Raw genomic sequence first — 144179 nt, forward strand, 5'->3', positions numbered from 1 at the left:
TACATTTCGGAATACCACCAGGTAATGTCCTAGTTGCACAAGGGCATGCAGCCAGGCAGGGCCAACGTTATGGGTGTACCACCTGGGCAGCTGCACAGTATTCCCGCTCAGAAGGGTCCCATGCTTGGTTTAATGCTCTGCTGTTTGCCGTCTTTGAATCCTTCATGACTTTACCATTGAACTTGTGTTTTGTATTGAAGTCCAATGGAGCATGTGTGTGAGCAGAGGCAACATTGCAATATACACGTGCACTGTTTCTTGGTGCCCTATTTGCATATAGCATTCACCATGTTCAAGAGCATAGAATTCCTACAGACCCATGATATGAGGGAGTTCATCAAGACCCAAAAGAGAGTGCCTGGTAAGCCCATTACATCTACTACTGATTAAGTGGGAGTGCTGGAACCCTTGAGAGGTCACATTTCGTTTGTTTCTTTTTTCTTTTTTTTTTTTTTTTTGTTGAAATGGAGTCTCGTTCTGTCGTACAGGCTGGAGTGCACTGCTATGATCTCGGTTCACGGCAACCTCTGCTTCCTGAGTTCAAGTGATTATCTTGCCTCAGCTTCCTGAGTAGTTGGGACTACAGGCACCTGCCACCACACCCAGCTAATTTTTGTATTTTTGGTAGAGATGTGGTTTCGCCATTTGGGTTAGGTTGGTCTCGAACTCCTGACCTCAAGTGATCTGCCCACCTCGGGCTCCCAAAGTGCTGGGATTACAGGTATGAGTAACCGCACCCGACCACACTTTCTATTTGAACCAGAGCTTGTATCTAACACAGAATGAAGGAAATAGTGTTCTAAGAAACACGAATGGCCAAGGGACACTGTTACATTCTAACCTACTCACATCACTTTCCTATATTAGCCAACCACTTATGCTAAAAAAGATGACATCAAAGGAAAGAGAAAGATAGAGTATCCCATAATTATTTTTCCTTTCAGTTCTTTCTTACTCATCAGTAAGCTGTAGATAAAAAGTGTTGGTAGAATGCATGTGTATCAAACAAGATGCAAAATAAAAAGGGTTGAGGTAGTTTTGTGTATGGGCATGTAGCATTTCCACTGTTCTGGTAAGAACAAAATACATATGCATGTATAAACTACAAAATACAAACTGTATAATTTCAGTGATTCTGCATACAAGTTAAATGTTCTTATATTTGCATTTAAAAGTGGCATTGCACAATATAAAGTTGAACAGCAAAATTTATGCCAATAATTTGAAATGTAAATTTTGTTTCTGAGAATGACATTAGACACATTTTTTTAAAAAACACAGACTATAACAAGTTGAGAGAGAGAAAGAAAGAGAGAGAGAGATCATGGAAGAAGGGAAAAAAACTGCACTTGAGTATATTTAACAGTATTTGCATTTTGAACTAGGCCCCACAAATTATGGACAAGCAGCCCCACGTTTTCATTTTGTACTTGGACCTGCAAATTATGTCAGCATCCGTGAGCCCGGAATCTCTCCAGAGCACCCAAGTGGGTTGAGAGGCCTGCAAGTACTGGCATTTTGGGGACAGGCTGGCATGCCAGGGACTCTGAGCTCAGTCAAAGGGAAGTAGACACAGACCTCAGTCAACAGGTCCAGCCTTCCTGTCCAAGACAAAGGATTTGAACAAGAGGGTGAACTGGATGTAGCGAATAGGGTAGAGATTCAGTGATCTTTACCCAATGCCAAACATGACCATGCTGAGATGTTTGTGCTCTGAGAGACTTGCGAATGATCTACCTAGGCTATAAGGTTAAGGCTTTGATGGTCAAGCTGCTATGCCTTTGCAACTCTGAACTGAATGTAAGCATGTGAGGCCTACGAAAATCAGGGCATTTGAAAGCTGGGAGGGACCTCCCTAAGGGTTGATTCCCTAGCTCAGCTCTTTAATTTTATATGTGAGGAAACTAAGGCTCTCAGTTTAATGTGAGAAGAAACCTAAGCTCCCACCTAATCCCAGCTTTCTTCCTGAGGAGTTGTGAATCTTAGACAAGCCACACATTTTGCAAGCCTCCATTACCTTAAATTTAAATTAAGAGGCTAAAGTATAAATCCTCTAAGGAGACTGGTTCATTTTCAAAGGCCTAATATTTAAACATCTCACACTGACCTCAGGATTTATATTCATTTGTCATACTCTAAATGGCATATTATGCCATTGAAATTAGACATCAACATCTATGCTGCTGCTTTAATAAAATCTTGTTTAAATAAAAGCATCATTGACAGGATGTGTGCTGTAAATTCTGAAACTGTGCTCTATTTTGGGGAGAAGTCAGTAATAATCCAAGTTCACTTACTGGGATTTTGTCTATAATTTGGGCAGTTCTCTAGGACCAAATAATGAAAAACTAACTGTTAACATGGCCTTGTAAATATAAGCATATAAGATTAGATCAATGTTTCATGCAGATAGTATTTATATTTATTTCTATGCTTCCTTATCTCTTGGGAGAATAGGAAACCATTAACCCTAATTTCTACAGGAAGTAACGTGATTACAGTGATTTTGGTCAAATACTAGAGCACTGTCAGGGATCCTGTTGGTTTATGTGAGAAATAATGATGTTTATAGACCAATTCACCTGATATGCTATGGTGAAGGTGAAGGGACAGATCTGGAATTGATAGCTAATTTGTGTAACTGGCCAATTAATAAATATCACTTTTAAGGTCAAAAAAAGGAGAGAAGGAAATAGGCTGGAGGTGTGAAAGAACTTTGCCAGAGAGTTGCTATTGTCAAAGCTCCCAACTTTATTCCAAGAAGACAAGTGTTTTCATGCTGGTAATAAAGACATACTCAAAAACTGGGTAATTTATAAAGAAAAAGAGGTTTAATGAACTCAACTTCTACGTGGCTAGGGAGACCTCACAATCATGGTGGAAGATGAAAGGTATGTCTTACATGGTGGCAGGGAAGGAGAAAATGAGAATCAAGTGAAAGGGGTTTCACGTTATAAAACCATCAGATCCCATGAGACTTATCCACCACCATGAGAACTGTATGGGGGAAACTGCCCCCGTGATTCAATTATCTCCCATTAGATCCCTTCCCACAACACGTGGAAATTATGGGAGCTACAATCAAGATGAGATTTGGGTGGGGACACAGCCAAAGCTATCCTCATTGATACGGTTTGGCAAAACCATATCAACAAGGAAAGCTTTGGCAGTAAATCCTGCCACCAAATCTCATTCTGGGAAATAAGCATTTGTCTCAGTTCTTGGATTTGGCTTTGTCCTAAGGTCACGGCTTTCTGAACTGGGGGCTCTTGGCACTTTATTTGGATGCTGTGTTGGCCTCTCTCTTGCATAGGTATGACCATGCCTTTATCCAACTGTGGGTTCCATCACAATTGAGCTGATATCATCCAGAGCAGAGAGAATGATCATCTTTAGAGTTCTTGCCAACCCTAGACACATAAGTTTATAAATATGGAGCTGACAAATTTTATTATCTCTCTCTAATGATTCTCATGGAAAAAATAAATTGGCAAAAGTTTAATTTGTTTTTTTGAAGCTTTTTCACATTCTTAAACATTTATTTTTGTTTTCTTTTCTTGAAATAGGGTCTAGGCCATCTACCAGGTTCAGCAGATTAAGCCTCATGAATGGAAGGGGACACTAGAAAAATAAAGAGCTTGAGGTCGCTGGAAGAGATCCCACTCTAGGTACCGAAGTCTGCATGGGTTGACGGAGAATCATGGCTTCTTTACCTTCATTTCCTGACCTAGACTCACTGTCAACTCTTGTGTCCTTTATCCTTGGACTTGTTTGCAAATTCTGTTTCTTGCATTAATCCCTGTTCCTTCCGTCTTAACTTCTCCTCCTGCTGCTGAGCTGACCTGATGTTTTGCCTTGACTGTTTCTAACTCCACTTTTTACTTGACACACTGAATTTTAGCATCAACCACTCATCCAGCCTGCAAGACTGGCCCATCACTAGTTTGGATTTTCATCACTTCCTGCTTGTCATGTGACATTCTAGTCACTAGAAATGGAGAAAGTCTCCATTTTTCCTCTATTGACAGCCTTTTCTCCCCAAATCATGGATGGTGGTGGTAGTGGTAGCACGGTATATTGGAGACAAAACACCATGTTTTGGTTTCCTGGTCTCATTTTCCCTGGAACAAACTTCTTAGATGAGCTTTAGTTGCTAGGAGAATTACCTATTTCCCCCATGAAGATCTCGTAAGTGTGTTCTATTTAGGTTTAATTAACAAATGCATTTTCGTTGGCTCTTTCTATGTGAAATGAGTGAAGATTAGAGGCACATCAAGTCAAATAGTTCTAAAGAAAGAAATTAATAAACCAATGAAAAAGCACTTTATTTTAAGCACAGAAATGTTAAACTATCAAAGCTACAGTTAAATATATAAATAATACTGTCTATTGTGTCAAATCTTATAAATCATAAACATAATTGAATCTAATGAGTATTAGCAGGAAGTTCTCCCTTTTTTTGCAAATGAATTGCTGTTTGTATAGGTAGGAAAAGAGACCAGTATCTCCCAGTGTGGAAAATGTGTATTTATAATCCACTGTAGTGGTTAACAGTATGATGTTAGGAATTGAAAATCCTAGGTCCTGAACCTGGCTCTGCCACTTATTAGCTGTGGACCTCGGGCAAACATCCTTATCTGGAAAATGGAAATAATAGCAGTACTGACCTCATGGGGCTGTTGAGAATTTTAAATGAATTAATATGTGTAAAGTGCTTGGTTCCATGCCCTGCATATAGTAATTACTTAATAAATATCAACTATCATCATCATTATTATTATGTGCAGGATGAAAAAGAAACTAGAGTAGAAACTCAGGAACTCTGAAAAAGACTTTAAAAAGTAATAAGAAGGCTTTGAGGTAGATTAACAAGAGGAAAACAACAAAGTAAGATGGAAGAAATAAATGTACTTTTATTTGCTTTTTAAACATTAATAAATAATTTAAGAGACTGAAATTATTTCAAGTGCTTTTCCTTGGCCAAGCATAGAGCACTGGCACACTCACTGTCTTATTCCATAAAGATTGTAATTACTATCAAGCTGGTATGAAACCGATCAAATGAGCCTGACCCAACAGCCGTGCATGGCTCTTCAATGTCAAGTTCTTGAAAAAAAAGAAAAATAAATCCCTTTAATTGATGATAATCTAGTATGTGCATAGTGCTTCAAATGTTCTATTAAACCAATGTAGTCAAAACTGTAAAATTTTAAGCACTCTGAGACATAAGTTGCATCAGCCAGCCTAGGGCAGTGGCTTGAAAGGTGGAGGAAGGCCGGAACGAAAAAGAAGAGAATGCTTTATAATAGTGGGCCATTATTTCCTTTGTCATATTTTGGTTTCTTTAAAATTGTTCACTTGCATTTAAGTCCCCAAGAACCACGAAAATTATGTTGAACAATAGCAGGGATTTGTGAAAAGATTCCTTAGATAACATTTGAAAAACACAAGCAGCCCTTGAACCTTTTTGCATCCAGTAACATCTGACAGGCTTTGTGAGCTGCAGCCACCTGCAAGAGTTCTAAAATAGATGCTTTCACACAACAGAGAATTCTCAGAATTGATGTGTTAATATCATTCTCTTAATTACTTGACATCTGACCTAAGTAGTGGTAACAAGATGATTTCGGCCGAAGTGAAAGGGAGAGTTGAGGCTGTCATTCACATATTTTTGGCCACAAAATAAAGAAAGAAAAAGGACAGCTACTGAGAAAAAACTTTATGTTATAAAAAAACATTTTATGGTATCCGTTAGACAGATTGTCTACCCAGCTGAAGTTCGCTAAATAATTACTTCATCTGCCACTTATTTTTTTCTGTGTATATCAGCTTAGCTTTTCAACAGCATGAAGAGTTTACTTACTATTTGGGGGTGGTGAGAAGAGAGTAGTTGGGGTAGAGGGTATGGAATCCTCAATGGAAAATGTATATTACAGTGATTTTGTTTATGGAGATTTCTCAAAGCATGGAATAAAATATATAGAAATAAATACTGGTTTTAAAAAATACTTAGAAGCCCCAGGGGAAAGAAAAACTCCAAATAATGGAAAATTCATTAAAAGATAAAAATTACAGGTCTGAAATTCAAGTTAAATCAATAACTTCTACTAATCAAAGCAAGCCTCCCTGGGTGGGTCACATCCCAGCTGCTTATTTCCCAGCCCAAGACAAGGTTTTATTTCCTATTTGTCTTCCTCTTTTTTCAAACTGTCAACACTGCAAAGCCAATACAGCTGCGGGTAAAGCAGCTGTGTGATATTCCGCCTCCCACGTCGCCAACCAAATTGCCTGCTCAGTTTTCCTTTATTACTGGTACTGGAGGGATCCCATGGCAGGGCTGGGGACTGGCTGATGTCAATTACCTCTGCATCTATCAGGGATCTCTCTCTTTAGGAACTCTCTTTCTACTCATCTTTCCTTCCCCTGTATTATTTTAGCCTTTTATTGTTAGTTACAGAAAGATCATGCTCACAAGACAGTTCCGACTCCCTGACACCTGATTATTTCCTTAACATTTGGCCTTAAGCACAACCATGTACTTAAAAACTCCCTTTTTTGATGACTGTATAGTACTCCTATGTGGAAGAATCACAGTTCATTTAACCATTTTCATACTTAAGCATGAACAATCACATAATGAATATCTATATATAAATGCCTAGGTTCACTTTCTATTATTTTCATCAGGATGCCTACAAGTGAAAAAAAGAAAGAAAGAAAAGGAAAAGTGCATTGCTTGATAAAAGCTTATGCACTTTTAAGAGGTTTTTGATGTCTAGTGCCAAATTGCTTTCCTTTCTGGATCTATGAGTGTATGAGAATCTAAGCTGTTATTAATACCTCGCACATGGGAGATAAATGTGTTTCTTTCTCTCCTTGGCATAATGCAGGGGCCATGTCACATCTCAGAGTTGTGGTTCCTAACTGGACCTGACATAACCATCACCTGAGGTGCTGGTTACAAATCGGACTCCTGGTGCCCTCACCTAGAGATTCTGATGCAGTGGCTGTAGATGGGGTCTCAGAACTTAGTAAGTGAGTAGGCTCCCCAGGGATTCTTATGGCAGAGAAATAGGAGGTAGGAGAGATGCCCCTTGAGGGCTGGGCTGAGTGATGTGGGGAGAGAAATAACAAATCATGTAAGGTGCTAGGGCTTGTGCCTCCAAGGTACAAACTTTGAATGAAATCTTATGGCAGTGTCTATTTCAGGGATCTATAAAGCTGGACCCCAAAGACACCCTGGGAGGAAGAAGAGGTGTGGTGAGGTGAGAGATGATACTGAAAGTAGACATTAAGAAGGGCAAGGTCAATGGCAGTGTAATAGTTAGAACAGGCTTCCTGGAGGAGTTGAGCCGAGCTTTCTGACCGTGACAGCTGCTGAGTGTTCACACGTTTGACATTTCTCCAATTACAACACAAATTCCTATTTTGGGCAAAGCTGTTGTGTGTGTGTTTGCACATACATATATACACACAGATAAATATGTAGGCTTTGCCCTTAAATCTCATATGTATAAATTGTATGATTTCATTTGATAAGAAATACATGAATGGATTTCTTCCTCTACCACATTAAAGTATCGCAGATGAGTCTAAAATTATCTTTCACCATCATCGCCCAGCATATACCTTGCACTTCCTGAAGTAATCAACACTGTCAAGTTGGTGTGTATACTTTCATAGCTTTTTCTGTGTACGTACATTCATGTATATGCCTGTATATGCAAATGTGTGGAATAGTGGTAAGTGTGAGCACATTTTAAATAAATAATACCAGACTGTATGCATTACTTTGCAACTTGCTAGGATGGGATGCACATTTGGGCCCATTCTAAATTTTTTTTTAATGCAGATACATCTAAAATCCACCTGTCCACTATCTGAATACTAGTCCACTCCTCTTTCCAGAAGCAAGCCCTGTCATCATTTTGGAGGGCATCCTAGGCAATGGCTATATTTTATACCTCATCCGTCTCTCCATTAATTCTTTGACATCTATCTGCAGTCACAGAATCTTAGAACCAAAAGGATTTTTATAGATCATCTGCTCTAGCCCCTTTATTGTATAGATGCAGAAATAGATCAAACGCCTGATCTCGGGTCACACTTAGTACGTTGGCCTTGGTTTTTGTGACCCTTAGCTAGGTGTGTTCTTCCCTTTCCCAATCTGTGTTACTCCTAGCAACTTCCACTCAAATGGTTTAAATTGAAAGCATCCTTAGTAACAACTTCATTCACAAAGAGTCTGTGAAATTCTCTCTTTTACCAAGATGTAGGCTTTGGGGAGGAAAGAATTAGACAAGTAATGTCAAGCGTGAGCTGTGTCAGGAGCCGTACTTCCTGTGACTTTAAGCAACTGAGAGCACCAGGAAGAGTGTGGTCCTTTGGTTTGACCTCCTGATACTGCAGGTGAGAGGAGAGCTTGGCTCCAACTCTCTGAATCCCTCAGTGGGGTAAGATTTTCATTTTGAGGCCAATCGTTTGAAGGCCAGCTCCCACCTTTTGACTTTCTAACGATGTCAGAGGCAGAAAGAGCACAGCTTGACTCTTGAATTTCAGGTTCAGTCCATTTCAGGGATAAGCAGAAAGAAAAAAAGAAAGAAAGAAAGAAAAGGAAAAAAAAAAAAAACCCTTTGGCTTACAAAGTAAGAATCTTTGAAATGAAAGTTGTGCCGAGAGTAAATATGGAGCCTCACAATACCGTCTCTGGAGCCGCGTTTCAGAACACAAGGGCACTTCCTCTCTGTACCAGAAAGCTAAGAGATGTCATGTTCCTTAATTAAAACGTATCTCAAGAGTCAGTGGGAGGCACCTGCACAGCCCCTACCTGAAGATGCCGATTTACAGAAAAACTTCCAGCCGTGGGATTCATACAAGGGACACGCTAGCAATTGTGAGATTCTTTTAAAATCAGCTTCTGTCTGTCATACCTATGTAGTTACAAAATCAAAAGGGATAATAAAGTTCAATTGTATATTCACAGTTTGATATTTCTATTGACAGGTCTCACATAAAAAACGCCATTTCAGGAAACTCTGATTCTGTGTCCCTCTATGAAAGGCACTAAAAGGCTCTCCTGGGTTGCAAATCCCCACCCAACAATCCCTGTAAATCTGAATCTATAAAGTGGCCCCATCAAGGTTCAAAGATGTCAAATTGGGCCTCCTCTCCCCAGGTTCTGTTTGTGATTTTAAAATATCCCTCTGATGGTGAGGGAAAAAGGAAACCACCCAGACCAACCACAACTGGGTTAAAATCCCAGATCTTAAGTAGAGAAGAGCAGTTAACCCAACCATTACCATATCCCAGAGGGGAGATTAGAACCACTTCCAGGTACTGAGGTCTGTGTAGACCACAAATGACCTTTCTCTCCATCCAGCTGCCTCTCTTCTTCTGCAGAGAGTCTGTATCAACCCTCAATGTCCTCGCGTTTAAAAAATGTCAATATGTTTTGCTACTGTGGGAATATTCTTCAGGGCCACTAGAAAACCAATATGCAGGTGCCTCTAATTTTTAGAGAAGATTTTTTTCTTGAAAAATTGGGGTGTGTGTTCGGCTGGATTCAAAACCAGCAAGTCTGTTCTTGTAATAGTGCATGGGAGTAGGCTTATGCAAGCGCAGAGCACATCTGAATGCAAAAATTAAATGGAGGAATTGGGGAGGGGGGAGAACAGGTGCTCTTTTATAAAGGCTAAATTCCATATTTACCAAACTGATTTGCATGAGGCATGTTTTCAATGAAAATATTGCTACTCATTTTGCTGCATTTGTGCAACAGAAACATAAGGATGGCGCAGAAGAAGGATGCGGTTCTCAAGCTGTCTTCTTGTACCTACCCTTCAGCCAGCACGTACATGGCACATTTGGGAGATTAGCTCATAAAACTCTGGCTTCCTACTACCAAAAGAGCAGGACTCTGGGTTTTTTCTGACCCCACAATGCAGCCTCTGGGTCAAGGTTATTTGTTCTATTGACTATCACCAAGTTAAAACACCTAAATTATCTCAAGAGAAGAATTATATTCCAAGTTAATCCCATGCCTTCTCTTAGTAATCTAAGCCAATGTTAATTCTTACTACCAAGAATGCCTTCCTCATGTTTTAAATCTTTTACTTATGCTTTAATTCCTCTTGTGTAAATCCAAAGTGAAGAAAATGCTGTCGACTATATACATTCTCTCATTTACATTCTTAAATCAACCCTATGATGTAGGTACTGTTACATCTCCATTTTACAGATTAAAAAAGAGAGGCAGAGAGAGATTAAGAAAATGTATCTGGGTCACCCAACTGATACATGAGACAGCTTTAAACTCGATCATCTGACTCCAGAGTCTATATTCACTTCACCACAAGAAGCTACCTGGCAGTCTCAGATATGATCAGCTATAAATAGTGTTAATGACACCCACCAGGGAAGCTCCAGAGAAATGGAACCTATACCAGAAACAAGAGGCAGAATAAGGTTAGGTGAGCAAGTGGCTGACGGAAGGTGCTGGAGCAATGGCTGGTGGATTGCCATGCAAATATACACACACTCACTTGCAGGAGGGAAGGTGCCAAAGCCAGTATCCTAGATATTTATAACTTATGTATCCCCAGACTCCAGAGAGGGCTCTGACAGGGCAAATCGAGTGGCCCTATGTCTTTAGGCAACTCCCCAAGAAATTGAAAAGTTCCAGGTCACCATGGAGTTTCTGATGACCTCTGAGAATTTGCTCTGAAAAGGTCTTTGAGAAGTGAAGCTCCAGAATGCTTCCTTCTTTCTTTGTTGGAGTCACACAAACTCAGAACCAGTTCAGGCCTCAGGGGTTTTCCCTCTCCTTAGAGACTTAGAGGCTCCGGACAGAGCTTTCGTTTTCAGGATAAGGGTTGGGGCCACACACTGTGGTGTCCAATATTTTGGGACAGCAACTGATATAATGCCCCTTCTTGGCTTGCAGCTTAAGTAGAAAACACACCGGAGAGCTATACACACAGCACACCCTTGAGGAGGCTGACAGCGTCAGTGTTTATGTCTGAGGCTGGTGAAAACTGGCACTCCTTCACAACCCACAGGTTTCAAACAACCAGCTCTTCTTTTCCAATGATTGTTGACTCATCTGGTTTGCCCCACCATTTTCTTTGTGTAGCTGTGGAAACTCCATACCGGCTTGCGTTTGCTTTGGTCCATGGCTCTTTAATCTTACATCTCTCTCTCTCTAGTATTTCTGTTTATACAAGCACCAAAAGTTAAAATGGTTACCATGGACATTGGACAAAATCAGAGCTTCCAAAATCACCCCAAATTGGCCTCTAACATTTCCCATAAATGTCCATGGACCTTCACTACACTGCCCTCTGGGATTTCCACCCAGAACCTCAGATCCACCTGGGGAAGACTATTAGGAATATGTTCTATGCTTGGAAATAAACAATTTCAGAGAAGACTTAATTCCTCACTGGGGAAAAACCAAGCAGATAAAATCAGGGTCCTCTAGCTGTCCACGATCTGTGACAAGTACAATTTTAATTCTCTGCATGAAATGTTTTATTTTTGAAAAAGCAGGACTTCACGTGTGGAGATGTGGAATTCCTCAATCTCTGCAGCCCACCTTAGAGACACCCATTTCTGTGACCTACACAGCACAGGTTGTGACCTGTTAATGTTGCTATCTGTATGCTTCTTAGTGGGAACTGGTAGATGGAGGAATATTATATATGACCAAGTAAAAAATTTGAAGAGTGAAACATAATTAAAGTATTTCCTTCTCACTACCTGACCTGCAGACATGAATTCATCATCCTAAAGGCAATCCCAGTGATTGCCTTCACATTTGTCTTTCAGGAGAGATTCTCTGAATGTATAAGTTTGTGATGCGTGTGCATATGTTGAGATAAGTGAGGAGGTTTTTTTTTGTTTTGTTTTGTTTTTCACTAATAGCAGCATACTATATACATTTCAGTGGTTAAAGCACAAGCTTTGGACTCTGAAGTTTGGGTTGGAATCCTGGTTCTGCTGTATAGTAGCTGTGTGACCTTGGGCAAGTTACTTAACCTCTCTGGGCCTTAGTGTCCTCATCACAGAAACTGAGATGTACCATTAGCATGGTACTACTTCATATGACTTGACCATTAAATTAATTAAAAAGTGTAAAGGATTTAGAACAGTGCCTGCAACATAAATGGTAGCTTTTTTTGTACACTATAGATCTTGGAATTTTTTCTATACTCGTTTGTTGAGATGTAGCTCTTTGTTTTTAGTGGCTGAATACTGCTCTATCATACGGAAATACCAAAGTGTATTTAACCAGTAGCCCATTGATGGACATCTAGATTGTTTCAGACATTTACTATTATAAACAATGCTAGTGCTATTATAAACAATGCTATTATAAACAATGCTAGTGCTACTGTGCATACATTCTAAAAGAATAAAGAATTCATAGAAGTGAAATTGCTGAGTCTATTTCATTACACTTAAATTTTTGATAGACATTGTCAACCTTCCTTCCAAAACCTGTCTTTTAATTTATATTCTCAGCAACGACGTACAGGACTCTTGCCCATCACAATTTCTTGATCTTTATCAATCTGACAGGTAAAAGTAGTTTCTTGAAGTTGGCATTTATTTTATTAGAAGTGAAGCTGAGCATTTTTTCCCAAGTGCTATACTCGTTTTTCTATTGGGTTGTTGGTCTTTTTCTCATTGAGCAGTTTGTTTCTTAAACCAGAGAGCCCTGAGTTACATATGAAGGCTTATGTGAGTGATTGGATCTGCCTCCTGGTTGATCTCACTTAAAGTCTCATTAGCCTGTGCAAAAAGGTTTTCACTATGGTAATTTTATTTGAAATGTTCAACAGTACAAATTTGATCACTGCAAGGATCCCTTAGCACTCATGCAACCTTATCTGCCATGCTGAGGAATGAGAGTTTATTGCATCATAAAAATGTTACCCTCTGCTTGTGTTAGGGAAGTATCGAAATTTTTATGAGCTCTTCTTAACTAAAGTTATCAATAAATAACACACAATTCTTGATGGGGCTAATCTTAGATTGATGTGACTTATTTGATAAATCAACACCATAAAGAAACTCTTGGCTCAGTGGTCTGATTGTTCAAGGAGGAAAGAAAGATTCTAACTCTGAGTTACTAAGTCAGACTCCAACAGTGAAAAATAGACTAGCATTTCAACCTTCTGAGAATTGACCCCTGTTGGCCAAGGAATTGCTAGAATCGGGTTCCCTCTGCATCCAGGTTGTTATGGCGTTATGGCACAATGCCTCTTTGTAACCTTGTTACCTAGTTAATCTGCCCCCAGAGGAGGCCAAGTTTGCAAGGTCTTTTCCAGTGGTTCTCACACATGAATGTTTATCAGGATTGTCTAGGAAGCTACACTTTTTTCTTTTTTATTTTTTTTGAGATGGAGTCTTGCTCTGTTGCCCAGGCTACAGTGCAGTGGCAAGATCTCAGCTCACTGCAACCTCCACCTCCCAGGTTCAAGCAATTCTACTGACTCAGTCTCCCCAGTAGCTGGGCATGCACCACCACACCAGGCTAATTTTTGTACTTTTAGTAGAGACGAGGTTTCACCATGTTGGCCAGGCTGGTCTCAAACTCCTGACATCAAGTGATCTGCCTGCCTCAGCCTCTCCAAGTGCTGGGATTACAGATGTGAGCCACTGCACCTGGCCAGGAAGCTACAGTCGATTCTGAAGCAGGTAGTCCAAAGGCACACTGGGACACTCAGTGTGCAAAAGCCATGCTAACTGAGTTTCAAGGGATATAACCTAGGAATTTCAAAATTTCAAGGGATACAACCCAGGAGTCTTCATTGTACAGGCATGCGTGCTGACCCACATGCACCCTGAAGTCAGAGAACCTCTGTGCTAGGGAGGCATGTGATTGTCACAGCTGTGAGGAGGCTGATGGAGTTGGAAGGATTTTTTGGAATGTACCTTCCAATAAATTTAGAATCCTTAATTGTGATTAAATTAAAGTTTTCCTCATCCCTACAGCTACTCTTTGGGCTTTCAGCATCTATTTTACCTTGCTCCCCTACCCCCACCACCCCATGAAATTATAAGATGAATAAGTGACAAGAGATCTGTCCACAAGGGGAACTGGCCATCATGGGACACGGAGAGTGGTGACGGGTTTCTCCCTGACATGTTCCTCTTTGATGTCTTGCCCTTAATCAGGAAAACACAGCCTGAAACTTCATCTGAGTAGAAGTTCCCTGGCACTCTCCATTTCCTCATGGAGAGTTCCTGTTTTGGAATAAGTAGCTCCACACCTAAAAAGGAGACCCTCTTATGAGAATCATCCAGTAAGGAGAATAATAGCTAACATCGAATTGTGCCAGGCACAGAGCTCAGTGCTTTTACATACATTATTACAATAATCCTAAGAAGTGATATTGTTATGATTCTAATCCCATTTTATAGACCAGACACTGAGACTTGGGTAGGTTAAACAACTTGGCACAAGTCACACAGAGGGTAAGTGGTAAAAGTATTTGAACCTGGTCGTCTGACTCCAGAGTCCCTACTCTACTACTCAAGGGAGTGTTGCCCAGTAGTAGTTTCTGATCCTGATTAATTGTATTTTAGAGCTACTACTCAAAATACAACTGGAACAGGCAGCATGATTTTGTAGAACAAAAGGAGGTCAAAAATAAAAAATGCTTCTGACCTTGATATCCTATGGAAATCAGTTTCTTTTACTATCTCTTTCTGACCATATGTAAGAAGTGATGATGGTTTGTTAGGATACTTGTAAAATGATTTGGCCTATGTAACTGTATGTCATGTGCAAACATAATGCAATTTAATAATTTAAAATGGATCTGGCAGAAGGATCAATCCAAAAGGTGGTGGAGATCCCTTTAAACCAGCTGTGAGTGCACAAGGGAACTAGAATAAGCATGGGGGTAGGATGTAGAAGACTTGTTTCTCATCTCACCTCTGCCAATAACATGTGTGATTCAGACAATTAGGTCACATTTTTGAAACTCATTTTGTCAATTGTAAAATAAGAAGAATTGATTAGATCAATAGTTTAAAATTTTCAACACTATAATATCCAATATATTCTCATTATTTGAAAGACCCAAACAACATGGCTGACAAGAAAGTCTTCATTGATTCCCACCAAATTCCTCCGATCCCGTGAGTAGTAACTACTCTAAACATCATGTTGCAGTGCATAGTTCCAGTTATTTTTATCAAACATGTACATTCCTTTACGAATATATAAACATTTCCTCATTGTTATTTTATATAAATGATATCAGATTAGTAGCTCCTATTCACTTTTTGAATTTCAAGAACCCAGTGAAAGCTAAGGATCTTCTCTCCCCTACAGTGTACATGTATACAGCGTTTTGTGTAGAAAATCTTTAAGGATACTCGTGGATCCCTTAAAGCTCATCCATGGATTTCCTATCCATGCATTCTAGACTAAGAAACATGGACTAGGGTTATCTTAGTCCATTTTTTGCTGCTATAACAGAACACTACAGACCAGGTAATTTATAAAGAATGGAATTTTATTCAGCTAATGGTTCTGGAGGCTGGGAAGTCCAAGACATGGTACTGGCATCTGGAGAGAGTCTCACGGCAGAAGGGCAGAAGGTAGAAGTAAGTGTGTGAGACAGAGAGAGAAAATAGGGCTGAACTTGCCCTTTTTATCAGGAACCCACTCCTGAGATAACTAACCCCCTCCCTCAATAACAGTATTAGTCCATTTATGAGGGCAAAGACCTCCTAAAGGCCCCACCTCTTACTACTGTCATATTGGCAATTACATGTCAACATGAGTTTTGGAGGGAATATTCAAACCATAGCAAGGGCTATTCAGTTCAAAAATTATGTTCTATAATTGTAAGTACAGAGCCATTCCATGTTTTTATGCTATGCTGACCTCCCCCCCCCCATTCCTTTTCACACAAGAACATATGCTTTATGGAGAAAGACAAGGATGATCTGTTACAGATGAACTCCCCTATAATACAGTAAGTAGCTCTTTTCTTTGCCTGCTGCTTTACTGGCCTGAGAAGCCCAAAGTAACTGGTGGCAGTACAACTTCAAGTTTCCAGGAGCCCTTACTGCACTACCTGGCACCAGGATGACTGAGAACAGAGCTGGCTGATATTCACATGAAGAGTCATACTGTCCACCTGGTTGTTGAAAGCCTCCTTTGTGAGGAGTGCTTTTTAATGAGCACAAAGATCCCATAGACTCAGCCATGCAGCTCTTCTGCAGCACTCCCTCTCTCCAGTGTTGCAGTCTTATTCCTTATGGGCTACAGGCTATCCAGCCCAGTCATTGCCATTGACCAGGAGTTCCTTCATAAACTTCCCTCATTTGAAGTGAACAGCCATGTGTACTGCTCGAATCTCTGCAGGCTGAGAGAATATCCCTTCACTGCTGTCCTTCAGAACCACCTTGGAGTGAGCCTGCAGTACAGCAGAAGTCCACTCTCAGCCAGCACAAACATATAATGCCAACATGCTAGCAAATTTGGCCTAAGTTCTTTCCTTTTCCTTCATTTGGACAAAGGAGGTTCCCAAGAGCACTTAGGTGTGGGCTGAGGGTAAGGATTTTGTGCAACAAGGTATGCAATGTGAGAGTCTGGGCTACCTTTCCCTGTAATTTACTTGTGCTTTCCAGACCTGCCTGAGCTAGATCCTGAATGTATCAGATGTGTTTCACAATAGATGGCTGCTGTGCTCCATTTTCCATGCCATCTTTCATTAACTCTCCCAATTATCAGTTTTATGAAAAGCATAACATGGGGCAAATACTCTTGTAGGAAATTTATGCAAGAAGTTGATGCCAGAGAAAACACCTAGACTGAACACTCCATGTGAGAACTGCACTGTAGGATCTGGCAAATTCTGGGCAATTTCAGCCTGCAAAGTTCATTCATTTATCCCACAACCACTGACACTTTCCCCCTTTTCCTACATGAATGTGAAACCTTGGGGTGCATGGGCCTCTGTGTTTGTCTTCAGCCTGGAACTTCATTCATATCTGGAATGTAAAGTTACTCCAGAATTTGTCCTTTGGTTATATCAAACCATAGTTTCTTGTCCTTTCAGATCTGTGAAAGCCACTGCCTTGGCCCTGGCTTTTGCTGGTCACCCAATCTCCCCCAAAGGCAGGAAGTTGGTCCAAGAGTCCCAGGACACCTCCCCAGTGCCAAACTTGAGCTTTCAGTGGCAGCCCCAGGCTGGTTTCTGTTTTGCCCCATCACTAATTCCTCTTGACCAGGGAGGCACTTTCCTTCCCCAGATGGATTCTCCACTGAGTCTTTCCTTTTCAGTCCTCCATCACTTCTCTATAGCATGTCTTGCTAGTACAATCATATTAGAAGTACTGTAAGCATTTGCCCTGTTGATCATGCTATTAAAAGATGTTGCCATCTAATTCTGTGTGTGTGTGTGTGTGTGTGTATGTGTGTGTGACGCAGTTTCGCTCTTGTTGCCCAGGCTGGAGTGCAATGATGCGATCTCAGCTCACCTCAATCTCCGCCTCCCGGGTTCAAGTGATTATCCTGCCTCAGCCTTCCGAGTAGCTGAGATGACAGGCATGCACTACCACGCCTGGCTAATTTTGTATTTTTAGTAGAGACAGGGTTTCTCCGTGATGGTCAGGCTGGTCTTGAGCTCCCGACCTCAGGTCATCTGCCCACCTCGGCCTCCCAAAGTGCTGGGATAACAGGCGTGAATCACCACGCCTGGCCATTGCCATCTAATTCTTAAAAAGCAGAAAGCCAGCATGTAGGATTCTTCTGACACTTCCTGCTCTTAATGTTTCTCTTCTCCTGCTCTGACTTGGGACACTGAGTGGTGATTATAATTACTTTATCACACAATGGAATGGATTGTTATAGCAGAATAAAATGTTCCAAAGGAGTACTTAATTCCATCAAAGCATCCCTTATCCAAGTTTGCTAACTTAAATGAAGACTTGTTAACAACGTATTCTCTTTCATTTGTCAAATGTCCTTCCTGACCTTTCATTGTTTCACATTTTGAAAGGAAATTATGGTAAAATTGTCTGAGCTACCCTCCTCTGGATCCAGTGTCTTACTTAGTTCTGTCTTTTGGGCTTACCGTGGGAGAGAACTATCTACACAACCCAGATCCTCTTTCACCTAGGACCTGCCAGAGCACATGCAGGGGCAGCAGATGTGTGTAAGGGCCCCCATGAATCTGTTCATTTTCTCATTGACTCTGCGATAAACTCGAGGGGGCTTGCTCTGCTGTGTGGTCCCCTGGGCGCCTGGTACTGTGTGCCTCTCCTGCTGTGCTCACAGACTCTTTGTTAGACTTTTCAAATATAAAAAGTCACAAACTGGTAAGTATAAGAAAAGAGCAAACTAGAGTGGGAGAAATGGGTTCTGTAGAAAAGCATCTACAGAATTTTAGGGTCTATCTTCAGGAAAGGGTAAAACTCCAAGCGACGGTGTAGTTCCAAGGATCTGCCTTTTCTCTGGCATGAGGTGGTCAGAGAGGCTTCCCTACAAAGGCAGGGCTTAGAAGGGTCTCTGAATGACGGAAAGGAATCAGAAGCAGAGGCACACTAAGCTTTCTAGATCAGGAAAATGGGAGCAAGTGCACAGGGGCCGGAATATTATAGTTTTGTTTTGTTTTTTGAGATGGAGTCTTGCTCTGTCACCCAGGCTAGAGTACAGTGGTGCCATCTAGGCTCACTGCAACCTCCACCTTCTGGGTTCAAGCGATTCTCCTGCCTCAGTCTCCTGAGTAGCTCGGATTACAGGTGCCCACCACCGCACCTGGCTAATTTTCATATTTTTAGTGGAGACAGGGTTTCACCATCTTGGCCAGGCTGGTCTCGAACTCCTGACCTCGTGATCCATCCTCCTCAGCCTCCTAAATTTCTGGGATTACAGGCGTGAGCCACCACGCCCAGCAAAATTATAGTTTTGTGAGAGTGAAGTAGATCATTGGGGCTCTAGGACAGGAGTGGGAGAGGAGGTGGGGCAGATTTGAGCAGTGTGTGGAGGTCCTAGAATGTAACACGGGGTGGGTGGGATTGTATCCTGGAGAGGTGGGGGCTCGGGGGTTCTCAGACGAGTTCCAAGAAGAGTAGCAGCATGGCAAAGCGAAGTTCTGAGGAGCTGAATCCGCTGATGAGATATGGTGTGAACCTAGAGTTAGGGGAGACCCGAGGTAGAAAAGCCCGCCCAGGCATCAAGGCCATAGTGACTGGAACAGAAGGGAAGAAGTGAGTCTGAGGGCCAGTGTTGTAGGCATGTTCTTTGTACAGCACCCTCACTTCCTGCACGGATGCTTCCATCCCCATTTCAATGGCCTCAGGGATTGGCTCCAGGGTGATGGCATTGGATACAAGCAGAACCAATTGAATTTTGAGTCTAGAACAGGAAGAAGCCCGGCATTTAGGTCACAGAGGTGGAAGATACGGGCCATCTTCAGTGCCGGGGAGGTCAGATGGGAATGAAGCCACCCCACAGGAAGGAGCAGAGCCAAGAGCCCAGGGCACAGGGAGAAGGTTGACAACCTATCAACCTCATGTGGGGTCCTGGGTTCAGTGGTGCCACCTAGTTATCCAAGTTAAGCAAGCCAATACATTCTGACACCCGCAGTTTGAGACTCCAAATTAATACAGACTTTTTTTTTTTCTTTTTCCTTTTTTTTTCAGGATTGGGAGTGCTGGGAGGGAACATCTGTGTTTATTTGAAGCAGCAGGAGGGCTTACTTCAGTGTGGGAGTTGGAAGAGGTGGGGTGGACTGGCTGGATTTGGGGGTAGGGGCCTAGACCTGGAATCAGTGAAACCCTGTTCCCCAGAGGCTGACCATACACTGAGTGCAGTGTGGGTGCAGCAGCACCCAGGAAAGGGCCTCTGGTGGCCTCAGGGCTGTCCAGGCTGCTGGCACTCCTCCTTCCTGACACATAGCATGGGATCTGGCCTCACACACCTGCACAGCATACCCACCCACGCAGCTGAGGGTGCCCACCCCTCCAGACCATTCCCCTAACACACTCATAGGCACAACCCCTCCCGCACTGGGCGCTGCTGCAGGCTTAGGTGTCCCTCTCAGTGTGTCCATGGGACTCAGTCCTGATGCTGGACCCTAAGACTCTGGGGGATCCTCATCCTTTCCCCAGTCCCCCTAGGAAGGTCACATCATTGACCCCAGAAGTGAGGGCAGCTGGCTTCACTTGAGGCAGGGTCTGGGACAGGTGTGAGTGCAGGAGGTGAGCCTGACCTGGGGCCCTGGGGTCGAGGACCTGCTCAAGCACATGAGGAGTTTGGGGGATGTTCCATATGCTCAGGGGTTCTGGGTGGGACTGGGCTTTCCTTCCTGAGCTGGGGGTTGAGGGTCAGGGTCTGGGTGGTCAGGGGCCAGCCATAAGCCCAGCAGCAGCCTGAGGCCCACAGGGTGGCCCTGAGCAGCTGGCCAGCCATGCTCAGGTTGCGCGGGAAGCTCCAGACCGTCGTGGCAGCAGCCCTGGTTCAGGGTGTGGCCAATGTCCACGACACTCCCAATACCTGCGGGGGACATGTTCACACAGGGGCGGTCCTCGTCGGAGCAGATAGTCGACTTCAGGCAGCACAGACTGCTGTTCTGGTTTGTGCAGCAGCAGTGCACCAGCAAGCAGGCCAACCCACACCCAAAAAGGCAGCCAGTAGAGCTGGCAAGAAGACCTTCATTCTGGAGGGGACAGCTGTCCCGTCTAGGGGTTCCCAAGACCAAAGATCCCGTCCTGCTCGTAGGGCAGATATGGGCGCCAGTGGCCTCACCTAGCTCCCCATGCCTCACGCTCCAGACCATGGCAGCCTTGCCCTATGTTAGATTTTAAAGCCTCGGTAGGATTTTCAGGGAAAGGAGAAAATCGGAAATGAGACAACTACAACAATTTTATCCTAGGCATCAGGTGTGTTGAGCACAGTGACTAGCACACAGATGCATCTATATTTTTGATAAATGGATGGATGGATGGATGGATGGATGGATGGATGGATGGATGATGCAGGATAGAGGGGGAAGTGTCAGAGTATTGATATTAGTTGTTTTCAAATACGACACGTTGGCCAGACATGATGGCTCATGCCTGTAATCCCAGCACTTTGGGAGGCTGAGCAGGAAGGATAACTTGAGTGAGTGAGTTTCATACCAACCTGATCAACATAGTGAGATCCCCTTCTCTACAAAAAAATTTTAAAAAATTACCTAGGTGGCCCTGGCCTGTAATCCTAGCTACTCAGGAGGCTGAAGTGAGGGAATCACTTGAGCCTTGGCGGTCAATGCTGCAGTGAGCTATGATCGTGTCCCTGCATTCCAGCCTGGGCAACAGAGCGAGATCCTGTTTCTAAAAATAAAAAACAAAAATATGCACACAAATATAACATATTTGATTTTTACATACTTTATGAGTAAATTTCTGTCTAATCCTACCACACAATTACATCTATTCACTGCTGTGAAATTTTTACCAATATTCATACAGGAAATAACTGAAAATACATTTCAGCCCCATTAAAAGATGGCACTGCACTGTGTCATCTGTGATCACTTATATTAGCACAGCATTACAGCCTTTTACCAAAGATTGTCAGCTGCTTGAGGGCCTCTTCTTTAGAAGTTTGCTTTCTTTTTTTTTTTGGATGTGTACAAAACTTCAGTTGGGCTAGAGCAGCAGAAGCAAAACTTGCAGCTTTGTGAAAACACAGCCTCCAGAGGGCTGCATGGGTGGAGGAGGAGTGTGATCATGGCACCAAAGCACACAGTCCATGTCCTCTCTTGCCCTGTGTCACTGACACTTTTCCCATGCAGAACTGTGGTTTACACCCCTCCCGTTAAACATAGGTCGGCTTTGACTTAGTTACAACCAAGAGAATGAAGTGAAAGTGACTTTGTGAGATTTCTGAGGCCAGGTTGGAAAAAGCAGGCAGCTTCTGCCTCATTCCTGCAACACTGACACATGAACCTCCTGCTGCCATAAAAGCAGTCTAACTGTCCCAAGGTCACCATGCTGTGAGGAAGCCCAATCTAGTCCACAGGGGGAGAGCACTTGAAGAAGCCTAGGGCCACAAGACGAGAAGGAGAGAAATGTCTGCCCAGCCCCTGGCTGTTCCAGATCCCTCACTGGGAGTGGGTGGTTCTGGCCACTGTCTCACTGCACCTGTAGAGAGAACTGCCTGATCAAGCCCTTCCTGAATTCCTGACCCACAGAAACCATGAGGTAATTTATTACTCAGAGATAATGACCAGAACATTCATATAGTCGTTGGAAGGGGGTTTTAGTCACTGTAGGATTTTCTGATATTCTGGAAAATTTGCCAGACCACAGATCTATTTTACCAACTCTGGAATGGACCCTTCCTCAGCATAATCGACTTCGTCTGTGCCAAGGAGCAAATGCTTAGGATATCTCATATAGACAGTTTAAGCTGCCTGGAGTATGGCCCTCTGCCTCCAAAAAGAGATATGAGAACATATATTAAACCTCCGTTGAAAGATATGCTTCTGTGCAATTAGGAGGACTCAAATACTAATGTAAATTGCCTAGATTTGTTTTTCATCATTACTCTAACAAAGACAGAAAAAAATGAATTATTTATTATGTTAGCTTTAACTACTAGAAATGTAAAACAGTTACATATATACCAATGTGAGGCTTGTTATAGTCTTAATTTTCCAATAACAATGAAAAATTTTTGACAGTGCACAGATTAGGCACAGAATAAATGTTCCAGTAAGATTACATTATGTAGCTTTTGTAACTCAATGTGGTGGAATATTGCACTTTCCTGCCACTGAAAATAGAGTGAAATGCGGTTATTAGAATTATTGCAATATCTATATGCACATTTTCAAATATAAATGGCATACTATAAACATAAATCATTCAACTCCACTATGATTATGTTGAAATAATACAACATGGACATAAATGAAGAGAAATGATGTTGAACTGCCTTTACAGCTGCAAGATTTAAACTTCTACCATGAAAATCAGAATTATAATTGGAAAACTGAGTAAATACTGTGGCGGCAGTTTTAACATGAGAAAAGCACCAATTTCTACGAAACCGAAATTGTAGATATACATTCCTATTTATCTCACCAGGCACTTCTTTTACACTCGGAAAATAGTCATATCACTAGCAGAAATGAGGTAGGATGTTAGCTTAAGTGGAAGATAAAATTTAAATCTGGCAAGGTGGGTAAAAACTAAAAAGAAGGAATGGTTTTGTTTGAAAGGCTCCAAATAAAAAGCAAAATACAGGGGTCCCTTAATGCACCATCATCTATATCAGCCCACAGGAAATCAGGAGGCAGTGGTACTTACATGTCAAATATATAGATTTTCTACATTTTTCAAAATGAGTGAACTTTGTGCCCTCAGCTGCACTCCAGCTGTCTGACCCCACATGGCCACCACAACACAAGAGGGTGAAATAAAGACTAGGAAAGCGTGAAAATTGCTTCTTGTCGTGAAGAGACCGAGGCAGGAAACCAGCAAGGCCTGCTGATTGATTCCAACAAGGCCATTTACAGAGTCGCCAAGGCTCTTGTCCCATTTTGCAACAGTGGGCAGCAATGAACATTCGGGGTGGGGAGGGACGACAAGAGGACAGGCAGGAAACCCAAGAAAAAGGGTAAAAGCCATTCTGTGACCCTCTTGGCCTCACTGATAAGGCAAATCACTTCCAGCCATAAAGAGCCCTGCTGAGCCTTCTAGAGCTTCTAGGCCAGCGGCTCTCAGCCCTGCCAAGCCAGCGCCAATGCCTATTTGTAGGATGGATCTCTTATAATGTGCCCTTTACTATCTTAACATGAAATTCAACCTACCTAGACAAAGAATTTTTTAAAGCCCATAAAATGGATGAACCATAATATGAAGGCATATAAAAGGCAGTAATGAATAATAACATGAGATGTATTTCAATAGACAGATGCTCAGGCCTGGAGACTCCTATCAACTACATGTAGAATCAACCTGAATGTGAGAGCTGCAAACAGACTTAGAGCGCTGGATTGTATTGGTGCATTCAATACTGTCAGCTGTGTTGGAATTGGTGGTGCGATTTTCTAACTGGGAACAACTTCTGGTCAAGTTCCAAATGAAACAAAATGCAGCCTCCCTTGGTTTATACAATATCTCTAAAAAAAAAAGAGCATTTCTAAATCTATACAAAATACTTCATGCTTATGCATAAAAGGGTATATGTATTTTTTAAAAGGTTGTCCATCATAGTTTCGGGTGATCACAGATGGTTTTTTACCAGTGTGAATGTCCAGTGGGGAATGTTTGAAAATTGAGCAGAAGGTGAGGCAGTTTTTCATTGCACAGGACTAAAACCTCCAGCTCACCACTCTCACTAAACGCCAGTAGCACACATACGCCTCATCCCTGTGGTCATTTTAGGGATGAATTTGTCCCCACGATTTTCCATAAGATCATTGTTTTGGATGAATCAAAGCTCTGGCTTTTATTTCAATGGGTCACACTTTCCCAACCAATGAGAGTCTATCTTTGTTGATTTTGGAGAAAGAAGAATTGGCATGGAAGAGGTGGCCTGGAAACCAAGCCAGAACAGGAACCCAAACACCACAGACTCTGAAGCTGGAGTAGAGGCGCAGCGGGCCCCAGCAGAGTGTCCTGCCAGTGTTTGCTGGGAAGGAATGCCCCTCCCAACAAAGCTGTGAGATGGGAAGGCAGAGTCGAAAGTCTCAGGCCTGCCTGAGCCGCTCTCCTTAGCTTTGTAGAGTTAAGAATGTTCATAAAAAGCTATTCAAAACTGTTGTTCTTGAACCTCCACATTACTTTGGAACCGTGTGGCCATGGTAAACCCAGAGAAGGGAAAGAAAGATACTGTTTATAAGAATCTGATAATGTCCTTGTCTTCCACCTGCAGTGTATATTCTGTCTCTGACTCTCCTATGAGGTATAGTGAGGAAGAAAACAGGATTCCAGGCCCTCGGCAGTCTTGTCCTCAGAGCACTCTGCCCCCTCAGCAAGGAGAAAAGTTTGTCATTGAGCCAATTTTTTCAGAGGCTCGGGATGGATCTGGCATTGTTCTCATTTTTTCACCCTTTCTAGGGACGTTGTTTTTTCATGAACTGTGTTAGATTCTCAGCATGGATGCTGTTTGCCAAGAAAAATGTCTCTTTTCCACCCATACAAAAACAAAAGCTTGGGGTTTCTGTGTCATGGGGTCCAAAGGTATTTCCACCAGCATTTCTCCCTGAGCATTCACTTCTGAAGCTGGGTGGGGCCCTGGCCAGAGAGGCGGGCCTGCCTGGGTATCCGGAAACAAGCTCAGTCTCCTCCCACTGAAGACAACGGTGATGGGGACTGTCAGGCTGGTGATCCCACATGAGTAGCAAACGTGTGGGCATAGTCACTGACCAAGTTCCTCAGCGGGTGATGGCGGGAGGCGTGGCCTGCTGGGCCACTCTTCCCCACAGCAAAGTAGCTCACGGCAACTCTGAACCTTGGGCTCATTCTGGGTTACTCTGTGAGAAGAGGTGTTTCCTTCTACTTTGCTGTCTCCTCCTTCCCCTTCCGAGTTAACCTTTCTAACAGTAGGAAGACCGTGGTCCTCCACGTCTCTCAAGCAACCCGAGTCTTTGCAGGGACATCCAATCTTTTGGCTTCCCGGGGCCACACTGAAGAAGAAGAATTGTCTTGGGTAAGACATAAAATATAGTAACACTAACAATAGCTGATGATCTTTAAAAAATTGCAAAAAAATCTCATAATGTTTTAAGAAAGTTTACCAATTTATGTTGGACCACATTCAAAGCCATCCTGGGCTGCAGGTCAGACAAGCTTGCTCTAGAACATAATTTTTCTCCTAATAAACCCAGGAACCCCTGCCTTACTCTAACTCAGCTTCCTTTCTCCATTTAATGCCAACTTCCTGTGCCTCTCTGCAAAGATCTTTCCAATCTTACTACACGTACCATGTTATTTGGCTGTATCCAAGGGATCATAGTCAGATATTGGACTCATTAGTGAGAATCTGTTTTAGTCTTGTTAAGCCTTTGGCCATCGATTCCGAGGGGCTTGAGACCAGGCTGCCGGTAACACTAGGTTCCACTGGCTCTGGCACCCTGTATCGCTCTTCCTCCTTCAGGTAGCCTCTCCTTCCATGGCACAGTCCAGCCTCAATTTCAAATGTCCTCCCAGGTCCTGTCCACTGTTTCCTGAAAGAACACCCATTTCTGGGAGCTTGTGGCCTCCACCAATAAAACCAACACTTGACTGATTGATGGTACTCTGAGCTTAGCCATTTACAGATACTGTTTGAGCAGATGGAATGGAGGTGCAAATCACTGATTAGACCATGCAAATTTGCCAACACCGTCTGTTGCCCTCTCAGGAAATACCTCAACATTTAAATAAATAGCCTATTGATGTTGGCTTACCCGCCAACCTCCAGGGACCTTTTTGCTTGGTTTTCTGTATGGATTTCTATCAGGAACCTTCAGTCTCAAACCTCCTGCTGCCCTCAATCACAGTGAAGCTGATTTCAAAGACATTTCCACAACTTTATTCTCACTCTAGATGCTATTCCAGGGTCCATCACAGCCTGTGCTGCGTCTATTTGTGTCCCTTGTATCACGGATCTACAATTTGGCACTCACTGGGAGCATGCACCCCTGGCTCAGTTGTAAGGGACGGGTTGACACTGAGATGTGCCTGTGGACTGCCTCCAGTTCAGACTCTCCTGGGCAGATAGCGGCTCAGTATCAGCTGAAGTGACACTGCTCCTTATGGTAAAGCTTAGTCCAAACACCATGTGGAAAGTGCAAGGGCTTTTTGAAAATTCTGCAAATCCCGGAGGGCTTAAATTCTCATACTCACTTCTGTCTGAGCTTCTGCTACCACTAAATTAGTTCAATTTATGGCTTGCTTTGTCATCTCACGGGTACTGTCTCTCCTGGGTGTGAAACTCAGCTTCTTTTCTTGACACACAAGTACTGTGCAAGTTCCTTCAATGATCCATTCATTCACAAATCATGCATGTTCTCACGGAGCTTACATTTTACTGAAGGAAGATGTGCAATAAAGCAATAAGACAATAGATAAGTAAATACATGGTCTGCCTGATAGTATTGGCATTACAGACACTGAGAACGTTTCATGAAAATGTCAGCTCCATAAGGGCGGGGAATTTGTTTGTTTTGTTTTTTTGTTCATTAACCTATTTGCAACACCTAGAATAGGACCTGGCACATGGTGATGGATATTTATTAGGTGAATAAAAGGGGAAAGGAAATAATGATAAATGTTTGACTATAGGCTCTTTGGGTAAAAGTGTGTGCATGCAGCAAAAGAAACTACCACCAGAGTGAACACGCAACCTACAGAATGGGAGAAAATTTTTGCAATCTACTCATCAGACAAAGGGCTAATATCCAGAACCTACAAAGAACTCAAACAAATTTACAAGAAAAAAACAAACAACCCCATCAAAAAGTGGGCAAAGGATATGAATAGACATTTCTCAAAAGAGGACATTCATACAGCCAACAGACACATGAAAAAATGCTCATCATCACTGGCCATCAGAGAAATGCAAATCAAAACCACAATGAGATACCATCTCACACCAGTTAGAATGGCAATCATTAAAAAGTCAGGAAACAACAGGTGCTGGAGAGGATGTGGAGAAATAGGAACACTTTTACACTGTTAGTGGGATTGTAAACTGGTTCAACCATTATGGAAAACAGTATGTCGATTCCTCAAGGATCTAGAACTAGAAGTACCATATGACCCAGCCATCCCATTACTGGGTATATACCCAAAGTATTATAAATCATGCTGCTATAAAGACACACGCACACATATGTTTATTGCGGCACTATTCACAATAGCAAAGACTTGGAATCAACCCAAATGTCCATCAGTGACAGACTGGATTAAGAAAATGTGGCACATATACACCATGGAATACTATGCAGCCATAAAAAAGGATGAGTTTGTGTCCTTTGTAGGGACATGGATGCAGCTGGAAACCATCATTCTCAGCAAACTATCGCAAGAACAGAAAACCAAACACCGCATGTTCTCACTCATAGGTGGGAACTGAACAATGAGATCACTTGGACTCGGGAAGGGGAACATCACACACCGGGGCCTATCACGGGGAGGGGGGAGGGGGGAGGGATTGCATTGGGAGTTATACCTGATGTAAATGATGAGTTGATGGGTGCTGACGAGTTGATGGGTGCAGCACATCAACATGGCACAAGTATACATATGTAGCAAACCTGCACGTTATGCACATGTACCCTAGAACTTAAAGTATAATTTAAAAAAAAGAAAAAAAATAAAATAAAATAAAAGTAAAACAAAAAAAAGTCTGTGCATGTATATGTGTACATTATAAATTGTACATTTTATTTAAATATGTATTATATAATGTATCATGATTATATATTTTATATTTATTATGAATTTTACTATATAAAAATTTGTAGCACACAGTTTACAAATAATAACAAAATGTATGATACTCTTTATTCTAAATTCCGTATAGTTTACTGATTCTCTGATTTTTGCCAAAATCTTACCTCCATACCTATGCTCTGGTTGAAATGGACAAATAAATGTCATTCCAACACGAATATTAATCGATAATTTTACTTATTTTAAGAGAAAACAAAAATGAAATAATAAAGATGTATGTCAAAACTACTCCCATTCAGCAATGACATGAATGACTTCATTGCTGAATTGGAAAATAGTATTTAAATATCAACAGGATATTTTCTAAAGTTTTGTACTTTCCCTAATGTAATTGCTATAGATATAACACATCTGCATCATGGGCAATAAACAAAACAATAAAATTAAGCCCTGCTTTGCACTTATAGATTTCCATGGTGTAAATACTCTTACCATGACTGATTTCAAACCGTCAACTTGATGCTACACACCAAGAATTGCGAGAGACACAGTAGCGCATCATTGTACAGTATTTCAGCCATATGGATTAGTGGTGCTCAGCAGGAGGCAATTTTGTCCCCCAGGGGAAATTGGTAATATCTAGAGACTTTTTTGGTTGTCACTAGACATTGTGTTGGGCAGGATGCTATTTGCGTCCAGTGGGTGGAGGCCAAAGATGCTGCTAAACATCCTACAATGCAGAGGAGACCCCCAAACAAGGAATTATTTGGCCCAAAATATCAATTGTGCCAAGCACATCAAAAGCTTAGGTAATAGTAAAATGTAACAAAATAGGAAGTAATGTTTGAGAATTTACCATCTTTGCTTTTAGTATAATTTAGTTAATTGTGGATTTATATAATTCAATTTTTTTAAATGCCATGTTTAATAACCAGCTTTCAAAATTCCTAAAAATTCAGCAATCAGTTCTTACATGTCCATATGAGCTAGCTCCAACATACCACCAAGATAAGACATGGGGGAGGTTTCAAAAGAAAACAGCAATTAGTCTGTGTTGCCATATTATTTGTTTGGGGACTTAACTATTTTATATATTTGGTCAGGGAAAGTTTTATTTAGAAAGTGACTTTTGTTTTCTTTTTGATTCAGGGTCTCACTCTGTTGCCCAGGCTGGAGTGCAGTGGCATGACCTCGGCTCACTGCAGCCTCCACCTCCTGGGTTCAGGCCATCCTCCCACCTTAGCCTCCTGAGTAGCTGGGACTGCAGGCTGTGCCACCATGCCTGGCTAATTTTTGTATTTTTAATGGAGACGGGGTTTCACCATTGGTCTCAAACTCCTGGGCTCAAGCAATCTGCCTGCCTCAGCCTCCCAGAGTGCTGGGATTACAGACTTGAGCCACTGCGCCTGGCTTAGAAAGTGACTTTTGAACTTAAACCTGAAACAAGTGAGGGGTGAGCTCTGTGGCCATCCAAGTAGGTGGAATGACAGCTTCAAATGCCTGCAAACCTGAAGTTTGCTTGCCATAATTCAGGAACAGACAGGAGGTCAGTGTGGCTAGATATGAGTGGGAGAAAATGGGCTCAGATGGGTTTAAGCAGAGAAGAATCACGGACCAATGAATAGGACAGAAATTCCCTGAAGGTGTTAGGTAATGGGGGAGTCATACAACAGCTTGACATAGAATATTAGGTACCTCTGTTCTTAAAAAACCTTTTGGCCACTTTGCCAAGTAGATTTATCATAGGCTGCACCATTGCGCAGAGTGTAGCGGCAGGCACCTTTGTGTTGACTGTTCTTCCCCTCTTTCCTTCCACTTCTTTCACCACCATTGCCTTTTTCCCAACGACTCTTCTCCCTTTATCACCCAGAGGACTTCAGCTCTAATTCTACCAGCAAACTCAACTCCAGATCCATTGCAAAGTTCAGTGAAACAAAAGTGCCTTCTGCAGAGGGGCCTGCAGAACTAAAGAGCCATAATGAGCATCCACCTTTCAGGATGCTCACGGTGCAGATTCCACACAGTGGAGATTTACATCACTTCTCCCCACTCTTATATTAATATACAAGTCACTTACCAACAATTCCACTGGCAGTCCTCAAAGAGTCAAATTATATTCCCACTACTAAAAAGAGGCATAATACCAACGCATTCATTTTGCCACCTTACTTATGAGAGGTAGCACTTTATTGAGTGCTTGCTCTGTGCTAAGTGATAAGTGCCCACATGCAAGGGTGACCATCATCTTGGGCACATGATATCAATGGCGTCTTCAATCTGCCAAAAGGAACACTGCCTGTTTCTGTTCATTATAGACACCCTGTATCATCTCTCTTATTCTTCACAAAACCTTCTGATAAGAATATCATCCACTGTTACAGATATGGAACTGAGGCTTAAACAGTGAAATGACTGGTGCAAGGTCACACCACTCTAAGGACAGAGCTGGAATTCAGATCCATGTTTATCTGATTCCAAAGACAACTCTTACCTGTTCTCAACTCCCAGGCCACTCCAAGCTACAACCCCACTGGATCCTATACCAACTGTTTCAGAACCTCCCACCCTCAAAAGGTGCATATGCCTTGCAGTTAAGAATATGGAAAATATGACTGGATTTGGTGGCTCATACCTGTAATTCCAGAACTTTGGGAGGCCAAGGTGGGCGGATCACTAGGCCAGGAGATTGGGACCATCCTGGCTGACACAGTGAAACCCTATCTATTAAAAATACAAAAAATTAGCCGGGCGTGGTGGCACACGCCCGTAGTCCTAGCTACTTGGGAGGCTGAGGCAGAAGAATTGCTTGAACCCGGGAGGTGGAGGTTGCAGTGAGCCGAGATCACACCACTTCACTCCAGCCTGGGCAAGAAGAGCGAGACTCCGTCTCAAAAAAAAAAAAAAAAAAAAAAAAAAATAGAATAAGGAAAACACATCAGATAGTTCTTCATCAAATGTTATAGAGATAAATAAAAACCTATTTTCTTTTTATTATAATCACTAAAGCAGCTTCTTTTTTTGTTTGTTTTTTTCAGACGGAGTGTTGCTCTGTCATTCAGGCCGGAGTGCAGTGGCACAATCTCAGCTCACTGCAACCTCTGTCTCCTGGGTTCAAACGATTCTCCTGCCTCAGCCTCCCGAGTAGCTGGGGCTAGAGGCGTGTACCACAATGCCCAGCTACAGCAGTTTCAAATCTTAAAAAATATCTCCCATGAGTATAGGATAGTTTTGTAATTTTTAAAGAGAAAGCAGCAATTAGTCTGTGTTGTCATATTATCATTTGCTTGGAGACTTAAAAATTCTCTTTTAAGAGGAGTTGCCTGTGAGGCCCCATCATCAATCTTTCATTTCAGGATTTTTCCACATGTTTTTTTTTTCCCATTAGTAACTCTTGATCTCCTCTTTTTGTAACAGCTGCCAAGAATTGTCTTTCCCCCAGTGGGAAGGAGGCATAAGTGTCTTGGAGGTTTTTCTGTCTCATCCAGAGAGTTATAATATGAAATTTAGACACAGCACATTTCGGAGACGGGAAAGAGTCACAGAAAAAAAAAAAAAAATCCCTCCAAGTGAGTCTTCTGATGCACCAAACACTGTCCCTGTCTTGCTCCGGTGTCTTGCTCACTCTAGAAATATCAGCCATCCTGCTGTTTTCCTAGAGTGGTGACATTTTTCTTTAGCTGAGCCATAAAGCCTGAACTTGGAAAGGAGATTCGTGGGAGAGTAGACGCCACTGAGCAAACACCAGCTGGGGACAGCAGGATCCTGAAGCGAGCTTGCTGCAATTCCTGAGGTCATGAAAGCAGGCTGAATAATGTCACATTTTCAATCGACATGGCTTTCCTTTCCTTTTCTGGGAAAACATAAATTGTAGGATTTTGTAAGAACATGTGGTAGGCAATAAAAAATCAAGGGAAAGAGGAAAAAAATAGATACATTAACAAATTAGAGAGGAAATAAGTAAAACAAACCGAAAAATACATAAACTTTCCAGAGAGAATTTTGACAAAACACACAAAATTCCTCAAAGATCTGTATAAATTTGACTCAGGAAATCAATTTCTAGGCATTCCTTTTAAGGAAGTAATTAGGGAAGTTTATAAATATTTAGCTTCAGGAATGTTTATCCTAACATTATTTTTAATGGTAGCAAAAAAAGGAATTAATATAAATATAGAATAATAAGAAATTGTCTTAGAAAGTTCTGGTCTGTTGAAACGGTAGGATACTATACAACCATTTAAAATAGTACTGTGAAAGTCATTTTTTATGTCAAAATAAATTCCTTAAATATTTTAAAGTAAAACAATGAAATTAAAACATTTAATGGATGAAATTCTGCTTCTGGCCAGTATGGAGTAACAGCAAACAGATTTATCCTCCTGTCAGAAACAACCAAAAAATGGACAAAATGTATAAAAAATAATTTTCAGGCCGGACGCAGTGGTTCATGCCTGTAATCCTCAGCTACTCAGGAGGCTGAGGCAGGAGAATCACTTGAACCTGGGAGACGGAAGTTGCAGTGAGCTGAGATCGCGCCATTGCACTCCAGCCTAGGCGACAGAGTGAGATTCCATCTCATAATAATAATAATAATAATGTTCAAGATGCTATGTGTACACCTGTCAACAAAGGACAGTGATCTCCCGGAAATGGAAAATAAATGAGATGAGCCCTGTTACCTTCCTAGCTTACTGCTTTGAGAGTTTCTGGACTGCAGTGCAAGGAGGAGAAACCCAAGCAGAAAGTACTTTCTCTTCCACCTCTGCAACTCATAGAATCAACTGGTCTCTGCCTGGGTTTGCAGGACGGAGCATCTGAAAAGAGAGAGCTGCACAGAGAGAAAACTGGAAATACCCAGAGGGTCATTTTTGAGTATTCAGCTTGGTACCGATCATATGAGAAACTAACTGAGACCACTCACAAGAATGAGAGAACACTGCCTGACACACAAATAGGGCCAGGCATAGTGCCAGTTCCCCTCTCCTCTACCCAGATAGACTGGAAAATCTCAAGATACATCGGGCCTTGGGTAGGGTATACACAGAGTTTTGCCTCAGTAATGGAGATTAGCAACAGATTGAGCACTGCTTCAATCCTGCCTGATAAACCTTAAAAGTTTAAAAGGGTTTAAAAAGATTAAACTCTTTCAAAGTAACTTAACTATGTCAAAAACAAAGCTCAATAATGTTTAGAGAAATACGAAAATGCCCAGCACACAGCAAGTAATGTTCAGAATGACTGGTATCTAATCGCAATTACCAGACATGCAAAGAAGAGGTGAAATGCAATCCATAATGAGGAGAAAAAACATGACACAGATGTTAGAATTGGCAGACAAGGATGCTAAAGGAGTTGTTGTAATTGTGATTTAAATTTTTAACAGTTAAGTAAAGACATGGAAATATTTTTGAAGAAGGCCCCAGTCAAACTTTGGGGGATTAAATATACAGTATCTAAGATTAAAAAAATTACACTGAATGGGATTAATGATAGATTTCACATGAAGAATAAAGGATTAGTAAATTTGAAGACATAGCAATAAAAACTGTCAAAAATAAAACAAGGAGGAAAAAGATAATTTTAAAAATATGAACAGAGATTTGGTGCACTGTGGGACAACCTTAAGAAGCCTAGTATACATGTGAAGAGTTCCTAAAAGAGAAGAGATAAAGACGGGTAAAGAAAAAAATATTTGAATAAATAATGGCCAAAAAGGTTTCAAATTTGATGAAAACTATAATCACATAGATTCAAGAAACTCAACAAACCCAAGTACTCAAAGAAACAAGAAGGAATCTACACCAAGGCACATTATAGTCAACTTATTCAAAACCAGTGATAGAAAGAAAATCTCAAAGGAAGCCAGAAAAAAAATAAATAAATAAACAGACATGCTACAGAAGAACAGATAAGGATGACAGCAGGCTCCCTGCAGAAGGAATGCAAGCAAGAAGACAGGGGAGTAGCATCGTTAAGTACTGAAAGAAAAAAACTGTCAATTTAGATTCTATGTGCAGCAATGATATCTTTCAAAAATGAAGACAAAATAAGATATTTTCAAACACACAAAATCTTAAAGAATGTATTACTAGCAGGCTTGTACTACAAAACTATGTTTAAGTCTTTCAGGTAAAGGGAAAATGATTATACATGGAAATATGAATCTATACAAAGCAATGAAATGCATCAAAAATGGTAAGTAGAATATACAAGGTATTTTTTCTTATTATCTCTGTAAAACAACTTTAAAAGCTACTTGACTGTTTATTTTTAAAAAACAAACCAAAAAGTTTTACCTAATAAACTAACAAATGTGATAAAATGTAATCATGAAAAACCAACCAATCCATAAGAGGACAGAAAAAGAGAAAAAGGATAACAAAGAACACATGCAGCAATACAGAAAATAGACACATAGAGAAGAAATAGCAAGGTGATAGATTTAAAATGAAACATATCAGCAATCAAATTAAACACAGTGGTCTCAGTTCCACAATTAAAAGGAATAGGCTATCTGGATATATTTTTTAAAAGCAAGACTCAACTATATGCTATCTACAGAAAATGCATTTAAAATATTAAAACACTAAAAGCTAAAGAATGTATTAAAAGCTAAAGAATGGGAAAAGATATTCCACGTTAATACCATTCAAATGAAAGCTGAAGTGGCTATATTAAATATCGGACAATGTAGATTTTGGAGCAAAGAATATTACCAGAGATTTAAAAAGGCATTTTATCATGATAAAGGGTTTGTTTAAAAGACGTAAGAATTCTAAATGCTTATGCCCATAATCACATATCTGTAAAATACGTGGGAGTAAAAATAGAAAGAACTTCAAGGAGAAATGGAAAAACCTGAATTTAGAGTCAGAGATTTCAACTGCCTTCTCCCAACAATTGATAAGTGGATAAGAAAGTGAGGATATAGAATGTTCGAACAACACTATCAACCAATGAGACCCGGTTGGCATTAGAGAACTCTCCACCCAACAGCAGCAGAATATGCATCCTTTTCGAGTCCATACAGAACAACTCTAAAGATAGACTGTCTTAGCTCACTCAGGCTGCCATAAGAAAATGTAAACTCGGTGGTTTATGAACAACATATATTTATTTCTCACAGTTCTGGAAGCTGGGAAGTCCAAGATCAAGATGCTGACATACTCAGTGTCTGGTGACAGCCCACTTCTTGGTACATAGACAGCACTTTTCCACTGTGTTCTCACATAGTGGAAGATACAAGAGCTTCTCTGGGATCTCTTTTAAAAGGGCATTAATCCCATTCATAAGGGCTCTGCCATCATGACCTGATCACCTCCCAAAGGCCTTGTCTTGTAATATCATCCTGGGGTAAGAATTTAACTGTAACAATTTGAGGAGGACATAAATATTTAGACTATAGCATACACCATATTCTGGGCCAAAAGACAAGTCTTAATAAAGTTAAAGGGATACAAGTTATACATGTTTTGTTTTCTAACTACAGTGGAATTAAATTCAATAACAAAAATATTTCTGGAAAATCTCCAAATATTTGGAAATTAATAGCACACTTCTAAATAATCTATGGGGCAAATAACCATCAAAAATGAAATTATAAAATGTTTTGGACCAAATCAAAATGAAAACACAACGTCATAGAATCTGTAGGATGCTGCTGCGGCAGTACTTGGAGGGAACTTGTAGAAATGCCTGTTTTACAAAAGATAAAAGATCTCAAATCAGTGTCTTCAGCTTCCAGCTTAAGAAACTATAAAAAGAAAACCAAATTTATAAGAAGAAGAAAGAAAATAATAAAGATTAGAGCAGGAAAGAAAAGACATAGAAAACAAAACACAAAAGGAAAAAGCAATAAAAGCAAAAGCTGGCTCTTAAAAAAAAAATCAGTGAAATTTGTAACCTCTAGTCAGACTGATCAGGAAAAAGAAAGTGATGATACAAATTACCAAAATCAGAAATGAGAGTAGTGAATTCATAACATATCCTGTTACAAGGACAATAAGGGAATATTGTCAACAACTTCATGCCAAAAAATTCAACAACTGAGAAGAAATGGGCAAATTCCTTGGAAGATATGAACAACCAAAGTTAACTCAAAAAGAAATATATAATTTTTTTTTTTGAGATGGAGTCTCGCTTTGTCACCCAGGCTGGAGTGCAGTGGTGCAATCTCAGCTCACTGCAACCTCCTGCCTCAGCCTCCCAAGTAGGTGGGATTACAGGCATGCGCCACCATGCTCAGCTAATTTTTGTATTTTTAGTAGAAACCGGGTTTCACCATGTTGGCCAGGCTGGTCTCGAACTCCTAACCTCAGGTGATCCACCCACCTCGGCCTCCCAAAGTGCTGGGAAATACATATTTTTAGTACCCTTGTATCTGTTTAAGATACTGAATTTGGAATTAAAAGTCTTCCAAAAAAGAAAACTCTAAGTCCAGATTGCTTTACTAGAATCCTACCAAATATTTAAGGAAAAAATAATGCCAATTCTATACAAACTTTCCAATAATTGAAAAGAAGACAAGACTTCCAAACACATCGTATTAAACCAGAATTACCCTGATATCAAAATTTGACAAAGACATTGCAAGAAAACTATAGACAAATAGACCTCAAGAATACACATACAAAACGTATAAACAAAGCAAGTCAAATTCAATAATATATAAATGTGCTAAGATAGCATGACTCAGGCATAAAAATCAGTAAAAATAATTCACAATATTAACAAACTATAAAAAGAAAATTCCTAAGATTACCTGAAAAATGCAGACAAAGCATTGAATGAAATCTAATATTCATTCCTGAAAAAAAAAAAAAAACTCTTAACAAACTAGTAATAAAATTGAACTTCCAACAGATGAATGAATAAAGAAAATGTGGTATATATACACAATGAAATACTACCCAGTCATAAAAAGTAATGAATTCCTGCCATTGACAGCAACACGGATGAAACTGTAGGACATTATGTTAAGTGAAATAAGCCAGGAACAGAAAATTAAACATTGCATGTTCTCACTCATATGTGGAACTTTTTTTAAAAAGTTAATTTCATGTAAGTAAAAAGTAGAACAGAAAATAGTAGAGGCTTGGAAGAGTAGGAGAAAGGAAGAGATTGGGAGAGATTTGTTACAGGACATAAAAGTACAGCTACATAGGAGGGATACATTCTAGTGTTCTATATCACTGGAGGATGACTACAGTTAACAATAATATATAGTTTCCAATAGATAGGAGGAGGATATTGCATGTTCCTAATACAAAAAAAAAAAAAGGATAAATGTTGAGATGATGGATATGATTACCCCGATCTGATAACTCTACATTATATATATAAAAATGTCACTATGTATCCCATGAATATGTACAATTATTGTCAATTTAAAAGACTTTTTAAAGTAAACTTCTGCAACTTGATAAAGCACATCTGTATAGAACCTACAACTAACAGTAAAAGACAGAATGCTTTCCCCCTGATATCAGAAACAAGACAAGGATATCCACCCTCAATGTTGGTATTTAACAGTGCACTGGAGATTCTAGGGAGGGGAGTAAGCCAAGAAAAAGAAACAAAAGATATCCAAATTAGAAAGATAGAAGTGAAGTTGTCTTCGTTTGCAGACAACATGACTCTCTATATGGAGTACAATTAAATCTATAAGAAAGCTGCTAGAAGCAATAATGGTTGCAGGATACAAGATCGATATACAAAAGTCAGTACTTCTGTATACCAACAAAGAACAATTGAAAATTGAAAATTTTAAGCATACCATTTAGAATAATGTAAAAGTAAATCTGACAAAAATACGAAAGACCTATGCACTAAAAACTGCAAAATACTGCTGATGGAAATTAAAGAAGACCTAAACAAATGGAGATAAATACCACATTTGTGGGTCAGAAGACTCAATGTTGTCAAGATGTGGATTCCTTTCAAATTTATACAAAGAATCAAAATTACCCCAGTCAAAATCCCAGCAGCGTTTTTAATAGAAATTGACAAGCTGATTTATAACATTTATGTGTAATGGAAATGCGAAAAACCTGAATAACCAAAATAACTCTGAAAAAGAGCTAAGTTGGAGTATTGCCTAATTTCAAAATGTATTTTAAAGATAGTGTGGTATTCGTGTAAAGACAGACAAGTAGATCAATATAACAGAATAGATTCCAATAATAAATATAAGGACAACTGATTTTTGACAAAAATGTAGGGAAGGGATAATATTTTCAACAAATGATGCTGGAACAATTGAGTATCCATAATGAAGAAGAAGGAGAAGAACAAGAGGAAGAAGGAGGAGGAGGAGGAGGAGGAGGAGGAGGAAAACATTGTTGCATACCTCACACCATATAAAAATTGATTCAAACAAGATCTTAAACCTAATAGAATATTCAACTATAAAATTTCTAGAAGAAAGCATAGGAGAAAACCTTTATGATCTTGGGTTAGGCAAAGATTTCTTATATATGACACTAAACATATTAAAAATAATAACTGTATCAGAATGAAAAACTTCTGCTCTACAAAAGACACTGTCAAGCTACAGACTTGGAGACATATTTGCAAATAATATGTTTAATAAAGCATTTGCATCCAGAATATAACAAGGAGTCTCAAAACTCAATAACGAAAAATAAATAACCCAATTTTTAAAAGTAAGTGAAGAGGATATATGTTGGCACATACGCCCGTGAAAAAGATGCTCAGTGTCATTAGTCTTTGGGAAATGCACATTAACTACAATGAGATATCATTATGCATCTATTATAATATCCAAAAACTTAAAAACTAACCACATCAAGAGTTGGCAAAAACGTAGAGGAATTGAAATTCTCATGTACTGCTGGTGGAAATGAAAAGTGGTACAAACACTTGGAAACAATTTCATAAAAGTTAAACATACTACTGTGTTACTCAGTCATTCCACTCCTAGGTATCTAACCAACAGAAATAAAGCTTATATCCATACAAAGAGTTGTATACAAATGTTCATAGAAGCTTGATTTATAATAGCCAAAAGAAGAAACAAACCAAATCTCCTTAACAGGTGAAAGGATAAACAAACTGGAATATCCACAAAATGGAATTCTATTCAGCAGTGAAAAGAGGTGAACAATTAATCATCATGCTACAACACGAATGAATCTCAAGATAATTTATGCTGAGTAAAAAAGTCAGATAAAAAATAGTACATAATGTATGATACCATGTATACAAAATTCTAGAAAATTTAACCTATAGTGACAAAAAGCAGATCTATAGTTGCCTAACGATGAACAATAAGGGGAAGGGCAGGAAGAGAGAGGCAGGATGGAGGGACTGCAAGTGGCAATTGCATTCCCATCACTCTGAGGGGGATGGATATGTCCACTCTCTTAATTGTGGTCATGGTTTCACAGGTATGTACACACATGAAAACATTAAACTATACACTGCAATTTATTATATGTGCAATTAATTTAACTTAATTCTATTACATTTAATGTATTACATTTGCAATTTATTATATGTAAACTATTCATCAATATAGACATTTTAATAAAAATATGTGTACATATTTATATGGTTGGGAGAGGGCATAAGCACCAAAAGATAGAAACAGCTTATTTTTCTCCTCTCCTTTTTTCCTCCTTTCTTCCTCCTCATCCTTCTCTTCTTTTGCTTATTTACAATTTCTAATTTTCCAAAAATGACATGTATTATATGGTAACAAATTAAAAAGAGGAGAATAATGTGGAACAAAGGAACCAGAGAGATAAAAAGGAAAGCTAGTGATTTTGTTAACAATGGGAGCAGGAGACACAGTTTGGAGGAATTATAAAGAACATCTCTTATTCCAGAACAAAGATTTTTACAGAAGTTCGTCAGGAACAAAGAATTTAAGGACAAAATTGATAGACTTTCATGCAAACCAAGTTGTCAGAAATTTCCAAGGCAGTTTCACAGATTATTACAGTTTCAGAAATATGCACATAAATAAGTAATTATGGTTGGTTAATTTCCAAGCAGCAACTTCAGTGAAATATGCAGAAGCAAAAAACTGGCCCAGTTGGTGGCTGAGGGTTTGGAAAGAACAAAATTACTTTCTCCATAATGATAAATTTCCAGTTAAGAGAGGATGGATGGTCTAGGTCAGATGTGTTGCCAGTGGCAATTCTAATATACAGTTTTCTGTTTTTAAAAGAATTAGCTGCTACATTATTACAGCTGACATACTTAGTGACCTAGCTAATTTTCAGGAATCAAGAGTTTTGCAAATGATAGTTGTGTATTAGAGCTGATAGCTGGTGAAACCATGACGAGGAGGTTCTAGAAGATCAAACGTTAAACTATGTACCAAAGATAGAGTAGCACTCCAAGGCAGGGTACTTCAACTATCTGCTGTTTCATCCAGTACACAATCAAAGGCATTTCTGATGGGTTGGAGAAGTGAGGAGTCGGCATAGCTCAGTGGTCATGTCCCCAGTCTCAGGAGACTGATCAAACAAGTTGAGATCCCAGCTCCACCACTTTCTAGGTGTCCTTGGCTACCTCATTTTTCTCATTAGCCTAATAAGAATTCCAAAAGTTCTCTCTGGGTTGTTATGAGGATGAAATAATACATGAGAAGTGCTTATGTTAAAAATGTCATACTTTCTAATAATGTTCTTGATGAAACTTAGAAAGTTTTGGTTTGTTCATAAATGAAAATGAAAATAATAAATTAAAAAATAGAATGTTAGAGTTGAAGAGGATATAAAGAGACCATGGTCCAATTCCCCAAACTGAGGCCTAGGGAATTCAAACCGGAACAGCTAGCGATAGCCCTCTGTGTTTAAAGTTTGTCCCGTATGTCATGCAGAACATCAGTTGCTTGATATTCCTCATCTGGATTCATGGTCAGTTCTTCATCAGCTCATAAGCTTCTACTGAGCAATGATGAGGATGTTTTAAGTAAGTGCAAAATGGTCAGCAAAGCTGAGCTCACCGGGGTGCTCAGTAAGTATTACCTGGTGATGGTAATTACATGACAACGAAGAGACAAAGCAAGAGACTAGCCCCAGAAGCTCCCTAGTGTGAAAATGAATCCCATTCTCTTTCGCTCTTCTCTCTCTCTCTCTCTGACACACACACACACACACACACACACACACACACACACACACACAGACAGAGTCTTGTCTTCTTTGTCTTTTTTGCCTGGTTCGATATGCGTTTATGCAGTAAAACCAACTCATTCTAAAACCAGTATGTTGAGAAATATGATTTATACTTAGCTTCCATGTGAGGTTGTTCGACTATTCATCTGTAATACCATCAAATAAGCGAAAGGGTGTTAAGTGTGGTATGGAGGGGGTGTCAGATTCTATCCTTTTCTTCCAGAACATCAGAAGGGAATATTAGAAAACTAAATATAACTAAATATTTATATGGATGAAATGCCTGGCAAGGACTATGACTTGGCATGCCTTCTACATTTCCCTTAGTGAGTTCCAAAAAGCCTTTACCTGTTTTCCAAAAGGCTTAATCACAGTATTCCTACTCTTCAGCAAATCTGCCACTCTTTTTGGATTTTAGTACATTCAGCCATCAAATGGTGATGTGACGGGGAGACCTTGTTCAACCTAGAGAATATCTGCATTCAGCTCTGTCTGTGCTAGGGAACTTATGCCAGGACACATTATTTCAGATTTACAGACTGTTTCTATCTATTCTAAAATACTTGTGCCGCTTATTGTTTATAAGACAGAAGAGAAATCAAGTCCTTAACTACCCCCAACCCTCTTTCATGGCAGCTTGGTTCAAACTCCTATTCGGCTTGGATCTGCAATTCAGTAGATTCAATCCCAGCGTGCAATAGAATATAGAGAGGAGCAGAGCCAAGTGGAGTGAAAAAGGGGGAATAGAGATTCTTCCAGCTTCTCCTCAGTCATTTCTATACACGTGGTTTCATTATTGTTTTTAAAACAAATCCCACTTAATTGAAAAGCATGCACCAAAATGTGTTCCAAATGTAAATAAACATACATTATTTTCAGACTTTCAGCTATTTAGGGCCATTCACCCACCTGCTCCTCTCTGCACTACTTAGAAATTATCTAAACTTGACTCTGTCATTCTACAAAATTCTCCTTTGTTTGTCCCAAACTTTGCATCTTGTCTCTGCTGTATTTTCACAGGATAATGGAAAACAGTGACAGGGCACCAAAGAGGGTCTGGCTCTAAATGTGAAATTAATCGAATCTTCCCAAGGCAGTTGCCAACAGCATCCTGACCCTTGCTGGGAGTGTTCAATATTGCGATGAAAAGGCAAATTGTAGCTCAAATATGTCTTCACTCTAAGTGCATTGGGTCATTTACCTTAACAATGTGAACGTGCACTTATTATCATGTTCAACTTGATTAGTGTATGGTCTAACATTTAAAAGTGCACTTCAGATAAAAGAATGTATAAATGCATGATTGGTTCCTAATAAATTGAGCAACCCCTTAATGAACTGTGAGCGATCTAGAGAGGAACTCTTACATACCAGTCATAGAAATGGCAAACCAGACAAAAATCGATTGTGTGTGTGTGTGTGTTTGGGGAGAGATCTTTCTCCGCTTTCCATGATACACTGATTGCTACCTTTATTGAAAAAAATAACGAAGAGAATTCAAGGCAACCAGGGAAATTAGTTCATTTAGGAACCAAACATAAATGAGAGCCATCTTTTGGCAAATATTCAGTATAGCTTTCCTGACAGATCCAGATAGAAAAGTTTAGAGGGACACGTTGTGCAAACTCTTAAATGAGCTTTCTTGCTGACTTTTCAAGAAAATGTAGATAAAGTTGGTGTAGGATATAAGATCTTCGTAATCATTTAAGACAAATTCTGCTCTACTCTCTCTCTTTTCTCATTTGTCTCTTTTCCCCTATGCTTTCCCTTTGGCTTTTACTTGCTAAACATCTATTTTATAGTGTTTTAATAGGCAAAAGCACTGACCAGGGAAGTAGAAGTTTTGTATCTTATTTTAAAAATTTAATATCGTGCATTTCCTTAAATTTCTGTGTGAAAGGTATCTTATATTTACTTCTGATCAGAATCTAAAAATGTTCAGATGAATGAGGTGGCATGCCTGTCTACTTTATTTCTTATTCATGTTAGGTGAATTTTAAATGTGAACTAGAAGAGTTTAGATATTTATTTGGCATCAGGCTCCATATGCATATTTCCATAAGAAACTTGAGAAAAAAATATACATGTTAAGGATCCATAACGCTTCTGAAAATCTGAAATCCAAAATGCTCCAAAATCTGCAACTTTTTGAGCATCAGCTTGACACCACAAGAGGACAATTCTGCACCTGACTTCATGTGACAGGTCTTAGTCAAAACACTGTGCACAACACACAGTTTATGTGTGTGAAGGGAAAAAGACCTTCCAAGTCCTCTTTGGCAGTGATATCTTTTCCATTAATACCTAGATTTCCCCATGCAAGCACACCCACAAAGGGTAATGAAATGACACATGAGCAGTCTGGATGTGCCAACAGCAGGTTCCCCATGATGCCCCACATGGGATCGAGACAGTGACACCTTTGCTTTCTGACGGTTCAAGGTACACAAATTTTATTTCATGCACAAAATTATTTAAAATATTGTATAAAATTACCTTCAGGCTATGTGTATAAGGCATATATCAAAATACATATAGTCACTATATTTTTTTGCTTATTCTCTGCTCTGTGATGCAAAGATATTATTAAAAATATCAAAAAGACCTGAAGATTCCTTTATGGGTAACAGTGACAAGAAAAAGAGGAAACATTTATGTTTATTTATAGCATGGAAAGTGAAGCTGTTGGAGAAACTAGACAGCAGTGTCTAAGTGTGAAACATCTTACGGAAGAGTATGGTGTTGGAATGACCACAACATATGACCTGGGAAAACAGAATGATAAACTGTTAAAGTTCTGTGCTGAAAGTGATGAACAGAAGTTAATTTTAAAAACAGAACAACACTGCATAAAGCTAAAAATGAAGATCTTGATTGTGTATTGAAATGTGGATTCATAGGAGTCACTAGCCACTTAATGGTATGATGATCACAAAACAAGCAAAGATATACCATCATGAACTGAAAATTGAAAGGAACTGTGAATATTCACAGAAATGACATGCCATTAAATTTTTAAAGATTTGTGGTGACAAAGCATCTGTTGATCACAAAGAAGCAGACACATTTATTAACAAGTTTGCCAGGGTCATGGCTAATGAAAATCTGATGCCAGAACAAGTCTATAACGCTGAAGAAACATTACTGTCTTGGTGTTATTGCCACAGAAAGACGTTGACTACCACTGATGAGACAGTGCCTAAGTAAATAAGAACACTAAGGACAGAATAACTGTGTTTAGATGTGCTAATGCAGCAGGCACACTAAATGTAAACTTACCATGATAAGCAAAAACTTGCATCCTTGGTATTTTCAAGGAATGAATTTCTTACCAGTCTAATATTATGCTAACAAAAAGGCATGGATCACCAGGGACATCATTTCTGACTGGTTTCATAAACATTTTGTACCAATGACTCATGCTAACTGCAGGGAAACCGGACTAGATGATAACTGCAAGATTTTGTTATTCTTTGACAACCATTCTGCTCATCCTCCAGCTAAAATTCTCATAAAAATAATGTTTATATCATGTATTTTCCCCCAATGTGACTTCTTTAACTCAGCCATGTAACCAGGGTATCCTGGGATCATTGAAGAATAAATACAAAAATACACTTTCTTGAACAGCATGCTAGCAGCAGTGAACAGAGGCATGGGTGTGGAAGCTTTTTAAAAGAATTTAGCATGAAAGATGCCATATCTACTCTTACCAAGGTCTGGGACACAGTGACTAAAGACACAGTTGTGCATGTCTGGCACAACTTCTGTCCGTGCAATTATGTTGAGTGATAATGATGGACAAGGTGGTAACTGTGAAGGATTCTGTATATCTAATGAGAAAAAAAAGATGCCTGGCCTCCTTACTTATGCAAGATACATATCTCAGAGTCCGTCAGCAAACTGGAAGAAGCGGATATCAAAGAAGTTTTTAACATCAATAATGAGGCTCCAGTTGTTCATTCACTGACCAATGGTTAAACAGGCAAAATGGTTCTGAATCAAGGTGATCATGATAATAGTGATGATGAAGATGACCTTGTTAACTCTGCAGAATTGCCTATAGACCACATGGTGAAAATGTGTGGTGGGCTTATGGAAGGACTACAGCAGCATGCATTCATTGCAGAACAAAAAACCATGTCAGTTTATAAAATCAAAGAGAAACTCCTAAGATCAAAACTGTTGTTAATGAGGCAGGTGATTCTGGAGGAAACATCTAAAAAGCCATCCAGCAGAATGCCTCCCCATGCCTAAAGGATGCACTTCCTGGTCCCGCAACTCCTTCTGATGTTTCTTCTCACCAGAAAAGAAAATACAATATATCTTTTATTCAAAGTCCAGGATTATCGATGGAGACTGAAAGCTTGCCGTTGTTGGTTGTTGTTGTTGTCTAACAGCTGATACGGGTATTCTGGTGATGCTACCGTGCTGCTGAGTTACCCTGAACACATCATCTTTTCACTGTATGAATGGTATGTCATATTTTTTACTGTTAAGTACTTACATGTAAATAAATGTAAGAAAATGATTGCTTATCGGGAGCATATAAATCCAGAGTCAGGAATGATGGTGATGCCAAACAACCACAGATTGTCCGCATGGGTGGCTGAGATGGTGACACCCTTGCTTTCTGATGGTTCAAGGTACACAAACTTTATTTCATGCACAAAATTATTTAAAATATTGTATAAATTACCTTCAGGCTACATGTATGAGGCATATATAAAACACAAATAATTTTGTGTTTAGCCTTGGGTCTCATCCCCAAGATATCTCATTATGTATACACAAATATTCCAAAATCTGAAAAAATCTGAAATCCAAAATAATTTGGTCCCAACTTTCAAATAAGGGACACTCAACCTGTACCATGCAGATCAATATCAAGAAATGATTACATGGTGCTGGGGAAGCACAGAAGGAATACAAAGAAGTAGGAGTCAGGCTCCTCATCATGAGCCAGGCAGTACTTGCTCAGTGCCACATTTGTGCAATCAGCAGCACACGCAGGAGCAGAGTTCATTTGAGACAGGATGGTGGGGAAGGGCTCATGGATGAGCTGAAACTTGAATGTGGCCTTAAAATCTGTGACTGGACAAAGATAAACTCAGAGAGGGGCGGAAGACATTGAGGCAGGAGGCCCCAACTGAGAAGGAGCACCATGTGTCTAGGGTCTACTGGGAAGCCCTGGGGAGCCTGCAGGGAGAGTCCATGGGGGGAACACAATGGCGTGAGAGGTAAGGGAAGCCCAGAGGCTGAGGACGCTGAAATCTGGCTAAGAATGGGAAGGCATCAGAAGCTTCAGAGGAAACCAGTGGCTCTGCAGAGAAAGACGTATATAGCCTAGGCTGTAAGGGACAAATGACTACAGGCAGAGGGTCCAGGGAGAGGACATTCTGAATTCAGTAGGCATGGGTGGGGAACAAAAGAAGGACAGCAATGAGTATGAAGTAGGTGAAGGCAGAGATTCTCTGGGTCAGAGGTCTACCCCAAGTGGCAGATTTTCCAAAGATAGAGCTATACACATATATGAAACTCCAATATGCTTTTCTTAAAATGATGCAGTGACGTTCCTCTATCAAGAAGTGGGGTCTATGTTGTCTCCTCTTGAACCTGGATGGAACTTTGTAACTACTGCAACCAACAGATTGCAACAGAAGTGATGCTGTCTCTGTCTCCCAGTGGGTTTATCTTTGTCCAGTCACATCTTTTAAGACCACATTCAAGTTTCATCTCTTCCATGAGTCCTTCCCCACCATCCTGTCTCAGATGAACTCTGCTCCTATGTGTGCTGCTGATTGCATGAATGTGGCACTGAGAGAGACAGAGAGAGAGAGAGAGAGAGAGACTAGAGAGAAAGATGCCTGAAGGGCCCTATCTTTTGAGCCCTGTTTGAGTCTTCCACACTATGAGGCAGAGACATCCTCACTGTGCCCCACCCTCCCTGAACAGCAGAATCCATGAACATAAGAAATGATTGTTTTATGCCATTTACTGAGTTTTGGGGTAATTTGTTCTGAAGCCATCATACCTGTAATATCTCATCTCTTGATTCTAAATCCATTAAGCACATCTTGCCCTTCGGCAGTCGCTATTCCAGTATTCGGCAAATTTTTTCTATAAAGGACCACAGAGTAAATATTTTAGGCTTTGTACCTGCTTTGCCGTTGTAGTGTGAAAGCAGCTAGAGACAACGCCTAAACTAATAAATATGTTTGTGTTCCAATAAAACTTTATTTACAAAAACAGGCAGCCAACTGAGTTTGGCTTGGGAGCATAGTTTCATGACTCCCATCCTATACTTCGGGTCATCAGCAGTAAGCCTCATGATCATAGCTATACCAGGTTAGTCCCCCGGGCTGCATCAGAAAGACAGGGATGGAACCTAGGAGCCAAGTGCAGGACTGAGTCGCAGGCACCAGAATGAATGAAAGGTCTGAGATCACATATTTCCCACCCTCCACCCACTGAGCAACCCCAACTGTTCCCGCCACCACAGTAGTTAGGTCTTCAGAGCCATCCTAAGAAAGAATCCTTCTTCCTTCTATTTTACTTCATTCCTAATTGCCCCATATTGACCGTGTTCAACACTGTAATCCTGAGGGTTTTCCTATAGACTCAAAGCATCACTGATTTGTAAAACCCAGTTCCCTGTCTCTAAGTGCTCAGAATTCATTTCAGAAACCAAAAAGGTACTCTTCACCCATGATACATGGAACTCAAGGATGGGTAAGAATGCATCCCATAGTCCAATTCCTATTCCTTGAAATGCCATCAACTGTGAGCCGCAAAAAAGTGACAAGTAGACAGGAGAGTACAATGGGGCTGTGCTTTTGTTCCTCCCTCCTGAGAGCTGGGTAGCTGCTGTTGGGTCCTTGATATCTTTAAGTGCTGATTTTGCAATGCTGGTGAAGTATGCAGTACTGAGTTCACAAGTTCACATCACAGAATACGCAGACCAAGAGGCCTTAATGAGAGACAGAAGGACTATAAGCTAGCCAGAAAACTCGCCTCTCCTTCCTCCTGGTTTTACAGGATTCTCTAATAAGGGGATAACTTGGAGAAAAAGGAAAGAAACTCAACTAAGTGTAACAGCAGGAGTCCTTCAGCAATCTTCTAAGCAGCTTCCTGAGAAGGCCTCCAGCCATTCAGCGGAGCCCAAAGGCTTAATGAGAGCAGCCTTATTGCAGGGCCTGTACACAGCAGCCTGGAGGCCGGTTTCCCATGGGTCTTTGCCCTCCACACATCAGCTGGCCACGCAGAGAAAGCAGGACAGGGAGGGATTCTCGGTGACTGTTCACAGCCCTGACCCAGCTGTTATTTTAGGAGATGTATAGATCCAGTTTGTGTTATATAATGGGGTCACTGGAATGTAGCTGATACAGGGTGCTAAGAAAATGAACTTGCAATTTCATTTCTAAGATAAATGGGGAGTAAGAATAGACTTACAAAGAAAGCTGCTATTTCATCAGTGTAGGAAAACATGGCAATCCCAAGCACAGATGGGTTAAAGGGAAGGGTCGTCACCCTTAGACGGTAGACCAACGCCTATCAGACTGACCCAAAGCACTTTTTTGCATCGGGTGAGAAGTTTGGCAAGCTCAGACAGCAAAAGTAGAACCAGTTTGGGAATCTTTGAATGAGGAAGACTCTTTTTCCTCTCCTACCTGTCCCCGAAATTGTGACAACTTTGTGAGGGAGCAGGACAGCAATCACAGTAAACTGTCACCTCAGGTCTCAGAGCAACCGATACATTCTTTTGGAAAGCACTTGATAAGATGGCTGTTTGTAGGAGAGTTGGCTTGAACCTTCTGGGAAAACTGTAAAAGAACCGCTTTGATTTATAAAAGGTAGCAGACTGGATTTCTGCTCTGCAGTCTCACAGACAGACTTTACACAGAATCAGACTGTAGTTTCCAGTGCAGAGGGCTGCATTTGTGCCAGTCAGGGAACACTAACTGGTGATCTGGAGAACCTCACCTGGGTCCTGGGGCAGCCATGGCCTGGCGGGGTCAAGCAAGACAGGGGCAAGCCATTGACTATCCCTCAGTCTTCTCCTCTACAAAATGGGCTAATAAACCACCAGAGATCACGCAGCTGTTATGAGCTCCAAATGAGATCACATATGGGAAGGTACATTGTAAACTTGGAAGAGCTTTGCAAAGTTACTATTTTCATGACATTCCGTATAACTATAAGCAAAATTCAAAGGGAGGAGAGAGAAAAATAAAATAGAGATGATCTGGTGATGAAGTGTTTTTATTATTAAAGACTTAAAGAGCACTTTATATTTTCAGAGAGCACAGCAGTCTTTTTTTCTTGAGTTCCTTTGACAGGTTAACATCACATTCACTGACCTTGGAATAATTACCAGCACCAAAATATGGCAGACAGGGGAAATATTTAGAAAGGCAGTGGTGTGGCTATTTCATTTCTGCATACCCATAAACATTAGCCATCAAGAAATTGCTTTGTTTTCCACGAGACATCTAAACTGAAGACAGCATAAAATGGAGCCCAGGACCAAATTTCAGCTGTAAACTATACTTATTTCTCTTCTCTTTACCACAAAATCAGGCTAGAAACTTAAAATTCAATATTTACAAAACCTGTGAACCAAAGTCCTGATTTTCCTAAGTGGTGCAGAAAAAAAATAGATTCCTGAGATTTGTTCTAGAAAAGCCAGATAGGCCTTCTGAGGCACAACCCTGTGCCCTAATCAGAGCTACATGCTTGAAGTGCGCTGGTCAAAGGGAGGTAGGTCAGCTCTGATCCCTTAAAGCAAACTGATGCTGAAATCTCTGATATCTTAAAACCAAACAAAGCTTTGGCCGTTCTTTTTATTATTAGAGATGGAGACTTAAATGAAGGGCCAGGGTGCACATATTTTAAGGGAGTAAAACAAAAACAAAATAAAACATTTCAATGGGCGATGCAAACATCAAGCCAAAATTCTGTTCTGCATTTGGGGCAAGGAGAATCGAAAGGACCTTGTGTTCAAAGTTTGGTTTTGGCTTGAGCTGAGTTGTGGCAAAACCGGTGCAGTTGTGCCTTTTCCTCCTCTCCTGGACTGGATTCAGAGGGCAAGGCAGAGGCCTGGTCCTTTTCTGGGAAGGACATGGACAAAGGCGCTCACAGTAGTGGCAGGCCGAGGTGCAGGGAGGAAGGGGACTGAGGGATGCCCAGAAGTAGCAGAACAGCCTCCCATTGGAGAGCAGTGGGTGCCCACTCCAGAAAGGAGTTCTAGCTTATACCAAGTTTAAAGCTTTTCTTTTCTAATTGTAAATCTCATACGTAAACACCAGTCCATTTTATTATGTATCATTGCACATTGAAGGATTGACAAATGTCGACTGGGAGCAGTGGCTCACACCTGTAATCCCAACACTTTGGGAGGCTGAGACCAGGGGATCACTTGAGGCCAGGAGTTTGAGACCAGCCTGGGCAACATAGTGAGACTCCATCTCTACAAAAAAAAAAAAAAAAAAAAGACAGTCATATTGGCTCGTTTGTGTAGACCCAGCTACTCAGAAGGCTGAGGCAGGAGGATCCCTTAAAACCAAGAGGTCGAGGCTGCAGTGAGCTAGGATCATGCCACTACACTCCAGTCTAGGTGATAAAGTGAGACTCTGTCTCAAAAAAAAGAAGAAAAAAAAACTTATTTTAAAAAAAGAGAATTGTCAAATGTTAGCAGTACTTTGGTAAGTCAAGGGAAAAAAGTCTTAGAGAAAAATAACGACATATCTTTGTGTAGCAGAGAAGGGCTTAGGATACAGAACAAGGGTAGGAAACATAAAAAGCACACAGAGTTGAAAGAAACCCCAGGGAATATCTTATGGCTTCTCTCACCTTGCCCCCAATACAGATAGGAAAACAGGCCCAGAGAGGTTGGTTCATCTGCTTCCCACAATTTGATGAAAAAATTCCCTTCGGTTATTTATATACTTGGGCTGAAATTTCCCTGCCAACACCTATTGCTCCCTTCTCCTCTAAAAATATTTTGGGAATTCTCATTTTATTATGCCCCCAGACTGCTAATATATATTGACTGGAAGCTAGGTCAGAGCCATAAGCATCCAAACCAGAAAAATCATTCATCGGGATGACGTAGACTCTTATTAAAGATTGTGCTGAGGGTTTTTTCCTCCAAATTTCCTCAGACCCTCGCCATCCTAACAGGCTTTTACTTGTAAAGCTTTCAGTGGTGGCCCTTGACATTTTCTCATTTGCTCGGTCTGCCTACAGTCTTTAGAAAGATGTATTCATTGCCTCACACCATAAGCTAAATGAACATTTATTCAGTGCTTGCTGTAGGTACCAAGCATTGTTCTAGACACTGGTATGTGGGTAGGACAATCAGACATGAACCTACCCTCATGAGGCTTACACTAGAGGCTTGCTGCATCTCCAACTTCGAGGACAGTTCTAAATGGAATAACACAGTCTTCATTTTCCACCAACCCCCCTTAATGTCTATTAGCCCAGAAATTTAGCCCCAGAGATAAATAATTCTGTTTCATTCAAGCTCTATTCATTCTTCCTACCCTCTCCTTTCATTTTTAGTCAATCCTTCTTTGCATCCTCCAGCTCCTACACCACCAAACAGGTAGTACCCCTCAAGTGCACATAATACTGTAAACCTTCAAAAATTCCCTTTCCTGTTTAGCATCCAGATGCCAACGCAAAGGAAATTCACTGAACTGAAGATTGCCAAATGCAGACAACTTGGAAGTATTTTGGGGTTTTTGTTTTGCTGTGTTTTTTAGGCTCAAGGGTACATGTGCTTGTTTGTTGCATGGCTATATTGCATACTAGTGGGGATTGGGCTTCTAGTGTACTCATTACTCACATAGTGAACACTGTATCTGATAGGTAATTTTTCAACTCTCGCCCTCTCCCACCCTCCCTGCTTTTGGAGTCTTCAGTGTCTATTATTTCCATCCTTATGTCCATGTGTCCATTGTTCAGCTCTTGCTTATAAATGAGAACACGCAGTATTTAGTTTTCTATTTCTGTTTTAGTTCACCTAAGAAAATGGCCTACACCTCCATCCATGTTTTATATGGCAGCATACTATTCTGTGGCATATATGTACCACATTTTCTTTCTTTTTTTTTTTTTTAATTGTACTTTAAGTTCTGGGGTACATGTGCACAACGTGCAGGTTTGTTACATATGTATACTTGTGCCATGTTGCTGTGCTGCACCCATCAACTCGTCAGCACCCATCAACTCGTCATTTACATCAGGTATAACTACCAACGCCATCCCTCCCCACTGCCCCCTCCCCATAATAGGCCCCAGTGTGTGATATTCCCCTCCAGAGTCCAAGTGATCTCATTGTTCAATTCCCACCCATGAGTGAGAACATGCGGTGTTTGGTTTTCTGTTCTTGTGATAGTTTGCTGAGAATGATGGTTTCCAGCTGCATCCATGTCCCTACAAAGGACATGAGTTCATCCTTTTTTATGGCTGCATAGTATTCCATGGTGTATATGTGCCACATTTTCTTAATCTAGTCTGTCACTGATGGACATTTGGGTTGATTCCAAGTCTTTGCTACTGTGAATAGTGCTGTAATAAACATACGTGTGGATGTGTCTTTATAGCAGCATGATTTATAATCCTTTGGGTATATACCCAGTAATGGGATGGCTGGGTCATATGGTATTTCTAGTTCTAGATCCTTGAGGAATCGACATACTGTTTTCCACAATGGTTGAACCAGTTTACAATCCCACCAACAGTGTAAAAGTGTTCCTATTTCTCCACATCCTCTCCAGCACCTGTTGTTTCCTGACTTTTTAATGATCGCCATTCTAACTGGTGTGAGATGGTATCTCATTGTGGTTTTGATTTGCATTTCTCTGATGGCCAGTGATGATGAGCATTTTTTCATGTGTCTGTTGGCTGTATGCATGTCTTCTTTTGAGAAATGTCTATTCATATCCTTTGCCCACTTTTTGATGGGGTTGTTTGTTTTTTTCTTGTAAATTTGTTTGAGTTCTTTGTAGGTTCTGGATATTAGCCCTTTGTCAGATGAGTAGATTGCAAAAATTTTCTCCCATTCTGTAGGTTGCCTGTTCATTCTGATGGTAGTTTCTTTTGCTGTGTAAAAGCTCTTTAGTTTAATTAGATCCCATTTGTCAATTATGGCTTTTGTTGCCATTTTAGTGTTTTAGACATGACGTCCTTGCCCATGCCTATGTCCTGAATGGTATTACCTACGTTTTCTTCTAGGGTTTTTATGGTTTTAGGTCTAACATTTAAGTCTCTAATCCATCTTGAATTAATTTTCGTATAAGGAGTAAGGAAAGGATCCAGTTTCAGCTTTCTACTTATGGCTAGCCAATTTTCCCAGCACCATTTATTAAATAGGGAATTCTTTCCCCATTTCTTGTTTTTCTCAAGTTTGTCAAAGATCAGATGGCTGTAGAGGTATGGTATTATTTCTGAGGGCTCTGTTATGTTCCATTGGTCTATATCTCTGTTTGGTACCAGTACCATGCTGCTTTTGTTACTGTAGCCTTGTAGTACAGTTTGAAGTCAAGTAGCATGATGCCACCACCTTCGTTATTTTGACTTAGCATTGTCTTGGCAATGTGGGGTCTTTTTTGGTTCCATATGAACTTTAAAGCAGTTTTTTCCAATTCTGTGAAGAAAGTCATTGGTAGCTTAATGGGGATGGCATTGAGTCCATAGATTACTTTGGTCAGTATGGCCATTTTCACAATATTGATTCTTCCTATCCATGAGCATGGAATGTTCTTCCATTTGTTTGTGTCCTCTTTTGTTTCACTGAGCAGTGGTTTGTAGTTCTCCTTGAAGAGGTCCTTTACATCCCTTGTAAGTTGGATTCCTAGGTATTTTATTCTCTTTGAAGCAATTGTGAATGGGAGTTCATTCATGATTTGGCTCTCTGTTTGTTTGTTACTGGTGTATAAAAATGCTTGTGATTTTTGCACATTGATTTTGTATCCTGAGACTTTGCTGAAGTTGCTTATCAGCTTAAGGAGATTTTGGGCTGAGAGGATGGGGTTTTCTAAATATACAATCATGTCATCTGCAAACAGGGACAATTTGACTTCTTCTTTTCCTAACTGAATACCCTTGATTTCTTTCTCTTGCCTGATTGCCCTAGCCAGAACTTCCAACACTATGTTGAATAGGAGTGGTAAGAGAGGGCATCCCTGTCTTGCACCAGTTTTCAAAGGGAATGCTTCCAGTTTTTGCCTATTCAGTATGATATTGGCTGTGGGTTTGTCATAAACAGTTCTTATTATTTTGAGATATGTTCCATCAATACCGAATTTATTGAGAGTTTTTTAGCATGAAGGGCTGTTGAATTTTGTCAAAGGCCTTTTCTGCATCTATTGAGATAATCATGTGGTTTTTGTCTTTGGTTCTGTTTATATGCTGGATTACATTTATTGATTTGCATATGTTGAACCAGCTTTGCATCCCAGGGATGAAGCCCACTTGATCATGGTGGATAAGCTTTTTGATGTGCTGCTGGATTCGGGTGGCCAGTATTTTATTGAGGATTTTTGCGTCAATGTTCATCAGGGATATTGGTCTAAAATTCTCTTTTTTTGTTGTGTCTCTGCCAGGCTTTGGTATCAGGATGATGTTGGCCTCATAAAATGAGTTAGGGAGGATTCCCTCTTTTTCTATTGATTGGAATAGTTTCAGAAGGAATGGTACCAGCTCCTCCCTGTACCTCTGGTAGAATTCAGCTATGAATCCGTCTGGTCCTTGACTTTTTTTGGTTGGCAGGCTATTAATTATTGCCTCAATTTCAGAGCCTGCTATTAGTCTATTCAGGGATTCAACTTCTACCTGGTTTAGTCCTGGGAGAGTGTAAGTGTCCAGGAAATTATCCATTTCTTCTAGGGTTTCTAGTTTATTTGCGTAGAGGCGTTTATAGTATTCTCTGATGGTAGTTTCTATTTCTGTGGGGTCGGTGGTGATATCTCCTTTATCATTTTTTATTGCGTCTATTTGATTCTTCTCTCTTTTCTTCTTTATTAGTCTTGCTAGCAGCAGTCTATCAATTTTGTTGATCTTCTCAAAAAACCAGCTCCTGGATTCATTGATTTTTTTGGAGGGTTTTTTGTATCTCTGTCTCCTTCAGTTCTGCTCTGATCTTAGTTATTTCTTGCCTTCTGCTAGCTTTTGAATGTGTTTGCTCTTGCTTCTCTAGTTCTTTTAATTGTGATGTTAGGATGTCAATTTTAGATCTTTCCTGCTTTCTCTTGTGGGCATTTAGTGCTATAAATTTCCCTCTACATGTTGCTTTAAATGTGTCCCAGAGATTCTGGTATGTTGTATCTTTGTTCTCATTGGTTTCAAAGAACATCTTTATTTCTGCCTTCATTTTGTTATGTATCCAGTAGTCATTCAGGAGCAGGTTGTTCAGTTTCCATGTAGTTGAGTAGTTTTGATTGAGTTTCTTAGTCCTGAGTTCTAGTTTGATTGCACTGTGGTCTGAGAGACAGTTTGTTATAATTTCTGTTCTTTTACATTTGCTGAGGAGTGCTTTACTTCCAACTATGTGGTCAATTTTCGAATAAGTGTGATGTGGTGCTGAGAAGAATGTATATTCTGTTGATTTGGGGTGGAGAGTTCTGTAGATGTCTATTAGGTCCGCTTGGAGCAAAGTTGAGTTCAATTCCTGGATATCCTTGTTAACTTTCTGTCTTGTTGATCTGTCTAATGTTGACAGTGGGGTGTTGAAGTCTCCTATTGTTATTGTATGGGAGTCTAAGTCTCTTTGTAAGTCTCTAAGGACTTGCTTTATGAATCTGGGTGCTCCTGTATTGGGTGCATATATATTTAGGATAGTTAGCTCTTCCTATTGATTTGATCCCTTTACCATTATGTAGTGGCCTTCTTTGTCTCTTTTGATCTTTGATGGTTTAAAGTCTGTTTTATCAGAGACTAGGATTGCAACCCCTGCTTTTTTTTTTGTTCTCCATTTGCTTGGTAGATATTCCTCCATCCCTTTATTTTGAGCCTATGTGTATCTCTGCATGTGAGATGGGTCTCCTGAATACAGCAAACTGATGGGTCTTGACTCTTTATCCAATTTGCCAGTCTGTGTCTTTTAATTGGACCATTTAGTCCATTTACATTTAAGGTTAATATTGTTATGTGTGAACTTGATCCTGTCATTGTGATATTAGCTGGTTATTTTGCTTGTTAGTTGATGCAGTTTCTTCCTTTACATTTTGGCATGCTTTTGCAAAAGCATTTTGCAAAAGCATTTTGCAAAAGCATTTTGGCATGCTTTTGCAAAAGCATTTTGGCATGCTTTGGCATGCTTTTGCAATAGCTGGTACTGGTTGTTCCTTTCCATGTTTAGTGCTTCCTTCAGGATCTCTTGTAGGACAGGCCTGGTGGTGACAAAATCTCTAAGCATTTGCTTGTCTGTAAAGGATTTTATTTCTCCTTCACTGATGAAACTTAGTTTGGCTGGATATGAAATTCTGGGTTGAAAATTCTTTTCTTTAAGAATGTTGAATATTGGCCCCCACTCTCTTCTGGCTTGTAGAGTTTCTGCCGAGAGATCTGCTGTTAGTCTGATGGGCTTCCCTTTGTGGGTAACCCGACCTTTCTCTCTGGCTGCCCTTAACACTTTTTCCTTCATTTCAACTTTGGTGAATCTGACAATTATATGTCTTGGAGTTGCTCTTCTTGAGGAGTATCTTTGTAGCGTTCTTTGTATTTCCTGAATTTGAATGTTGTCCTGCCTTACTAGGTTGGGGAAGTTCTCCTGGATGATATCCTGAAGAGTGTTTTCCAAGTTGGTTCCTTTTTCCCCCTCACTTTCAGGCACACCAATCAGATGCAGATTTGGTCTTTTCACATAATCCCATATTTCTTGGAGACTTTGTTCATTTCTTTTTCCTTTTTTTCTCTAGACTTCTCTTCTTGCTTCATTTCATTCATTTGATCTTCAATCATTGATACTCTTTCTTCCAGTTGATCGAGTCAGTTACTGAAGCTTGTGCATTTGTCACGTATTTCTCGTGTCATAGTTTTTATCTCTGTCAGCTCGTTTATGGCCTTCTCTGCATTGATTATTCTAGTTATCCATTCTTCCATTCTTTTTTCAAGATTTTTAGTTTCTTTGCCCTGGGTACATAGTTCCTCCTTTAGCTCTGAGAAGTTTGATCGACTGAAGACTTCTTCTCTCAACTCGTCTAAGTCATTCTCCGTCCAGCTTTGATCTGTTGCTGGCGATGAGCTGCGTTCCTTTGGAGGGGGAGATGCGCTCTGATTTTTTGAATTTTTTGAATTTCCAGCTTTTCTGACCTGCTTTTTCCCCATCTTTGTGGTTTTATCTGCCTTTGGTCTTTGATGCTGGTGACACACTGATGGGGTTTTGGTGTGGGTGTCCTTTCTGTTTGTTAGTTTTCCTCCTAACAGTCAGGACCCTCAGCTGTAGGTCTGTTGAAGATTGCTTGAGGTCCACTCCAGACCCTGTTTGCCTGAGTATCAGCAGCGGAGGCTGCAGAAGATAGAATATTGCTGTACAGCAAGTGCTGCTGTCTGATTCTTGCTCTGGAAGCTTCATCTCAGGGGTGTACCCTGCTGTGTGACGTGTTGGTCTGCACCTAGTGGGGGATGTCCCCCAGTTAGGCTACTCAGGGATCAGGGACCCACTTGAGCACGCAGACTGTCCATTCTCAGATCTCAACCTCTGTGCTGGGAGATCCACTGCTCTCTTCAAAGCTGTCAAACAGGGTCACTAACATTTGCAGAGGTTTCTGCTGCTTTTTTTTTTTTTTTTTTTTTTGCTATGCCCTGTCCCCAGAGGTGGAGTCTACAGAGACAAGCAGGCCTGCTTGAGCTGCAGTGGGCTCCACCCAATTCGAGCTTCCCGGAGGCTTTGTTTACCTACTTAAGTCTCAGCAATGGCGGGCGCCCCTCCCCCAGCCTGACTGCTGCCTTGCAGTTAGATCTCAGACTGCTGTGCTAGCAATGAGGGAGGCTCCGTGGGCGTGGGACCCTCCCGGCCAGGTGTGGGATATAATCTCCTGGTGTGCTAAGACCCTTGGTAAAGCGCAGTATTAGGGTGGGAGTTACCCGATTTTCCAGGTGTTGTGTGTCTCAGTTTCTAAAGGGATTCCCTTCCCCCTTGCACTTCCCTGCTTCAGCTCTCGCTGATCGGGCTGCACCAGCTGACCAGCACCGATTGTCTGGCACTCCCCAGTGAGATGGACCCAGTACCTCAGTTGCAAATGCAGAAATCACCCGTCTTCTGTGTCGCTCATGCTGGGAGCTGGAGGCTGGAGCTGTTCCTATTCGGCCATCTTGCTCGCACTCCCCACATTTTCTTTACTGGAAGTATTTTTGCAAGTTAGGTCTCTACTACACCAAGATGCTTCAGCATTCTGAAAATACAGGGTGAATTAAGGATCCATTAAGGGAAACAAGGAAAATCTGAGAAGCCAGTTAAATTGATACTTTAAAGTTGACATTTACCATGTAAGGGTTGTCCCCTGCATTTCTCCCCACCCCATCCTCCTGCAGAACTCCAAAGTTAAAAAAAAGGAACATCAATTTGGTGTTAAAGGCAAAAAACCAGGAGGCTCACCCCAAGTCTGCTTCAGCCCTTTCAGGCCTCGACATGGAGGGAAAACAAAAGCTGCCACCATACCAAACCTTTCCAGACTCATCCTAATGGAATCCGCTTGAGTCATGGAAACATATTACAAAGACTTGCCAACACCAGGGCCTGGTGTTAACCTACAATTGCAACTAGTATTGGGACGGGAGCACCCACAAGTCGGTTAGGACCATCTAAGTCCATAGATTTACCATGCCACTTGTTTACAACTTTTTGCATTTAAAAAAAGAAGAAATGATTGCAGGAAATGAACGCAGCAAATGTATCCTCTGCAGACATGTACCTCTCTCCAGGACATGCCAAAAGTTTTCTTTGACAGTAATAAATGTCAGGAATTGTTATTGAAACAAAGGCAGCTGGTTTATAATTGTGATAAATAAGTTCCCAAATTGGCAAGAATCTCTACGCATATGTAGAAAGGCAACTTTTCCCAGCCCAACTGACTCACCAAGGCCCTCCAGGCATTATCTAGACTTACTTTATTCTTTGCAAACATACTGAGACTGCCGTACCCCTTCTGTGCTTGCTCATTTTTTTTTTTGAGTCATAGCATGAGCTGACAATAGAAGCATGTCAAACAAAACCTCCACATTAAAGCAACTTTGTCTGAAGGGTGTGCCTGTGCCCTCTTAGGCCCTGGCAATGGAGATGCATGTGTATCTACCCCACTTAAAAAATAAAAACTATCTGCTTTCATTGTTTTTTAGCAAATGTATGAATAGAAGGGTCATTTTCTGCCTTGATTTCTTTTAACTCTATGTGTTTAAGAAGGATAAAATGCACATTAGGAGGACGGCAAAGCACAGCCGCCACAATATCCCAGCTTTGCGGGTCCTATTCAGCTCTTTCTTTTCCCCTTCAGTGAGCTTTGCATAAAGCTTACCCAAACCCACATGGATTTCTATAATATCCAAAAAGAATGACAATGAGTGATGTGATGTAGGTGGAAACTGCCTGAAGAAACCTAAATTGTAACAGGAAAAAAAATTGACATTTTAGATTTTAAATGTTACACAGTTTTTATAAAGCTTCAGTCAATTTATTTTATTTATTCTAATGAAGAGCATTACAACTACTTTACTGCACTGAAGCAAGCATCGATCACATCATTAATCACACCTTGTGAATAGCCACAAATCAAGTTCTAACAGCAAGCACTGAATCAGGAGCAATGAAGCATAAACTCCTTCACAATTTATGATCTCTCCAATTGCATCTTTTCAACCATTAAATTGCAAGATACCATAAATTTTTATCTTCTTCACTTCAGTCACATTATTGATTCTGCCGTGTGAAATATAGAAGCGCCGTAAATCTCGACTATTGAATTAAATTTAAAGTCTCGACTTCAGAAAAGAAACCCAACACACTGCCATGGCTGTTAATTTACACTGAGGAACAAATGATAGAAACATTAAAATTTAAATGGACAACAGGGATTTCTAAAAGCCATAGTACTGTCAATCCTAGTCCTTGTCAACCTTGAGGGCTTTCAAAGAAATTATTCATTCAAATTTTAAAATATAAAAAAAAATTAAAATTTTTAAAAGTGGAAGGTAGGTAGACTATTCATAGGAAAAAGTAATAGGGAAATTATTTCATGGGAATGGCTGCCAAGACTACATACTTTAAAGGCAGGAAAGTGACAGTGCCCCCCACCTCACCCCCCATACCATAGGACAGTTCCAAAGGAACCCATGTGTCTCACGTTCCTCTCAGGACACCTCTGGATACAGTGGTAGTCCCACGGAGGCACTGACAGTCCCTAGACAGCTGTGCTCATTGCCCCACTTGCCATCTTGACTTCTGATCCATTTGCTGCTCTGCCCTCTCTCTCTTGCCACCAGGAAGCTGCCTTTGCAGGCTGCCTTGCTGAAGCCTGTTAACTCTCTGGCTTCCGGTTGGGTGTGGCCAATGGGAAGCACTAGCAGAATGGCGAATGGCAGGGTGGGAGAGGGCTGGGAATGTTCGTTCCCACTCCTTCCCTGCTTTCATGTCAGGGTTTGGCAGGGCTTGGATCCTTCTCTGACTACAGCTCCAAGTGTGGCGGTAGGGGTGGAGGGTTACTCCGTTTTGGCTCAAGTTCTCACCATCCTCCCGTAACACCAGACCACTCCCCTCCTTTGTCCTTCCAGGACTGGGGTTAGTAAATGCTTCTCCCTGTTACTCTTCTATAGGTGCCTCAGCCTCCTTTAAGGTTCTCTTAACCTTGCCCGTAACTCTGCAAAATGTCCCTTCATTAAATACTCTTCAGTTGGATGTCTGAATGGCATTCTGCTTCCTGCTAAGATGTTGACTGATGCAGAACATGTCAGGGCACAGAGAAGATCCTAAGAGCTCCAGAAAGAGCTGACAGCAGTCAGGCCCTGCAGTAAAAACCAGAGATACCGCACCCCCAAAATGGCGAAAATCTAAGTAAACCCAGGCTATATTCAGATCAAGAAATGCCCATTATGTTTCGGCAGATAGCTGTCCCTGGTATTATAAAGGACACGTATTGCACCCAGAAGTGAGACAAACGGGATCACAACAAGTGGCCTTTTTCATAAGCCACCAGGCAAGCTGAGATCTTTTAGCCACAGAGAATAAAGGAGAGGTTGCTGAGTAAAGGCTGAGTTACAGGAGGAAATAGGGGCTTGCCTCGGGCACATGCCCTTCCAACATAGACAGAGGCAATTGCTAACTCGCTGTGATGACCAGGGATGGTTAGAACTCAGCAGACATAAGCAGAACCCCAGCCTGTTCTTGCAGGATCTCAAATAACCCTGTGGTGTGTGAATTGTGATCTGAGGATGCCCAGACTGGCTTCTAGCCTTACCTGCTTCCAAGATGCATGAATTTTCTATATCCTTCAAGTTTCCTTCTGGGAAGTTAAGAGAGCTAAAAGGCAAGATAATGCTATAATATCAGTTTCGTGGTCCAACAAACACTCCAACTCCCCACACAGGACCGAAGGCTTCTGGAAATGAATATACCAATTTCTCCAGCCTAATAACAATGTTAAGAGACAAAGAGATAGAGTCTGCCAGAGATCGGGATATCCCTGACAGCCAGCAAAGACTTTCTGGGACCAACTTCAGGTTCAACCTTCCCCTACAGGTTCCAGGCAGATCCAGGCTGAACAGGTTTTCTGGAGTCATTTTTAATTTGATGGAAATCCACGTGAGAGGTGGAAGAGCAGAGATCTACAGTTGCATCACCTTCAGTATGAATGAAGAACATTCACCTTCTATGTGTGTTCTACACCTGGAGATTCCTGCCCCAAAGTGATTGAACTCCCTTGGACTATCACAGGAATGTCACAAACTACTCAGATGACTTCTGACATCCAGAATAAATAACTAAGGGTCTCTGGTGGTTCACAGGCCCTTCCCAGAGCTTCTATTTGGTAAAATGTTAATACATTCACGTGGCCCAAAATTCAAACAATACAAAAGAGGATAAGGCAAAAAGAAGTCTTCCTCCCATTTCATCACTCAACCATCCAGTTTCCTTTCCCAGAGGCAACAAATACTAGCACTTTATCTATTGATCTGTCTATCTATCTAGATAGGTATGTGTGTGGATATGCATACATATATACATATATAGTCCATTTATATATATTTTCCATCTACTTGCCAAATATATGTGTATATGCATATATGCTTTCAGAAACTCTATCCATATACAAACAAATGCATACATGTGTGCATATATATACACATATATTCTTCCCCTTCCTTTACACAAATGGCAGGATATTACACACACTAAGGTGCACCTAGCTTTTTTCATTTAACAATGTTGTGAAGGCTGTTTCATATTATTGCATAAAAAGCTTCTTTGCCACTCTTCCAGGCTGCAGAGTAGTTACGTAAGATGGACCACAATTTGCTGAAACATTCCACTGTTGATTGACATTTGGGTTGTTTCCAATCTCTTGCTATCACAAACAACTGTTTTGTAATGATCTTATACATATGTCATTTCACAAATGCTACAGAGAGATTTTAAATTGATCCAACTTTTCAAAAAATCAGATTTCACATAAAAATGGACTTGAGGTTTTTCTCGAAAAAGGAAAGATCTAGCAGCAGTGAACTCCTGCTCTCACATGGCAACAGCTAGCTGTAGCTGAGCAGCACATGTCCCTTCGGAAGACTTAGTGCTGTCCGGTTTGCCTCCATACACTTTTGCATAATCTGCTGTCCCCTATGGGTATTTGAAATCCTGCCTACCTCAGAGTGTGATAAGGACTGAATGACATAATGAATGAATGAAGGTAAAACATCCACGTGGTACTTAGCACCTTCTGAGTGGTGGAGACACTCTCAGGGAAATGAGATGCTGCTTCAAGGATCATTCCTTCCCATTCCCCTACTTGTCAGTCTAAACATTTTTGTCTCTTCAACTTCTTTCTAATCTTACTAGAAAGTAAACTTCATGAAAATATAGATTTTATTTCATTCACCACCATGGCCCTAGCACCTAGAAGAACAAAGGTCACATAAAATGAGTGGGTAAATGAATGAATACAATGAGATAAGAGCACATCAAGAAATAATATTTATTAGGTTCTACATACCTGTTTCTTGATGTTTTTATGCTTTCATTCATTTCCTGCACTTTTCCATTTATTTGCCAAATCCAAGCTTTTTCATTTATAAATATTTTTCCAAGTTTGTTAGTGTTTACCTTCTATTCCTTATCTTTGAATTATCTTTTCTTTTCTGTCCGCTAATTCTGTTGCTTTCAACTGTTTCAAGCTCACAGTTTCAAACCAGAAGGAATCTGATTATTTTTTGTATGTGTTCCTCAAATCCATAAATCTAATTTTAAATTCAAAAACAGCTCTACTGTCTTTGAAATATATAAGCCTATAAAATCTTCACATTAGTCCAAATCATATGATTAATGTGGCATCTTTCCCATGAACACTTAAACAATTTAGATACATGACTTGAGACTGTTGCTATGTGACACAAGTTCCACCTTAGAGAATTGGATGAACAATGTTACCTGATAAATGAAATTTTAAAATAAAAACCAAAGAGGTTACCAGTTCACAGTTATTTCCCAGCATGGTTTGGTAAAGAATCAATGAATCATCATGGTAGCTGGGAGCTTCAAAGTTTACAGAGTGCTCCTCCCATGCCACCCTGGCTCATTTGCTCGTAGTTACAACTCATGAGGGAGTGGGTCAGTAGGCTGGAGATGGTTTGATTTACTGAAACTCATCCAATTTATCTTCAGTTAAAAAAGGGAGTTGCTGGGGGAGAGGCACGGGGACCTCACAACTTGAGGATAGGAAGAACAGCTCCACTCCAGAAGGACCCAGAAGTAAGGCTGCAGAGTCATAGGAAATGCAGACATCGGCTCCATTGACCCCTCAGCTAGGCCACAGCCTCTCATCTCAGCTTCTCTCTGTGCTTCTTTTTCCCACATCTTGACCTGCAGTAGAGCTTTCTTTGGTTCTCCCTACACACGGTAGAAAATGGCTGCCCTACAGCTCCTGGGTTTCCTCACCCTCCTTCAGGTAGTTACAAAGATGAACCAGAGCGTCTGGGCCCCAATTCCAAATGCTGATGAGAGACATACGGATAGGCCCATCTTGGGCCGGATGTCCATCTCAATTCAACAGACAACAGGGGAGAATAACGCTACTAAACACATTTTATTCTTTGACTTTCCAATTACATTAACAAAGGGCAGCTTGTTGGAGGTTTGATTGTGAGTTACAGAAACCAGTCAGAAAATGTTGAGCAAAAAGAGGGAGTCACCAGGGGGAGGCCTGGTGTCTCGGCTCAAGGACAAGCAGTATGGCTCCACTGTACATTTGTTCTGAGTGACTCACCCCCTTTGAAACAGCAGACTGCATGGCCATGCAGCCCTCCCTGCTTGGAAGGTAGATCTTTGAGAAGTGAGGCTATGGCTGGCCGAGCATCCCCAAAGGCATCTGTCCTAAGCAACTGATATTATTTTGCCCTTTTTATAAGTTTATTCTGACTAGGTGACTTTCCCAGGGCTACAAGGGTTGCAAGTAGACTTCTGACCTAGACCTGCTCCACCCAAACAGACACTTAATCTCACCTCATTCCCTCTTCTATTGCACACAATAGGCACTCGGTACACAGAATTTTCCAGAGCAGAAAAAAGATACAATGCTTATGGATTGCTTGTTAAATTGTACATTCTCTAATACGATGTTCAGCCACTTAGAAAGCACTAAGTTTTGGTAGTAGCTGAATTACAAGGCTTCTAGTTCTTTCCAAATAAAAGCAGATCCTCACCATCACTGTACTTTTTATATAACTATTCTATTGTAATTCCTGGAATTCCCTGAGCTCCAGAGTGCCAAACTGACACTCACTTTCCAGGAATTATCAAATTTGTAGGCATTGACTATTACTCTCCATTCCTCTTCCATCAAGGTATGTGAGCAATTCTCCAAAAATGTGCTCCCCCTTCCATTTGACTTTTAATAAATGTAATTGAATCAGTCCTGGACTGGAGCATCTGGCCTTGGGTTGCTGTGGAGTTTTTTTTTTTTTTTTTTTTTTTTTTTGGTCCGGGGGCACTTTTCTTGTTCTAGGGTCAATGAAATAATCAAAACCTAGTCCCTGGGGAGGAAATTTTATGGTTCTCATTTATTTGATCCACAATCTACTAAACTCCACGCCATAGTCAATCAGCTGTTAAATAAAGAAGGAACGCACAGCTAGTTTGCTCTAGAAAAAGCAAAAATCCACTGGATCCTGGGCTGGTTCAGTTAGAAACAGGTTGATTAAACCTAAGTTGGGGGCCGATAGAGCTTCAGTGAAAATGCCTGGTAGTTGGAAGCTCACTCATTTATTTTGCCCACAAACAGAAACCGCCTTTTGAAATGACAAGATGAATCCTAGTTAACCAGGTTTCCAACCCAGGCGATGGTCTAGATTGACAGGCTCAGATTGTCAGAAAAGAACAGCAGGGAGGTAATGAAGGGACAGCACTTTAGAAGCGACGGGCCGAGGCTCACAGAGAGCTAGCGTTTGTTCAGAGGCGCCCAGCACTGCCCTGTGGCCACCCAGGGCCATCTCCTCAGTGACCCACCCCTCTCAGCCCTCACATTGCTGGGCTGGCCCATCAATTGATCTCTAATGCCTGCCTTGGCTAATGTAATTGGAATGTCAAAGAATAAAATGTGGTTAGTTACGCGTTATTCTCCCTCTCATAAAACTCACCCTTGGACAGAGGGAATCAGCCTTTGATGAGGACTGTCGCAGGCTTCCAGAGAGCACTTACTTTCTACGTGTTCTCCAGGAGACATGTAAAGCGCTGGAGACTCCTAGTTGAGTATGAATTTAAATGAGTGGTAGAAGGGCCAGCAGGTTCTCAGACAATGGTGTCACTGGAGGCTCTAAGAATTTTCTGTCAGTCCATAGCAACAGTCACCACCCAAAGAACCCTACATCCTTTCCTTCCCGCCAGGCCTCAACACTTGCACGGTGATGGAAATTGAAAGGAGGGACCTTCTTTCCAGGGTTTGGCTGGACAACAGTCCACCTTCCCCTGGCACTGCTGGTCACCAAGTGACTAACAAACCAGAGCCATAGGGTGCACTCCTATCAGCACTTTAATCTATAGATTCCAGAAGGGCATAAATTATGTCCATTTTCTTACTGCTGCAGAGCCAGGGCCTAGCTCTGTGCCTGGCACACAGTAGGTGCTAATGTTTGTTGAGTCCTGAGTGGGTCCATAGCATTTCAAAGGAAAACACTCTGAAGAGTGATCTAAGATAGAGTGACAGTTGTGAAATGGGTGTTTGTAGATACTACCTCTGAGTTGTGAAGATGGAAGAAACACACCTTAGTCTTGCTGGATTTTATTTTTTATTTATGATGCTATCATCACTGTGTTGGACTGTGACACAGAACAGAGGCTGACACTGGGGAAACCTGGGGCTAAGCAGACAAGTCTGAGGTAGAGTGGAAAAATGAAAAGAAATGGCAAGATTTTAGAAACATCCAAATTATGGGCCAAGCAGCCATTGATTCTCCCTTAGCAATGTGACCTCCCTCTAGCCTTCCAGCCAAATCCCATCTGGAACACACCTCATGGAGTTGAGAGCTGTCATTGGAAAGAGCCAAAGAGGGGACTCCAGAGCCACAGTTGCCCCTGGCGAGCCCTGGGCAGCAGGACACCAAGGTGCCTGCAGGTGTGAGACCTCAGGTTCAAGCAGAGCTAGACACCAAAAGTGTTTGTGTGGGAGCCCCTCCTCCGCCACTGAGAGGGGTGGACTCCAAACTCAAGAGCAGATGGCCTGCCCCACTTCGACTCAGCCACAGACTTCTTTTATGTGTGTTGTTAGAGCTATTTGCTATTAGAAACCCCGTTGAAATACTCTAAATTCATCTCTCTTCCAAAGTGGATGTAGCCTCATGCAAAGGATAATTTGAGCACGGACTGGTTCTTCTGTTTAGCTGAAGCTGTTTCTGGAAATCACCAAAGTTGGAGTGGGCTGCCAGCCTGTCAAAAGGAATCCTCCCACCCAGGCTGAACAAACAGCCTCAAAAAATACCCTGAGAGGCAGCAGCCACCTAGCAACATGTAATAGAGAGGGGCTCGGTCCAGTGGGAAGTGGACAGCAGCAAGAGAGACTGGAACTCCCGGCAGCGATGAAAGTTTGCAGAGTGAAAGCTGCCTTCAATGTATCATGAAACAGGCACACCACGAGGAACACTTTCAAAAGTCGGTAATAAATATCTCAAACGCACATATTTTATTGCACCTTTAAAATGGATACAAAAGTGCATTTGATTCGTTTTAAATCCAATTATTTTAATTCTTTTTTAACGCCAGGATTAAGCCAATTCTACTCCATAAGGCTTTTGATACCAAAAAAAAAAAAAAAATGAAGTGTGTGGGAGATTTGACGAACAACTGAAGAAGATTTCCTGTGAACAGATTATATCCCCCAATTTTAAATTATCTTTAGATTCAGTCACTTACCTGATCCTGGAAGGCCCAGACACTTGCAGATGCAAAATAGATTTCATACAGTTCAGGAGGAAAGTCTGGGGGGGAGTATTCTGGGCTGTCAGTAGACAATCCAGTAATGAGCAAAAAGTCTTCAATAAAGACAAACAGAATAAAAGGGCTGTGTTAAAATTACTGCAGCCTTGCATAATAGCTGAGCTGCAAAGATACTACAGAAATGGTAATGAGTACAACAATGCTCTGAACTTGGAGTGTTTTTATTTAAAAGATTTTAATTAACCAGAAAATGAGCATTAATCCCAGCAACTTGGAAAATAACAACACGCCATCCTATTGCTATGAGCAAAAAGGTAAGAAAAATAACAAGAAAATGTTATCTGGGGAAATAAGCCCTTTGAAAAATTCACAATTCAGAGATTTAGCTAAAATACAATAGTAGGTTCACTTCTAAATGGGTGACTTACCATGGTTTGTTACATTCTGAAATTTCCACTCTTAAATACTAGAGAATACAGTTATAGTCAATGCTCTGGTTTCCCAAGCTAAATACATTTAATGAAATTTTCAGCCATATAGAATGTACATTCAGGAAAAAAAATTACTCCTTGTTTCAATTATTCTCAACACTTGGGAGTCCAGTGAGCCAACAAGCATCGGCTGCCTGCCTCCTCTCCTAAAAAAATCAAAGAAGTAGGTAAACTAGAAGACTCTAAAGGGGACTAACTCAAAAGTCTTAGCAAAGGACATGCTGCCACACCAACTTCCTTCTGCTGCTCTGAAGAAATCATTGCTCTTTCTATTTACTACATGAGCTTTTTTTTTTTTCCCCAATGGAAGTGGGCCTGGTTTTATTATATGAATAATAGAAGCAGACCTCAAAATATGAAATGATTGCCCTAAAGTTCCCCATTGGCAATCAAGCAACTACAAAATGCAGACACTGAAAAGGCAAATTTCTCTCAAAAAAATTCCCCAGCATACTCTCCACCAATTTTCCTGGATTTACATTCGGAATGCATTACATTTCAAACCTCTGTGGTTTAAATGTTTGTCATTATTCACAATCACATGATAAGCTAGAATTACAGTCATGGAGCCTCAACACGAACATGCCTGGTGCTTCATTTCACAACTGGTGCCTTGCCCTAAACTCCTGCCCTTGGTCAATGCACTACAATCCCCATGGCCTTCCAAGCTGGAAATCCCAACATTCTCTCAGAGTCTCTGACACAAAAGCTCATCAATTCCACCCCAGAGCTCTCTCTTTTGAATCTGATCTTTCCCCTCCGTGCCCAAATGTAGGCACCCTGCCTTTCTCTCATTTGCAAAAATTCGAGTAATTTAAAAAAGTTTTCCCACTTCCCTGATCGCAATTGTCCTATTTCTTTCTTTCTAAGTAATAATTAGTTACTTAGTTATACGTTCTCATGCTTAAAATGTTACATTGCCCACCAAACAGGCCACATGCTCACCATGCCCTACATGACCCTGTCCCGTTTTTATCTCCTGTCCCTTACTACAAATAACCCATGGCCTGGTTTCAGTGAATTTCTTAACATTGCTCACATCCACCAGGTTTCTTTCACAACTTCAATAATTGAACATGGTTTTGGCAGAATCATTTCTTGGGCCTGGGCAAGAGGGACCCCTGTCTAGGGTCCTGCACTTCAGGGGGTTCCTGCTGTGGTCCCCCTCTGATCACCCCTTCTCCGCCAGGCAGGTAGCCCATAGGACCAAGGCTATGTGCCTGCCCAGAGGCTGCACATTCGCTTCTAGACCACGCTCCCGTACTCAGGACTCCAGAGTTACCTGCTGAATCACACAACTTTGCTTCTAGAGCCCATGCTGGCCCCTGCTCAACTACACCCTCAGCTCTAGGCATGGTCATGCTGATCATGCTGGTCATGACCACGCCTAGAGCTGAGCGTGACCCCCACAAGCCTCTGCTTGCCGCAGGTCTGGGGTAATGCCCAAGTGGCACATGAGGCTCTTTGTGATACAGGATAGAGCTGGAGGCAGGAAAAGAAGGAAAGATGCTCCCGGGGAGGAGCCCCAGGGACAGGGACCATCTTAACCTCTTAGCATGTAACTACAAAAAGTGCTGGAATATAAAATGTGAACTTGGCCTTCCAGGACACTGTGAAAGTAACTTTGTCAAGATAGAGAAGTGGGTTATATTTTATGGAACACTTTATTAGCTTGATTTATGACTTTAAGTATTTAGATATATGGCATCTGGGCCTCTTTTTGTTCTCCTGCTTGGGCCCTGCAGTAAACATTAGGCTCAGGCTTGCTTTCCTGTCCTACCACAATGTCCTTCCTCATTATGTCTGCCTGATGAACTCCTACTCAGCCTTCAAAACCCACTGCAAATATTACCTCTTCAGGGAAGGCTTTTCCAGCTTCTTCTAAGTCAGAGTTAATTACTTTCATTTAGTTGGGACTTTTGATTATAAATAGCAAGTAACGTTATTTAGTAGTTACAGACAGGCAAAAAAAAAAAAAAAAAGAAAAGAAAAAGAAAAAGCGGATCTTCTCCTCCGCCTCTTCCTCCTCCTTCTCTTCTTCTTCAAGGCCCTCCTCCTCCTCCTTCTTCAAAGCTAGAGAACAGGAATGCAGTCGGCCCTAGATAGACCTGGAGCCAGAAGATAAGGTAGAGTCAGGCCCCCAGGCTGTGTGCCCAGCCATCTGCCTCTGCCTCACTTTGCAGACCAGCTCTGTCTGCCACGCATCTACATGGTGGAATGTGGCCATGCCACGCTTCAGAAAAGGGAATTTAGGTGGGCTAGATAATCTCTTTCTGCCTTCAAAAATGCCATATTTAAGTAAATGATTTAAGAGTTTTCTCTTTCTATAATTTTTAGTCCTCTTTCATTCAGCCCAATAGAGGCAAATTCTTCAATGCCGATTCCAAATTCCTAGAAGAATTCATATGCAATGGCAGGAACATCAAATACTGTATCCTGCTAGGGTGGGATAATGCCTTGAGATATTAGCCTCCTCTTGTACCCTTGTCCTTCCTTACTCAGTCAGAAGCATTCGTTGTCTTGGAAACTAGGGCTACGGAGAGAGAATGCTGTTGAGTTTCAGGAGTGTGGTTTGCACATCATACAGCCTAGAAGCTGAGGAGACTCTGGACTTGGAAATGTGTGAGGATGAAGAGCAAGGCTTCACGCAGCCTGCACATATACCCCACCCCCAAACCACAGATACGACGGAGCCGAGGTAAAGCAAGAGAGTGTGATAAGGATGCTCCTTAGGCAGAGGAAGCTCGTGGAAAAGGCAGAGAAGCACAGAAACCATGCCAGTTTAGGGATGAATCTGAGGCAAGGACAACCTGAGCCCTATCCCAAAGTGGAGTCTTTAGCAATGAAGAGGCTCATCCCCCCCACGCCACACACACACCACAGGGTGTCACTGCATGGGAAAGGAAGAGCAGAAACAAGCAGGCAGTGTGTCTAAGCAGATGGGCCCCGAGAGAGCTGCAGGGAGCGTGTACGGTGTGTGCCGAGCATCATGGGAGCAGTGTGTGGGTCCTGTGTGCCACAGCACAGGGTCCCTGCAGAAGCTGATATCCCAGGGGAAGCATGCAAGGACAATCAGTCCCGCAGGCAAGGGCAGGAGAGAGCCAAGCACCACCTGCCTGTGGAAGAACCCAAGAACTTACCATGGAAGAGAGGGAAGGAACCCTGACATGACTGCCACAAGGTCCAATGGAAATTTGAGAGATTCATGTTTTTAGCTTGATACCTTTAAAATGAAATGCATCTCTCTTGTTTACAATATATCCCCTCATCAAGCACTCCCAGCAAATAAGAGTGCTGTATGCCTTAGAATTAGCATTTTCCCTATGTTCTCCAGGCAGGATTTTGAGCAGAGTGAGGACAAGCCTGTGCCCAAAGAAGTTGAATCTTTAAGCTCCCCGAGTAGCACATGGTCAGATGAGAGCTAAGCGGGCACCTGGCAGGGAAGCTACCAAGCTCTGAGCTCTGATGTGTTAGTCTGGTGGTAAGGAGATCCAGACAGCAGATCCAGAGCTGGTCTGTGGAATTGGCAGCTGATCTTTAGCATCCTGATCAGAATGGGCTAAACATACCTCACATGCATTACAAAACACCCCAGAGAACAAGACACCCCAGAACAGGAACATTCGTGGTACGGATACCCTGTTTCTGTTTTTAAACATTATACTTTTAAAAAATGTGAGAATTTTCCCTTTCTGACTCTTTTTCATTTGCAGCAGCTTCTGTATTCGAAGAAGTGTTTTTGTTTTTAAAAAAACTAGGTGGATTACTGGCTATGGAAATCTCTCTGCTCATAAACTTTGTCATTGCCATACTTTTATCCAAGAACATCTGAAGTCACTATTTCATTAAACAAATGGTATTATCTGAATAGAGATCTAAGTCTCTGAAGACTTTCTAGGTAATTCCTTATTTGCCATGATTTCTGTGGATTGGGCTGAAGTGCAAACCCAGCCACCTCTGCTCTAAGCGATACCAGAAAGATGCTTCTAGCTCTAGCAGAGCAGTATTTTCTTTCTTCTCTTTTTTTTTTCAGTTGAACAAGAATTAATAATCTATTTTTTTCTTTCCTTCGAGGACATTCAGAAAAGAAAGGGTCATTGCTCAACATGAGGGACAAATTGATACCATCATAAAAGAGGGCAGGATAGGAATTGTGCGGCTCTGGGCTGATCTGACAGACGGGGCCACGTGCGTGAATGCACACTCGCCTCTTGTGTGCACCACTCTCTCTCCAGGCTTCCTGGAAGGGCAACCCACTGTCACTTAAAACAACAGCAGTGAGCATTGGCAGAACAATGGATTTTGATTAGAAAAACACTAATGCCGTATCTATTTGTTAATTGTAGACTCTTAACAATTTCTGTCAAATGTAAGATTCTTTTTAAAATTTCAGAGAAGTAATCACAGCCTTCTGAAATCCGGCGCAAGCCCTGTCCGTTCAGGCGTTTGTTTGCATAAAGTGGGAAGGTTTGTGGGGGTGTGGGCTTCTGTGAGAGGGATGTAATACAGTCGTTCTCTTTCCAAGGGCCCTTGAGAAGGCAAGTGTTGAGCTTACAATTTTAATCGTGAAGGACCAAAGATAACCAACTGAAAAGGTTTCGATCAAGATGTTTACATCTTCATTGTAAGCACTGGAACTGAGAGGGTAAATCACAAAATACATGCGGAAGCCAGGCTTTTTTATTCTTTCACATGGTGTCTGAGATACTTAGTGTCTCAGAATTTTCACATATTTATTGCCTACTTGGCTAAAACAAAGAAAGGATAAGAAAACCATCCAAATAAAGGGAAATAAAAAAGAATTAAAACCATGAGAGAAGAGAATTCTTTGGGATGGAGGAGGGTGTTTGTGCATTTTGTTCTGAAAAAACAATAAAATCAAACTAAATATCAGTTAAAGACCTATCATAAAAGAAGAACATTTAACAGCCACTAAACAGAGTACAATAGAGTGCAGAGAAACCATTCGACTTTGCCGGTGCTTAAGGGTGAGGTTAGTTCAGCTTCAACCTTCCTTAAGAACCTGCTGAGAGTCAAACATGTCTGAGTCAAACACACCTAGGCATATTCAACAACTCGCCAGGGTTGGTCTGCATGAAATTTCTTTACATAAGGTGTCAGGGAGGCTTATGGGTAATAATTTGTCGTTAGAAAAGAAGGATCCAGGCACATTGAGCCAGACCCAGTGACAGCAACATGAAAATAAACACAGTTCTGTTTTTTATTTGAATTTATCCCCTACTTTAGCCCCAGATTTGACTTGTGGCTGGGTCCTAACTGGGCATGGGACAGAAGGAAGTATGAGTTGTCTGTAAAGAACCTCTTGAGTAAAATTTGTGCAAGTACCTGTGACATCAGCAACTCTGCCTGGGGACCCCTCCAACAGGTAAGACAGGGACAGGAATAGGAGAGAGGCTGTCTTCTCATCTGAACCCCAAGCACCTTCAGTACTCTAGGGACCCCTGCTATTCCCTCTGGGTGGACACTCATGGCCTGGCAGCACCCAGTGAAGAGAAACCCCATCACTTGCCCAAACTTGCTTCAGAGCGCCTGTAAAAACATGGCCTGGGGATGTTCAAAGGAGACTGAAGATCTGACCCAGCAAAGAGAAGCTAATGACAATGAAAGATTCATCACCTACTCTTGGTTTCCTTTTTTGTTGATTATGATATTCAGATAACTTTCTCTCTTCTTCAGTTTTTATATCTTTACAAATTGGTGTAATCATTCTAATACCTTGCTAAATTTCAAAGTTTTCAGTGACTGAATGTTAGTTAAGTTCTATATGGATATAAATCCACACTGTAAACACTGCTTAATAATAGCATAAGACAGCATTTTAATTTGAGGCACAGAGCTTTCTTCCTCTACTATGTAATCTGATGTTTCTAACAATGAAAAGATCTTGACAAATACAGCTCTTAATATACTTAAAAATGCTTTGGGAGGATTATTCTTTTTCATCCTATGTGAGTTGTCTATGGTTGCATAATAAATCACTATAGTGGCTCATACTACAAAAATATTAAAATGTCTAAAGTTAAAAGACTGACTAGCCAAAGTTGGCAAGGATGTGGAGCTACTGGAATTCTCATGCACTGTTACTGAAAATGCATAATGTGCAACTGCTTTGGAAGCAGAGGAAAGGAGTTGGGAGTTTATTAAAATGTTATACATCTAACATATTTATTCCAATCTTACATATTTACTGAAGAGAAATGGAAGCATACAACCACACAAAGAACTACGAATGTTGACAGCAGCTTTATTTATTGTAGACAAAAACTGGAAACAATTACAATATACATCCATGGGTGAATGGATAAACACATTATGGGGTATTCTTACAATGGACCACTATTCAAGTAATAAAAGGAAATGAACTACTGATCCACCCAATAACATGAATGAATCTTAAAATAATGACACTGGTGAAAGAAGACAGACAAAAAGCAACACATACTATATAAATCCATTTGTATAAAATTCTAGAAAATCTAAAGTAATCTGTAAAAGCAGGAAGCAATCAGTGGTTTCCTGGTTGGGAGGGGAGGGCAGAGGGAGAACAATGAAACTTTTAGGGGTAATAGATTTGCTCATTATCTTGATTGTGGTATTCATTTTACAGATACATACATATGTCAAAGCTTATCAGATTGGACTATACATAGATTATGTACAGTTGATGTCGATAATGCTTCAATTAAAAAATTTTAGTAAAATTTTGAAAAGCAATGCTAAAGAAAAAGATCTTGTGGCTTTAAACAAATAAAACTAAAGTCACCTAATTTTCTCATGGATCTACAAATTTGGCAAGGCCTAATGGAGAAGGCTTATCTTGATAGCCTCATGTGGCATCAGCTATGACACTTCAATTGACGGCTGAAGGATCGAATCCCAAGATGGCTCACTCACATGGTGACAAGTTTGCATGGGCTGTAAGCTGAGGGCTCAAACCAGACTGAGCACTGGTGACCTCTGTTTCTCTCCACTTGAACAATTTCATGTGCCCTGAGTTTCCAGCCGAGTGACTAGGCACAAAAGGCAAGTGTCCTGCAAGACAGTCTAGCAGAATCTGCTTCACCTTTTATGACTTGGCTGTGAAAATCACTTGGCAACACTTCAACCGAACCATTGCCATTGAGATAGTCACAAAAGCGCACCCAGTTTCAAGAGGAGAAGACATACACTCTGTCTCTTGCTGGGGAGTGGCAAGTTCTGGAAGAGCACATGGAATGTAAATATTACTAAAGACTTTTTGTTTTGGAAACCACAGTTTGACACAGTCCTCTAGCCACAGGAATTTTCATTCCTCCCACATGCAAAATATACTTCTTCCTAAAAGAAAACCAAAGTCTCTTTCCATGGTGGTTTTTGGACTCAGGCTTGAGGTCTAGGATCTCATTATCCAAAGCAAATTCAATGGAAAACAGGTGGCAGTTTCTTAAAAAGTTACACACACACACACACAATATGATCCAGCCATTCTACTCGTAGGTATTTACCTAAGAGAAATGAAAGCACATAACCATACAAAAAGATAAGGTTCCTGGATGAAGTTCCTACAGTATGATCCCCAGGTGAGATTTTTCTTGTTCTGAAAACCTGTGAATGAAAGAGAAAGTTATCTACCCCATACACATCCAACATACAATGGTAGGACAGATATGTAAGAACTTACATAAACACTCGTGTTCAAAAACAGGGAAAATGAGGCACACAGAAGCCACTGCTCCATAGCAATTCTGAAATTCCATTGGGCACATTTGTCAGTCACATGATTAGGGTTCAGCAATACCGACTGTGTAAAATTTATTACAGCTTTTAACTTTATGCTCTGTGCTCATGATTCTACATTCTGAATTATCCTTACTGTTCAATAAAATGTAACCTACATTTGCAGCTGAGTAATTTCCTCAGTCTGCTTCCTGTCCATAGAAGTTCAGGAGTCCAAAAACCTACGTACACTTTGTACAGTTCCTATATTCATTAGCCCAAGTTGGTTTTGTTTGCAATAATATAATTTCCTTAAAAACTTGTGGGTTTCTTATGAATCTCCTTGGATTCCCATTAGCTAAAGTGATACCCACAAGCTCATCTAGATTAGCCCTTCTTTACCTTAAGCTACTGGTGAGGATGCTGAGGGACAATGACCTTCAGACTCTTATAAAGTCTATTTTTTAACAGGATCCATTATATTTCAATATTTAGAGAGCCTCTGATTGGTCTGAAAGGTACTATGAGGCACTGACACTGAGAGGCTGGAGTCTTAACAAATTATCTTATAGTCCTGATTTGGACTTGATTTTTGGCCCAAGGTCATTTCTTAATTTGAGAATTATGTGACATCTGGAGAGGCTAGGAAGGAAAAACAGTTTCATTTTTGAATACAGGAAGTCCTAGAGCCTTTATATTTCCTTTAACTTTGCTTAAAAATCAAACAGTTCCCTTTTCTTTAGTTCATTTCTCCCTATCCTTATCTTACATAGATCCAGTTGACACTTTCAAAATACTGTCTGAAAAATTTTCATATTCACCAGTTCATTATGTATAATTTTTCTATTTTTTATGTCACTGCAGGCAAAATCGTCTTTCTACTCAATTCCAGTAACCTTTTCTCTTTCCTTTAAACCCTCACTCACAGTCCCATAAGGGCTGTCAGACTGCAGCTAACAGTTTCTTCAAGGCCCTTCCAATATTTGCCCACTTTCCAGTTCCAAAGCCACGGTCACATGATTTAGGCTTCACTATGGCAGCACCCCAGATACCATTTCTAGATACCAAACTCTTCTCTAGTTATCTATTGGTGCATAATACACTGTGCCAAAACTTAGTGGCTTAAAATGACAAAAATTATTTATTTTTGTCCAAGAATCTTCTATTTAGGCAAGGCTCAGTGGAGAACACTGATCTCTGCTCCAATTGGAATTAGCTAAAAAAGCTCAACTGTGAGCCAGAAGATCAGGCTCCAATAGGGCCCATTTGGCTGGCAATTTGGTCCTGACTATTGGCTGGAAGTTTAGCCTGGGTTGAGGCTTAATACAGCTACAACATCCCTCCAAAAGGACCCCTTCATGTGGCTTGGACTTACTTCACCATTATAGAGTGACTGGAGACCAAGAGTGAGTGCCCCAAGAGAGAAAGATAATCCTTTATGATCTAGCCTCATTAGCCCCAGAGCATTACTTCACCCACATGCTATTAGTTGGGTGGTCACAAAAGCCTGACCAGATTCAGTTGGAAGGGACACAGACTTTACCTCTTGAAATGGGTATACTAAGATGTTGGAAGAGCACATGGAATGGAAAAAAAAAAAAGACAATCTGCCACACTTTTTAAAATTTAATTATATATTTTTTGATATTTAAAAATTTATATAGTTCAAAAGTCAACACTATATAAAAAGGTATCCTTTGAGAGGTTTCATTCCCTTTTCTATCCCTATAGATAACATTTTCATTGGTTTTTGGTTTATACTTTGGGTGTATGTTTTAAATTACACACATACACACACACACATTCTTATTGCCAATTCTTTCTTACACAAAAGAGATATTATATATTTTATATGATAGATGTTATATCTTGGCAATTGCTGTAAAACCTTTTATCAAGATCTTCCTCATTCTCTTTTTATGGCTGTATTGTACTCCACTGTAAGCATGTACCAGAGTTTATTTCATTTGTCTTTTATGGGTAGTCATTTGTTGTCAAGCTTTTGAATTTGTGCCAACATAAGTAAAAAGTAATACTTCGGTGTAGTTTTAATTTTAATAACTTTATAGTATATATCTTTTTTTGAAGCGTCTCTTCATCACTTTTGCTGATTTTTTTTCTATTGGGTTCTCTAAATTTTAATAATTTATATTAATTTTAACAATTCTTTATACACAAGAGAAATTCATCTCCTATCTCCTATTCTGCCCATTTTCCCTTTGTCTTTTGTCTTTGCTTATTGTATTTTCTGCCTGACAAAATATTTTTTCTGTAATGTCATCAATTTTACTCATGCTTGCTTATTTTAAAGAGAAACAAATAATTTTAACTGTATATAAATTAGAAAACATGACCACATAGGGAAAAAAAAACTGAGTTAAGTAATTTTTGAACCAAGTACTTTGGCTATGCATCCTTAGTAGGATATATTGTTGTTAGTGGTGTTAATGTGTTAATATGGAGATATATATTTTGTATACAGTATATCATAGGACAGAGCAAGTGAACTACTATATTTGCATGATTGGGAAAAGGTAGAGACCTGTCATACACATCCTCAGCCTCACTAATGATTCAGCAACAGCTGTGTGAGTGGTTGCGGGCAAGCTTCAAACCAGTTCAGATTGACATCTCATTTCAAGTGTGCACTACTGGTCTCTCACTTTCTGTCCCAGAACTTCTTTGCTGTGTCATGGGATGCCTGTGGGATCCCATGTGTTATTCCCACGTTGTGATTCAAGGGAGCAGGTGAATTAATGCCTCCTAAGTAACTCTCAACCAACTGGGGTAGGAGTTGAGAGAAATGCTTCTCTCTTTTGTCTCTTAGACAGACAACTCCAAGAGCATTTTATACACTACTTAAAAGTGCTGGGAGATCAAGCAACAAGGCCCTATTGAGGTGACCACTTCAATAATAGAATTGTTTGGGGTTTCCCTCCTTCCGTTTCACTCTCCCTGGTTCCTCACCCTTGCTCCTTGGGATCAGTTCTCAAATAAACCACCTACACACTACCTTTTGTTTCAGGCTGTGTTTTGGGGGGACCTCAGAATAGAACATTGCCCATGGAAGGGCTGAATCACTGAACTTATACTGGGAGCTACTGACCGTCCATTTTGTTAACCATGTGAGACAAATAAACTTCAATTTTTTTGCAGTTACTTGTAGCTGAAAGCATTCCTAACTAATACAGGCAATTTATGGGGAATGGCAGGAGCTGAAGCTGGAAGTATGGAAAAGGACCAAATAGCAAAGGGCTCCATATGGCAAGCTGAAGTGTCTGTACTTTATTTTCTGGAATGAATCCAACACTTCTTGCCTGGCTGGCTGGTTGGATAGTTTGAACATCCGCTAGTACAGAGGGAGGTACAGCTGTTAAGATAGGAGAACTCATTAGTTTGGATTGAGATGTGTTACATTTGCAATGCCGCTAAACACTGGCAGATATAAAGCTGGTGAGGCGCAAGGCAAAAGCTACAAATAAAGCATATTTAATTTTCCTGAAGTTACTCACTTTTGTCTTTTTGCCAAACCTAATTCAGATTTTTTGTTCCTGTCATGTTCTCTCCTGCCTAGACTTCTTTTTGTAGTGGTGAAACACTACTTTATTATTAATCACTGTCTATGAATAATCCACTTTTTAAATTGCTGTATGTTGCTTATAAAAAGCCATATGAATTACCAATACAGTTTAGTTTCCAAATTCCGAGAGATGTAATCAACTTTTGAATAGAATGCAAATCCATTTGAATTGGATTTTAATCAATTACTGACTCAATTCAGGATATTGCTGAATTCTCATTGGCTGAATTTAAATATGGTCCAATTGGCAAAAAACATTCATCAAAAGTATGCATTCACCAGAGTTTAAATTTTGGTAACCACTCTTAGAGTAATGTTGAATCACACACACACACACACACACACACACACACACAGAGACACATGTTCTGCAGTGGGAAGATCTATGCAAATCTACCCCCAAGGTCTGAGGAAACTGAGAAGTCAAAGAAAAAGGCTGGCAAATCCACTTTCTCAGAAAGAAATATTTAATAGGGACTTACACACAGAAGCCATGTTTGTATCTTGGGCAATGGCTAGACAAGATGATGGATCCCTATGCCATTACTCCCCAGATCCAGGGCTTATATACCATAGGGAAAGGGTATACATGATCCAGAAGGGATGTGTAAAACGATAGTTTAAAGGCAGGACTTATGGCAAGCATAATAATATCAAGGTTGTGTGACCTAAGGGCAGGATTTAAACTGGAAGTCTTAGAGGTTTTCCCAGAATTGGGGTTAATCAGAAGTCAACACGGACACTTAGAACTCAAGGTAGAGTTGCTTTGGCCTCCACAAAACATATGTGCTGCACACACACACATGCACACACACGCACATACAAACACACACCCCACAGCACATATTTTAATTTGCTCCACATAAAGTGTATAAAAATATCCAATTCAATTGGGTTTGTAAGTAAATGACCACAAACACATTCTCCCTCCAAATGGCTGAAAATAATTTATCCTTTATGATTTATGCAAACTTCTATTACAGGACAGGAGTGAGAATACATTTCTGATTTGCCCTCTGCTCTTAGGGGGTTTATTGTTGTTCAGAGCAAGGTCAACCCATTTTTTAAGACCCTTGATAGCACCTAACTTACCATTGTAGAGTCACCCTTGCCAGGAGAACAATTGTAGGGAACTAGACCTCAGGAGAGATTCATAGACTGGGGACACAGATGCAGGGGTCACTACTGAGAGCTGGAATTGGCTACATGTAGAGAGATGAAGAAAAGGACCCAAGTCAGAACTATGAGAGGAGATCTTAAAACCAAAGGAGCTAGAAGAAAACCTAAGCAATTCCATTCAGGACATAGGCACCAGCAAAGATTTCATGATGAGAACATCAAAAGCAATTACAACAGAAGCAAAAATGGACAAATGGAATCGAATTAAACTAACGAGCTTCTGCACAGCCAAAGAAACTATCATCAGAGCGAACAGACAACCTACAGAATGGGAGAAAATTTCTGCAATTTATCCATCTGACAAAGGTCTAATATCCAAAATCTACAAGGAACTTAAACAAATTTATGAGAAAAAAACAGCCCCATGAACAGACACTTGTCAAAAGAAGACGTTCATGTGACCAACAAACATATGAAAAAAAGCTCAACTTCACTGATCATTAGAGAAATGTAAATCAAAACCACAATGAGATACCATCTCAGGCCAGTCAGAATGATGATATTAAAAAGTCAAGAAACAGCAGGTGCTGGCGAGGCTGTGGAGAAATAGAAATGCTTTTACACTGTTGGCGGGAATGTGAATTAGTTCAACCATTATGGAAGACAGTGTAGTGATTCCTCAAAGACCTAGAACCAGAAACACCATTTGACCCAACAATCCCATTACTGCATACATACCGAAAGGAATATAAATCATTCTATTATAAAGATACATGCATGTGTGTGTTCATTGCAGCACTATTCACAATAGTGAAGGCATGGAATCAACCCAAATGCCCATCAATGATAGACTGGATAAAGAAAATGTGGTACATATACGCGTGGAATATTATGCAGCCATAAAAAGGAACAAGATTGTCTCATTTGCAGGGACATGGATGGAGCTGGAAGCCATTATTCCCAGCAAACTAACACAGGAACAGAAAACTAAACACCATATGTTCTCACATATAACTGGGAGTTGAACAATGAGAACACATGGCCACAGTGAGGAGACAACACACACTGGGGCCTGGCGGGGGAGCCGTTGTGGGAGGAAGAGCATCAGGATAAATAACTAATGCATGTGGGGCTTAATACTTAGGTTGATATGTGCAGTAAACTACCATGGCACACGTTTACCTATGTAACAAAACTGCATGTCCTGCACATGTACCCCGAAATTTTAAATTTAATTAAATTTAAATTAAAAATAATAAATAAATAAATAAAACTGAAGGGATATGCAGAGAAATGCACTAATGAGACTCAGCAATAGTGTCAGAGATTGGAAGAGAATCAGGAGAGAATGTCACCAAAACCAAGGAAATAATTGACTTTAGGGGAGGAAGAGGCAAATCATGCCTCAGAAAAGTCAAGTGGCCATTACATTTTGCATTTGGCAATGCAGTTGCAGTGGAGCCAGTGGTGGAGTGGAAATTCAATGTCAGACGGTCGAGGAATAAAGAGCAGGAAGGGAAGTTGAGACAGTACTGACCACTCTCTCAAAAATATTGTCGGTAAAAGGAAGCAGAGAGGAAATGGTAACTAGATTCAAGTATAGAGTGGTCACAGACATTTTTAAGATGGGAGAAACCAACAATTTAAAGGTGAAAGGAAATGAGTCATTAGAGGAAAAAGGGAGAGTTTGACAATATAGTGAAACAGGACAATTTCTCAATTGGTAGCCTAGAAAAAATGAGGAAGGATGAGATCCCGCCAAACTGAGGCATTAGCTGTGGCCCGGGGAAGGGACACCCTTCCTCTAAGCCCAAAAGGAAAGAGTGGAGGGTAGGTATGAATCTACAGACATTTAGAGGAAGGATAGTGGCAAATTCAGTAGGTCCACTCCTGATGGCCTCTGTTTCCTCTATGACATAGGAGGCAGGTCACCACCAGACTCACGCTGCCACTTAGCTTCACTCTTGCCCAAGAGAGTGAGCTCAGCTCTTCCTGAAAAGCCCCACCTCCTCACAGAAACGAAGGGAGTAAAGGTGAGCGTGGGCTCTGCACCAGGCCCTGACTCTCTTCTCAAGATGGCTAGCTCAGGAGAAGATACGGAGACAAAAAGTAATGAAAACCCCAGGCAGGGGTAGTGCAGACAAAGATTTTGAGAAAAGGGGAGCAAATAAAGAAAGAAGAAATCCCACCTCCAGGGGCTAGGGGTAGGGTTAATGATATTTGGAAAGACTTCTGACAAGCACCTTAAAGGAAAAAAAAAAAATGTTGCTGTGCACAGATGAACAGAAGGTGGAGATGGGCAGTGAAGGTCAAAGGGATTCAATCCAGTGGAATTACGATAACCAGTGCATACTGAGGTGGTGCTGACTGCAGTAAGTTCCCTAAGCATAAGATTCTAAGGCTGAAAGCACTTTAGTGTAATTGTAAGCCTTTGGAGTTAGGCTGTCTGGGGTCAGTTTTTAGCTCCATCACTTACTAACCAGTATAGCCAGTTATAAATGGAATTAGTAATGGTACTCTTCAACCTCACAGGAATCTTGTTATGACTATATTAGATAATGCATTAAAGTAGTGCTTAGCAATAGTAATTTCTTAGTGAGTTTTTAAATCATTCACTCTAAATGGGCATTGTATGTAAGGCTTCAGAATCTGTACTTAATATACTTAGGTAATGAGAATCTTTAAAGGTTTTTAGGTTTAAGAAATACATATAGAGGGCTATGCCCTAAGAGGACTTTCCTGGCAGGGGTGTGCAAAATGTTGGAGTGGAGCGAGAATAGGAGTGGTAGGTGAGTTAAATTGTCCTTTCAATAGACTAGGCAAGAATTGGTGAGACTTTCGCTTTTTGCCCACTGTTTATGCACAACTCATATTTATGCTGAACTTTCTTTGTTCATAAATGTTGGTTTATAAAGTTGAAATTAAGAGAGATACATGTTCACACTAGTCAAAACCATTCTAGAAGAGTGAAAAACAAACCTGAATGACTATCAATGTGAACACAGAGGGAGGCTCCAATAAAGCAAGATTGAAAGAAAGAGGGAGAGAGAAAGAAGCAAGTGGGAGGGAGGAAAGAAGGAAGGGAGGAAAGGAGGAGGGAAGGAAGGAAGGAAAGGAGGGAGGGGGGGGGGGGGGGAGGAAGGAAGGAAGGAAGGAAGGAAAGAAGGAAGGGAGGGAGGAAGGAAGGAAGGAAAGGAGGGAGGGAGGGAGGAAGGAAGGAAGACTGCTTTTCCTAAGTCACTAGGTTTTCTGCTGCCAGCCCTTCCTACCTGAATTGAGGTGATCTGGTCATAATTCACAAAAAGCAAGAGGCATGCACCTCCATAGTGAATGCAGATTTAAGCAAATCCTGTCTCCACTTTCACTTTGAAAAGCTCTGATTGGAAATAAAATGAGGATTTCCAACAATAAGATAGCACTAAAAGACTGCCTTATTTGTAACAGAGCATTTTATTGACTCCTCTTTGCAAAAGGAGGAGTAAATAAAATGAAAAAAAGGAAAAAGGAAAGACAGTTACCATTTTGAAAGTAGCTTTCATGTACTTACCTTACCCAACTTAATCTTCTCAACGACTCTGTCAGGAAAAGAAAAATTCGTCCCATCATTTTCCAATGAAAAGCCAGAGACTAGAAAAGATAACAACTGAGCCCTGAATGTACGTAGAGCACTATTCCATTTGCTTTTCTGGTGGTTCGTGTAATCCTCACAATAGTCCTAAGGAGCAGTACTATTGCCATGTCCATTTTCCATATGAGAAAACTAAGGTAAAAGATGTTAAGTAACTTGCTCAAGGTTTCAAGGTTAAGTTATGGAGCTAGAATTTGAGCCTCAGTAGTTTGGCTTTAGAGCCTAGACTTTTATCCTCTCCATTAAAGGGAGTCAACACAGAAGTCAATTTGAAGAAGTGCCCACTGGCAAAATCAGAAATAATTGAGCATCAAAGCAATCGCATCGAAGTAAATAATAGCAAAGGATTATAACCCATTGCATAAAACTGGGGTCCATGAGGTCATATAAATTAGAGAGAAAGACAGAAAGAGAAGCAAAGGAGAGAGAGAGAGAGAGAGAGAAATAAGGAAAAGCTCTTCATTACATTAGAAAGACAACCAACTATAAAAGGAATGATGGTAAAGAAAAATCATGATTTGGTAACTACCGTAGCAATAATCATTTTAGGCAAAAATCATAAACAGAAGCTCAAAGTAGTCGGTAAAAGTTTGAGGAGTAGCAGGGTGTTTACATAGTCTCAAAGAATCCGACCATGATACTTCTTAATAAAAAGAGAAAAATGGTACCTTTACGATGGAGAAACCTGACAATTAGCACCTTAATTAAATGATCAAAATTAACATCAGCAGTAATGGGACAAAGGAATATTGCACGTCTCCTGATTTGATTCACGGGAAAGAACACAATACCATTTCTGTTCTATTCCTGCCAAGAAATCATAATCTGAATCTCATCATGAGGAAACTTCAGACAAACCCAAACTGAGGGACAGTCTATAAAATAACTTGTCTGTACAAATATCAATGTCATGAAAGACTGAGGAACTGTGCTATGGTTTAAATGTGTCCCCCAAAGTTCGTGTGTTAAAAACTTAATCCTCAATGCAACAATGTTGGGAGGGGGCCCTTTAAGAGGTGATCGGGTCTGCCCTCATGAATGGATTACTGTTGCTATTGTGAGAGTAGGTTTGTTATAAAAACAAATTCAGCCCCTTCTGGCCCTGCCTCCCTTCTCTTTCTCTCATATGTTCATGTATTCTCTTGCCCTTCTACCTTCTGCTATGGGGTGACCCGCAAGAAGGCCCTCACCAGATCCAGCACCCTTAATCTCAAGACTTCCCAGCCTCCAGAACCGTGAGCCGAATAGATTTCTTTCATTAATAAATTACCCAGTCTCTGGTATTCTGAGATAGCAGCAAAAAACAAAGACAGACAGACCGTTTCAGATTAAAATAGACTAAAGAGACATGACAGTGACAGTGCATACCGCAAAATTTTCTTTTGCAATAAAGGACATTAGTAGGACAAATAATATAATCTAAATATAAACTAAACAAGGTTAATAGATGAAATAACAGCATTATATCAGTATTAATGTCCTCACTTTGGTAATACACTGAGGTTATATAAGAGAACGTCCTTGTTCTTAGGAAACACTCTGAAGTATTTAGGTGTAAAGGGGTATCATGATTATAACTAATTCTCAATATATTCAGAAAAGATAATCCATGTACATAGGATGGGGGGTGAGGGAAACAAATGTGGTAAAACTGTTAACATTTGGGAAATCTGGATAAAGGGCATATGGGAATTTTTTGTATTATTCCTGTAACTTCTTTATAAATCTTAAATTATGTCAAATTTAAAAAGAAGAAAGAAAGTAAAAAAGATACCAAAGCCAGGATCCAAATTCAGACTCACTATGACTAAGGACTCCTTCTGTGGCAAGTGACAGAAAGTCCAATTCAAATTGGCTCAAGCAAAATAAATAAACATAAATCTTCCTGGTTTATGTAGTGATGTGGCTGACAAATCCCAAAGTAGGGATAGCCTCAGGCACAGCTGTGCCAAAACTCAAACAATGTCATCAGGACTTGATTTCTTTACATCTTTCACCCCAGCCTTCTGCTATGTTTGCTTTATTCTCAGCCCATACCTGATAGCCCATTGCAGTTCCAGACTCATATCTTCCTGGGTTTAGATGCAGTTGGAAAGAAAGAAGCCTCTCTCACAAGCACCAGCAAAGCTTACTGTATCTCTTTGGCTCTGATCAGGTCACATGCCCAGTTCCAGAAACAATTGCAGTGGTCATTTCCTCTGACTTGGTCAAGGTGAATTGTCAGCTCATCCCTGGAGCCAAGGAAGGAGTCAACATTATTCAAAGTATCTGTACTGACAGTGGGAGTGGATTGGCTCCCCCGAGGAAATTAGGTACCCTTACCAGAGGAAAAGAACAAGGATTCTGTCAGCACAAACACTAGATAAACACTAGACCCCCAGAGATACTATACTTCCTATAGCTGTGTAACAAGCCCCTCCAAAACCTACTGGCTTAAAACAACAGCAATCATTTATTTGTTTACGGTGGTGTGATTTGGGCAAGGCTCAGCAGGGACACACTCTGAATGCTTTCAATTAGAAGGCTTGATTGGGACTGGAGGATCCATTTCCAAGATAGTTCCTTCACATGAATGGTAAGCTGGAGCTAGTTATCAGCTGGAGCCACAATTCTCCTCCATGCGGGCCTCCCTATGTCATTGCTTGAGCTTCCTCACAACATGGTGTCTGGATTCCAAGTGAAAAAAACAGAAGCTCTTTGTCATCTGAAAGGTTAGTATATTAGCCTGTTTTCATGCTGCTATGAAGAAATATCTGAGATAGTGTAATTTATAAAGAGGAGAGGTTTAATTGACTCTCAGTTTCACATGGTTGGGAAGGCCTCAGGAAACTTACAATCATGGCAGAAGGCACCTCTTCACAGGGTAGCAGAATGAAAACCAAGCGAAGGGGGAAGCCTTCTACAAAACCATTAGATCTCATGAGAACTTACTCATTATCATGAGAATAGCCTGGGGGAAACCACCTCCATGATTCAATTACCTCCCACAGGGTCACTCCCATGATACATGGGGATTATGGGAACTACAATTCTAGATGAGATTTGGGTGGGGACACAGTCAAACAATATCAGTTAACGTTTCAACTCCCATATCCTATTGATTAAAGCACTCATAAGCCCAGCACAGATTCAAAGGGGTGGAGACGTAGAATTCACCTCTCCTTGGGCAGAGTGACAAAGAATTTGCAGCTGTCTTTAATCCATCACAGATATCCTGTCTTTGGTGCATATTTCATAATCCCACAACTGCCAGAGGGAAAACTAGAGATGCAGTATCTTGAAGTTTTGCTCTCACAACTGCATGTCCTGCGTTCCCACTAAACTCTGGGGAGTCTCTGCTAAGCATGGAAGAACAGCCTTATCCTCTGGTCACTAAAGCAGAAGATGCAACTCAAATGCCTGCAGAGGTCAGGCAGGTAACCTATTTAAATGAAGTGGGCAGGGGCATTGGACTTTCAAATATGTAAGAATATTCTTTCATACCTCCCCTTCCCCCATCCATAAACACATTGCACGTTCTCTTATTTCTGGAAACATGCAACCGTATTTGTCTTTCTTGTTTTTCCAATTTCAAGAAAAATTCGGTACAGATATACTTTTCTTTACCCTGAGGAAAAAAGACAGGTGCAAGCGTACTGAAAACTGATGTTTGATGTGAGGAATTGATACAGAGTTGTTGCCTTCTATGGGGTCAGCTGGTACTCAGTTCTAATCAAGCACAACCAAATGAAATTTAGGCCCTTTATGACCCAAATTCTGTTTTCTTTAACTTTTATTTTAGGTTTGGCGGTACATGTGTAGGTTTGTTACACAGGTAAACATGTATGACCCAAATTTTCTATTTTCCAAGAAAAGCAGAAAATTTGGAGTTTTATGTTAAATCCTCCTATTTTAAAGTGTTGGCTCATCCTTTTAAAAACACCGAGGCCAAACCAAACACCCTTGAGGCAAGTTCAGTCAGTAGACCAGGTTTGTGAGTAAAGATATTAAAAAGAATTTAGCATTTGTTGTCAACTATTTACATACTTAAGAAATTCATAAAGTCATTTTAATTTTCTAAGTTAATGCTTCAGAGCAAGATTGAATAAGCCATTAAATATGAAACAATATGGATTATTTTATATTTTAAAGTTATTTTCAGCATCATCTACAGTAGACTCAAGACCTTAACACAACATTATAAACACCATAAAATGGTTGTGCTATGGTGCTAAATTCTGGAGTAATTTTTTACACAGCAGTAGGTAACTGGACCACTACCTTAAATTAGTTTCTTGGGAAAGTCAAATTTCTCATGCCTATGAAAATTTTTTATCTGCTGTTAGCACTGTTTTCACTTAATTTTCTTTCTTATTGAGATTGTTAGAAAGTTCTTGGATTAATTTTTAAAGAATAAAATGTCTGAAATTTAGAGAGCTCTTTTTTTTTGCCCTGATTTCTTAGTTGTGGTAGTGAAAACATTACCACACCTATAAGAAATCCGCGTAACATGCTCTCACTCATTTGTGGGATCTAAAAATCAAAACAATTGAACTCAAGGACATAGAGAGTAGAAGGATGGGTTCCCAGAGGCTGGGAAGGGAAGTGGTGAGGAGGCAGGGTGGGAGGATTGCGGTGGTGGTGGGGATGGTTAATAGGGACAAAAAAAATAGTTAGAAAGAATATATAAGACCCAGCATTTGATAATACAACAGGGTGACTACAGTCAATAATAATTTAATTGTACAGTTTAAAATAACTAAAAGAGTATAATTGGATTGTTTGCAAAACAAAGGATAAATTCTTGAGGGGATGGATACCCCATTCTCCATGATGTGATTACACATTGCATGCCTGTATCAAAGTATCTCATGTGCCCCAGGAATATATACACCTACTATGCACCCACAAAAATCACAAGGAAACCTTTTAAAAACTAAAAATAAAAGGTACCTTGAAAAAGAAAAAAAAAAGATATCAGCATTAGAATTACCAAAAATGTTTATTCTCTTGTCTCTTTGTGGCAAATATCATTAATTTCTAAACAACATACTTGATGGAGGCTAAGCAGACTTTCAAGATAGAAAGAGATAAGTAAACATCTTCTAGAAGGATTTGGAGATTGCTAATCAGAAGTTCTCAAAATAATAGGATAGCTAATTATCTCATTAGTAAGATTATGAACTAAAGATGCAATTTAAAAATAAAATAAATAAATTCTCCCAGTTAGGCATCATACGCATAGAAGAAAGAAGTTTCCTGTCTGCCTTGAGGGCAAGATAAAGGAGCTCAAGTTTTCACATATGATGCGAATTATTCTCTACAGGTGAGCTCACAGGAGCCAATCTTTCAGTGAGAATATCCAGCCACTGCATTCCTTTAAGAAGGCATGTTTTATTTTGATCAAGTTAAAGTAATTGTTGTGATAGCAGGACAAGATTTTCTTTTAAAGGAGTATCCTTTAAAAATGAGAGTATTTATCACCTTTCTTAGGAATATGAGGGTCTGCTTATAAATGGGAAAAGGCCTGGGTCTGGTGATTTTTGACCTTGACTCTGCTGGGGAACACAACTGAAGAAGGTACAGGGACCCCAGGAATCTCAGGCACTTCCCAGCCCTTAGCAATGGAGACCTGTAGGAAATGGTCTTGGTCACATCAGTCTTCTCAGACTCCTACTTTGCAGAAGTAATGCTTGTCTTCTGCAACTACTCGTTTTGTACTAATTATATTGGCCACATTCACATCTTTTAGCCTTGTAGGGGTCCCTGCAAAGCTAATGGCTCCTAACAGGGAGCAGGCAGAGACTCAGGCCCTGTCAGTCAAAGGAAAGGGGGGACAGAAGAAAAGGCTCAGATGCGAACAAAACTCAATATCCCTGGCCTCAGTCATTCATTTTCAGCATCCTAACCTTGGCTTTGGAGGAAATAAACAAAAAACTCTTTCAAGTCCCACATTATGAGCAAGAGCACACACAAAGCTTGTCCAGGAAGGAAGGGAATGCATTTCATTTTAGACACTGTATAGCAGGGGCTGGGAAAAGACTTGGAAAATCTTTCACTTGCTGCATAGGCAGAAAGCGAGGTGAGATGACTGAATGTAGTGCCTTGAAAATTCATACTCCTTCTTTTTCAAAGAGAGGGATTTCAGTGTTCTTCATTTATGTTAATCTGAGAACAGAAAATCGTCTTAAAATAAGCTGACAGTGAGAATCACCTGGCGCTACGCTACTCCTATAAGTAATCCTCTTGCTGAAAACTTCAAGAGGAGGCGTTGGATGAGCCGTGCCCAAATACATCCCATAATCACAACTAGCTGACTAATGAAAAGAGAGCAGATAGAGAATTAGCAAGAATTCCCTGTAGGGTACAAATAAAAATGCATGAGAGTGACAGATGGTGACAGAGTCCACAGCCTTCCTGGGATATCATAGTCAAGGCAGGGGACCCAGGCTTGACTGTGTCAAACCCAGCTCTGTGGGGATTGCTGGGCTGCTAATCCACAGGACAAGCACCACCCCCTAAGTGGGTTTTGTGTCCTCCTTGCTCTGTATTCTGTAGCATCCTCCCAGCTCACCATCTCCTGCGCCTTCCTTGAACATGTCAGATCCGATACGACAGTTCTACAGGGGTCTGGAACTGCTCCATAGGGGATGTTTTGAAATTTTGTGGCGGTGCTTTTGAGTGTCAAAATAAGTAGAGGAAGGTGGTATTCCATACATTTCATGGGCAGAGCCATGGATGCTAGATGTCCTGCAAAGCATAGGCACTCCCAAACAACAAAGAACCATCCTTACTTTTGCATTTTTTGTGACTTTCAAATGTCCACTGCCCATTCATACAGATGGGCACCGTTTTATTTTTGAGCCTAGAACCTTCCTTCATGTTACATACAAACACAAAAGATTCTTTTGTATATTACATAATTTTATTATGCACTGATTTTCCAGTTCACAGGGGAAAGATTATTCCTTGCTTTGTTTGAGACTTTACCAAGAGTTGTCACTGTTTCAGAATGTCAGTTCATGACAGGGACGCTGCTCTAGGTATTCGAGTCTTCAACACAGCACCCTTGTGTCAGCCTGCCTCTGGAGCTGTCACCATCATGGTGACTATAGCTAGATTTTTATGCAGTTACACACAAGCATTTACATATTAAAATGAAAAAGATTTCATTTTGTATGACTTTTATTTTCTCTTTCATATTATAGGTGGGCATAATATGATTTTTAAATTTTTGTGTATAAGTCAATTACATTGCCTATAAGTATCATTTTGGGGTGCAAGGAAAGTGTTAACAAAACGTTTTGGATGGGAAGTACGAAGCATGTCGGGGTTGAGGACCTCTACTCTAATGAGCTGGAGCATCTAAGCGCTCGTCATTTGTAACTTACTGAGCCAAGTATTCTCCTACTCCTACCAATTCCTAATAAGATGCTAGAGAAGAAAGAAGAAAGAGAAAGGGGCCAAAAGGAACTACCCACAGAGAAAAGGCCCATAAGAAAGCTTCTCCAGTCCCACGACGCACCATCACAGCCACCTTGGTTTGTAGTGATGGGGTTCAGGATGCTACCCCACAAATGCAGTGCATTGGCATTTGAGAAAACAGCAGAAGCAGGGAGGCCAATCACACCTTCTCCTTGCCCTTCTCGCCTGAAACAGGTCATACAACCACGCGGACCTTCCTCTAAAGGAAGACTTTTCTAGCAGAAGTTTCTTCCCTATCCCAAGAGTAAAGGAGCGTCTTGTGGGGATGAAGGGAAGAATCTGAACAAACAGGCCTCGCTAAATTCCCCTCAGTTTATTCCCATCACATCCTGCCCCTTTGTCCTCCAATCACACTGCTGCACAACCATCTATAAAAATACACTTTCCTCTGTTTCTTCGGGGCTTCATTACAGAAGGCTCCTGTGTCATGTAAAATTGATATTAAATAAATGTGCTCTGCTTTTCTCTTGTTAATTTTATCTTTTGTTATAGGGTTCTCAGCCACGAAGCTTGTGATGAGTGAGGAAAGGAATCTTTTCTCCCCTATAGTAGCGTCCTTTGGTCTGATGCCTGACTTAGCTATTACCTGCTTTTTTATCTACTAGAATTATCCCCAGCCTCTGCCTGTCCATTTGTGAGCAACACTCATTTCTGTATTTGTTCATTATGTAATTTTGGTTGTGTTTATTTAAAGTTCTCGATCCAGTCTCCAAATATGTGAATGTCTGTCCACAGCAAATATATCATCAATTCATGAGCAAGATGTCCATAAAATCTGTCACTATTTGAAAAAGAAATTTGAAAATTATTAAATGTCTTTGACATTAGCTATTTTTTAAAAGCTGATTAATTACCTTCTTTAGGTCCCAATCCAATTTATTTTATACCTAAGGTGTCATTGTACCATGTCTAAGGCTCTCTTTATAGCATCTCAGACTTTCTAACTTAAAACTAGTAGACCGTTTACCAGACATACCCAGAATCTGAGCAATTCTGAATCAAGATCATTTCCAAAATAAAAATGTTTCCAGAATTTAAAGAGCTTACATCTGAAACAGCAGTCAGAAAAGGACTCAATTCAAACCCAAGAAGTATTTTTTATTATATAGATTAAAGTTGGGTTCTGGAGTCTATACTCGTATGGTGCTGCAGAATAGCTGTTTCTCAGCTATTTCCCGGGACATAAGCCATAAAAGTCACATATGGTGAGCAGTGAAGCAGCCAAAATGTCCCTCACACATGTCTGCACATGGCAACTTGGACTCCTTGCTTCACCAACTGGTCTCTGGCAGCCCAGCAGCTCACATTGTCAGCAAACACAGCAAAGCAGATGGACTCAGTCTTACCCATCACAATGCCATAATCTTTAAAATGGGTGACTATAAAAAGTACCCTTTGTGTAGACACATCTAAGGTTGAGACACTGAGGTTAAAATTTCACCATAATTACATTTTAAAATACAAGAAATAAAAACATTGGGCAGCCATGCTGAGGTTAGGAAGACAATTGACCTGTCTCTGCATCTAAAATCAAGCAATGAGTTGGGCACCGTGGCTCACACCTTTTTATTTGTTTATTTATTTATTTAACTCTGTCGCCAGGCTGGAGTGCAGTGGTGTGATCTCATCTCACTGCAACCTCCATTTCCCAGGTTTAAGCGATTCTCCTGCCTCAGCTTCTTGAGTAGCTGTGATTACCAGTGCGTGCCACCGCACCCAGTTACTTTTTGTATTTTTAGTAGAGACAGGGTTTCACCATATTGACCAGGACGGTCTCAATCTCCTGACCTCGTGATCTGCCCACCTCAGACTCCCAAAGTGCTGGAATTACAGACGTGAGCCAACATGCTCGGCCGACTCACACCTTTAATCTCAATACTTTGGGAGGCTGAGGCAGGAGGATTGCCTGAGCCCAGGAGTTTGAGACCAGCCTAGGTGACATGGTGAGACCCTGTTGCTACAAAAACTGCAAAAAAAAAAAAAAAAAAAAAAAAAAAATTAGTCAGATGTGGTGGCACATGCCTGTGGTTCCAGCTACTCAGGAGGCTGGGGTGGGAGGATTGTTTGAGCCCACAAGGTCAAGGCTGCAGTAAGCCATGATCATGTCCCTGCACTTCAGCCTGGGCGAGCAAGACACTGTCTCAAAAATAAATTAATTAATAAATTTTTAAAAATCAAATCAAGCAATGTACACTGTGTGAGAAATCACTAAGACAGGCATTATATTTTATTTGCATACAAATGGAGGCAGGCCTCAGACACATTGTTGGTTAAATTAAGCGAGAGGAGGTTTTGGGGTTGGGGTTAAAAAAAAAGAAATGATTAGGTACTTTTCTTCAACATAGACATTCACAGACACCATCAAAAAAGCATTAGCACAGAACAATAGAACGTGGATATGCTTTCAAAAGTAAAACACACACACTCATTCTTATCCCCACTAGCATGGACAAGTATGCTGGAGACCAGATTTGAATTGAGGCAAGTAGCAGAGTCTGTGGCACTGGGAAAGCAGGCTAGCGGAGGCAGGGCCAGCCAGCTGGCTCCAGGGTCTGAGGGTCCCTGTTAGATTGTCTAAGCCAACCCCAGGAATTGGGCACATCATGGATCATAGGCAAGTCGCCTGCTGCCAAGTGGGAGTGCACAGCGTTATTTAAGTAGCCTGGCACTGTCTAGTGCCACAGTGAATTGATAATGGTGGAGTGGGAGGGGAGGGAGACAAGAGAGGAGGGAACATGGCAAAAAGAAAAAGCACTTCCCCTTCCTCATTCACTGTCTTTGGGACACTGACTCTGGTTTTCAATGTCAAATATCTCAACCAAGTAGAAGCCGTGCAGATAGGGCAAAAGAGTCCTGGTGTTATTAATGTTTCTCAAGCACTAATTTTGTGCCAGGTACAGAATCTTTTGCATGTGTTATCTCAGTCAGTCCTCCCAGTGACCCATACAATCATCAGCTCCTCATTTCACAGAAGGAACTAAGGCCCAGGATGGTTAAGTGGCTTGGCCAATACCACACGGTGAGGGTAACCAATGTGAGTGAGAGTCCAAATTCTTAACTACAAAGCTTTACTGTCCCCAACTTATGTCATTAGATCCCAATTTTACATGAAATAATACTTTGTCCTGTGTTCTGGGTCTTTTATCTATGGTGCTCAATACATCTCACCTTTTTATTCTCCATTAATCCAACAAATTCGTAGTGAATTTGAAGAATCAATTTTTTTCTTTTTTCTTTTTTTTTTTTTTTTTTGAGACAGAGTCTCGCTGTGTTGCCCAGGCTGGAGTGCAGTGGCGCAATCTCGGCTCACTGCAAGCTCCGCCTCTTGGGTTCATGCCATTCTCCTGCCTCAGCCTCCCAAGTAGCCTCCCGAGTAGCTGGGACTACAGGCGCTCGCCACCATGCCTGGCTAATTTTTGTGTGTGTGTGTTTAGTAGAGATGGGGTTTCACCGTGTTAGCCAGGATGGTCTTGATCTCCTGACCTCATGATCCGCCCACCTCGGCCTCCCAAAGTGCTGGGATTATAGACGTGAGCCACTGCAGCCAGCCAGAATCAAAATTTTTTATTCCCAATTAAAGATTGAGAAAACCACAGCACCTCTAGCGTTTCCTCTAACCTCAGCATCTCTTTATCTCATCAATATTGCTGAAGACTCCTGCCCAAGCCACTGCCCTTTTCCCGTAACACTCTGCTTAACAGTGATGCGTTACACTTTTTCTAAATGTGCTCCTCTCAAGTGCCAGTCGCTCTTGGTTACCTAAGGAATGCAACATGCATTTTTCTCTAACTCTGGTTTTTATCACATTCACATCACAGGGCCCATTATTAACATAGATATCCACTCTGGACATGAGCAATGTTGCCTTCTGGAAGTGGCTAGTTCAAGATATTAATCATGCTGGTGGTGTTTCTAAAATGTGCATCAGTACTTAACAAAGCACTAACACAAACACACTAGACTATTTAAAAAATAATTCTCTTATTAGTTCTATATTTTTATTGAGTTGGAAATATCCCTCTGCGATTGGATAGTAGAACAGCTATAAAATGCAGATTGTATTTGTAAGCGTAATATGTATATTATATACTAATATAAATGTATACATTATAGTTATATGATGTTATAAATGAAATACGTTACATAGTATTGTTAAGTGTAATAGGTATGTTATATTTGTTTATGTACCTATTTTCTACTTATAATGAAATGATCATGTTATTTAATTACATCCTTATGCAAGAGAACACCAACATTCCTGAGCCATCAGTTCTTCACATCAGTTTCACTTAGATTTCCTTGCTCTCTCTATGAAAGGTAGCTTAGCAAGAGCCAACAGGCCCTGTGCTTTGCAAATTCTGGGAAAGGCTACTAGTCTTTTGGATAATGTAAGAGATTTACTGCCATGGAATAAACAGTAGTACTAATAGTAGGAGCATTTTAGAGTGAGGCATCTGCTTCAAATTAATACAAACTCTTTGGTGTACTTGCCTTTCAAAACTCAGGTATGGCCGGGCGCGGTGGCTCACGCCTGTAATCCCTGCACTCCAGCCTGGGCGACAGAGTGAAGACTCCGCCTCAAAAAAAAAAAAAAAACAAAAACAAACAAAAAAAAAACTCAGGTATAAGATTGCAAAGTCTAAAGTAAGTGACATTGTTAATGATGGATTATCATTAATTTCAAGGTAGATCCTGAAAGCCATTTTCATCAAGCTGCACAGAAAAAGGAAAATGAACCAGCATGTTCAAACCTATTTAGCCAGTCAGGAATGTGAGCATAGCCGAGAAAATAAAATTTAAACCTCTCAAAGGATAAAAAGCTGACATTGAATTATGCAATTTACTATTAGGAAACAGTTATCAATATAGTTTGGATATTTACAGGTAGCAGCACAGATTATGCATTAAGAAGGCAAGAACAGAAGAGTCTGGGGAGAACAGATAAGAAAATACAAAATTTAGAGGTTGTAAACCCAAATGCTTCTAGGGGCCAGACAGTTACTAGCGGTGAGGGCAGGTTGGTGAAAGGCAATGGAATGTCTAATGACATTCTACCACATAATTACAAACAAACACTGGGAGTACTGAGATATTTGCAGATGAAATGACAGGTCTGGGATTTTCCTCAGAGTAATACAGAGCAGGGTGGAAAGGGGTAGTGGGGAGGGAGGGTTAGAGGTGAAACAAGATTGATTTTATGCTGATAGATCTTGAGGTTGATGATGGCTATGTCAATTTTATTTTGTTATTCTCCTTATTCCTGTATAGATTTGAATTTTTCCATAAATAAAAAGTAAAAATCATCTTTAAAAAGTACATGAAACAGGCTGGGCACAGTGGCTGACGCCTGTAATCACAGCACTTTGGGAGGCGAGGCAGGTGGATCACCTAAGGTCAGGAGTTCATGACCAGTCTGACCAACAGAGTGAAACCCCGTCTCTACTAAAAGTACAAAAATTAGCCAGGTGTGGTGGCAGGTGCCTGTAGTCCCAGCTACTTGGGAGGCTGAGACAGGAGAATTGCTTGAACCCAGGAAGCGGAGGTTGCAGTGAGCCGACATCGTGCCACTGCACTCCAGCCTGGGTGACAGAGTGAGACACTCTGTCTCAAAAAAATTAAATTAAATTAAAAATATACAAAACAATAGTTTCATAAGGTTGCCCATTTTCAGCCTCTGTTGTAACTGAAAACATGCACACATATAAAAACGACTGTAATGCTCTCTACCTGACCACAGGAATGAAGACAGATAGTAAGTGTGCTCTCCCAAAGTCAATAGGATCACAAGGCATGAGTGGTTTTGTTTTTACGTTTCCATATTTATTCATAATTACATATCAAATTCAAAGTACAGAAGGACTAATCCCTGAAATGTAATATTTAGGTACCCCCAGATACACACACATGGGTGCGCATGCACACACACACACATTCTCCTCTTTCCTCAGCAGTAGCCAGATGCCGAGATGCTCTGGACGGTGAATTACTTCGTAGAAGCCAAACATCTTTCTCCTCTCCTCTTGCCTGAAGAGTCGAAATCCCAGACGTCGGAACTGGACCTTATTTATCTCCACACTCCTATAACACAGTAGAAAAATAATAAATAGTTGTTGAACTAATTAACCAAACAGCCTTCACACACTGGTAACATCACCTTGAAAGATCATAGAAGTCTATATATAGAAAATGAGTAAAATGAAGTTATTGGGATTATTAAGACAAACTTCAGCAAAATGTAAAGTATGAAATAGAAAAATAATTGCATTTCCCCTGTTAAAAAACTAATGAACTAAATAAATAAATTTTAAAAATGTTTTTCTAAATCTAGTAACTTTCTGGAGTTGACTCCAAGCAGCCCTAATGCACTTCATTTCCCTGTTTCCCAGGGCTGTCGTACTCTCTGGGATTGTACGAACTTGGATTGGATTGGAACCGCAACAGAAAATCTTCCAGGCAAGTGCCAGAGACTTACATACACAACAGGGACAGCCGATGCCAGGCACACACCTATGGGAGCTCCTTCAACCCTCGGGGAGGCTCCTTGAGCTGACAAGTGTTCCGGAGCCCTGAAGAAACTATCCTCACAGAATGACCCAATAACATGGGGCAGACACAATTTGCACATGGACAGGGCACTGTCCCACTCAAAGGATCATTTGGAAGGTGGTAGGCAGGGGCCCCTCGGTGCAAGCGGACTGAGGTGCTCTTAATGGGAAGACAGCACAGCTGACTGGGGAGGCCTGTGATTTAGCACAACCCCTGAGTCCCCAACCAGGTTCCCTAAATCAAGACATGCAGGACGCAGGAGAGAGATGTCAGTTAAATAAAATGAAACCCAAATCAGGAGGTAATGCAAAATACCATCACCATCACAAGCAGGCCACTTACTCATATCCTGTGACATTCTGCCCCTCTCTCCATACCTAGAAAATAATAAAGCCAGTTCCCTTCCCAGAAAGCACACATGCTACAGAGCCATTTCTCTGTGATTGTCACAGAGAAATGCTATTCTTTCCACTTCTTTGATCGGCCTGATTTGGTGACAGCACAAATGATAGAATAATTCAGTTGTGACAGGAGCTCACAAGGGGACACACTTGTCAATGGGCCCATCTGTCTGCTGCCACTCTCCATCCCTTACAATGCTTAAGAGAGTGCCCGGCTACTGAGAATGCTACCAGCAGAAGGAATGACACTCGCTCATCCACGTCCCAAATGGGGTGAAGGGAGGCCCTGGAGATGCATGAGCTGATGCGTTAGTACAAGAAACAGTCACCAGACGAGCAAGTGATGACTCTAGAACTTCCAGATATCCCTCGGTAATTGCAGCCCCTCATCCTGCTTGTGCTCTAGAATTACAGAGAAACAATAAGAAATTGTAGTGTTCTGTGTTTATTTCACAAATGTTTATTTTCACATTTTATTTTACTTTATTGGCTGTTTAGAAATTTTTATTTTTATTTTAAGTTCCAGGGTACATGTGTATGATGTGCAGATTTGTTACATGGGTAAACATGTGCTATGGCGGTTTGCTGCACCTATCAACCTATCACCTGGATGTTAAGCCCAGCATGCATTAGCTCTTTTTACTGATGCCTTCCCTCCCCCAACCCCATCCTCCAACAGGTCCCAGTATGCCCATGTGTTCATGTATGTCCCTGTGTCCGCTCCCTGTGTCCATGTGTTCTCATTGTTTAGCTCCCACTTATAAGTGAGAACATGTGGTGTTTAGTTTTATTTTTAGACACTGTCTCATTCTGTCACCCAGGCTGGAGTACGATGGCATGATTGTAGCTCACTGCAGTCTTGAACTCCTGGCTTGAAGCGATCATCCTGCTTCAGCCTCCAAAAGTGCTGGGATTACAGGCATGAGCCACCATGCCCAGCCTATGAATGTTTATTGAGTAGTTACTGTAGTGATAGCCGTTGACTGGATATTATAGGGAACACAAAGCTGTAAAATGCATGATTTCTACCCTCGAAGAACTTAACAGCTAGCTAAGAAAGCTACACACCCGTAAAAAGAAGATGTACAAACAGCCAACAAACATATGAAAAAATGTTCAACATTACTAATTATCAGGGAAATGCAAATTAAAACCACAATGAGATATCACCTTACTCATGCAAGAATGATCATAATTTTAAAATCAAAAGGTAACAGATGGACACGGAACACTTCTACACTGCTGGTGGGATTGTAAGCTAGTACAATCACTATAGAAAACAGTATGCAGATTCCTTAAAGAACTAAAAGTAGAGCTACCATTCGTTCCAGCAATCCTACTACTTAGTATCTCCCAGAGGAAAAGAGGTCATTATACAGAAAAGTACTTGCGCACACATGTTTACAGCACAATTTGCAATTGAAAGAATATGGAACCAAGCTAAATGTCCAACAACCAATGAATAAATAAAGAAAATGTGTTATATATACTCCATGGAATACTACTCATCCATAAAACAGAATGAAATAATAGCATTTGCAGCAACCTAGATGGAGCTGGAGACCGCTATTCTAAGCGAAGTAACTCAGGAATGGAAAACCAAATATTCTATGATCTCACTTCTAAGTGAGAGCTAAGCTATGAGGATGCAAAGACAAAAGAATGATAGAATGGATTTTGTGGACTTGGTAGGAGAAGGGTGAGAGAGGGTGAGGGATAAAAGACTATATATTAGGTACAGTGTACACTGCTTTGGGGACAGGTGCACCAAAATCTCAGAAATCACCACTAATGAACTAATTCATGTAACCAAAAACCACTTGTTCCCCCAAAACTATTGAAATAAAATTTCAAAAATTTAAAGTTAAGTTATAATAATAATAATAATATGAGTCCTAAGTAATCACATAGCTCTGCAAGTCCCATTTTATAATTTAAGACCACATGAGTAGAGCAAATCCTAGACACTGTGAGTTGACTATTCTTGACACCACAAATGCCACCCCTCTGAAACCCAAATGTACCTTGGGGTGTACTTCCCAGTTTGGCCCTCTGTGGTTCTGTGTCCTGTGCATTCATCTGGTCTCAACCAGACTATGTGGTCTCTGAGGGCAGGACCTTACTGCCATGTGTTCTGCAGACGTCTCAGTGCCTGGTACATTGTGGGGTGAACAGTGGCCCTTGGTGAAGACTTCACTCATGGATCCCCACTGTGTTCTCTTGTTTACTTCCTAATGCCCTCTCTCATAAGGCTTAACACAAGTCACTGTGGTCACTCAGTGTCTTCCCTGTTAAAATGTGAGTTCCGTGAGGGTGGTGTCAGGTCTTTCTTGATAATCTCTGTGTTCCCAGTGACAGAGCTGTCATATATTGAAAGAAAGAACTACTTCTGTAACTCTGCACTAACAACTACCAAAGTAACTAGAGAATCTGGCAGTCTGTAAGACAGCACTAAGTTACAGTTCTTTTTTTTTTTTAAGTAAAAGGAAACAAATAGACAATGATAAAAAGATAGGAAAAAAAATCCCCACCTACTCAGAATTTTACAGGTGATATTATTGTCTATATAGTATTTTTCCCTCAACCACCTGAGACTTACTTGCAAACTGTAGAGGCTGCCCCTATTTTTATTGCCACCTGAAAAACCATAGACCCCCAAAAAGTCATCTTCATTGTTGAACAGGCTGTGGCATCAACGGCTGCAAGACCTAGGCTGTATCTGGGTGGGTGCCACTTCCCCACGTTCCCGCTGAGCCAGCCCTGTTTTTATGGTCTCCTCAAATATAGAGAAGCACCCCAAAACACCAGATGCCTCCCAACCCAAGATGAAGTCACAGGTATGGCCTCTGAAACCATGATTGTCTCAGTCCCTGTGGTTCACCCAGGGAACAAAATACAAAAGAGCAGAACGCATGAGAAGCTCATGTGGTTCTATGGATGTGTGGAGACTTATACTATGCCATCCACTGGGCCATCAGCTAAGAGAGAACATTGAACAGCCTCTCCTCTCTTTGCTTTGTTATCACTGGTTCTCTTGCTGGCTCAATACAGCAAAGGGTGTTGAGGGGGTGCAGCCAAATTTGGAATGTGGCTTGGCAGTATGCAGGTAAAGAAGACAAAGTTCCACATATGGCTGCTGTTCTTGCTCCTTCCCATTATGTCACGCTGAGTCTATGGATGTATGCGCACACATGCACAAACACAGATCCGCATACAGCATGCCAAGGCAGACCTCCTAGGGCCAGGTACAAATTCCAAACAGCTGGAGCAGAAAGCAGCAGTTGGCAGGAGTAGACAATAACAAGAGACACAATATTGGGAGCAAACTGACACAGAGTTCTTGGCATAACCACATTGCAACCTTTTTAGGGTAACTGGCAAGCTTCCAGGCTTCCCCAGCCCTTCCCCAAATGGCAAATCCTACACCTTCTATGAAAAAAAGAAAACTTAACAGGTCAAGCCATTTGCCTCTGACTTATTTTCAAGCTATATCAAAATATACTTTTTACACTAGGTCTTGAAATGTGTTTCCATATTAATAAGAACAATGGCATCAAGGTAATATCACCTGTGGCTTTAGCCTCCTTAAAATCATAGGATTTTATAACTTGAAGAAACCTTGGATGTAATTCACTCTAATACTATCATGTTAGAGGAATGGAAAATGAGTCTCAGAGAAGTTATGTGACTTGACATGGTCACACTGCTAGTTAATGGCAATGTTCTTGCCCTGATTTTCCAGGTACCATTCTTTATTCTCTACTGTGCTGCCTTTGTCATTTATTTCACATCCATCATTAGCTCCTGGAAAGATGATAACATTGAAATTATAATTTTGTAATATTGTATGCACAGTAAAAGCAGCATGCTGTAATCTCACAAATACATTTGTGTGTGTTCTGACCTAGTTGCAAGACATATAAAGACGGCCTGAAGTTGGAGCCTGGGGAGGTGGTGGTGGGTGGAGGAGGCCTAGTGATTACTCCAGTGATAAGGAGGCAAAAGAAATAATAACTTCCTATGTAATTTTCTTTTGCTGAAGTGGTAAGAACCGATGACTCTGTAAGTTAGGAAGGCTTTGTAGTTAGGGATTCAGGTCTACCACTTAATAGTTCATTGAGCTTGGGCAAGTTCTTTAATCCTTCTAAACCTCAGCATCTGCATCTGTAAAACAGGGATAAAATCAGCACCTCCCTCACTGAGGTCTTTCAAGGATTAAGTGAGAGGAGGCAGTAAAGGTGCTCACCACATGCTCATTGCTGTCATTTACTTAATGAGTGAAACTTTCATTTTTCTTTGATTCTGATTTTCATAAACTTGTATAACTAGACCCATTATTCACCCACATATCAACTCTGGACACTATCAAAGTTTCTTTCTGGAAGTAGCTGATTTGAAATATTATTCTTACTGGCGAAGTTCCTAAAATATATATTCATGCTTATAAGGGCATCTAAAACACTGGGCTCTTTAAAAATAATTTTCTTACTATTTCAATTAAGGTTAGCTATCTTCCTCAACATCACCATCACCATCTTCAACATCATTACCACCATCATCCTCTTCAACATCACTGTCTTCAACATCACCATCATTAACATCACCATCACCCTCTTCAACATCACCATCAGCATCTTCAACATCACCAACATCAACATCACCATCTTCAGCATCACCATCACCAACATCACCAACATAAACATCATCATCTTCAACATCACCATCATCATCATCATCATCACCCTCATCACCATCACCATCACCATCTCCAACATCACCATCACCATCATCAACACAACATCATCACCATCATCATCTTCAACATTACCATCACCATCACCACCATCAACATCGCCATAATCACCATCACTATCACCATCTTCAACATCACCATCACCATCGTCATTGACATCACCATCATCACTATCACCATCTTCAACAGCACCATCACCATCATGATCTACTGGATGCCCAGCAGGGGGTGAGCAGCCATCTGGAGGAATCTACCTTGATGATGAGGTTTTTACAGAACAGGAGAACATAATTTCTAGTAGTAGACATGCCAGGAACATTGACAATCAGAGGATTGAGTGTTTTCGCTAGCAAAGGGGAAGCATTTCCTGATATTAGAATTATCTCCACCTCTACTCTCCCAGGAGGCTCCACTTGTTACCTTCAAAAAGTAGCCCTTCTCCCTCTGAAAAGTTCCAGATAAGACATTATCTCTTCCCCTTCCTTCACTTCAAAGCTTCTCACTTTATTTTCACATGGAATGTACACAACTGTAGGCTGAATATTTTCAGGCTATAACTCTACAACAGCCTTAGTTCTTGAAACGGCAGATTTACATCAGATAGACCCAAGCTTGCCTCTCTTTCTCTCTGATTCTTATTGAAATAGCTTTTGCTTCCACCAAAAAAAAAAAAAAAAAAAAAAAAAAAAGAGAGAGAAAAAAAGGAAATGAAGAGGCTAAAATTTCATGGTCCCTAAATCTAGTAATAATGTTTTAAAATGTGAAAGAAAATAAATCCGGGTAAAACAATTTAAAAATGACTTTTTAATTACTAAAAAATAAGAAAAAAAACACTTAAAAATGTTAAACCTCAAGGTTTTTTTAAATTTTTACATTTTCCTTTTTGCATGTTTCTTTTATTCTTATTTAAAATGTATTAATCATCCAAAGCCTAGATTTAAGATATCTTAGCATAATCTTAATGGTGGAAATATTTATCCAAACATCCTGTCTCTATTATTATTTCTTAAATTTCAATACTTTGAAGTCAAAGACAAACTGCTTAATCCAATGCAAATGACCATACTCTTCACTGTTATCCCTTCAATCTGTTATCTACAGAACGCAAACTGTTCCCTTTTTTTGGTGTATCAGTTTTACTAGTTCAGCCTTAGCCTGATCTAAGAACATAAACCAATTTTCCTAAATTTTTCTTGGGCTTGTTAGCAATGTGAATTTGTCTCTGACAGAGGCTAAATAGGGCTTTGAATATTAATTGAAATTCTTGAGCTAAAAATGTAATTAAAACCTTGGGTTTTGACCATAAGAGGCTGCATCATTCCCATAAAAATATGCAAAAGGTTCATTTTACTAAATGTACCATGGTAAAGTTAATCCTGAAAATAAAGTTGTTCTTTCTTTTTTTTTGTCTTGAGACGTGAGCTAGTGATACTTGCTCCTAGTATAATCTTAGCCCACTTAAAACAAAAGATCTGGGCAGCACACCCATGATGCCAAAGCTAACGGCTCTCAGCTAGTAAAAGCATTCACCAGATGTTGAAGCCCAGAGGCGCCCAACAACAGTGATTATTACAGCCTTCAATCACCCCATTTAGAATTTACAACAAACGGAGCAGAAAGCCATTCTTTCCACCTTCAGTGTAAAGTTTTCCTCAGGCTGCGAGCAGAGTTCTGCAATGGAAGGATGCACCATCTGCTCCAAGTTCACTTCGTTCTTTCTTGGAACTTCCACCAGTAGAAACGAGTCTCAGAGAAAGTCCAGAAACATAGGGATGTCATTTGTCATTATTTGGGGAATATTAAAATCCCTAAGGGTTCTTGATAATGCCTGGAAAAAGGACTTACACTGTAATTAAATGAAATAATAACAAATCATAATAGAAGGCATAAAATGAACAAACATTATGAATTAATCATACTTAGACGATTACAACCCATATGGTTTGTTAAACTCAATCTGCTGCCTGTAGTGACATCAACTGCATACTGTATATCCAATGCTGCAGCTTCTTCTCCCCCAGGACGTAATTACTTAATTTTGTGAATGAGAAAATGAGATGTAAAAGGCAATGTGTTCATGATCTGGTGTCTGCTTACATCTCTCCTATTGGATCAGAGGTGCGCCTGCCCATCACAGCTCAAAAGACCTGAATTCCTTTCCTTCAGAAACAAATGCCCTTCTTCCTCTTTCTACTCTCATTCTATCCTTTCCACCTTCTCTACTACAAGGTATCTACAGCAGGAAGTTAGGAGAGTAGACCTTCTGTGCACCTTAACCAGTGAAGAGAGGTCTTTTTCCTGTCTAAGTTGACACCACAGTCAAATGACAATACCAGTTTGCTGGAGGAAACCTTGTTGTTTGTGTAATAAAATCAGCCGTGTGACTTAGAAGACTTAATGACTTTCCCATTTACCAACATCACTCCTGATCTTGAGCAAATTACATAATTTACCTGAATGTGAATTTCATTATCCATAAAATGGGAATAACAATATCTACCTGAGCAGAACCGTTGTGAGAATTAAATCAAACACACTCTGCGAAGAACCTAACACAATGCTAGCTGGGTGTTCATGAAAGGGGTGAACTCTCGTTCTGAAAACGCCATTGGGAGTTGAACTGTTCAAGGGAAATTTTGAAAAACAAAAGCAACTAAGGAGTTGCTGAAAATGCTCTTACTCTGGAAGGACATGAGTTAGCTGTCCACCTGTAGTGAAACTGACACTAGAAAAATTAGTCAATGAACTAAGCTCAAGCTTAGTTCGAGGTTTGGTGTATTTCGCAATCACCCTGTTATCCACTAGATCAAACCTAGAGAATTCCACAGAGCGTCATTAAATCTCACTAATATGTAGGCTCAGAAGCTTGGGACAAATGGCCCAGCCAGCAGTAACTTCCCCAGCAACCCTTACAAACTGGCTGCAGGGGCAACTGCAAATCAATATCCTCAGAAAGAGGCAGCCGCGTGTTCCCAACCTCTGAGGTCAAACTTGTCCATATATCACCAATTACCCTTGGCTGAGCAGCCCATTCTAGCCTCTCTGCAACTTATGGGTGCAAGATCTGCCCGTCAGATGAAGAGGTTGAATGAACAGTGAGGTTGATTCCAAAAGGGCCTGCAGAATCAGTCTCGATGAATAAGACTTAATTAAGCAATTTTCACACTATTATAGAAAAATAGATGTGTGAACCCTGTTTCACCATCTATCCTCTTATAATCAGGTACTTTTTGAGTAGTTCTATGATATCTCCGACAGAAAAAAAAAAAATTCCTGGGTTAGCCATTTGCAAAAACTTCAATCACAGCAACTATCTTGTATTCTAATTAGTTGTTTACATGTGTCAGGTAACCCAGAGGCTTCCTTCGTTAAATCAAGCCCGAACTCTGTGTGGATAATGAGGGAGAATGGCAAGAAATCCCTCTTGGAAGGAACTCAGAGCCCACGGCCCTAATTCTTGTGTCCTGAGGTTCACCCACTCCAGCTCTCGCAGCTATTGTTTTACCTCCAACCCACCAGCTCGTGAATTCTCCAAGGCACGGTTGAGTCTACTTTAACAAGATCATTTGAACATGATTTTGTAAAGGAATTTAAGGAGAACAGGAAGGAAAGCAAGAGAGATTTGGTATCTTACAGCCTGAGTTTGAATCTTGGCTGCTCCTTTGTGGACCTCGAGCAAGTGACTTAACCCTTGATCTTCACTTATGAAACAGACAATAACATATACCTCATAGGATTGTTGTCAGGATTCCATTTTAAAAAATACCTGGAACATGTTTAGCATACAGCCTAGCACACGCTGGGAGCCAAGAAAGTGTTAACTTTACTTCTGTGGTTTTGTTGGTTTTCCACCTTCTAAGGAATAGCTTATTTATCGTGTTCACCCTGCCCCAAGCTGCCATCATCTCCCACCTGGATTATCACAGTGACTCTTAACTGTGCCCTTTCTTTCTTCACGCATCGCCTGGAGTCTATGCTCAATACAGCAGCCGTTGTGACTGCCATGGTTTCCTCTGCTGTGATTGAGTGCATGCTGAGGATGAGGCCCTGTTCCAAGCACTTTGTCCCTATTGTCTTATTTGAAACTTGTGATAACTAAGAATTGTTATCATCTTTGCTATAGAGATGAAGAGTCTGATGTAGAGAAAAGTTAACTAAATTGTCTAAGGTCACACAATCCTTAAATGGTAAAGTCAAACACAGGCACTGTGAGGCTGGGGCCCAGAACTATAACCTCTGTGCCACGTGGCCTTTGCCTCTGGAGGACCACAGCGATGGCAGAGCACCCAGGGGAGGCGATGGCGGCACACCAAGAAGGCCTGGACGTTTCTCATTCCCATTTGTGGATGTGGCTAAGGGTCCAGTTTGGGGCCATGTTATACCAGAATATATACTATATGAATACAGCAAAATACCATTTTTCTCTATGTTGCCATGGAGATTAGAACCTTTCCTTCTCTTAAAAGTCTCTAAGATCACTAAGACATCTTTCTCTTTTGCCTTTAAAAAAGCAAGAATTAATGTCCTGATTTCACAGACCATCACTTCTGCCATGACTGCTCCAATGGGAATGGCATATCTTTCCAGACTGAACACATGTACCCTATTTGTAATTCCCAAGGAGGAGACTTACTTCCTGCTCATATCCCTATGCTCGGGAAGAGGCCATGTGACACTTTTCCCTGAGCTTCTTAGAACATGATGTGGAGGACAGGGAATAGCTGGTCATACAATAATTTGAGCCAATGTGCGCAGTGCAAATAATACTCCTTGCAACTAGACATGTTTGTAGTTTGCTACACTATTACTAATAAGACACTCACCGAGTTTTTTAAATAGATTTGATAAAAGGTAGAGTTTGACAAGAGGTCACACCGGTCACCTGCTAAGAAGGCAAAGCACAGAGACTTTCTGGCAAACATTCTGGGACCTGAAGAGTCCTCTGCCAACAGACATTTTCCCATGAAATCAATTCTTGGAATCATAGAAACTGACAAATCACTTCTATGTAGTTAAAATACAGTGAACATTAAGAAGAAGAAGCACACACATTTGTTGCTTTATAGATGCCAGTAGAAGTATAAATAACTAGATTAAAGACTATTTTTTTTTTCCGAGACAGAGTCTCGCTCTGTCGTCCAGGCTGGAGTGCAGTGGCACAATCTCGGCTCACTGCAAGCTCCGCCTCCTGGGTTCACTCCATTCTCCTGCTTTGGCCTTCTGGGTAGCTGGGACTACAGGCGCCCGCCACCACGCCCGGCTAATTTTTTGTATTTTTAGTAGAGACGGGGTTTCACCGTGTTAGCCAGGATGGTCTCGATCTCCTGACCTCGTGATCCGCTCGCCTCAGCCTTCCAAAGTGCTGGGATTACAGGCGTGAACCACCGTGCCCAGGGACTATTTTGTTATTATGTAACATTGACATTACAATTAATGGCTAATGAGATGTTCTAACTTAAACTGTCTTTCAAAGAAAAATACTTATCTGAAATAATGGAATGCCATGTGGGCCATCTGTTAGAGAAAATGCTTTAAAATGAACCATTTGGGGCCCAGTAGATGTTCCCAGGGTCTTCCTTTCCATACCCTCCCCATTCCACCTTAGCTACTGTGTCTCTCCTTTCTATGTGGATATTGTTTACACTATGAATGGCATAAACCGATTTTTTTAGTTTTGCGATTTCAAAACGAGGAGGAAAAAAAATCAAGAAATTATGCACTCAAGGGTAAAGGAATAGAATTTTGCCTTCAAAACTTTTCAGAATGAATAGGCCACTCTACACAAGTACCTACAAATGGCCCTCCTGTCTCTAAGCACATAGAGAAGTACTCTCATGAGAAGTCTGTTCTAGACATATAAGATTCCGGTCCAGGGATTGATGATTTTGCCATTCTCTTATTGATATCACAGGTATGATTGTTTAAGCATTTTCAATGGCAAATGCTAAAAAACAATTGACTCTTACTCTGAATTTTTTTCTTTTTTTTTTTTGAGACAGGATCTTGCTCTGTCACCCAGACTGGAGTGCAGTGGTACAATCATGGCTCATTGCAGTCTCTGCCTCCCAGGCTCAAGCAATCCTCCCACTTCAGCCTCCTGAGTAGCTGGGACCACAGGCATGCACCAGCATGTCTGGTTATGAAAATGTACAATTAAAAGGAAGACTTAAATCTTTATTCTGTCCTTATTATATGAACTGTATCTCAGAGTAATCAAACTAGTGCTAGCTGCTGAGAGGAAACTTTTTTTGTAGAATTCCAGTTAATACATAACAAAGAAAAGATGGAATTATAAAATTATCATTTTATAACCCTTAATGTAATAATTGATTCAGGCAACAAACACCAATAGATACTAAGAGTGAAGGATGGGTGAAGAACTAAATACCTTTGGACTTATTTCTAGTCCTAAGAGGAAAGCCACAGTATTGTAATGGAAGGGTCTGGCTGTCACTAACTGAACTCACTGACTAATCTTGACATTACTAAACTTGGATAATACAGATATCCAGATACTTTTTGCCTCCTAATATGATGCAATTATGAAGTAAAACCCAAAATATTGCACCCAAATATATTAAAGTCTTTAGAATTAAAAGAAATACAAAAGAGAGAGGAAGAAACAATGAGATAATGAGGAAGGAGTAAGAAAAATCCAGAATGCGGATCATCCTACAGGACAATGAGTCCGTTTATCATTGACATGAATTTTAAAAAGGGTAGGGCAAAAAGGGGTGGGGAGTTCCTTTAAATTCAGATAATTTGACCTAAAAGACCCAAATACAACATGTGGACCTTTGTTAAATGCCAATTTGAATAAAACAACTAAAATGAAACTAGGAAAACAGTTGGGAAAAATTAAATGTGGACAGGGTATTAAGTGATACTAAGGAATTATATTGTTGGGATGCCATAAAGGCCATCATGATTATATAAGAAAATGCCTTATTCGTATAGAGCTGCATACTGAAGTATTTGAGGATAAAGTCACAATATTTAGAATTGACTTTGAAATTTTTCAGCAAAAAGAAGACTGGCAAACAAATATGGCCAAATATGAAAAGCTGTTCAGTTTATGTATGTTTGAATTTTTTATAAGAAAAAGTTTCTAAAATTAGACTAAATTCCATCCTCATTTCTTGAGGTTGAAAGAATAAACTGTGCTGGAGTAAAACTTTTAAAATGAGATGGGTATGCTAACTCTTAGACCCAGATTTACTACTGACTTCTTGTGAAGAATCCTTTTTGCCTTAATGATATGAACACTGCTAAAATGGACTCATAAAATTTATAGACATTCCTGAATCTGTATTTTTGACTCAAAGTTTTTAAAAAGAATAATTGTTCTCTCTAGTTGACCAGCTGATCACCGGCAAAATGAAAAATACACACTTAATGGGCCATTATGAAAATCTAACATTACATTGAATTCTCACCCCCAAACGAGCTTTAAGGTTCTCTGAAAGTTTAATGCTTCCTACATATCTAGAATTAAGGGTTATAAATATGCCTGCTGTAGCTTTCAACACTATAGTTTCGCCTAAAAATTTTAAACTGGAGACAAGAATGACTTATCAGCAGTTGATCAGTTAAAATTTTTTTCTGTTGCTGACAACGTATGCATGGAATAAGTTGCAAAACTTTATTTCATTACATGTTCAAGCATTAATCACAGCTTTCAAGCTAAATCTAATTGCTATAGTCCTTACAGACCTCCCTGGCCCTAGGCAGTGTTGAGCTAAGTGATGGTTTTCATGTTTAGAAAACACAGGAACCAGTCCCTAGCAATGCACTAACAATATGACTGAGAATTATCCATGCATGCCTTAGTTTACCTTTGAAATAAGAATAAAAATTGCCTACCCTGATATATGGTCCAGAAATACAGCAAGGAGGTGGGGAATGATACATCATGGCCTTTGTACTATTGGGAAGCAATTTCATATATAAATTGAAAAGAAAAGAAGCGCAAAAATAGGCGTGTGGAATTAGTTATTCCATAAAATAGTTTTTAAATAAATCCAGGCAAGCTATGGTACATAACAAAATAAATGTCATTCGTCCGCTTTGCTGCAGACCTGTCACAAGTGGCTCCTGGCTCGGCTGCACAGATTCCTCACCATCTGCCAAAAGGAAGTTACTCGGAACTTACAGCAGAGCAGGCCTGGAATCTCAGGATCATCTGGAGGGATTTGTTTTTAATTTTGGGCTGTCAATGGGTGAAAATAGGTAAACCTGACAAATTTCTATGTGATCAAGATTCTTCTGGCACAAGTAAGAGAGACCCACTCAAGGTAGCTCAGGTGCAATGATGGGGACGGGGGTTGTTGTCATAAGAAACAAGTCGGATGAAAACCCAGGACAGAAAATGCAGCTGGGCCCCACAATGCACCAGGACCAAGATTCAGAAAGCTGTCCAGAGCCAAGGTAGAATGGAAGTATTTGGAAGGTAGCTTGCATATCTTGACACCTCAGTGTCCCCCATGTCTAAACACAGAGTAGGCACTCAAATCACTGTTGGATAAGTAAATAGATTTGCTTTCTCTCATGCTCTCAAGTTAGACAGACTTTCATCCCTGCCTCTCTCTCCACCCCCATCATAATTAATTCTCTCTTCTCCCTAGATTGTTTTGTAATACTCCTCTATACACAGATCCAAGCATGGTTACCCTTAAAATCCTGAATTTATGTATCTTTAATTAAAGTGATTATAGAAATTGAGTGGCTCTCTCAGGACCAATTCCAAATTCCCAGGAAAAATATCTGAGCTATCCAGCTTAGGCCAGGTGTCCATTCCTGATCCACATGACTATACCAGGGAAATAGTCAAGGTCAGAATAATACAAACATGTCCGCTGGATCCATCCTCATGGGTGGGTGAGGGCAGTCCTCAGAAAAAGAGGCATGACCTAGATAAGCATCCCAAATGGCATCTGCTGTCATCCACTTCACTTCTGTCCAAATGACCAAGGATGAAATCATCCCAGTTGCATCTTACATCAAATCAGTGGATAGTAGAGAACACAAGATCCTGAGCCTTATCAAGATAGTGCTACAACGGGGCCAGTAAGTGTGCTGCAGCCAGTCCTGGGCTCCCCGTTTCCACATGGCAGACTTCCATCTGTCCTCAGGAGGGGGCCTTCAGCTCATCTGTTCGTTGCTGTATCTCCAGTCCTGGAACAGTGCTTGGCACAGAGTTGGTGATTGATGAGTGTATTGGCTCAGAGAATGTTGGATATTATGACCATCAGATGTACCCAGCCTTAAATTTCTGACCTATGTGTGCTCATACACACACACAAAACTCATTGACAGCCACAGCCACTCACCCCTCCGATCTCAGAGAATGAGTTTGTTCTACATCTGCTCACAGCCAATCCATCACCTGTCCTCTTAATCCCAGTGCCCTGTTCTCCTAGGCCTCGGACTGTTGCTTATGCCCTCTCCCATATGCTTTGCACTCTCTCTCTCTTTCCTGACTTCTTTCCCTCAGCCTATAAGACACATTTATATCTCTCCCTTCCCAGAGTCTACCCTTGATGGGGAGAACTCGCATATCCACTTAGCCATTAAGATTCATCTCATTTCACTTTTGCCTTTACACATTTGTGCACTGTTAAATTGGACATGGATTGACTTTGAAATTTAAAAAAGTTTCTCCCCGAAATGAGCAGACAAAAATATTGCTCACATGGATCCTGCTCTTCAAGAAGCCTTACCTGACTCGTGCTGGCCAGCTAAGCGTCCCACAGGCCTGGCCTGAAACTAGAGCTGCATTTGCCACACGACCAAAACCATCTGTGTACGGGCCTATCTCTCCCCAGCTGTCAGCTTGTGGTGGGCAGGATCATGGCTTTCAAAACCTTTGATTCTCTGGGTCCTGGCACAGTGTCTGTTGGTAGTAGAATGCTACTAAGAGTTTGTTGAATTGATCTCAATAATTGCTTTTAAGCCAGGGAGAGGCACTTTATATTATCAGCCTCTTGGGGCTACATCGAATAGCAAAATAGAAGCAGCACAACTAGGTGAATAACTAGGTAAATAAGTTGTTTTGGTGAATAACTCCATGTGTGTGCCCTATAATACGTGATTAGTCACTCATCCTTACAAGGAATTTTGTTGATATTTGTTATAGTTGCAATTTTTAAGGCAGTAATATCAAGCAAAAGAATCATAAAGACTTTTCCTATGGTCACTCATTTGAACACCTTTACATGGAATATGAGACCAAAAACTCTGAAATTCTGGAGTTTAATCTCAAAGCCATTCTCCTTCCCTAAGAGATCATCTTTTGAGGATAGATTTCTGACATGTCACTTTTCCTTTATTTCCTTCATTTCTCTGGCTTATTGTGTTGAGCATCCTGAATGATGGTGTTGACTGCCCTCCACCGGAAGCAACTCCACAGAGGAGCAGTGGGATTCATCCACAGGGTACCATGGTCTCTGCAGACACTTTCTATTCACAGATGTGGGGTGCACCAGAGGGAGGAAGAGCAGGAAGGCCTGTTGGTACCCAGGGTTCACAGTAGCAAAATAGAATTCGCCCCAAAAATGAAAACACTGCAGAATTTTGGTGATTTTTGATATCAAATCTCCCTGATCTCTGACTTAAAAGGAAACCAAAACATTCCTTGAAAGAGGTCTGTAAGTGAATTAGGGCAGAGCAGAGCCTACTGCATATACTTAACAAGCTCTAACAGGAGAGTTAAAGAAAGGCAGGCAGAATCCTAAATGGAATTCTTCTTTCTAGCCTGTGTGTATATGTTTAGGGGTGGAGTGGGATAGTTTTATGTGCACCTGGGAATCTGAAAATATCTGCTTCCAATGGGTGTCCATGTTGTATGAGTTTGGGAGTCACAAGAGAGAAAGAATGAAATTGTATCATTAGGAAGAAGTGCATGCCAAAGAAACATTTGCAGATCTAATGATTCTTGACTACCAGAAGGCAGGAGTCACGTCAAGATTGTTCCTTCTTGTCCATCACACACATCCCTTCAATTTATTCTATATTTAGACTTGTACACCAGCTCCTTCCAAAGGACTTACAGTAGCTTTGTACAATTGGAATCTTTTTTCCTCTTCTAATCAGTACTCAAACCCACAGTTTCCTTACTCCATGGAAGACACAGCCTTGGGCTTTAGAAGGGAGCCAACTGAATTGGCAAAGGCCCATCCTCACTGTGTGCATGTATGACAACCATTTGCATTTTTCTAATTTTGGATTCCTGCTTCAATAGGCACATAGGACATTCTTGAGGGTATCTTGGCAACCCACACCCATATTCATGCATGAAGGTGCCCAGTCTCAGACTGACTAATCCACTCATCTAAATTACACATGTCAGGTGACCATGGGATTTGCTGACTGTGTTCAATTAGGTGCAACTATGCAGGGCTTTTCAACATCTCAAGTTACATGAAGCATATGTTAGAATAAATCGATTGACTTCTGCTGCTTGGTTTTGGCTCTGCTTCCAGAGAACTCCTGAGTGGGAAAATGGGATATGCACTCAGTATGTAGGATCCTTTCATCTCAGCTGGACTTGAAGTAGAGAAAACAAAGAAGTTGAACTTAGCTGTGTCCCTCTGCAGTCTGACTCCCTGGAATCTCACAGGGAAAAGAAGCAAAGGGAAAAGAGTCACACTAATAAAAAATTCTCTATCCATTCATTTGAAGTTGGACACTTACGTCAATTTCATAGCTTGACTACTGTGACTAGTGCTGTAATGAACAAGGGAGTGCGGGTATCTCTTTGACACACTGATTTCATTTGCTTTGGATATATATCCAGTGGTGGGATTGCTGGATCACATAATAGTCCCATTTTTAATTTTTTGAGGAAGCTCCATACTGTTTTCCATAATGGCTGTTCTACTTTACAATCCCATCAACAGTTTGTAATTGTTCCCTTTTCTCCACATCCTCACCAACACTTTTTCTTTTTTTTTTTTTTTTTTTTTTTTTGTCTTTTGATGATAGCCATTTTAACTGGAGTGAGATGGTACCTCATTGTGGGTTTTACTTGCATTTCCCTGATGATTATTGATGTTGAGCACTTTTCCATGAGGTGATAAATCTAACTGCCATGATTATACAACACATATATGTACCGAAACATCAACTTTGTGCCCCATAAATATTTATGATTAAAATATGTCAATTTTTTAAAAATTCCCAATGGGATTGGAATGTGATTTTAAGTTTACCCACTTTGGTAGTCTCGTATGTGTTCTTTGATGCCTTAAATTCCTTTCCTAAGGAAGGAAGCAGTCATTACAATGGAAACTCAAACTGCAAATATCTGTGGGTGGGTCTAAGTTCCGTTCTTAGTGAAGAATGAGTCAGGCCACTGTCTGGGCACCTTCCATGAAAAATCTGTGTATCCAGTGATTCATGTATGGACTGAGGAGCTGCAGGGAAGTTCAGGAAAATATGATGACATCTGATGACCTGCAGCACTGGAGACCTGGCCCAGAGGTGGAGGGTGAAGGAGCCACAGTGCAATAAGAATAACAGTTCCCCTGTAAAATAATTCATCATAAGCAAAGAAGGTGTCTGCATGGTAAGACTCAGACAATGGCCTGAGGCTGGAGAAGGCTAGTCAGGCTGAGCACCCTCAAGAGAATCCCCATGGCCCCAGGTCTTACTCAGGCACTGGGTGCCTTGTATTTGCCCTGGAGAAGAAATGGCCCTAAGTCAATTGCTCTTTCAGCTCCAGCCTCTGGCAGATGCTTGACCTCTAGAACTTAACACTGTGGGGTTTGGTGAACCTAAACTGGAACTTTCTTCCAATACAGTGCAGCACAAATGGAGCATTCTCCTACTCTTCACGGTCTTGAAGTGGCAGGAGCAGCAGTGACCATGACCAACTCAATGAACTGAGTAACAACCAGCAGATTCATGAACACTTAGAGCAACCCTAGGAACGCCTGGAAGCATTGTCATCTACAGGCAGACTAGTAAAACCCTAGAATCTCTGAATCTAGACAGGCAGCTTCATATTAACAAGACCAGACTGAACTGCCCTCACCAGCTCATAAAGACCAAGACATTTGGTTATACGTGAAAGAAATCATTACTTGTGTAACTCCATGTGTTATTAATGACTCACTCATATACTTTCCTATATGAGACTGGGACAGTCTTGGGATAGGGACCATATCGGGCAATTTCACTGGCTGCAAAACTTTAATGGTGAATGTGAAAAAAGGTAGCCCTAGGTAAAAGGAGAAAAATATAGGAGGGGAAGAGGTTAGAAAGAGAAAGGCTGAGACCTTTTTCATAAACCAACTCATAAATGAGAAAAATTGACGCTGCCTTTAACTGTAAAGTCTAGAAAACTCATTCTACCATCAAGAAGAATCCAGAAGGACCCAGAGTCTGTAGAATGGCACAAGCATTACCTCCTAGTTCCTTGCCTTTTGGTCCAAAACCAAGTTATCCTCACCCAGGAGCCAGGTGTTCCTCTCCCTCAGTCTCTCCTCCTCCCCTTTTCCCTCCCCCTCTTACTTCTGAGTCGAAGACCCCTTTGTGGTTGAGTTGCAAGTGTTCTCATCCCTGGAGAAAAATCAAATTATTCAGAGTTGGGCAGCTACAGAACAAACTTCATTCTTATTAACATTGACCACCTTGCATGGCATAACTTGATAGGCTTCTTTGCTAAAAGACTCTCTCCCAACATGGAGAGGAAGGGGAAGGACAAAGCAGCATGGTGTAGAGACACCATCCTTACCCTGTCAACAACAGGGACAAAGAGGGAGGAGGAGACAGATGATCCCGCCTTACCTAAAACAACTAGGACAAGATCTCTGAGCCCCTCTTTTTTATTTGGTTTTTCAACTACAGGCTCTACAGATGTCTGACCTACAGGCTCAGCCACACCAAGTCTCTAAGCTAATCCTAACCAAAAAGGAAGCCACTATCTGAAATTCACAGAGTTGCCTTGTCTCTGACCCCAACACCTAACTGCATCCCTGGCTTTCAGCCATGGTCCTCCCTCTGCCCCTTCCTTGATCTTACTTGATATACTTGCTCCTTGCCTCTCCTTGAGAATTGCTGCTGCAAGCCTAACTGCCCACCCTGCCCACTGCTTCCTTATTGATGTACTAACCCTGTCTTCTCTTTACAGAGAGTGGGGAACAGAGGGTTATAGAGGTTGGGGCAGGGGTGTCTTGGCCTTCCCCACTTGGGTAAGGAATTTGTCAGAGGGGAACAGAGGCAATGTGGCCAAGTGGGAGTCTAGGAGCTCAATAAAGAGGAGCCAAGAGCATGCCTGGGATTACCAAACCAAGTATAAGTCCAAAGGACCAGGAAGCCAGGAAGGAAGGTCAGGCATTGGGAGGTTCAGAGCCAGGTAGAATCGGGCTTGAGTAACCAGTATGCCAGGGGAGAAGTCCTGGCATACTGCAGTGTTGTAGGGGTCCAATGGCTTCAGGGAGCTGCCCAAAGTCAGATATTCCAATGTAACCCAGGCTTACCAAATTACCTGCTGCTCCCTCTGCTTTGAACGCCCTGTCTCACTTTTCTGTCTGAAGACTGACATCAAACAGCACCCAAATCTGTTGGTTAATCCTACAATGAACCTGACATGGACTTTTGATGTGCTATTATCACCGCATATTTTAATTATTTATTACCTTGGTTGGTTCTCTCCCTGCCCCCCATCCCGTCAAACTGTCAACTACTTGATGTCAAAGACTGTCATACCATTTTTAAAACCCATGCAATCACATCCCTGGCATTCAATCACATCGCTGGCACATGAAGATTCTCAAGAATGAATGAATGAATGGAAATGTGGTAGATGGTGCAAGCATATCTCATTTAACTCTCTCCCTAAATCCCACTAAAACTGCAACAAGAGATTTCTAAAATGCAAACAAAAAACATATAAACCTACAAAGATAGAGAAAATAAAAGAGACACAGCAAAAACAAAGTGTGACAAGCTGAAAAACAGATGGGAAAGTGGAATCTGACTTAGTAGATCTCAAAAGGTGACTCTTAAGTTAGCAGTGATGAAAGCCAGGACCCAAGCTGATCTACACGGAATATTCCAAAGGCTTCTACATTGATGGCATCAGATATCCTTGGAAGTGGGGGTGAAGGGGCAGATTCCTGAAGAACTGTTTGAGGAGCAGTTAGATCCTAGTATCCTCTTTTCTTTTTTTTTTTTTAATCAGTTCCCAGACAACCATTCTTCCCAGCCCCAGCAGATGCCTGAGGGCTAGTCCGGGTCTCTAGACTTACAGAACCTGGGCACAGGTTCTAAGTGGGCGGTGCACGTATCAACCAGGAACAGTGAGTGAAGGCAGAATGCAGGCTCCTCAGCTCGCTTCCCGCACTCAGTCTCCAGGCTGCTGGCAGCCAAGTACACACTCTCTGGGAGGAAACAAAAGAACCTTCTCTGGGAATCTGATAAGCCAAGATAAAGTCCTAATGAAGGCAGACTGTGTAGTATCTGCATGTAGGAATCATGAGTCTCAGCACTGACCAGGACCCCAGGTTTTCCCAATCCACAAGAGCTGCCTATGTGCAGTGAAGGGTCCACATCTCCTCAAAATATATTAGTGTCGCCTAATTTGCACTTATGCTAAACCTACAACTGGAAGTATAGGGGTGGCATAGAGTGCATGTGCACCAATCATATCTAGGACCAACTAAGATTCACGCAGTATAACCCCAGGCTTTCACAGCTCCAGGACCCCTGCTCCCACTGCGGGGGCGCATGCTGTCCCGCCATTCTCCTAACCCTAGAAGGCTGACACTCTGGCCAGAGGCTCTGGGCCTCACCTGGATGAGACCCCTCATACCACATCCAGCCACAGTGGCAGCCTGGGGAGCTGATGGGGAAACAGGAAACACCCACACCCTCAAGGTGACTAATAAGCCATCACAGACAACACCAAGAGATTAAGGTGCTGTGACCTTCTACCCCAACCCCAAAACGTGAGTGGCATCGTGGCATGTGAGTAAACAAGGTCTAGCTTAGGTAGATTAAAGAATTCCATATTGAATAATCTTTCTGAAAGGCTATCTCTGGTTGATTGTCACAATATTACATAAAGCCAACGAAGGGACTAGAGATCTTAGACCCCCATAGCTCATCCAAAGGCCCAGGCAAAGGGTTGGCCTAGACTGACATAGACTGTCAGGGCTAGCCAAAAGACTGACACAGAATTTCTCAATTGGCAAGCCCCTCCCAGTCAAGTCATCCTACAGTTGCACTTCCCAAACTATACACTAAGGCTCCCTAAGGCAGCACAGTGAACTCACAAGAGTACTCTGGAATATTTTGAATTTTCAAAGAAAACACAGCAATTTATGTTGCTTATCATGCGAATTATTACTATTTCTTTGTGCCTAACTACCTAATAAACAGAATTATTAGGCATTTTGGAGGGTCTAGAGGTGCTGTGAAAAGACGACAGAGACTCTACGGGACCCATGGACAAGAAAGTTTGGGAACCATTGCCCTAGCGCGAATTTCCCCGCTGGCATGCCCATCCCACCGTGCAGGGCTTCCAGTCAGCTTTTTCTCCCTGTTCTGAAATCTGAGAAGATAACTGGGCATATCAGATGCCTGAGGAAGGCTTCTAACATGAAATACAGAGATAAGAAACGCACATGCACGCACACACACACACACACCCAAAGCAACATGGGAAAAACAGACTCTGCATGGGAACGCTTCAGGAAAGGAAAGGAGGGGGCAGGGGCAAGGAGGAGAAAAATCACTCAAAGTTTCTAAGAATCTCAAAATGGTATTCTTTCCCTTCTCTCTTTAAGCAAGGGAGTTCTTTGCTAACATCACATACACACATCAAATCACATTGATTCAAAGTATAATATCTGATGGCAGCAAAATCCTAATCATGATCAGTGCATCTCTCACTACTTCATTCAATCCCTGACACCCAAGCTCATCTTACCAGGCATGATAATTAACTAAGACTTGTATCCAACTATTTTCCAGGGTGTTTCCCAGCATATTGGAAATGATCTTTTTATATTATCTGATGGGCTCTTATATGTTAACACACGAAGTTCTGTCTAGGGAGAAATTCCTGTAGCATATGCGCATTTCCCAATACAAATTTGGTCTTTGAGTCTTATTTAAGCCTTCAACATAGTTCTACAGGTTAAAAAGCAACAACAACACACAATAACAGCAATTCATGACCATATGAACATAAATGATAACATTCTTAAAATCAAATATGCCTTCTCCCTGTCAAACTACTGTCATCATTTTATTTTAAAATTCCACTTTTGTAGATTAAATACTATATCTATCAGGCAATTATGGGTACATTTTTGCATTCTAAGAAAAACAAAAACAAAAAACTAATGTCTATAAGAGGGTCATTTTGCTCTTTAGTTTTTTCACAGAATTGGACTAAATCATGGCAATTAGTGTAACGGAAATGTTTACAGCAATCTCTGATGGCAGTTCCACTAATGCAATGATTTAGCTCAAGCCCAGTAAAATATGAACATGTATCATTAGGATGAATCAGAATCAAAAGCAAAGCAACTTTTAGCTTACACTAATTCAACATACATCATCTCATCAGCAATGCCAACTATAAAATTAAGGATATACAATTAGTCAATCAGACGGTTCCTGAATTAATTAATTAAGCGAGGAAAATCAGCAAGCAAAGACAGGACTACATCCAACAACATACTTCCCCCTCTTAAAACAATCCTTTCCATTCATTTTGATCTCGTTATCCAATAAACACAGGACTCAATCTTTCCCTGATGGTATTAGTGATCAAGACACCTCCCAGATCAGCCACCAGTTTAGTGTCCCATAAACTCACCCTCCAAGAGGTCACTTGGCTTTGTTCCTGCAACTGAGAATTATTCGCTTTACTGTCTGCCTGGCAAAACCGCATCTCCAATAATCCTCAAAGGATCATTTAACAGTTGCCAATGGAAGTATGTGAAGAAATAGGGTTAAGCATACTCCTCCATTAGGAGGAATAAGAAGAAATTCAGTGAACTTGAGGCTTAGATTTTAAGACAAGGAGTATTTCTGGAAATACAGAAGAACATTTTCTAGTAATAAAAGAAGTAATTCATCAGAAATGGATAATAATGTCCCTAATAACAAGGTTTCAAAACATATTTAGCAAAAGTGAACAACCAAAGGGTCATATTGACAATTTCACAATCATAGTTGGGGCATGTAACATCCTTCTCCAAGTAAATGCCAGAAAAACTAGATTTAAAAAAAAAATACACTAATGATATAGAAGATCTCTAGCTCTATCAACCAACTTGATCTAACTGACCCTGAAAAAAAAAGCCTGGCAGTTTCTTAAAAAATAGACATATATCTACCCATTGACCCAGCTAGTTCACTCATTGGTATTATCCAAGTGAAATAAAAGCATGTTTACAAAAAGTCATGTACAAGACTGTTTTGGTAGCTTTACTCATAATGGCTACAAACTGGAAAAGGCACAGGTATCTGTCAATAGGAGAAGGCATAAACAAATTTTGATATTTTTATACAATGGACTATTGCTCTGCAATTAAAAAGGAGTAGATTACCAACACATAAAACAACATGGATAGATTTAGGTGAAAGGAGCACATACTTATGTGATTCCATTTATATGAAGTTCTAAGACAGGAAAAACTAACCCATGGTAGCAAACCATCAGAATAGTGATTGCTTTTGAAGTGAGTGAGTGAGGAAATGGGCATTTTCTGAAAGGAGGCAAAAAGGAACTTTTGGAGGTGATGATAGTGCTTTGTATCTTGGGAGGGTCTTGGCTTACACAGATACCTGTACTTGTAAAAATCCAGCAAATAGTACACTTAAAAATCTGTGCCTTTTAGTGAACATAAATGTATGTCTTAAAAAAACCCATAAATAATTAACTGTAATAATATGCTGGCTGAAATGTTTTAGGATGAAATGCATTGATATTTGCAACTTACTTGAAAAGGCATTAAAAAGTAAAATGTATTGATTGAGAGCAGATGAGGAATGAATAGTTATGTGATAAAGCCAGAATTGTAAAAACCATGGAGTCTAGGCGGTGGTATATGAGTATTCAGTGTAAAATGTCTTCAATTTTCCTGTATGTCAGAAATTTTTCAAAATAAAATGTTGGAAAATATGTTATACATGTATCTATGCTGGTTTAAAATGTATAATAACAATATTATACAAAACAAAGAAGGTGGTAAATGAAGTTCAGGGTCTTTGAATGAAGAACACCTGAAGTTCAGGTGTTGTCGGGTCTTTGCACAGTTAGGAGGTGATAACAGTGAAATTCATAATAGAATGAAATAAGTCAGAAATCTATATTGGTTGTTCTAGGGTAAGCACTAACAGAGTCATGGAAGATACATAACTAATGGTGGGGGCAGGATTATAAAAAATTCACAATTAATTTTAATGAAAGTATAAAGGGAGAAAGGGAATCTCAAAGAGCTGAGTTAAATAACAAATGGTAAAATGATAGGTATAAACCCAAATAAAGCAATATTTATATCAAAGTAACTAAATACTCCGATGAAAGGACAAAGTTGGTCAGACTCAATTTTTTAAAATCCTTACGTTGTTTGTAAAAGATACGCCTTAAATGTAAGGACACATAATGGCTGTATGAAAAAGGGTATTCCAGACAAGCAGTCAAAAGGAAGTGGTGTAGTTATAATAATGTCAGACAAAGTAGTACTAACATAATAAGAATTACTAGCAATAAAGAGTCATTTTATAATTATAAAAGGATTAATATACCGGAAGAACATGTCAACTTAAATTTTTTTGTAGCTAATATTATAGCTTCAAAATATGTAAAGCAAGAATCGTTAAAACTAAATAGCTACGAACAAATTCACAATTATAGTGAGAGATTTTAAAAATCCTTTCTCAGGAGCTAATAAAACAAACAAACAAAAATGGTTAGGAATATAGAGAATTAAAGCAACATGAATAAGCAATCTTAATATATTGAGAACAGTGTAACCAACAACTGCAAAATTCAAATATTTTTCAAGTGTACATGGACTATTTACCAAAACTTACATTTACCTGGCCATACACATATCAAAATAATTTTGAGAAAATTGAAATTATATACATCATGTTTTCTATCCACCATGGAATTAATCTAGAAATCAACTGCAAACAGATAAATTTTTAAATCCCCAAATGTTTAGAACATAAGCAATTCATTTACGAAAAGACTGTAGGTCAAAGGAGAAATCACAATGGAATTAGAAAATATTTTGACTTAAATCATAAAAATATGATATATAAAAACCTGTGAGATCCAATTACAGCATACTTAAGGGAAAATTATATTGCAACAATTATCAAGACAAAGTGAATCTTGTTCAAGGATAGATGAATAGATCAGTGGAATATAATAGAGTTCAAAATCAGACTTACACATGAACAATCACTTGATTTATGACAAAAGTGCTCCAGCACAGTGGGAAAATTATGATCTTTTCAGTAAATGATACATGGCCAGCTGAGTACTATGGCTCATGCCTGTAATCCCAGTACTCTGGGAGGCCAAGCCTGGAGGATCCCTTGAACCCTGTCCCTACAAAAAAAAAAAAAATTAACTATCTGGGTATGGTGGCATCTGCCTATAGTCCCAGCTACTTGGGAGGCTAAGGCAGGAGGATCACTCAAGCCCAGGAGGTCAAGGCTGCAATGAGCTGTGATTGTGCCACTGTAACCCAGCCTGGGTAACAGAGTGAAACCCTGTCTCAATTTAAAAAGTAAAAGATACATGGCCAGTTAGAAAGCCATACAGAAAAACAAATTAATATTTAATTTTGACTCCTACCTCACACCTCACATACACAAACTTCAGATGGATTTTAGTGCTAAATGTAAAAATCGATCAATAAAAGTTAACCTAAAAGAAGACAGCATAGTAGGATATCTTCATGTTCTTGGTGTAGACACCATGGTAGACATGAACAAAAAGCAAATTGAAAAGAAAAAGATTGAAAAATTGGAGTACATTCCAATTAAAAACTTCTGTTAATCAAAAGGCACTTAGAAAGGGAGAAGATATTTGCGACAAAAATATCTAATGGGCTCATATCCAAAATATATAAAGAATTTCTACAAATTAACAAGAAAAAGACAGACCACTCAATTTTAAAAAGCAGGGGTGAAAGACTTATATAGGTACTTTCTAAAGAGGATATCCAAATGGCCAATAAGCATATGAAAAAGTACCCAACCTCAGTAGTCAGCATGGGAATACAAGTTAAAACGAGACTGCTATATCATTGAACACCATGAGGCTAAAAGGAAAAGAGCTGACAAAACCTAGTATTGTCAAGGAGCTATTGGAATGCTCATACATCTCTGGTGGGAGTGTAAATTGTCACAACCACTTTGGAAAACCAGCAGTATTTATTAAAGCTGAAAATATGCCTGCCTCACAAAACAGCAATCCTTTCACTAGATACATGTCCAGCAGAAGTACATATGAGGATCAGAGTCTTATGTACAACAATATTTATAGGAACTTTATTCATGATAGCCAAAAGTGTTCAACGACAGTGCAATGAATAAATATATGGTGATATATTTTTATAGTGGGATACTGTGCCAAAATGAAAATGAACAACTACTGCTACAACAGCAGGGATGAATCTCACAAACAAAATGTTGAGCAAAAGAAGTCGCATACAAAGGAGTACATACAATAAGATTACATTCATATATGAAGTTCAAAAACAGGCTAAGCCCATACACCAACAACATCCAAGCCAAAAGCCAAATAAGGAATGCAATCCATTCACAATTGCCACAAAAAGAACAAAATACTCAGTAATACAGTTAATCAGGGAGGTGGAAGATCTCTATGACGAGAATTACAAAATACTGCTCAAAGAAATCAGAGATGACACAAACAACTGGGAAAATCATTCCATGCTCATGGAAAAGAAGAATCAATATCATTAAAATGGCCATACTGCCCAAAGCAATCTACAAATTCAATGCCACTCCTACCAAACTACCAGTGACAATCTTCACAGAACTAGAAAAAACCATTTTAAAATTTATATGGAACCAACAAAGAGACCAAATAGCCAAGGCAATCCTGAGCATAAAGAACAAAGCTGGAGGCATCACTTTACTCTACCTCAAACTATACTACCAGGCAACAGTAACCAAAACAGGATGGTAGTGGTACAATGGAACAGAATAGAGAGACCAGAAATAAGGTCACACACCTACAACCATCTGATCTTCAGCAAAGCTGACGAAAACAAGCAATGAGGAAAGGACTCCTCATTCAATAAATGGTGCTGGAATAACTGGCTAACCATATGCAAAATATTAAAATGGAACCCTCTCCTTACACCACATACAAAAATCAACTCAAGATGGATTAAAGACTTAAATGTAAAACTTAAAAATATTAAAACAAAACAAAACCAAAAAACCTTGAAGATAAAGGTAACCTAGGAAATACCATTCTGGACATAGGAACTAGCAAAGATTTCATGACAAAGACACTGAAAGCAATGGCAACAAAAGCAAAAATTGACAAATGGAATCTAATTAAAGAGCTTCTGCACAGCAAAAGAAACTATCAACAGAGTAAACAGACAACGTACAGAATGAAAGACTTACAAACTATGCATCTGACAAAGAGCCAATATCCAGAATCCATACGGAACTTAAACAAATTTACAAGCAAAAGACAAATGATCCCATTAAAATACGAGCAAAGGACATGAACAGAGACACTTCTCAAAAGACAACATACGTATAGCTAACAAGCATATGAAAAAACGCTCAACATCACTGATCATTAGAGAAATGCAAATCAAAGCTACAATGAGAAATCATCTCACATCAGTCAGCATGGCTATTATTAAAAAGTCAAAAAATAACAGATTCTGGTGAGGTTGCAGGGAAACAGGATTGCTTATACACTGCTGTGCAAATTAGTTCAGCTGTTGTGGAAAGCAATGTGGCAATTCCTCAAAGAACTGAAAACAGAATTACCATTCAACCCAGCAATCCCATGATTGGGTATACCAAAGGAACATAAATCATTCTACCATAAAGACACATGCATGCATATGTTCACTGCAGCCTTATTCACAATAGAAAAGACATGGACTCGATCTAAATGCCCATCAATGATAGACTGGGTAAAGAAAATGTGGTACAGATACACCATGGAATACTACGTAGCCATAAAAAAGAATGAAATCATGTCCTTTGCAGCAACATGGATGAAGCTGGAGGTTTTCATCCTATGCAAACTAAAGCAGGAACAGAAAACCAGATACCACATGTTCTCCCTTATAAGCGGGAGCTATACAATGAGAACATGTGAACACAAAGAGGAGAACAAGAGACACTGGGACCTACTTGAGGTGGGAGGGTGGGAAGAGAAAGAGGGTCAGAAAACATGCCTATCAGGCACTATGCTTAGTATCTATGTGATGAAATGATCTGTACACAAACCCCCATGACACGAGTTTACCTGTATAACAAACCTGCACATGTACCTCTGAACCTGAAATAAAATTTAAAAAAATAATGAACGAAAGGAAAAAAAAAACAAGCTTAGCTAATCTAGGGTGATAAAATAGCGGTGGTTACCTTTAGGCAGCAAGAGGAAAAGGCAGGGGGGTTTAGATTCTAGGGTGCTGATAATGCTCTATTTCTTGATATGGGGTGGTTACATTGGTGTGTTCACTCTGCCGAAATCAATTAAATTAATCAATACAAAGTTACTTTTTTGAAAATTTAGTGGAATATTTTAGAAGAATTTGACAATGTAATTTTAAAAGTTATGTGTAAGAATTATTAGTGACTACAACCAAAACTTCTTTAAAAATAAGGGAGACAAGTAGAATTTTTATCTGATAAATATTAAAGCCAGTTTAAAAACAGTAATTAAAACAGTGAGACATTGGTACAAGAAGAGACAAATCAGCCAAGAAAACAGAATAAAAAGCCCACATACATCATTTTCTGTCCATTAAAAATAAACAAAATTTGTATCAAAGAAAAAACAAAAGAAATTTCAAATGAAAAATTAAGATTTAATTACATTTAAAGTTCTGTACACAAATGGCACATTAAGCATTTATTATTTTAATGTATAAAGATATCCCAAATCGTAGGAATGTAAAATAAAGCACCACTTTAAATAATAATTTGGCAATCTTTGGTTAGAAGGGAGGACAACATGTGCTATAGACTGAATGTTTGTGTCCCCCCAAAATTCATATATTGAACCCTAATCCCCATTGTAAAGCTATTAGAAGGTGGGGCCTTTGGGAGATGATTAAGTCAAGAGGGCTCTGCCCTCATGGGATGAATGCCCTTATAAAAGAGACCCCAGAGAGCTCTCTCTCCCCTTCCACCATACGAGGACACATGGAGAAGATGGCCATCTATGAACCAGGAAGCAGGCTGTTACCAGAACCAAACTGTGCTGACACTCTGATCTCAGGCTTCCAAACTCTAGAATTACAAGAAATAAATTTCTGTTGTTTATAAGCCACCCAGGCTATGGTAGATTGTTATAGCAGCCCAAACAGACTAAGATACTATGCATATTCTGTGACCCAACAATTCCACTTCTAAATACGTACTCTAATTTTAGCACTGTACTCAAGGATATATAGACAAAATAGTAAATATCTGCCAATAAGGGAATGAGATAAATAATCTGATACATCTATAGAATGGAATACAACAGTTAAAATGAATGAACTAGACATATATGTATCAACATAGGTACCTCAAAAGATAATGTTGAGTTGAAAAAGCAGGATGCAAATGAATATGTAAATATTATATCAATTATGTAAATTTTTAAAAATCTTCCATATTGTTACAAGGTACATACAAATGTAGAAAAAAAGCATTCAGCCAGGCGTGGTGGCTCATGCCCCTAATCCCAGCACTTTGGGAGGCCGAGGCAGGAGGGTCACTTGAGGCCAGGAGTTCAAGACCAGCCTGGCCAACATGGTGAAATCCTGTCTCTACTAAAAACATAAAAATTACCTGGGCATGGTGGCGCATGCTTGTAATCCCAGTTACTTGGGAGGCTGAAGCAGAAGAATCACTTGAACCCAGGAGGCGGAGGCTGCAGTGAGCCGAGATCACACTACTGCACTCCAGACTGGGCGACAGATCCAGACTCTGTCTTGAAAAAAAAAAGAAAAAAAAAAGAAGAAAAAAAGCATTCGAACACCCATGGGAAATGTGTATGGCAACTTCTAGAGAGTGGTTGCTTTGAGAAGAAAGGAGAATAGCATGAGAAAAGTTTTAACATTATGTTAAATATTTGATTTGCTTTTAGAAAAACGGGTGAAGCACACATAACAACATAATCATTTCCACCGTTGTTAAATTATTTTTGGTATACTTGAAATATATTATAATTAAAATAAAATAAAAAGGTCTACAAATCAATTTTAAAAAGCACAAATCAGCCTTCTACACTTCAATAGAAAAAAGGAAATCAGGGAAGAATAAAGGCACCTCACAAAAGAAGAAACACACCTGAACAATCAATGTGAAAACATTCATCATCTCCCTGGTAATAAAAAATAATTACAAATTAGAGTAACTTTTTTGTCGTTGAAAAAATTTTAATGATAATATCACTCTTGGCAAAGGAAATATGTGCTGTCTATACTGCTAGTAACAGAATTTATCTTTGCGTGTGTGGTGGTGGGGGGAGGTAATTTGGTCATATGTTTTAAAATCTTAAATATATTTGCACAATTTTACCCATTCATTCCACTTCCTTGATTTTTTTTCCTAAGGAAAATGTCTGAGTTAAACACAAAGATGCTCATTATGACAAGGCTCATCATCTTAAATAATCTAAATGTCTAGAAAGAAATCAGGGGTTAAGTAAATTAGTTCATACCCAAAAGATTGATTCTATACAGCCTTTAAATATCATACTGTAAAAGAATTATCAACGCAGCTGGGTATCATGACTCACTCCTGTAATCCTAGCACTTTGGGAGGTCAAGGCAGGAGGATTGCTTGAGCCCAGGAGTTCAAGATCAGCCTAGACAAGATAGCAAGAGCTGTCTCTACCAAAAAAAACACAAAAAAACAAAAATTTGCCAGGCATGGTTGTGTGCACCTATAGTCCCACCTACTAGGAGGACCAAGGTGGGAGGATTGCTTGAGCCCAGGAGTTCAAGGCTACAGTGAGCAATGATTGTGCCACCGCACTCCAGCTTGGGCAACAGAGTGAGACCCTGTCTCAAAAAAAAAAAAAAAAAGAATTCGACATGAGAAATTATGACATTATGTTGTGAAAAACTTGTTATAAAAGTATATCTTCATTATGATCCCACTATATATATACATATTGTTATTTTGGTGCATTTTTTTTTTAAGACAAGCTCTCACCCTGTCGCCCAGGCTGGAGCACATTGGCTCATTCCAGGTCACTGCAACCTCCACCTCCCAGGTTAAAGTGATTCTCCTGCCTCAGGCTGCCGAGTAGCTGGGATTACAGGCGCTCGCCACCACACCTGCCTAATTTTGGTATGTTCTGTAGAAGCGGGATTTCACCATGTTGGCCAGGCTGGTCTCAAACTCCCAAGCTCAAGTGATTCACCCACCTCAGCATCCTGAAGTGCTGGGATTACAGGCATGGGCCACCACGCCTGGCCCTGCAAGTGCAAATGTAAAAAGATAATTACCAACATGTTAACAGTGGTTATCTCCACATGACAGGCTGGGAAAGTTTCATTTTTTTCTTTATACTTTCTGTATTTCCAATTACATTGACATATGTTATTTTCATAATCACTCAAAATAATATTTAGCCCTCATTTTTAAAGTAGCAATTTTACTGGCCTAAAAATGTGCATTATTGGTCTGATGTTTTAAAAATTCAGAGACCAGGATACCACTAAATGAACACATGACCAAATCGCAACAAACAGCTTGATGTTTAGGTTCAGAAACCAATCCATACAGGTGTCTCTTGGTCCTTTAATTTAATCAGCAAGAATTCATTAATTAGCACTCTTTCCAAAGCAAACCTGCATTTCATTGTAAAGATGGAACAAAACATCCCCGCTTCCACTGCCCAGGAGCATGTAATTTAGTGTGTCCAGGAAAGCTCAGAATCTGGCAAATTTATACACAGCAGGTACATGCCGTAGCAAAGAAGTATTAACAGAAAGTCCAGGAGACCTGGTTCCATTCTGAGTTCAGGCCCCAACAAAAGGAACTCTGCCCTGGCCATGGTTACAGCATTTCCTTACAGGACCTTAGGACCAGAACCAGCAGCAGAGAGAGAAGCAGAGTTTGAGGAATGAGCGAATGGAATCTCTCTGGGGGACAATCTGGGTAAAAATGGGTGAAGAAAATGACCTCTGACGACAACCAAAATGACTAGGAAGAGCCCAGAAAATTGGGGAATGCCAGGAAATGAACCGAATGCCCCTTCCTCACCAGGGAATACCTGAGGATTTTTTAAATGCAGAGCCACAGACTGCTAAAAGCCAATTTAGAGAAGTAAAGGAATTTACCCGGGGTCACACAAGTTGGTAAACAGGTTAGCTGAGATCAACACTCAAGGAGGTGACTCCAAAGCCTGTATTTCTCCCGGTTGTCCAAACACTACCTAATAAATGGAGAAGGTAGAGTCCGATGCACCTCATTCTTCCAGCTCTATTCTGCCATGATACCATATGAAATACTGAAGGCTGCATATTATCTATAGTATTACTCTTTGAGTATCCTAAATGCCAAAATACTAGAAGAAAACATAACTAAACCATACCCCAATCAAGTTTTTATAAAAAAACAAACAAAAATAATGAAGAAGAAAGAAAGGATAAGAGAAGGAAACCAAAGCAGAGTTAAAAAGTGTAATTGATCTAACCAAAGTCATGCTTTAAGACCCTGTTATCAAAGCACAGAGGGGCCTCCAATTTGCACAACACTGGGAGGCATTGTTCATTGTTGTTCATCTCCCTTAGAGTTGTGCAAGCCTTACAAATTGGTAAATAAGTTGAAATGATGCAAGTGTGCATCATGGGAACATTTCTCAAATATTTGCTTATTCCAAGAACATGTAACATGCAGATAAGAGAAACAGAGAAGAAAGAAAGGATGACATAATTTATCTCATCGGGGTGCCTGCTGGAGGAAATATTACATGAGTTTGCTCCCAAAGCAGGGAAGTCACCACTCCCAAAGCCATTTCATGACACTTTGCTGGAGATATTAAAGGAAGTACCAAACTGACAAGAGTTCTGTCCATCGACGACAAATGGCCAAGATGTGATTAGTGATGTTGAGCACCTTTTAATATACCTGCTGGCTATTTATGTCTTCTTTGGAAACATGTTTATTCAGGTCCTTTGCCCATTTTTTAGTTGGGTTATTTGGTTGTTTTGCTATTGAGTTGTTTGAGTTGCTTATATATTTTGGATATTAATCTTTTATCAGTTATATGTTCTGCAAATATGTTCTCCCATTCAATAGATTGTCTTTTCAATCTGTTAATTGTTCCCTTTGCTATGCAGAATCTTTTTAGTTAAATTCAAACCCATTAGTCTGTTTTTGCTTTTGTTACAAATTATGTTGTGCTTATGCCAAATAATACATAATAATGCCAGAAAATACAATGGTGTTCTTGACTACCAATCTCACCCCACCATCACCATCACCATCATCACTGCCCTAATTTCATATTACTTCCTGTCCCTGGAAGTAAACCACTGCAATTTTTGGCATATACTTTTCTAGACCTTTTAAAATATATTTAAAAGATACATGTACCCATAAATATATAATTATATGGTTATATCTTTTACATGAAGAGTGTCATGTCATACACATTTTTCTTCAACTTTCCTTATTTGTTTAAAAATCTATCTTGGAAGTCTTTCAATGGCAGTACATACAGGCCTATTGCATTCCTTTTAACTGCTGTGTGGCTAACACTCCTGCATAGCCTGTGACATCAGAGTTTGTTTAACCACTCCTCTGCTGCTTCCAGTCTTTCACTACCACAGTAATAATACTGCAGAGTACTGCAGTAATGAATGTTCTTGTATATAGAACTGTGGGCACAAGTCCAAGTCTTTCTTTGGAAAAAATGTCTATATATAGAACTGCTGTAAATTACCACAGTCTCAGCAAAAATGATCATTCCTCCAAGGCCACACTTCTTCACACCCTCACCAATCATAAGTGAGAGTGTCTGTTTACCTAACCTTCACCAGCACTGAACAGTGTTGGTGTTCCAATAAGTTCGGTGGGCAAAAATAGCACTTCACTGTTTTAACTTTCATCTCCCTGAACACAGTGAGGTTGAGCAGTAATTTTTAAGTGTGTGTTTCATCTGTAGTCTCCCATATTTTATTCCAGTACTTTGATAGGTTTATTTTTCTAATTAATTCCGTGATCCACCTCGAGTTTAACTGCTGCATATTTTGATATGAGGGAATATTTTAATCTTATTTTCTTTTCCAAATAGGCAGTCAGTAATCTCCCTATCATTTATTGCAGATTCCCTTTCCTCTATCCTGATTTAAACTTTCACCGAGAAGTTTTCTTAAGTCTCCATTTATCATGCATCACTTTGGGAACTCCCTATTCTCTTCCATTGATCTACTGTGATGCTAAGAATTGTTTTAATAACTAAAGCTTAATTGCCTATTTAATGTTTAATAGGGTGACATTGACTATTTTGTACATTTTCTTTTCCCAATGAGTTTCAGAATCAACTTGACATATTTGTCAAGAAAATTTCATTAGGATTTGTTTAGGTTTTCTTTTCTGACACTGTTGGACTCCTAAGTTTTTTGTTTGTTTTGTTTTTATTTTTGTTTTGGGATGAGCACATATTCAAGTCACAGCTGATGTGACTTCACTGCATTGTCAGTTAACTACTACCTTTAACCACAGGACAAAGAAAATCATCATTTTTGCTAGATATTATCCAAAATTCACTCAATTATCAAATTATCATAGGCCATCTTGTTCAGCTTCCTGGATCTACATTCTGCAATTAACTTGCTCTGTAAACAGATAACGAAATAGTTCATGAGAACACTATTTAGGTTTCTTCACTGTAGTGGGTGACTGGTAGACATGCTTCAAGAAATTTCCAGTCCCAAACCATTTCTGTAACGGGCTCTTTATCTTGTTTCAACCAAAGCAGCTATGTTTTGGGCTATTTCATGCACAAGGGTTCTATATACAATTTTATGTGAAAGCAAACCCTCCTGATGAAAAAAAATGTTTTGAAAATCACTGCGTTGTGGCATGAAACTCTGAAAACAACAGTCCATTTGTTTAAGGCTGGAACAAATTCAAGGCTGCTCACTATTAATTTGAAAACAAAAAAACCAAACTGCTGGCTGGGCCTGAAGAAACCCCTGGGATTCACTTCCTTGTAGAGGTGTGTGGCCTGAAACCTACCATGTCTCCTCAGCCAACTAAACTAAGCTTCACCCACAGCACCTGTCCTCTTAGTTGCCAAAGTCTAAAAATACCCCTTAATCAGCAATACAGAGCTTCTGCATTGTAAGTCTTTATCAGAGTGCGGCTTCCCATCCAGAGTCTGTCAAAAGTTTGGCTGCAACTGACATTTACAGAAGATTGTCTAAGGACTGTATAAACTACACACTCATCAAGGGCTCTCAAGATCTATCCTTGGATGGAATTGGACAGCCAAAATGATAAATATTTTGACCTGGTAAATTCTGCTCTAAGAGAAATCACCTTCACCGAACTAAATAATATGCTCTGATTTTGATTTAAGGTCATTCAAAAAACGGGTTGAGAATGAATAAATCACTGAATAAACGAAAGAACAATCAAATTTAAAGAGAATCTACTTGGCAACAGGAAATGATAGGTTTTATTACCATAGGTAGCTTTATTAAATTCTATTAGAGGCCAGGCGCGGTGGCTTACGCCTATAATCCCAGCACTTTGGGAGGCCGAGACGGGCGGATCATGACGTCAGGAGATCGAGGCCATCCTGGCTAACACGGTGAAACCCCATCTCCACTAAAAATATAAAAACTCAGCCGGGCCTGATGGCGGGCACCTGTAGTCCCAGCTACTTGGGAGGCTGAGGCAGGAGAATGGCGTGAACCCGGGAGGCGGAGCTTGCAGTGAGCTGAGATGGTGCCACTGCACTCCAGCCTGGGCGACAAGGTGAGACTCCATCTCAAAAACAAAAACAAAAACAAAAAACGAAACAAACAAACAAAAATAAAGTCTATTAGAAAAAGAACTAATAATCCTAGCTTTTCCTCAATTCTAATATATAATGCACAGGCAAAATAAAGTACAATTAGAAGACATACCTCCATTGGTGGAGAGAAGTTTAGAGAATGCTACCAAAATACCATCCAATGTAGAACTATTCTTTTTTTTTTTTTTTTTTTTTTTTTGAGACAGGTCTGGCTCTGTGGGCTGGAGTGCAGTGGCGGATCTCCAGCTCACTGCAAGCTCCGCCTCCCAGGTTCACAGCCATTCTCCTGCCTCAGCCTCCCGAGTAGCTGGGACTACGAGAGCCTGCCACCTGCGCCCGGCCTAGTTTTGTATTTTTTTAGTAGAGACGGGGTTTCACCATGTTAGCCAGGATGGTCTCGATCTCCTGACCTCGTGATCCGCCCGTCTCGGCCTCCCAAAGTGCTGGGATTACAGGCTTGAGCCACCGCGCCCGGCCCAGAACTATTCTTAAATTAAGCATTATTTCTATCCCTAATAGTGCAAGATGCTAAAACTTCAAAACAAATGTTCACTACAAAGGGCTTGCTTTGTGCCCAAAAAAGTGATTTAGTCACTTTTACAGATTATTTAAAATTATGGATTTTGTAATAGTAGATGTAATTAAAATGTCAGGCTAGATTGTCTTTACAGCTTCACATTGAACAACTGCATTTTTTTTTAACTAAGTCATATAAAATGACAGGTATGCAATATGACGGCTCCAGGATCTGTCCATTTCTCTCACCAGAATTGAGGAGTTTACTAACCACTTACTATATGTTTTAAAAGGTACTTTATGGTACTCCTTACACAGCTTCAATTGAAAAAAGTGATTTCCCTAAATACGATGGAAGTAAGGAAGGAGAGAGAAAAAAAAGAAGAGAAGGAAGGAAAGGAAGGAGACAGCAAATAAAGAAAAAAGAAAGGAAGGAAGAAAGGATGGAAGAAAGGAAGGAAAGAAAGAAAGAAGGAAGGAAACAAGGAAAGAAAGAAGGAAGGAAAGAAAGAAGGAAGGTAGGAAAGAAAAAAGGAAGGAAGGAAATGAAGGAAGGAAATAAAGAAGGAAGGAAGGAAATAAGGAAAGAAGGAAGGAAGGAAATAAGAAAAGAAGGAAGGAAATAAGGAAGGAAGGAAATAAAGAAAGAAGGAAGGAAACAAGGAAGGAAGGAAAGAAGGAAGGAAGTGGGGGAAGGAAGAGGGAAAAGATTGAAAAGGAAAGAAGTTAAAAAGAGGCAGGGAGAAAGGAAAAAAAGAAGACAGTCTCTTTGACAGTATAAAACATTATCTTCAGGGATACTCTATATACCATATGTTCAAATGGGATTTCTATTAAAGTATTATAATATTCTAAAAATGATAGAATCATTGACTGGAAGGCTTATTTCCTAGAACTTTCTGTGGGTGAGAGAGGAAGCTCCACTCTCCATGTCACTCCCAGTAAGTGGGACCAGTAAACAGCTGAGTGTTTCTACACTTTCCTACAAGAGTTCTGTTTTAGCTAACTTAGGGGAAGTGGCAGGAGGCAGGGGCAAGTATTATTGTGTTTGTGCACCTCTCTGGGCACTAGTCCAAGACTGGTTAAATTTTGGGGTTTGTTGTTATGCATAGTCCTCTAGATTTTTAAAGGAGGATTTTTAAATATTGCATTATTTTAGCATTAAATTTTACCAGACTATGATAAAGGAATTTCTCTGTAGAGCAATGCAAATGTTTTATAAGAGCCATTTTGTGCTTTCATTCAGTTTAAAAAGCTAATATCTAACCATTTCTGATATATATTGGACCCGGACATCATTAGGTGTTCACAGAACCCATCAGAGGAGTTCCAAAGTTCTTGGTCTCTGGTCTCTCTCCAGCCCCAGAAATGGACACGAGTAAACCACCTGCTCATGGTTGGATGCAAGCACTGACAGGGGAACACATAAATCTAGAGGCTCGGGGGTTTAAGACATTTGGCATGGAAAATATATTAGTGACTCTCTTTTATCATAATGTTTGTGTCAATATCTGCCAGGAGATTTCAGAAACATCCTAAAACCAAAACTCTTCCTAGCATGTGGCTGAGGAAACAGACATTCAACCAATCCTGGCTCTGAAGGGTGACAGAAACACACCAACACATTCAATTCATTGTCCTGCCTGCTTTCCGAACATTTTTAGATTCATGAAAGATGGCTGCAAAGTTTCCAGGAGAAGAAACTGCAGATATTAAAGGCCCTGTGGGAAGCCTCCCGCCAGTCTCTTTACTGCCAAAAATCTCTGAGCAAGACCTAGCAGGTGGATGAGGGACTCTGCAAGACAAATTTATCCACGTGTGGCAGAAGATATTTCATTAGCAAAGTTTATTGAAACTGGAAATTAGCTCGAAATTAGCTCAGTATGAGATATTGAGGAAGTGAAATCAACCATAGCTGAATTTTTTTCAAGGAATAATGATAAATCTGTAACAAAGTCAGAATCTCGACTTATGTCATGGAAAGCACCTGAGCCCACTTCGGTTCCACCTCAAGAGTTCAGCAAATCTTTGAGCTGCTTTAGTCTGCCCCCTCATTCTGTAAATCAGAGAAATGAGACTCAGAGCAGCCAAATGATTTGCCCAAACTTTCCCAGCTAATTAGGGATTGCACTAAACAAGAATGGGGGTTTTCTCTGACATCCATGAACCCCTCTTTATAGCCAAGGCAGAGTTCAACACTGCCTCTTTATGTGGTCCCCACTCTACACAAATGCCAGCTATAGTTCCTAGAGAGCTGAATTTGCCATTGTTTCTCCATTGTTTCTCTGTAAAAGATAGGGACATATTTTTTCACCTTTTGATTCCAGCACCTAGCATAACACCTAACATGTACTACCATTATCAAGTAGTACAACCACTTCCAGCAGCTAACTTTAATGAGCCCTCACTTCATACTAGTCCTGTGCTGCCTCCTTCATGCAGTACTCATTTGGTCCCCACAATATCTGGCAGAGCCTGGGCTCTTTTTCAGGTATGTCTGATCACTCAATCAATCTTCATTCAGTGAGTGAATGAATGAATGAGCCTAATGTCAGATACCATGCACTTGTCCCCACTTTAGCTTTTCCATTTCATTAGTGTCTAGGCTGGGAAAATAAAGCCATCGAAGCCTTTCATTTCTATACCATAGAGTGGAAAGTTATGTCTATGCAGAGTATGACTGGGCAGTTTACTGGGGCCTCCCTGCAATCTGCATCTGGAGACTGCTGGATCACCTCCATGTTTTAAGGTGTTCAAGGTATTAAAACACAATACAAGCTGAAGTAAGGTTACAGAAATAACAGGATATTTTAAATGTTCAGTCTTGGCAAGGTAGCCCTGTGACTAGACATAGCCTCATTTCAAAGTAATGTGAACATGTAAATTTCAAGACTCTTCATAAATGTGAGCTCAGGACCAAAAGGTCTTCTGGGCCCACCTTGTGATAAGCCCCCACTAATCATAAATCCACTCATCCTGATCCATTGGTGTAGTTGTTGTTAAAACTGTTTGCTATTGTTCCAGCAAAGCATTTACTGTACAAATACCTAATAAGCACTAATTATATTAAATGGTTATTTCAGTCACTGTTGGCATTAAGCCAACAAAGGAAAATACCTTTCTATCACGTAAAGTCACCCTCTACCTCACACCCATTTGGCAAAGTAGAGTTACAGGTGGTTGTCTCTGCAGAGGCAACAAAGTAATAATGAATATGCTCAACTTCCTTCTCACCAGTTGCAGAGGATGGTACTAGTGGAATAATGATAAATCTGTAACAAAGTCAGAATCTATGTCACGGAAAGCACCTGAGCCCACTTCAGTTCCACCTCATGGTGAGTTCAGCAAATCTTTGAGCTGCTTTAGTCTGGGATTTTCCCAGCTACTGGGAAAATTGCGATGCCACAGCCATACACAATACGCCATCCTGAGTATTCAGAGACACATCATTACAGTCAGGGTGTGCAGAAGAGGGTTTAAGTACTTACGACTATATGAGGAAAACTCTTTAAGATGCAATTGCTATATTAACTTCTAATTAATCTGAGGATTATTCGGCAGTGGCAGGACCTTCTCTGCAGGTCAATGAAGAGTGTGTGAATTATCTTCTTACAAATTATTATTTGAAAAAAGTATTTGTTACCCACATTTTCACTTTGGGTTTCAAGAGTTGGTGTCGATCTGAGTATTAGAAATTCTAAGTCTCATCAAAAATGTAACTAAGTTGAATTTGTGTAAGTGTTCTACAATATTTTTCATCTATAATTCTTCAGAAGTATAACAACAATTTTAAAAGTTTGTGATTTTTCAACTTTTGATCCGTGTCTACCAAAGAGCTGAGAGATGCCATTCCAAGTTTGATATTCCCAGTTCTAACCCACTTATTGTAATTAACCTTCACCCACTAAAGTAGAACAGCTGAACGGTGACCCACATACAGAAGTGCCTTTTCTTATGCGAACTTAAACAGCAGTTGGTGCTTAGCCTACCCTTTTACCAGAAGGAGCTCCCTAGTCTCAAACCATCCATGTATTCATTCAGCAAATATAATGAGCACCTAAAGTGTGCCAGACACATCAAAAAATTGCTAATGGTACTCTGGATTGAAACTGATAATGTACTTTCCCTTGAAAATATTGTCACTGCTATTATCACTCTTACACTCAGGAAAGCAGGGGTCCTGCCCAGAACCCAGGACTCAGGGATTCCCGTGCCTTGGAGTCTCTTCTGGTGCCTGGGACAGGCGAAGGCTGGCAGTGCCAACTGGGAAGTCACCCTGAGCCTGGACTAGGACCTGTGTGAGTCCCCATCCATGTCTCACATTCTGGCAGCTCTCCAAACCTTCACTGCTTCCCCACACTGTGCAGTCAACCAAGTGCCCTAGGGAGCTCCAGCACTCAAGCCTATGGGGCCACCCAGGGTGCAATGGCTAAGCCCTGGTTCTGAGAGGGCAGCCTGGCCAATGCGCTGTCTCTGCTGGCCAATGTGGCATCTATTTCATGTGATCAGAAGAGACTAGGCATCAGAATGATGCGCATACACTGATTTTGAGTGACTCAAATTGCTTATATAAGCAGATGTCCCATGAGGAAAAAAAAAAATGACCAGGGACTCCCTCACACCCTAGGGGCAGCTCTGGAGATGAAATCAATTCGATGTTATAAAAGCAGGTTAGGTGCCTTTAAAATTTTAGCATAAGGAAATGTTTTCTGATTTTCAAACAACTAATTTTCAAATGAATTTCTAGAACCCAATCCATCCTAAACTGGAGACAGTCTATATTGCTATACACCATAAAACTCACTTATAATGACAGCCATTGTTCCATGACATTATCCCCCTAAAGCCTCTTGGAAACAATGCAAAGGAAGCACCAAGTGCATGTTTCTCTGTCTTCTTTGTGCTTTTCATCCTTATGCCTCACAATACCTAACCTAATATATTGCCCATAGCAGACACTCAACAAATATTTGCGGATCATCATTTTGAAGTCGAAAGTCGTCATTAGATATTTCCTTCAAATAGCAAATATTTATAAGGCGCTTCATAACTGAGTTGAGACTTTTTACTAAGAAAACAAAACAAGAACACTTACATAACAGATGAGGATATTTTCTTCAGGAAATTCTTCTGGCTTAACAGTCTGTCGTAACTGCCAGTGTTTTTCTTATAGCTCAACAGTAACAAAAATGACACGGCCATCCATAGCACCAGAGAAGATTTTTAAAAATAAAAACAAGCAATGGAAAAATAACACACAAATCTCCCAAAAATGATTCAAAATCTCTCTCACTCAGGGAAAGAGTCTTTCCATCCCAGTCTCGCTCTTCTCCCAGTCTCTCTCCGACACACACACACGCACACACATGCCCACATGCACACCACTTCCATTTGACTGGAAACAAGAAGACAGTGTCAGGGTCTGGTTTAGGTCAGTGGGAGCCCAGTGAAAACAGTCAGCTACTTCCAAAACAGGCATGGTAACATGAAAGGTAGGAGCCACTTCCCAAGCCAAACAGAAGCTGAATTACTGGCTCAGTTAACTGAATATTTCAGTCATAAACTTAACCAGTGAAAAATTCTCATACTCAATATAAAAACCAATATTTAAAGAATGTTGTATGCACATATTTGCCATCTATGCATGTATCTATGAAGACTGTCTAGCAAATTTGCTGTATCTCCTTGTGTCAATTTGATATCTTCAGTCTGCATTCATATAGAAATATGTATTAAGCAAGCTTTGAGTGTTCCAGCAGGGGGTATGTTTAAATACAGTATCCAGTTCTCTTGGTGTATTTGAATATGATTTATTCGACAAAGGTTAAGTTCGCATCAGTGATGGTAAAACATCATTTGTCAATAGCATTCCACAGTCTCCATGAAGTAAATGAACTCTACTCTTCTTGACAGCTCCATGGCATCACTTAAACAGACTCTTCCCAAACTGAATGTTTACGACCTATTTTTTGAAATATGCACTGCACACTTGGGTTTAACAAAGCAAACACCCCAGAAACAATGGAAACACACCTGGCTGAAGAATCAATACCCCTCCTTTGGGGCTTCTACTGGTCGGTGTTCTCACAGTTCAACTGAAAAGATGAAAACACCGACTAGCTCTTTTCCTTGCCAGAAAATGAACAGTTGCTATTGTCTGGTATCCACACAAAGAAAGTCCACCTTGCTGTTCATAGAGATGAGACTGAAGGCTGTGTGCAAACTTAACCTTTGTTGAATAAATCATATTTAAATACACCAAGAGAACTGGATACTGTATTTAAACATACCCCCTGCTGGAACACTCAAAGCTTGCTTAATACATATTTCTATATGAATGTAGACTGAAGATATCAAATTATCCTCAAGCAAAAAAAAAAAACTAATTTGAATCCTAAACCGTATATCTGAGAACATGCTCCCTGTAAATCCTGGCTCTGTCTAATTTGCTTATGAAAGGGTAAGCAGTGGGTCAAATGTCCAAGTTCGGTAACTTTCATAATCACCAACACTGGGCTCATGTTGCCTCTATCGTTGTCATTCCCAGTATTCAATAATTTGAGTATCCTTCTAATGAAGAGACAGAAGCCACTGAGGAGTCACTCTAGGTTACAGGCAATTTCCAAATGGCAGTCAGGAGGCTGGCCCATTGGCTGGGGATACCACACTGAGCCGCACCGCTGTTCGCCTGAAGTGGGAAGAAAACCACGTGAGAGTGAGCCAGGAGGCTCGCGCCCAGGTGTTCACCCTGCAAGATGGGACTTCTGAGGATGGTTGTATTCTTGGGCAATTCCACTGACAGTGCCTTCTCTTCAGCCACCCTCAGGTTACTTCTACCTGACATCTGCCTCCGTTCTTCTACTCACTGACTCAGGAAGGTAGTGCCCCCTTTGGAGTGCCATCTCCTCCCTTCTCTCTACAACATAGCTATAAGAGCCCTTCATCCTCACTTCCAAGATTTTCACTGCATCCTCATTTTCTGCCTCGATTTTGGCTTAATTTCCAAGAATCTTCTATCAAATCCAGCAGTTCCAACTCACAATAAGGCTTCAAAGCAAGGAACAAAAGTATGGCATATTTTTGATATTCTGTCAGATCTATAACCAGCCCCAGAAATGTAATGGAATTCTCTAAAATAGATACATTTATTTCATGTTAACATAAAGAAAGTCTTCATGAGTGGTACTGTAGGCTGAACTGCATCCCCCCTAAAATGCGTATGTGGAAGCCCTCGCCGCCCCACCTTGTGGTGGTTTGGGAGACGGGGCCTTTGAGAGATAATTAGGTTTAGATGAAGATACGAGGGTGAGGCTTTCATGATGGAACTAGTGCCTTTATAAAAAGAGACACCAGAGTTCTCTCTCTCTCTTTCTCTCTCTCTCTCTCTCTCTCTCACATGTGGAGACACAACAACAAAGATGACACAGCCATTCATAGCACTAAAAAAGATTTTAAAAAATAAAAACAAGCAATGGGAAAACAATGTACAAATCTTCTCAAAATAAAAATCTCTCACTCAGAGATTCTTTTCATCTGTCTCTCTCTCTCACACATACTCATAACGCATGCACGTGCACACACAGGAACACCACTTCCGTCTGACAGGAAACAAGAAGACAGTGTAGAGGGTATGGTTTGGTCAGTGGGAACCCCGTGAATATAGTCACTTCCAAAACAGGCAAGAAGGCCACTATCCACAAGCCAAAGAGAGGGCCCTCACCAGAACCCAACTGTGTTGGCATCCTGATCTGACTTTCAGCCTCTACACTGCATTCTGCTGCGTAAGTCACCAGGTCCCTGATTTTTGGTTTTTTTTTTCTGGCAGCCTGAGCTGACTAATACAAGTGGCTTTGATGGAATTATCCCTAAAATCCTTTCCAGCTCCAAATTCTTTGAACCTATGTGTAATTCATAAACGTCTTCTTGTGTTGGTGTGGGCAGTAGATGGGTAGGGGTGAGTGAAATTGTTAGGGTTAGATAATTTAAAAAAATGAAATGATAAACTATCAAAATTCTCAAAGGTGGCAAAGCCCTGTTCTGAGACTTATCAGATGCAAATTCTATCTTGACCCCTCCAAATGTGAGTTCTCACTATTAGAATTTTCTGATTGTCTGGCCAACCTTTCGATGCTTTGGTTCTGAAATGTAAGTGGCCCCTTACCTAAATGCACACCATTGATAAAACAAACAAACAAACAAAAAATCCTGCTTCTTGGTGTGGTATAAAATACAAACATAACTTTTCTCAAATCTGTGTAAGTTACAGTTTCAATTAGGTAAGCTATTAAAATTTTCAAGGTTAGTGATGGGCCACTAGGGTCCTGTGTTCGCTTGGATGATAAAACTGGAGTGGGCCAGGCGTGGTGGCTCACACCTGTAATCCCAGCACTTTGGGAAACCAAGGTGGACAGATCACTGGAGGCCAGGAGTTTGAGACCAACCCAGCCAACGTGGTGAAACCCTGTTTCTACAAAAAAAATGCAACAATTAGCTAGGCGTGGTGACACACGACTGCAATCCCAGCTACTTGGGAGGCTAAGGAAG

The 144179-nt window shown here is 40.4% G+C and overlaps 2 long non-coding RNA genes across 2 annotated transcripts; one reads left to right on the forward strand and one right to left on the reverse strand.

The window, feature by feature from the left end:
* Positions 1-31514: 31514 nt before the first annotated feature.
* LOC116269163 lies at positions 31515-77972 on the reverse strand. The gene is made up of 3 exons (XR_004176569.1): positions 66396-77972; positions 58791-58954; positions 31515-32254 (listed from the first exon to the last, which is right to left on the reverse strand). It is a non-coding gene; the product is annotated as an uncharacterized LOC116269163 (long non-coding RNA).
* A 4397-nt stretch (positions 77973-82369) lies between these two features.
* LOC103876324 lies at positions 82370-99576 on the forward strand. The gene is made up of 2 exons (XR_002516156.1): positions 82370-83465; positions 98572-99576. It is a non-coding gene; the product is annotated as an uncharacterized LOC103876324 (long non-coding RNA).
* Positions 99577-144179: the final 44603 nt, after the last annotated feature.

The sequence above is a fragment of the Papio anubis genome, chromosome 10 (genome assembly GCF_008728515.1).
Source record: "Papio anubis isolate 15944 chromosome 10, Panubis1.0, whole genome shotgun sequence".
Taxonomy (NCBI): Eukaryota; Metazoa; Chordata; class Mammalia; order Primates; family Cercopithecidae; genus Papio; species Papio anubis.